Consider the following 120188-nt stretch of genomic DNA (forward strand, 5'->3'; position numbering starts at 1 on the left):
AAGCGATACACAAGCCCAGGCTCCCTGACACAGGTTACTCTCCAGGGAGAGACAGCAAACTCAGAGACCTCTCCCAGGACAAGAATTGCCTCCATTTGTGCGAATAACCGTGCGCTGCCACACGATCCAGACTGAGCGAGAGCTAAACAAGACTGAAACGCCGTCACCATGCACAGCCAGCGACGGCGCCAAACCTCGCCACGAACTAGGGCAGCTATTCGACCCCTTCGGGAAAAGCAATAAAACTGCAGAAAAATTGTATATTCTACAAAGCCGCGCACGGCAACAAGCCTCTCGCCCTCAGTCCCAGCTCTGCGATACCAGCGCCTGTAACAGATGGCCAGCCAATTGGAACTGGGCAGGAGACGAAGCAGGGCGGAAGTGGCGGGACTTCCGGCCCCTACTCGCGCCCCGGAAGAGCTAATTCCGGCGATCACGCGGTGACCAATCAATGCCCAGAACGCTTTCGTGACGCCATACCCCAAACTGGCAGCCCATCTCGCTTCCTACCCATCTCCCCCTTGGATGTAACCATGTAGAAACGGAGGGGTGGAATTGGAAACCAGACGAAGACAGTTGCAGCTTAATACCGGCATCCACTCGGACTCAAATGCAGCGGGAAGATGGAATGGAGCGAATGGGGATGGACCCAGTGGTGTCATGAGTGCCTCCGCTAGGAACTCTGGTCGATGCCTGATGCGGTGTAAATGTACTCTCTTTGTTGTCATACGCCCCCTCGAATGGTACCTTCCAGAGTGGGTGGTCTTACCGCTACCTCTCAGTGGTACATCCCAGGACAGACCTGTTTCACCTCGCGCGCCCCTTGGTGGTGAGACTGGGGAACAGCCGATGTAGATGCTGTTGTACAATTAGAGGATAATCCTTCAAGGGTGGAAAGGCAAAGTTAGGATGAAAACCCCACCGATTGCTGCAGTCTTGGACTCAGAAAAAATGTCTTCATAAAATGAAGATTACTTCTCTGTAGTGGCCACTATCGTAACGGGAACCATTGAAAACTTCTCTGTGCTGGGCATTGTGCTTTTTTTGTGCTTGCCTGTTTAATACAGAATATTAGGTGTCAATGGGGAAAGCCAGCCACAGTCCCCCAGCGGGCAGGGGCGAGAAAGCTTCGGACTGGGATCTGAAGGTCTGGAGTAGGGAAGGCCTCTATCGTTGATTGCAAGTAATATGGGAGAAAGACAACAGGACTTTCCATTCTGTTAGGAAAGGGGTCACCGCCGAGGGGATCCAAGGACACCGCGTAGGTGAGATAAAGACCATGGCTTTGTCCCCATCTTGCCATCCCTGAATATGTTCCCTAGCAGAGTCTTCAGCCTGTTTAGTTATGCCTCTCTCAACAAGTTTAAATCTGCTTATTCATCCCGACATTCATTCATCCTCTCCAAAGTTTCTGTCAAGCACACCTATGTGTGTTCAGTTCAGTTCAGTCTATCAGTTGTGTCCGATTCTTTGCGACCCCATGAACTGCACCAAGCCAGGCCTCCCTGTCCATCGCCAACTCCTGAAGTTCACCCAAACTCATGTCCATCGAGTTGGTGATGCCTTCCAGCCATCTCATCCTCTGTCGTCCCGTTCTCCTCCTGCCCCCAATCCCTCCCAGCATCAGAGTCTTTTCCAATGAGTCAACTCTTCCCATGAGGTGGCCAAAGTACTGGAGTTTCAGCTTTAGCATCATTCCTTCCAAAGAAATCCCAGGGCTGATCTCCTTCAGAATGGACTGGTTGGCTCTCCTTGCAGTCCAAGGGACTCTCAAGAGTCTTCTCCAACAACACAGTTCAAAAGCATCAATTCTTCGGCTCTCAGCCTTCTTCACAGTCCAACTTTCACATCCATACATGACTTCTGGAAAAACCATAGCCTTGACTAAACGGACCTTTGTTGGCAAAGAAATGTCTCTGCTTTTGAATATGCTATCTAGGTTGGTCATAACTTTCCTTCCAAGAAGTAAGCGTCTTTTAATTTCATGGCTGCATTCACCATCTGCAGTGATTTTGGAGCCCAAAAAAATAATGTCTGACACTATTTCCACTGTTTCCCCATCTATTTCCCATGAAGTGATGGGAACAGATGCTATGATCTTAGTTTTCTGAATGTTGAGCTTTAAGCCAACCTTTTCACTCTCCTCTTTCACTTTCATCAAGAGGCTTTTTAGTTCCTTTTCACTCTGCCATAAGGGTGGTGTCATCTGCATATCTGAGGTTATTGATATTTCTCCCAGCAATCTTGATTTCAGCTTGTGTTTCTTCCAGCCCAGCGTTTCTCATGATGTACTCTGCATAGAAGTTAAATAAGCAGGGTGACAATATACAGCCTTGACATACTCCTTTTCTTATTTGGAATCAGTCTGTTGTTCCATGTCCAGTTCTAACTGTTGCTTCTTGACCTGCATATAGGTTTCTCAAGAGGCAGGTCAGGTGATCTGGTATTCCCATCTCTTTCAGAATGTTCCACAGTTTATTGTGATCCACACAGTCAAAGGCTTTGGCATAGTCAATAAAGCAGAAATAGATGTTTTTCTGGAACTCTCTGGCTTTTTTGATGATCCTGCAGATGTTGGCAATTTGATCTCTGGTTCCTCTGCCTTTTCTAAAACCAGCTTGAACATTAGGAAGTTCACGGTTCATGTATTGCTGAAGCCTGGCTTGGAGAATTTGGACGATTACTTTACTAGCCTGTGAGATGAGTGTAATTGTGCGGTAGTTTGAGCATTCTTTGGCATTGCCTTTCTTTGGGATTAGAATGAAAGCTGGCCTTTTCCAGTCCTGTGGCCACTGCTGAGTTTTCCAAACTTGCTGGCATACTGAGTGCAGCACTTTCACAGCATCATCTTTCAGGATTTGAAATAGCTCCACTGGAATTCCAACACCTCCACTAGCTTTGTTCATAGTGATGCTTTCTAAGGCCCACCTGACTTCACATTCCAGGATATCTGGCTCTAGGTGAGTGATCACACCATCGTCATTATCCGGGTCATGAAGATCTTTTTTGTACAGTTCTTCTGTGTATTCTTGCCACCTCTTCTTAATATCTTCTGCTTCTGTTAGGTCCATACCATTTCTGTCCTTTATCAAGCCCATCTTTGCATGAAATGTTCCCTTGGTATCTCTAATTTTCTTGAAGAGATCTCTAGTCTTCCCCATTCTGTTCTTTTCCTCTATTTCTTTGCATTGATCGCTGAAGAAGGCTTTCTTATCTCTTCTTGCTATTCTTTGGAACTCTGCATTCAGATGCTTATATCTTTCCTTTTCTCCTTTGCTTTTCCCTTCTCTTCTTTTCACAGCTTTTTGTAAGGCCTCCCCAGACAGCCATTTGGCCTTGTTGCATTTCTTTTCCATGGGGATGGTCTTGATCCCTGTCTTCTGTGCAATGTCATGAACCTCATTCCACAGTTCATCAGGCACTCTATCAGATCTAGGCCCTTAAATCTATTTCTCACTTCCATTGTATAATCATAGGGGATTTGATTTAGGTCATACCTGAATGGTCTAGCGGTTTTCCCTACTTTCTTCAATTTGACTCTGAATTTGGTAATAAGGATATCATGATCTGAGCCACAGTCAGCTCCTGGTCTTGTTTTTGCTGACGGTATAGAGCTTCTACATCTTTGGCTGCAAAGAATATAATCAATCTGATTTCAGTGTTGACCATCTGGTGATGTCCATGTGTAGAGTCTTCTCTTGTGTTGTTGGAAGAGGGTGTTTGCTATGACCAGTGCATGTTCTTGGCAAAACTCTATTAGTCTTTGCCCTGCTTTATTCTGCATTCCAAGGCCAATTTTGCCTGTTACTCCAGGTGTTTCTTGACTTTCTACATTTGCATTCCCGTCCCCTATAATGAAAAAGACATCTTTTTTGGGTGTTAATTCTAAAAGGTTTTGTAGGTCTTCATAGAATCGTTCAGCTTCTCTAGCATTACTGTTGGGGCATCGACTTGGATTACTGTGATATTGAATGGTTTGCCTTGGAGACGAACAGAGATCATTCTGTCGTTTTTGAGACTGCATCCAAGTACTGCATTTCGGACTCTTTTGTTGACCATGATGGCTACTCCATTTCTTCTGAGGGATTCCTGCCCGCAGTAGTAGATATAATGGTCATCTGAGTTACATTCACCCATTCCAGTCCAGTTTAGTTTGCTGATTTCTAGAATGTCAACGTTCACTCTTGCCGTCTCTTGTTTGACCACTTCCAATTTGCCTTGATTCATGGACCTGACATTCCAGGTTCCTATGCAATATTGCTCTTTACAGCACTGGACTCTACTTCCATCACCTGTCACATCCACAACTGGGTGTTCTTTTTTCTTTGACGTCGTCTCTTCATTCTTTCTGGAGTTATTTCTCCACTGATCTCCAGTAGCATATTGGGCACCTACCCACCTGGGGAGTTCCTCTTTCAGCATCCTATCCTTTTGCCTTTTCATACTGTTCATGGGGTTCTCTAGGCAAGAATACTGAAGTGGTTTGCCATTCCCTTCTCCAGTGGATCACATTCTGTCAGATGTCTCCACCACGACCCGCCCTTCTTGGGTTGCCCCGTGGGCATGGCTTAGTTTCATTGAGTTAGACAAGGCTGTGGTCCTAGTGTGATTAGATTGACTAGTTTTCTGTGAGTATGGTTTCAGTGTGTCTGCCCTCTGATGCCCTCTTGCAACACCTACCATCTTACTTGGGTTTCTCTTACCTTGGTCATGGGGTATCTCTTCACGGCTGCTCCTTACCTTGGATGAGGGGTATCTCCTCACCACCACCCTTCTTGACCTTCAACGTGGGATGGCTCCTCTAGGCCCTCCTGCGCCCGCGTAGCCACCACTCCTTGGACATGGGTTGCTCCTCCCGCCGCCGCCCCTGGCCTCGGACGTGGGGTGGCTCCTCTTGGCCGCCATCCCTGGCCTTGGTTGAGGATGCGGGGTGGCTCCTCTCAGCCGCCGCCCTGGCCTCGGGCACGGGGTAGCTCCTCTCAGCTGTTCCTGCACCGTCACAGCCTGGCACTCTCGGCCACTGCCCCTGACCTCGGACGTGGGGTAACTCCTCTTGGCTGCCGCCCATTGGGCATGGGGTCCTCCCAGCTTCTGCCCCTGACCTCAGATGTGGGGTAGCTCCTCTCGGCTGCGCTTAGTGCGCCAGTCAAGGTTACCAATTCAATTCATCACAGTAATAGAAAAATGGAGGGAAAACAATTCTACGATCATCACATATGATGCAGTATAAGTGTTTGATGAAAGTTCATCTATATTCAAGACAGCAAATTAGGAATAGAATGGAACTTAACTCTGAAAAAATATATCTACAAAAAAGCAACGTAAACAGGTTGAAATGGAGATTTTTCATTTCCTATTGGGAAAAATTCCGATTATCACCTGCTTTAGTCAAGACTATTCTGGCCAGGTTTGTTCAATGCTGCAAAATGAGGAAAGGTTTAAGGTTTAAGCCAGTAGAAATTTTGATATTCAAATATAATACTATATCTTGAAAAGCAAAAATAATCTAGATCTAAATTTGTGGAATTAATATGCATATTTAGAGGAATTGTTGGACAGAAAATCTATATACCAACATTCTATCTCTACATACATCCTCAACTAGACAATAAAAGTCACAAACCATGAATTTTCAGTAACATTAAATACCTGGGGATAAATTTAACAAAACATGTGCCAGTAGAAGATGAAACTTTATTGACAGAACTTTCAGTCAAATACACAACAGAAGAACATCATAGATGGTTTCAGTTTATCTTCTTTCAAGCAAATGGTTGCCCTTCACCTATAATATGAATATTAAAAAAGTTACTTAGCAGAACTTTATTTTGATGACAGGAGAGGTAAACAAAGTTCACTGCAATTGTAGTTTTATAAAATGGAATAAACAAGAACACTAAGGGCAACCTTTTGGCTTACCTTCAGTTAATCCTCTCTAGAGATTTTATAGACTGTTCAAGCATATTACCAGTATTTTTAAAAACACACTACTCTTCCTAGTTATACAAGAAAATAAGGACACTGAGTTCAGAACAAATGAAATCAATGGAGCCTATCAGAAGGTAGTTTTCAGTAGAAGGCAAAACTGTGTACACATTCAGTAAAATATCTAACCAAAAAAAAAAAAAACACCCTAGGAAAAACAAAATACACAAAAACTGAAACAGAAAATCCCCCAAAAGTATCATTTAAATGCATTGATTTGAAATAATGTTCCAAATATAGGATAGCTAAACAGTTGTTATCTCTGTTACTGCTTAGGTGAATTAAAGAAAAAGGCCAGTATTACATTTGTTTCTTCTCTACTGTGGAAAAGTGGAGAAAATTTCATTTGTCTGATTTATCCCTGATATGGTTGTTTTAAGTCGGTTAAACATTTGTCCCCCTTTTTACTTGTGGCCCTCATGTAATTCTAAATGTTTCTTTTCACCCTGGAAAGCATTCCAGTTGGTATAATAAATTATATGGTGACACTAATTTTAAGTTATTACTATCACTGGCGACATGGAGACATCAAAATGTGAAGCAGAAATAGGACTGTTTCTCACAGCCACACCAAAAAAGAAAGAAAAAAAGGAGAGAAGAGAAGAAAAGGGAGAGAGAAAAGCAGGTAGGAAGAGAGAAAGAAAATCTGGAGAAGCAGATTTTTTTGTTTGTTTCTAAATGATACTGGCTATTGAGAGAAAACTCTGACCAATTTCAAAATTTCATCCATGGTATTTATGATGTTTAGTTATTTAGTTACTGTGGGGTATGTTAAATAATATTTGTTTTGCTACTCTACTAGCCATTTTTTCAATATTCTGAAAATATTTGAGTTCCAGATTATACTGTTTTAATTCTGTAATATACTCTTAGTGTCTTGTTCATATTTCTTATTATGTATACTTGGGCTTTGTCCATTTTCTTCACAATTATGTAAACTGAGAGGAATGGACTGGCAGTTTGGGGTTGGAAGATACAAACTATTACATTCAGAATGGGTAAACAAGGTCCTACTATATAGCACAGGGAACTAATGTCCAATTTCCTGTGATAAATCACAATGGAAAAGAATATTTAAAAATGTGTGTGTATATATATATTAAAAATTATGTAATCTAGCAAATTGTCTTTATTAGTTGAGTTTATTTTCCTCTTCCTAACAATTTATACTTGTCTTTTATTAAGTATCTTTTTCTTTTTCCCTTAGGTTTAATCTGTTGCTCTTTTTCTTACCTTTTACGTTGGATGTAGGATTTTATATTTATGTACCTTGTAATTTATGCATTTTTCTTTTTAAATACCACACATATTTAGGGCTAAGATTTTTCTATGAGAACATTTGAACCATGTTCTGTAGTTACTTGTAAGTAGTCTGAAAGTTGTATTTCGTCTAATTGTTCTAAACGAATGGAAAAAATATATAAAGTGAAAATATTTAGAAGGCTAATACAGTAAATTCTTCCCTAACTAGGAAGTTCTTCCTTTAAAATCAGAACCATGCAATTAATAGCAATTTGGAAAACACGTATGTGAAAGATACCAAGTTGATTATGCAGAAAGAACTAGAGTTACAATCTTTTGGCCTTCAAAACTTTTTAAACTCATGTATCAAAGAGGAAAAATAACACACTTGATATGGTTAGACATGATTATATCATGAGGCTCAGATTTTTATTAGTTCTTTAAGAGTGAGAGTGGGGTGTATGGCAAAACCATCATAGTATTATAAAGTAATGATCCTCCAATTAAAATAAACAAACTCTCCCCCTCAAAAAAGACCAAACATGGGGCCAGGTAGTGTGCTTAGCATATGTATGTTACTCACACTGGCCTGAATATCACTGACTAAGTGCACTCTCTCAACTAGATTAGCCACAGAAACAGGAAACTAGACTATCTTTTGCCGTTTTATTATTCAGTCATTTCATGGTTCACTGGGGAAAGGATTTAACATGCAACTACTTTTTTAAGAGCTAGAGAATTCAGAATTTGAGAGAATTTAACAAACATCAAGCAGAATGTTGGCTCATTGTCTTTTTTTAAAAAATTAATTAATTGATTTTAATTGGAGGCTAATTACGTTATTTTGGTGTTTTTTGCCATATATTGACATGAATCAGCCACAGGTGTACATGTGTCCCCCATCAGAAAATGAAATCTCAATTCCTCGTTATAATTTGACTCGATTATATTTTATGATAAATACATCATAAAAAACAAAGTATCTTTGTATGCATTCCATCAAAAAGAATCAGAGAATGCAAAAATTAGCATTGAAAAATCAGCATTTTAGTGTATCTGTTCTGAATTCACAACTTTTATGAGTAAAGTTGAGTTTAGAAGTTAAGGGATTTCACAGAATCACACACATTATGCTAAAGCTGGTACTAGAACCTACTTGGATGCCTAAGCATATCTCATATAAACTGATATTGATTACAAATGTATTCCATATTTGCTACAAGCAGAAATTATAAAAGAACATGATAATTATTAGCTGTTGCTTAAAGTATTTATACTGAAGAGAAGAAAACTGTTTCCTATTATCAATTCGATACGGCTTTGATCCTGTTTCTGTATTTGGAAGTCTGTAAGTCACCACTCAGGCATCTGGGGTCTGAACTATCTTTCAAAGATTATATGAACTCCATTATTAAAATAACAGTAATGTTCCCTCTATATTAGTAAAGATACACTATTCTGAAAAACAGAAACCACATAAATTACTTTCTGAATGGATGACATACCTGCTTCTGGCATTTCAACAGGCTCTATATTTGATGCAAACTCCTCCCTGACATCGGGACCATCTCCACCTTCACCCCCAGTCTTTGCCAAAGACAATTCCTGGAGATCAGCTTCCAGGCCAGAATCTTAAAAAAAAAATGCATCAATTCAGCTGGAAAGCATACAGTATAAACAAGGGAATGATGATATTCATTCTCTTGGTGTTATGAATTAAAAGCCTTAAGTTAGTATGCTAAAAATGTGATGAATAAGAACCTCAGGAGCATTATTCCAAGCATGTTTTGCTGGAGAAAAAGGAAAGCAGAATCTTCCAAATGTTATTACCATTTTCCTTTTCCAGGGCTGTTTTCAGACAACTTAGTTGCCCCCCTCTCTTTGTCGTGAAAACGGAAAATTTGAGCGACCACACTAACCTGTAAACTCTACTCTTCTCAGTTCTTTAGGAATTGTCTAAAGTCCATTTCTAATGTTTCCTTTCCTCCTTTTACTGGTTATGTCTTAAGGCATGATGCACAGATACACTTTACCTTCAGAGGCATCCTTCTCCTCCTCTTCATCACGATTCACTGGATCCTCTCCATGTACTTCCTCCTTTCTAGGTGTGATATCCTGAATCTCAGCTGGTGGTTCCTCTTGTTGAGGTTGCTCAACATTGGGGTGCTGGTCCTAGTAGAGTGTACATGCAAATAAAAATGTTTTGCTGTTAATACATCTAACAGTATACATACACATAATACATAGATATATCTGATCATAAGTAAACCTAACAATATTTTCACAACACAATTCTATGTACTTACTTTTAATAAAGTTACTCTTCCCACAGAGAAGAGTCAGTTCCCATAAGAGTTACCCGGAAAAACTTTGGAAGTTATTTCAATCTATGTTGGGATGGAAGTGTGCAGTCTGTTGTTAATAAGCAGGAGGAGGGAGTCACTGGGCACATTTCCAGGGAATTTAACAGTATACTCATCCAGGCAATGCCAGACTGTAATATATCTGGATCAATGTTCCTTCCTAAGACAAACTGTCACCCTTTATCAGCATGGAAGACCTTTATCACTGCATCTGTACTACTTAACATCATTTTCTCAAAAAGAAACTTGTGCTAACAGAAAACATCAAATGGTAAGGTACTCACAACCACAGGTTCATCCAGCTGGGAGGAATCTTGATCTGTAGGTCCCAATGTTGATGCCACTTGCCCACTCATATTTCTCCCTGAAAGTAGAATATTGTGATTTAGAAAATGTATTTAAGAGTACAGCTATATTTGATCACTTTTATGACCATATGTTGACCTTTTTTTTAATGTGAAAATACTTTCAAAAGAAAAGTCTGGTTAAGTATGAGTGTACATGCATTTCAATTACCCAAATACAGTCACTTGCAAAGCCATTTGTGTCTTTCCTACGCTGGCAGAGAAATCACCTTAAGGTACACAGGAAGGCTGAATTTTTGTGAGGAAGTTTGATTTCACCCCAGAATTCTCCATCATGAAGATGTTTAGTGAAATACTGCTAAGAATTTAAAAACTCAGGACTATTGCTCTTGTCACACTCCTATTCACCAGACCTATTTTCCCCAACACCCTTGGAATTCAGTTGGAACACGAAGAAAGCCTCAGTCTTTACAGCCTGACTATGGCCATTTTCTCAGTGTCTGTGGCCGAGGTGAGGCTGCATACAGAGCAACCGGTCCACTTCTCTCTTGGCACCTTACCACAAACCTCGCGATACAGTCACAACCCCACTGCGGTCCGGTTTCTAAGCCTTTCCTTAATCGCCCACCCCGCCTCCTGCCCAGGTCCCACTGCCGGCCCCAGATTCTGTGCTCTGTCGTCAGTTCCAGGGCCCCAATGAACCAGATATCTCAAATAGCACCCCCAAGTCTCCCCCTACCATCATCCTACCCCCTGCCCTCCTCTGCCCACTGCCCTACCTCTCCAGCCACCAGGGCAAGAACTATGGCGTCGCGACACTTGTGAGGAGAAAGATGAAGACCTTGAGGGCCTTCCTCCTCAAAGGCCCCAGATCGCACTGCCCGACTCGCCCAAAGCTCGCTGGCTCCTCCTCACACACACACGCACACTTAAACTCCAGACAGGACAGATCTGTGAACTTACCTGGTGAGTCTCAAGTAGTGAGAAAGAACCGGGACTGAATAAACAGACCCGTCTCAGGCCCAACGCTCCTCACAGAATGCTCAGGAACGTGTATGCGCAACAAGGGGCATGCGCAGCAAGGGGTGCGCGCGCACACGAACACACTGCGCATGCTCCCTGCGTTGGGCATGTGCAGTGCAGGTTGAGGTTTTCCCGCCACTGAGGTAGCGTCCTGGAACCGCATGGTTTCTGGAGGATGAGAAAAGGGCTTGAAGACTATGTTTTTTTCCTTCTAGTGCAGTCTTACTTATGCATCCACAAACTGTGGTGATAGGTAGTCCAAGGTTACCCCTAGTGGAGAATGTGTCTCAGAAAGACAGTCATGACAGAAATAGATATTAAGTTTTTAAAATACCTATTTCTATACATGCTTTGATGAACCATTTCCTTCTCTGCTCCTGGGTTTTCCATTATACTCCCAATGGCTTTACTCATTTCCATGGAATAAGTACATAAATAGATACCTCTGTTTCCACTTTTTGCTTGTTGCAATGCACATTTAAATCTCTGAACTGGTAACTAGTTTCTCTGAATATACCTCCGATTCCTATACAGTATTGTTCTTTAGCATCGGACTTTACTTTCACCACCAGACACCGCCACAGCTGGGTGTTGTTTCCACTTTGGCTTAGCCTTTTCATTCCTTCTGTAGCTATTTCTTCACTCTTCTCCAGTAGCACATTCTTATTCTATTATAGTGGGAATTTTCCTACTTACTAGGAGTTTTAATTTTCCCAATTTTACCCAAGAGAAAGAAAAACACCAGGACCTTTACTCAAATATTTTATTCATGTACTCCTAATAGCCAAAACTAGAAACAGCCCAACTATTCAAGAACTGGTATATAGATGGAAGAAAAACAGAAGAGTATACTCGTACAAAAGAACACTACACAGTCATTTCAAAAGGAACTACTAATGCATGTAACAGCAAGGATGCATCTCAGCTGTGCCAAGGAGAGATGTCAGACACAGAAAGCTATGTATGATATCATTTCATGTCAATGGATTTCTGGAAAAGCACAACTAGAGGCAGAGAACTATATCTGTGGTTGCCAGGGTATAGGAGTGCAGGAAGGAGTCTGAATGCAAATAGCCCAAGGGAGCATTTTCAAACCAATGGGACGATTTCTACGTTTTTCTTGTCGTAGTATTTACACAATGGTAGGCATATGTCAAAAATCGACAAACAGTAATGCTTTAAAGCATTGACTTCTACTGTATATAAATTATATCTCAATACTTTACTTTTTTAAAAAACGAAAAGGATTGCTTAAGTATCTAAATACTGGTTATTGTATCCATCTAGACCTTGAGCTCATAAACATAAAAATCTTATTTGGAATTCTTCCCAGACCTGGCCAACTTCCAGGATTCCCCATGACACCTTTGTACCCTTATGACAGGACACAGAAACCTGGTCTTAACCAGGATTACAATTCCCTCTCCTTCACCTCAAATCAATATTCTTGCTGAGTTCTGTCCATTTTACTTCAAAAATGTCTAATGCATCTACTTTTTCCAATGTCCACCACATCTGCTCTAGTCCAAAGCCCCCCTCCTTTTAATTGTCAACCCCCTTCTAATGGGTCTCTCACATCCACTCAGGGTGCCTGTCTCCCACTCACCGCCCTCTCCCTCCCTCTCTTACAGTTGCAGAACGGTTTATGACTTTCTAGGTAAAGGCTACTGTCCTACACAAGAACTTGAAGGTATGGTCTAGCCCTTGCCCAGCTTGCTAACAACATGGAAAGTAAAGAATCCTCTTCTTCTCTCTCTTATGGGGCTTCATTCATACCCTCCAATTCCTCAAGCTTAGATTGTCCCATATTTCTGAAGTCTCTGGTTAGTATACTCCTTCAAGCTAGGCTTCAACAGTATATGGAATGAGAACTTGTAGATATACAAGCTGGTTTTGAAGAGGCAGAGGAACAAGAGATCAAGTTGCAACCTTTGTTAGATCATGGAGCTGCTGCTGCTGCTGCTGCTAAGTTGCTTCAGTCGTGGCCGACTCTGTGCGACCCCATAGACGGCAGCCCACCAGGCTCCCCCATCCTTGGGATTCTCTAGGCAAGACTATTGGAGTGGTTTGCCATTTCCTTCTCCAATGCATGAAAGTGAAAAGTGAAAGTCAAGTCGCTCAGTCGTGTCCGACTCTTAGCGACCCCATGGACTGCAGCCTACTGCCGGGAGCCAGTGTGAGGAACTCCGCCCATGGCAAAGGTCATGAGGAATGAGGCTTAGCATACACAAAGGCGTGATTAAGCCTCAGGAAACCCCCTGTTCCCGAGCATCTAACCCCAAAACCAGAGTGTTTTATGCTCTTACCTACACCTCTGACTTTACGGGGGCCTCTCCCCCATAACCATTTCTCTCGGAGGAGTCAACATGCAGCTCCAAGGCAGTAAAAATTCTTGGGCGTGTCAAGAGTGTTTCAGCTTACGGACTCCTCTGAAGGTTATCTAGCCCACCTGTATAGGTTCATCCGGCCACATGTGATTGTTTACAGCCTCCAAATCTGAGAGGCACAAGATGTTTTAGACTTACTAAAGGCAAATTCTTTTGGGGAATTAGAAATTATTAGTATAGTGTGTTGGTTAGGAATTATATTGGTGAAGGGTTCTTCATTTGTTGTGTCAATAATTGCTGCTAATTCCCTACTCTGGGTGGGACAAGGATGTCTCAGGTCAAACCTCTCTGCTGATAGACTAGCTTGTGTGACAGGATTATCCATTCTGCTGCCACTAGGCACATGATTGTTTACTACCTCTCAACCATAAACAGCACAGAGAGTTTTGGAGTATTTCAAGAGTCTTAATTAGCATAGGACTTCTTCTTGTTGAGTCAATGATTGCCACCAGGCCTCCATATCCTTAGGCACCTGGGAATATATTAATCAATGTATTTGGAATGAAGAAAAGGAAATGCAGTAGTTTTTGATGTTAGCAATACTAGACTTTTTGAGTTAATGGATTTTCTCTTTTGTAATAGATCACTGTACTTTGTTATAAATCACTGTGTCCTTGCTATGTAAAAATGTAACTTTATCATATCTTAAGACTAAATAGATCTTAAGGGGAGCATTGGTGAAAGGATTTTCATTTGTTGGGCTGATGTTTGCTGCTAAATCTCCATGTTCCCTACCCTTATAATGAATATAACTAGCATATAGGAAGAAATAAGTATTAACCTTTAAGCATATAGGAGAAATAAGTATTAACCTTTAAGACTAATCATGTTAACCTTGGGTTCAATAAATGCCTTTCTTGATTGTAACTCACTACACCCTCACCCTATAGGAATGTAACTTTATTTGGAGGGTGGTGCCTGGTTTAAGAAAAAACACCCTTGGAAGAAATAAGTTTTTTGGTTATCAGAAAGAAAGGATCATAAAATGTCAGCAGGTCTCACTCATGGCCAGAAGATGATGTAATATTCCTAAGACCTTTTTTTATACATTTATGTGAAGCACCTGATTTTGATAAAGGTCAGGACTGCTGACTGCCTCGTGACTCTATATTCATCCCTATGTGTAACAGAAGGTATATAAGCAAACCCAAAAATAAAGAAGTCGGATCAGTTTCTGGAAAGACTGATTCCCCCATGTTGCTTCTTTCTTGCTCCCATTTTTCTGGCTGAATTCCCATCTGGAGCATGGATGCTATTCCACGTAATCCAAGTTATTCAGCCTCTTTTTCTCCACTAATCTTCCTAATACACTATCCATTTCTAATCTCTCTATATCTATGATTAAATATGTATTTTTCCAAAGACGCCGACTCCATCCCCACCTTCGAATCACCCTGGATCCACCGGGGCTGGACCCTGGCAGCCTACCAGGCTCCTCTATCCATGGGATTTTCTAGGCAAGAGTACTGGAGTGGGGTGCCATTGCCTTCTCCCAGATTATGGAGAAATCAAAGGGATTCCAGAAACACATCTACTTCTGCTTCATTGACTAGACTACCTCAGGGCCTCTGACTGTGTGGATTACAACAAACAATGGAAAATTCTTAGAGATGGGAGTACCAGACTAGCTGACCTGTCTCCTGAGAAACCGGTATGAGGGATAAGAAGCAACAGTTAGAATAAAACATGGAATAACGGACTGCTTCAAAATTGGGAAAGAAGTAACACAAGGTTGTATAGTGTCACTCTGCTTACTCTACTTACAGGCAGAGCACATCATGGGAAATGCTGGGCTGGATGACTCACAAGCTGGAATCAAGGTTGCTGGCAGAAATATCAACAAGCTCAGATGTGCAGATCATACCACTTTAATGGCAGGAACTGAAGACGAATAAAGAACCTCTTGATGAGGGTGAAAGAGGAGAGTGAAAAGTCTGGCTTAAAACTCAACATTCAAAAATATAAGATTATGGCATCCAGTTCTATCATTTCACGGAAAACAGAAGGGGGGAAGTGGATGCATGGACAGATTTAATTTTGGAGGCTCCAAAATCACCATGGATGGTGATTGCTGCCATGAAATTAAGACACTTGATCCTTGGAAGAACAGCTATGACAAAGCTAGTATGCATGTTTGCTCATTGCTTCAGTTGTGTCTGACTCTTGACGACCCCATGGACTGTAACCTGCCAGGTGCCTCTGTCCATGGGATTCTCCGGGCAAGAATACTTTAGTGGATTGCCATGCCCTCCTCCCATGGGGCATGGCAAGACATCTTTCCAACCCAGGGATGAAACCCATGACTCCTGATTCCCATGCATTGCAGGGAGATTCTTGTTGTTGTTTTTTTTTTTTTTTTACCACTTTATTTATTTTTTAATTGAAGGATAATTGCTTTACAGAATTTCGTTGTTTTCTGTCAAACATCAACAAGAATCAGCCAAAGGTACACCCATGCAGGCGAGTTCCTTGCCACTGAGCCACCAAGGAAGCCCATGTCAAACCTAGACAGCGTAGTATAAAGCAGAGACACCACTTTGCTGACAAAGGTCCATATAGTCAAAACTATGGCTTTTTCAGTAGTCATGTACAGATGCGTGAGTTCGATCATTAAGAAGGCTGAGTGACAAAGAATTGGCGCTTTCAGTTTGTGGTGCTGGAGAAGACACTTGACAGTCCCTCGGACAGCAAGGATATCAAAACCTCCAATCCTAAAGGAAACCAACTGAATATTCACTGGCAGGACCGATACTGAAGCTGAAGCTCCAATACTTTGGCCTCCTGATGGGAAGAGCTGACTCACAGGAAAAGACCCTGATGCTGGTGATCAGGAAGGGAAGCCTAAAGCAGGTTCTGCCCTGGTGACTGCTGAACAGGTTTTACAAGCAAAATCTCTCCCCCAGGGAACCAGTGCTCAGTTAGCAGAACTTGTGGCTCTGACCTGAGCTCTAGAGTTAAGCAAAGGGCAGCGAGTAAATATCTACACTGATTCTAAGTATGCTTATTTGACTTTACACGCTCATGCTGCAATATGGAAAGAAAGAGAGTTTAAAAGGGCAACAGGAGAACCTATTAAGCATTTTAGAGAGATCCAGAGATTTTTAATGAATATATATTGTCCTAAAGAACTAGCTGTTATGCATTGCAAAGGGCACAGCAGGGATGGGAGTAAAGTAGCTGGGTGACTGTCAAGCCAAAAAAGCTGCACTTTAGGAAACTCCTTCACTGCAGATACCTTTGATCTGGACAGGTCCTGTGGAACAGGAAAACCCACAACATACTGAGGAATAATTTAAAAGATATGAGAAAAGAAGAGCAAAGTTTACTGATAAAGGATGGTTACAGTCCAAGGATGGAGATTAATAATTCCTGAAAATACTCAATGGAAAATTCATAAGGGTTTATACCAGAGTTTTCGTTGAGGTGTAGAGAGTACTTCAGGTCACTTCAGTTCAGTTCAGGCATGCAGTCATGTCTGACTCTTTTTTGCATTTCTTTTCCATGGGGATGGTCTTGATCCCTGTCTCTTGTACAATGTCACGAACCTCATTCTATCTATCAGATCTAGGCCCTTAAATCTATTTCTCACTTCCACGGTATAATCATAGGGGATTTGATTTAGGTCATACCTGAATGGTCTAGCGGTTTTCCCTACTTTCTTCAATTTGACTCTGAATTTGGTAATAAGGATATCATGATCTGAGCCACAGTCAGCTCCTGGTCTTGGTTTTGCTGACTGTATAGAGCTTCTCCATCTTTGGCTGCAAAGAATATAATCAATCTGATTTCAGTGTTGACCATCTGGTGATGCCCATGTGTAGAGCCTTCTCTTGTGTTGTTGGAAGAGGGTGTTTGCTATGACCAGTGCATTTTCTTGGCAAATCTCTATTAGGCTTTGCCTTGCTTCATTTCACATTCCAAGGCCAAATTTGCCTGTTACTCCAGGTGTTTCTTGACTTCCTACTTTTGCATTCCAGTCCCCTATAATGAAAAGGACATCTCTTTTGTGTGTTAGTTCTAAAAGGTCTTGTAGGTCTTCACAAAACCATTCAACTTCAGCTTCTTCAGCATTACTGGTTGGGGCATAGACTTGGATTACTGTGATACTGAATGGTTTGCCTTGGAAACGAACAGAGATCATTGTGTCATTTTTGAGATTATGACAGAGGATGAGATGGCTGGATGGCATCACTGACTCGATGGATGTGAATCTGAGTGAACTCCAGGAGTTGGTGATGGACAGGGTGGTCTGGCGTGCTGCAATTGATGGGGTCGCAAAGAGTTGGACACGACTGAGTGACTGAACTGAACCGAACTGCATTTTGGACTCTTGTTGACCATGATGGCTACTCCATTTCTTCTGACGGATTTCTGCCCGCAGTAGTAGATATAACGGTCATCTGAGTTACATTCACCCATTCCAGTCCAGTTTAGTTTGCTGATTTCTAGAATTTCGACGTTCACCCTTGCCATCTCTTGTTTGACCACTTCCAATTTGCCTTGATTCATGGACCTGACATTCCAAGTTCCTATGTAATATTGCTGTTTATAGCATCAGACTTTGCTTCTATCACCAGTCACATCCACAGCTGGGTATTGTTTTTGCTTTGATTCCATCCCTTCATGCTTTCTGGGGTTATTTCTCCACTGATCTCCAGTAGCATATTGGGCACCTACTGACCTGGGGAGTTCCTCTTTCAGTATCCTATCATTTTGCCTTTTCATACTGTTCATGGGGTTCTCTAGGCAAGAATACTGAAGTGGCTTTCCATTCCCTTCTCCAGTGAACAACATTCTGTCAGACCTCTCCACCATGACCCACCCATCTTGGGTTGCCCCACGGTCATGGCTTAGTTTCACTGAGTTAGACAAGGCTGTGGTCCTAGTGTGATTAGATTGACTAGTTTTCTGTGAGTATGGTTTCAGTGTGTCTGCCCTCTGATGCCCTCCTGCAACACCTACCATCTTACTTGGGTTTCTCTTACCTTGGGCGTGGGGTATCTCTTCATGGCTGCTCCAGCAAAGCACAGCCGCTGCTCCTTACCTTGGACGAGGGGTATCTCCTCACCACCGTGCTGGGGTCCAGCCCCGGTGGATCCAGGGTAATTCAAAGGGGAGATGGAATCGGCATCCTAGGGATAAGCTATTTAATTAGAAGTATAAAGAGAGGTTAGAAAAGAACAGTGTAGTAGGAAAATTAGTGGAGCAAAAGAGGCTGAATAACTTGGGTTATGTGGGATACCAATAAAGCTTCGAGACAAGAAGCTTGCACCACCTACGTAGGCCACAGGCATCTTTCCGTTCTCCCGAAGGAGAGGAGGCACTGAGGCCTCCCTGATCCGATTTTAGAAGCCCAGGCAAAATTAGCAGGCTTGGTGAGTACCCACGCTCCAGATGGGAATTCAGCCAGAAAAACGGAGAACAAGAAAGAAACGACATGGGGGAATCATTCTTTCCAGAAACTGATCTGTTTTCTTTATTTTCAGGTTTGCTTATATACTTTTTGTTATACATAGGGATGAATACAGAGTCACGTGTGGTCAGCAGACCTGACCCTTGTCACAATCAGGTGCTTCATATAAAATTATACAAAGGTCTTAGGGGTTTTACATCATCTTCTGGCCATAAGGCCTGCTTACATTTTATGGCCCTTTCTGATAATGGTCAGTCAACCAGAAAACTTATTTTTTCCAGGGGTGATTTTTTCTTAAACCAGGCGCCACCCTCCAAATAAAGTTGCATTCCTATAGGGTGAGGGTGTAGTGGGTTACAATCAAGAAAAGGAATTTACTTAGCCTAAGGTTTAGCATGATTAATCTTAAAGGTTAATACTTATTTTTCCTAAATGCTAGTTGTATTCAGTATAAGGGCAGGGAATATGGAGATTTAGAAGCAAATATTGGCTCAACAAATGAAAAACCCTTCACCAATATAATTTCTAATCAACCGACTATACTATAGTAATAATTTTCTAACTTCTCAAAAGAGTCTGTATTTAGAGAGTTTTAAAGCATCTCGTGCCTCTCACAGTTGGGAGGCTGTAAACAATCACATGTGGCCGGACGAACCTGCTCAGGCAGGCTAGAGAAAGTTCAGAGGAGTTTGTAAGTTGAAACACTCTTGTCACGCCCAGGAATTTTTATTAACTGGAGCTGCAAGTTAACTCCTTCTCCAAGAGAGGTGGTGGGGGAACAGCCCCCTGTAAAGTCAGAGGTATAGGTGAAAGCATAAAACAGTAAAGTAGGCACTCTGGTTTTGGGGGTAGATGCTCGGGAACAGGGGGTTTCCTGAGGCTCGATCTCGTCTTTGCATAATGCCAAGCCTCCTTCCTCATGACCTTTGCCAAGGGCTGATTTCCTCACGCTGGCTCCCGGCACTGCCGCCCTTCCTGACCTTCAACGTGGGATAGCTCCTCTAGGCCCTCTTGCACCCGTGCAGCCACCGCTTCTTGGTGTGGGGTGGCTCCTCCCGGCCGTTCTTGCGACATCGCAGCCTGGCACTCTCAGCCACTGCCCCTGACCTCGGAAGTGGGGTAGCTCCTCTTGGCCACGCTTAGTGCGCCAGTCACAATTGAGTCTTCATATTAAATCAAAGTTGCATTCCTGGGATAAATCCTACTTCCTCATGCTATATAATTTGGTTTGCTAGTATTTTACTAAGAACCTTTGTGTCTATATTCATAAAAATATTGGTCTGTGGTTTTCTTTTCTTGTGTTGTCTTTGTTTGGTTTGGTTTGGTATTAGGGTAACAATGGCCTCATAAAATGAAGCAGAAGAATTAACTTCCTTGGGGCTTCCCAGGTTGCACTAGTGGTAAAGAACCTGCCTGCCAATGCAAGAGAGGTAAGAGACGTGGGCTCAATTCCTGGGACAGGTAGATCCCCTGAAGGAGGGCCTGGCAACCCACTCCACTATTCTTGCCTGAAGAATCCCATGGACAGAGGAGCCTGGCGGCCTATAGTCCATAGAACCGAAAAGAGTCAGACATGATGGAAGTGACTTAGCATGCGTGCACATTAACTTCCTTAATAAAGTTATTCATCCTTTTTTCTTTTTGAGTGACTTTGGTTAGTCAGTATTTTTCAGGAAATGTTCTCATTTTATCTAAGTATCAATTTTTTGGATAACATTTTCCTGCTCTCCTTTCTTAAATAGTTTATTGAAGCATAATTGATACACAACAAATCGTATATATTGACTGTGTATAATTTGATGAGTATGGGCATATGCACACAATGATAATATCATCACCAGAATCAAGATAATAGACATATCCAACACATCCTAAAATTTCTTTGTGTTCCTTTTTTTGTTTGTTTGTTTTTTTTTTGTTAAAGCGTGTGTGTGTGTGTGTGTGTGTGTGTGTGTGTAGCGAGAACACAATTTTAGATTTACATTCAACAGATTTTGGGTCTTCCCAGATGGCTCAGTGGTAAAGAACCACCTGCCAATTCAAGAGACATAAGAGACGCAGGATCGCCCTGGATCAGGAGATCCCCTGGAAGAGGAAATGGCAACCCATTTCAGTATTTTTGCCTGGAAAATCCCATGGAGAGAGGAGCCTGGTGGGCTATAGTCCACAGGGTCACAAAGAGTCCAATACGACCAACAATGCAAAAAATTTTGAATAACATTTTTAAAATCTTCCTTCATTGTGTATTTAATATCTGAGAGCTCTGTATTGATGTCCCCTATGGTATTACTGAAATTGGTAATTAGTGTCACTCTTCCTTTTTTCTCTCTCTCTTTTTTAATCAATCAGGCTATAGGTTTATTATTGTATTAATCTCTTCACAGTATCAGCCACTGGTTTCAACTGAATTTTTTGGTACGACTGATTTTCTGGTTTCTATTTAATTGATTTCTGCCAAGATGCTCGTTTTTGTTTTTGTTTTTTGTTTTTTGCTGGATTTGGGTTAAATTTTGTTGTATTCTGGTTTCTTAAAGAAGATTATTGATCTTCGAATGATAATTGGCCTTTTCCCTTTTTTAATGCAAGCATTTAATGCTATCAATATCCCTCTGTGAAGCTTTGGCATCACCTCATAATTTTGATATATTGTATTTTCCAGTTCTCCTTTGATCCTTGCATTAATTTGAAATTTTGTTCAATTTACAAGCAGTTTGTGATTTTCCAGCTAACTTTCCATAGTTAATCTTTATTTTAATTATTTTTTGGTCAGGAAATATATTTTGTGTGATTTCAGTCTTTTTGAACTTATTAAGATTTTTAACTGGCATATTTTGTTGAACTTCCATATTCACTTCAGAAGAATATGTATTTAGTTGCTGTTGCTCAATAAATGGGCTTCCCAAGTGGTGCAGTGGTAAAGAATCTGTCTGCCAATGCAAGAGAGGCAAGAGACGCGGGTTCAATCTCTGGTTCTGGGAACTCCCCTGGAGTAAGAAATGGCAACCCGCTCCAGTATTCTTCCCTGAAAAATTCCACGGACACTACGGTCCATGGGGTCTCAAACAGTTGGACACAATTGGGACTGGGCACATTCTATAAATATTAATTAGGTCAAGTCGGTTTTTCATTGTGTTGCTCACTTACTGTATTAATGGCTGAGCGTGAAAACTGCAAGTCTTCAACTACAACTGTGGATTGTCTGTTTCTCCTTTCCATTCTATCAGATTTTGCTTCCTGCATTCTGAAATTGCATACACATTCCTGATTATTATGTCTTCTCAGTGAATCGAATTCTCTATCATTATGTACTGCCCTTCATCTTCAGTAAAAATCTTCATTCTGAAGTATACTTTTACGTTACTTACGTTAATTCAGCCTCTCCAGCTTTCGTTTGATTTGGGATTTGCAGGTATAAGTATTTCCACACATTTAAGTTTAAATTATTAGCTTATTTAAGGTAAGATTATTTTTTTTACCATACATAATGTGATCTGACAAAGGTCTTTATTTATCTGGCTTCATGGGTCCTTGCTGCTGCACTCAGGCTTCTCTCTAGTTGCAGTGTGTGGGCTTCTCTTGTTGCGGCACAAGGGCTTAGTTGCCTCATGACATATGGGAATCTTAGCTCCCAGACCAAGGATCAGATCTCTGTCCCCTGCATTGGAAAGCAGATCCTTAACCACGGGAAAACCAGGGGAGTCCCCCAAAGTAGGTCTTTTAATTGACGTGTGTAGGCAACTTACACTTAGTGGGTAAACAGTTCAGTTTTAAATCTACTATCTGGATATGCTTTTCTTTATAACACATATAGTTTTTAGTGACCAGTTTCCCATTTCTTCTCTTCATTTAGACTGGTTATTTCCTTATTAGTTCATTTTGTTGCCACTATTGGCTTTCTAGATATACATCTTATTAAAAATCTTTCTAGGGAATTCCCTAGTGGTCCAATGATTAGGATGCAGTGCTTTCATTGCCATGGCCCCAGGTCCAGTCCCTAGCTAGGGAACTAAGATCCCATGAGCTGCATGCATAGCCAAAAAATTCTTTCTAGGGTGGCTCTAGAGTTTACAATATGCATTTTATACTTCTTACAATATGCCTTCAATTAATATTATACCCATTTCTTACATAAGAACCTTCAGTTCAGTTCAGTTCAGTCACTCAGTTGTGTCCGACTCTTTGCGACCCCATGAATGGCAGCACACCAGGCCTCCCTGTCCATCACCAACTCCCGGAGTTCACCCAAACTCATGTGCATTGAGCTGGTGATGCCATCCAGCCATCTCATCCTCTGTCGTCTCCTTCTCCTCATGCCCCCAATCCCTCCCAGCATCAGGGTCTTTTCCAATGAGTCAACTCTTAGCATGAGGTGGCCAAAATATTGGAGTTTCAGCCTCAGCATCAGTCCTTCCAATGAACACCCAAGACTGGTCTCCTTTAGGATGGACTGGTTGGATCTCCTTGCAGTCCCAGGGACTCTCAAGAGTCTTCTCCAACACCACAGTTGAAAAGCATCAATTCTTCGGAACTCAGCTTTCTTCACAGTCCAACTCTCCCATCCACACATGACCACTGGAAAAACGATAGCCTTGACTAGATGGACCTTTGTTGGCAAAGTAATATCTCTGCTTTTTAATATGCTATCTAGGTTGGTCATAACTTTCCTTCCAAGGAGTAAGCATCTTTTAATTTCATGGCTGCAATCACCATCTGCAGTGATTTTGGAGCCTCCTAAAAATAAAGTCTGACACTGTTTCCACTGTTTCCCCATCTGTTTGCCATGAAGTGATGGGATCAGATGCCATGACCTTAGTTTTCTGAATGTTGAGCTTTAAGCCAACTTTTTCACTCCCCTCTTTCACTTTCATCAAGAGGCTTTTTAGTTCCTCTTCACTTTCTGCCATAAGGGTGGTGTCATCTGCATATCTGGGGTTATTGATATTTCTCCTGGCAATCTTGATTCCAGCTTGTGCTTCTTCCAGCCCAGCATTTCTCATGATGTACTCTGCATATAAGTTAAATAAGCAGGGTGACAATATGTAGCCTTGACGTACTCCTTTTCCTATTTGGTACCAGTCTGTTGTTCCGTGTCCAGTTCTAACTGTTGCTTCCTGACCTGCATACAGGTTTCTCAAGAGGCAGGTCAGGTGGTTTGGTACAATGGTGTATTTCCCTTTCCTTCTTGCTATCCTTTGTGCTATTGTTTTATTACATTTTATTTTTACATGTGTAACAAACACCACATTGTGTTATTAATATTTTGCTTTAGACGATTATCATTTCAAGAGATTAAATATTTTTAAAATGTGTATTTATAAAAAGGTTTTCATCATTTCCAGTATCATTCACTTCTTTGTATAGATACAAAGTTGCTTCTGATATCATCCTCCTTTTCCCTTAAGAACTTTATTAACAAACTTTATAGGACAGATCTGTTAGCAATGAATATTCTCAGATGTTTAGTTTGATAATCCATTGGTTTAAATATTTCCACTTCATCTTCATTTTCAAAAAAGTATTTCCACTAGTTATACAATTCTGGATGGCATAAATTCTGATGAGAATTTTTCTGCCTTTCTTAATTTTGTTCCTGTGTATGAAACGTGGCTTTTTGTTTCTCTTTCTGTCACTGCTGATGTCACTTCAGAATCACTGCTGATGTTTGAGTCAATCTTCTCAGTTGTTGAGCTGACCTTCAGTTATTTTCTGGCTATAGCTATTTTCAATCCAATCCAATTGCTTACTATATGCTAGACATGGAGAATTTTACCTTGTTGGGCTCTGGATTTTAGGATAAGAGTAATAGTAATAATGATAATTCCTTTCAGTGATGTTGATATTGGTCCTGTGATGGATTTCAGATGCTTAGAAGGAGATTTATCCTTTTCAGGCTTGCTTTTAATCATTGTTGGACTGGACAAGAGCAGTCACTCCTCTAGGGCTAATTAGCCCCACTACTGAGGTAATAAGTTGCTGAGTAATGTACAAGACACCTGCATATTCTGAGTGTTTTCTTCCCTCTGGCAGATAAGAAGAACAGTTTCCATCCCTCTGTGAGCTCTGGGATTCCTCCACCCAATCCTTTTCCGTGGTTCTTTTCTTGGCCTTAGGTGCATCCCACACACAAGCTGATCAGAATGTGTGGGGGACTTCCAGAGAACCCTGTGCAAATATCTGTAGTGCTCAATCCTGTGCTGTCTCTCTCTTTCTCTTTCTCTCTCTGCAGTCCTCCCTACCTCCACGCAACCTCACATTCTGTTAACCTGTGTTCCAGGAATTCTAGAATAGACTCAGTTGCTCAGTTGTGTCCAACTCTTTGCGACCCCATGGACTGCAGCACGCCAGGTCTCTGTGTCCCTCACCATCTCCCAACGTTTGCCCAAGTTCATGTGCATTGCATCGGTGATGCCATCCAGCCATCTCATCCTCTGATGCCCTCTTCTCCTTCTGTCCTCAATCCTTCCCAGCATCAGAGAGTTTTCCAGTGAGTCAGCTGTTCACATAAAATGACCAAAATACTGGAGTTTCAGCTTCAGCATCAGTCCTTCCAACGAGCATTCAGGGTTGATTTCCCTTAAGATTGATTGGTTTGATCTCCTTGCTGTACAAGGGACTCTGAGGAGTCTTCTCCAGAACCAAAGTTTGAAGGCATCAATTCTTCAGCACTCTGCCTTCTTTATGGTCTAGCTGTCACAACCATACATGACTACTGGAATGACCATAGCCTTGACTATACGGACCTTTGTCGGCAGAGTAATGTCTTTGCTTTTAACACGCTAAGTTTCTCAGAGCTTTCCTGCCAGGAAGCAAATGCCTTCTGATTTCATGGCTGCAGTCACCTTCTGCAGTGATTTTAGAGCCCAAGATGGGGACATCTGTCACAACTTCCACCTTTCTCCCTCTATTTTCCATGAAGTCATGGGCCAGGTGCCATGATCTTAGTTTTTTTAATATTTAGTTTTAAGCCAGCTCTTTCACTCTCCTCCTTCACCCTCATCAAGAGGCTCCTTAGTTCCTCTTTGTTTTCTGCCATTAGTGTTGTATCATCTGCATATCTGAGGTTGTTGATGTTTCTCCTGCCTATCGTGATTCCAGCTTATAACTCATCCAGCCCGGCATTTCTCATGATGTACTCAGTGTACAGATTAAACAAACAGGGTGACAGCAGACAGCCTTGTCGTGGTCCCTCCAGTTACTCAAATATTACATGAGTACGGGGCTGGAGAAAGATTTCATTAGGGTATCAGTACATGGACTACACAGGTCGTCACACTCCACATTCTCTGCTTCCAGGGCCTACCACTGGGGTTAGTTATTGGTGCCTCCCTGTTCCTTTCAAACACGTTTCTCTGTATTTAAACCGCACACACACACACTCGCACAGAAGAGTCCCCACTTTGGGCTTCAAAATGCTTTTGCTTTCCCTCCCTCAAATATTAACAACACAACCTGAACAAGTTCCCTCTGAGACAAGACAAGGATTTTGTAGGGATTTTTCACCCTGATAGATGCTGCCACAATGCTGTCCATCAGTGGTGCAGGAGTAGTAAAGCTTGTTTATTCCCTCCTCACATCATTCTTGGAGCAGACACTCTGCTGCAGTTAACAAGATGCTTAGACCTTTGCTCATCATGGAGTTCACCAGTTGTATAGGAGGGAGATTGAGCAGGGTTAGAAATGCAAATAGTTAGGTCCCAGCAAGGACCAACAAGACTGAGTGAAAAATGGCTCCCCATGGTGTCTCACCTCCTGGGGGTGCTGGAAGATGAGGTGTGAGACTGGAACACTCCATTGTGCCTGCAGAGATGGGAAGCACCACCACAGGAGGTGGAAGGTACTAGAGGGGGGAGAGTTCCATTTGGCAACAATGCAAGTCCTGTGTATGGAAGGACAAAACGTCCACCACTGCCCACGGTGACCAACCTCAGCCTTTGACACAGATAAGGAGGATGCTATCTTGGTGACCCAGGCCTCAAATATGGACCGATGGAATCCCCTTTCTCACTGACACATCCCCGGTCAGTGGCTGCTTTAGTGAGGTCACTCTAGGAGTCAGCTGGCATTCATGGGCACGTCTCTGAGTTTTAGGTAATCGTTCTTCTGAGTTGCAGTGTCCTAAGCACTTCTAATCAAATTGATCACATGGACCACAGCCTTGTCTAACTCGGTGAAATTATGAAGCATGCTGTGTAGGGCCACCCAAGATGGACAGGTCATGGTGGAGAGTTCTGACAAAACGTGGTCCACTGGAGAAGGTACCGGTACACCACCTCAGTTTTCTTGCCTTGAGAATCCCATAAACAGTATGAAAAGGCAAAAAGATATGACACTGAAAGATGAACTCCCCAGGTCGGTTGGTGCCCAATATGCTACTAGAGAAGAGTAGAGAAATAACACCAGAAAGAATGAAGAGATGGAGGCAAAGCAAACACAACACCCACTTCTGGGTGTGACTGCTGATGGAAGTAAAGTCCGATGCTGTAAAGAACAATATTGCATAGGAACCTAGAATGTTAGGTCCAAGAATCAAGACAAATTGAAAGTGGTCAAACAGGAGATGGCAAGAGTGAACATTGACATTTTAGGAATCTGAACTAAAATGGACTGGAATGGGCTAATTTAATTCAGATGACCATTGTATATTATACTGTGGGCATGAATCCCTTTAAAGAAATGGAGTAGCCCTCATAGTAAAAAAAAACAGTCTGAAATGCAGTACTTGGGTGCAATCTCAAAAACGACAGAATGATCTCCGTTTGTTTCCAAGGCAAACCATTCAATATCACAGTAACCCAAGTCTATGCCCTAACCAGGGATGCTGAAGTTGAACGGTTCTATGAAGACCTACGAGACCTTCTAGAACTAACACCTCAAAAAGATGACTTTTTTTTTTTACCACAGAGGACTGGAATGCAAAAGTAGGAAGTCAAGAGATACCTGGAATAGCAGGCAACTTTGGCCTTGGGGCACACAATGAAGCAGGGCAAAGGCTAACAGAGTTTTGCCAAGAGAACACACTGGTCATAGCAAGCACCCTCTTTCAACAACACAAGAGAAAGTCTACACATGGACATCACAAGATGGTCAATAATGAAATCAGATTGATTACATTCTTTCCAGCCAAAGATGGAGAAGCTCTAAACAGTCAGCAAAAGCAAGACCAGGAGCTGACTGTGGCTCAGATCATGAGCACCGTATTGCAAAATTCAGACTTAAATTGAAGACAGTAGGGAAAACCATTAGAACATTCAGGTATGATCTAAATCAAATCCCTTACGAATATACAGAGGAAGTGACAAATAGATTCAAGGGGCTAGATCTGATAGACAGAGTGCCTGAAGAACTATGGACAAAGGTATGTGACATTGTATGGGAGGCAGTGATCAAGACCATCACCAAGAAAAAGAAATGCAAAAAGGCAAAATGGTTGTCTGAGGAGGCCTTACAAATAGCTGAGAAAAGAAGAGAAGCTAAAGGCAATGGAGAAAAGGAAAGATATAACCATTTCAATGCAGACTTCCAAAGAATAGCAAGAAGAGATAAGAAAGCCTTCCTCAGTGACCAGTGCAAAGAAATAGAGGAAAACAATAGAATGGGAAAAACTAGATGTCTCTTCAAGAAAATTAGTGATACCAAGGGAACATTTCATATATATATGGGGCACACAATGAAGCAGGGCAAAGGCTAACAGAGTTTTGCCAAGAGAACGCACTGGTCATCGCAAGCACCCTCGACCGAGCTAGAAATAAAACCCCTTCATGCTTTTGCATTGCTGTGGACGTCTTATTCTCTCAGTTTTGGGGACTCGGACTCTGGGCATAACATTTGGGGGCTCGTCCGGGATCCCTTTAACTGGGAAGAATAACACTCTCCAGGTAGAAGGGGTTTCCTCACTAGGAGGAAAGATATTTGAACACCGGTGTTAAGTCTGGTTAAGTCCAGCATAAGGCCGAGGCCCAGCACACGCACTGGAAGGCAGCTGGCTCTTGTTAGGCCTAATCAGAGGTGTGTTAGTCGTCCTAGCCAGTGTAAGACCGAGGCCCAGTGAGCGCGCTGGAAGGCAACTGGCAGCCAGCATTAGACGGGGGCCCAGCATTCACGCTGGAAGGCAGCTGGTTCTGTGAGGGATTGGGAAGGAACATCTCTCCCGACTCCGAATCTGGTGGGCAGTGGACGCTCTTCATTGAGATAACATTGGGAAGCAAGACAACAGTAACCCGGGATAGACCTAGTTCTGTGTTTTCGGCCGATATTTGTTTGTCTTCTATCTGTCGCCTTTCTTTGTGTGCCAGTGCCATTTTTGTTTTTGTGTGTGTGTGTTCATTGCGAGCTCCGTCATTATGGGTCAAAGCTCTTCCACCCCTTTGTCTGTAATGACTGACCATGAAGATCGGGAGAGTCAGAAGAAGAAGCCAATACTCCAGGAATCCTCTTTATATCCTAGCCTGATTGACTTAGACACTGAAATCTCACCTCCCCCATATATGCAGCCACCCTTGCCCGCGCAGGTGCCGCAGGTGTCGTCCGTAGAACAAAGGAGGGACCCAGAACCCTTGGCTCCGCCATGGGAAGGGGGGCCGGCCCAAGGAACTCATGGGACTCGAAGGGGCGGAGACTTGTCTGAGGACGGAAGCCAGGAGGCTCCTTCATCCACTGTTTAGGCATTCCCTGTCCGGGTGGGGGCCAGCAAATCCCGATGGGGAGTGAACATACTAGTACTGGCCGTTTTCTACGAGTGATTTATATAACTGGAAAACTCAAACCCCTTCTTTTTCCAAAAAACCCCAAGGTCTTATTGATCTCTTAGATTCTATCTTGTTTACTCACAGTCCTACTTGGGATGATTGTCAGCAGCTGTTGCAGGTGCTCTTCACCACGGAGGAACGGGAGCGAATTCTATCGGAAGCACGAAAACATGTTCCAGGAGTGGATGGAAGACCCACCACACAGCCCCACCTAATCGAGGAGGGGTTTCCTTTGATGCGACCAAACTGGGATTTTGAACACGCTGAAGGTAGGGAGCGTCTCCGAGTGTACCACCAGACTCTGATGGCTGGCCTCTGGGCAGCCTCCAGGAAACCAATGAATTTGTCTAAGGTAAACTTGATAAGGCAGGAGCCAAATGAGAGCCTGGCAGCCTTTTTAGAGAGGTTAATGGAGGCTTTCAGGCAGTATACGCCCATGGACCCTCAGGCTGATGAGTCACGTGCAGCAATCTTAGCTAGCCTTTGTTAATCAGGCAGCTCTGGATATCAGGAGGAAGTTACAGAGGATAGAGAGGCTGGGAGAAAAGTCAATACAGGATCTGGTGAGGGCAGCTGAGAAAGTGTTTAATAACAGAGAGACCCCTGAGGAGAGGGAGGAACGAATTAGACGGGAGGAAAGGGAATTTAGAGCTAAGGAAAACCAAAGAAATCAGAAAGAGCTGGCTCAAATTTTCTTTGCGGGGACGAGACTGGAACCTGATTCCCGGAAGACCCGAGACACCCAGCCGAAAGGAGGGGAGAAACCAGCCAGACCGACCCTAAAGAGAGACCAATGCGCCTATTGCAAAGAGCTAGGGCACTGGAAAAATGAGTGCCCCAAGAGAAACCTGAAAAAAAAAAGGACTGTAAGAAAAGAAGAGTCTCCCTCGGGTACCCACATTTTATATGCAGGAGAAGATAGTGATTAGGGGGGTCAGGGCCAGGCACCCCTCCCTGAGTCCTGGGTAACTATTAATGTGGAGGGGAAACTGGTCAGCTTCATGGTGGATACGGGAGCCCAATACTCGGTCCTCAATCAAAAATTTGGGCCGATGTCCAAGAAGACTAGCTTGGTCCAGGGAGCCACCAGGACAAAAAGATATTACTGGACTACTAAACGAAAAGTGGACTTGGGAGCCCAACGGGTGTCCCACTCATTTCTGGTGATCCTGGAATGTCTGGCCCCTTTATTAGGAAGAGACCTATTGTCCAAAGTCAGTGTGTAAATTCACTTTGACTCTGGAGGAATATCAGTCACAGACGGGCTTGGACAACCAATTCATGTTTTACCCCTGGCACTGAGAGATGAATACAGACTATATTCACCAAAACCCCCTGCAGCTGTGGACCCGGCTATGCTACAATAGATCCAAAAATACCCTCTGGCCTGGGCCGAGATGGCAGGAGTAGGACTTGCAAAACAAAGACCTCCCATCATTGTTGAATTAAAAGCAAATGCTACCCCTGTGAAGATAAAGCAGTACCCCATGAGTCAGGAGGCCCGGCAAGGAATCACGCCACACATACAGTACCTCCTGAAGGTAGGGATTCTTAAAAAGTGCTGGTGCCCATGGAATACTCCCCTGCTGCCTGTGAAAAAGCCCCGGGGAACGGACTTTAGACCCGTCCAAGATCTTCGTGAAGTCAACAAACAGGTGAGTGACATTCATCCCACTGTCCCTAACCCATACACCCTCCTGAGCGGCTTGCCACCAGACTACATCTGGTATACAATCTTGGACTTAAAAGATGCCTTTTTTCAGTTTGCCTCTGGCCCCTCAGAGCCAAGAGATCTTCGCATTCGAATGGACTGACGAAGACAGTCAAACTGTAGGACAGCTGACCTGGACTCGCCTTCCACAGGGATTTAAAAACTCGCCGACATTGTTCAACGAGGCTCTAGACGAGGACCTCTGTGAGTACCGGACTAGCCACCCCCACGTTGTCCTATTGCAATATGTGGATGACCTCATGCTGGCTGCTACTACCAAGGAGGTATGCCTAGAGGCCACAGGTGACCTCTTTCAGACTTTGGGGACATTGGGGTACTGGGCGAGTGCAAAGAAGGCCCAAATTGCTAAACAGGAAGTTGTTTACTTGGGGTACAAAATAAAACAGGGGCAAAGATGGTTGACTCAGGCTATGAAAGAGACTATTTTACAGATCCCCGAGCCAACGACTCCTCGGCAAGTGAGGGAGTTCTTAGGGACTGTTGGGTATTGCAAGCTATGGATCCTGGGGTTTGCTGAAAAGGCCCGGCCTCTATATGAAGGAAGTAGAGAAAATAAGAACTGAACTTGGACTGAGCCAATGAGGCGGGCGTTTCAGGAACTCCAGCGGGCATTGCTAGAAGCCCTGGCCCTAGCTCTCCCTGACCCCGCTAAGCCATTTCAACTGTTTGTGGATGAAAAGCAGGGAGTGGGAAAGGGAGTCCTGACACAGCAATGGGGACCTTGGAGGCGGCCTGTGGCATACCTCTCTAAACGGCTGGACCCGGTAGCTGCTGGATGGCCGCCCTGTCTCCGTATCATTGCGGCCGCTGCTCTCCTTGTCCATGATGCCGACAAGTTAACGTGTGGACAACAGCTCCTGGTCTACACTTCCCATGCCATTGAAGGGATTCTCAAGCAGCCCTCAGAGACTGTAAAACCCCCATATTGACTGTGGGATTGCCACTCCCGGGAATGGGAACCCTGCCCCCGACCCCCAAGTATTCCTCTTCCGATCTAAGCTAGATTCAAGAGAATGCCAACTGTCCGGAGGGCAAAAACGGATGGTATCAAGACCAAAATGACAACTTGTTGCTTCCGGCTAACTTGGGTCGACACCTTTGCATGCATCTACATCTGACCACCCATCTGGGAGAGAAAAAGACTCTAGCACTCTTACAGACAGCGCATCTGCGGTTTCCCCGACAAAAGGCAACTATACAAGACATAGTCCGTGCCTGTAAGGCATGCCAGATGATGAGACCAGGAAAAAGACAGCACACAGGTATAAGGTACCAAGGGGAAAGGCCGGGACAGCATTGGGAGATAGATTTTACAGAGGTAAGGCCAGGCAAGTATGGCTATCGTTACCTGTTAGTTTTGGTTGATACATTTTCTGGGTGGGTAGAAGCTTACCCCACTAAAAAGGAGATAGCAATAATAGTGGCTAAGAAGCTCCTAGAAGAGATAATACCTAGGTTTGGGCTGCCGGCATCTATTAGCTCTGATAATGGACCTGCATTTGTGAGCAAAATTGTTAAAGGACTGGTCTCAGCCCTGGGGACCAAATGGAAGCTACATTGCGAGTACAGTCCCCAGAGCTCAGGACAGGTAGAAAGAATGAATCGGACCCTAAAAGAAACTTTAACAAAGCTGGCAATAGAGACTGGCGGGGACTGGGTAACCCTCCTTCCCTTTGCGCTTTTTTGGGCATGCAATACCCCCTATAAACTAGGTTTGACTCCCTTTGAAATTGTATATGGAAGTCCACCCCCCCATTTGTTCAGTGTTTGAGGGAAAGACTAAACCATCTCTCTCACTATGCACGTTCCAACAAGAGATGCTGGCTTTAAGTAAAGTGCAAAAACATATCTGGTCACTGATACGAGAAGTTCATGAGGGCCAGAGTAAAGGAACAATCCCGTCCCATGATATGGCCCCAGGAGATTGGGTCTGGGTTAAGAGACACCAGTCAAAAACCTTAGAGCCAAGATGGAAGGGCCCCTATGTTGTTCTCCTTACCACCCCCACTGCCCTAAAGGTGGACAGAATTGGACCCTGGGTACACTGAAACCTCGTGCGTTGTGCCACCCCAGAGGAACAAGAAAAGGCCCCCAAAGAATGGAAGGTGACGCCGCATCCCACCAACCCCTTAAAAATGAAGCTCGTCCACCAGCTGGCCCCAGATAAATCCCCCTGACTCTCCTGTTGGTGGCCCTCCTTCTCCACTATGGAACTGCTGGTGCTAACCCACATCAACCTCCTAAGATCACCTGGACACTTCGTAATGGACTAACCCATGAGGTACTCAATTCGACTACTGGAATCCCCCCAATACTTGGTGGCCAGATTTATTCTTAGACCTTGGACCTTGGTAAAAAGAACATATCAGTACAGTTCAAGTGATGATGCTGAGACAACAATATCAGGCAATGTCTCAGAATGAAGAGGAGGATTCCTCTCCATGACCAAAGGACAGGGGGGAATGTTGGGACCTAAAAAACGCCATGATAGGCTTCAGGGACTAAGGTAGGACTCACGGGAAAGGCTGAGTCATTGCCCAGTGTGGTCATCCCTGCGGATGCCAGGACTTGTCTAATCAGCATACTCCCCGTAACCTGGTTTGAGTTTATCAGGATGTAAAAGACATCCCCCTGCAGCCAATAGCCAATTAGTAAATACCAGGAAACCCCTGCAGCCAATAAAGATTAGCCAATTAGTAAATACTAGGAAACTCCTGCAGCCAATCAGCCCTTGCCAACTCTCTGTTCTAAAACTTATAAATACTGCTGTAAATCTGGGCTCGGGGCTCCTTGCTCCACTCCACTGCGTTGGATGTGGCAGGAGCCCTAGCTTGAGCTAGAAATAAAACCCCTTCATGCTTTTGCGTTGCTGTGGACGTCTAATTCTCTCAGTTTTGGGGACTCAGACTCTGGGCATAACAATATTAAGAAGAGGTGGCTAGAATACACAGAAGAACTATACAAAAATGATCTTCATGACCCAGATAACCACGACAGTGTGGTCACTCACCTAGAGCCAGCTATTCTGGAATGCAGAGTCAAGTGGGCCTTAGGAAGCATCACTACAAGGAAAGCTAGTGGAGATGATGAAATTCCAGCTGAACTATTTCTAACACTAAAAGATGATGCTGTTAAAGTGCTGCACTCAATATGCCAGCAAATTTGGAAAACTCAGCAGTGGCCGCTCAAACTACTGCACAATTGCACTCATCTCACACGATAGTAAAATAATGCTCAAAATTCTCCAAGTGAGTCTTCAACACTATGTGAACTGTAAACTCCCAGGTGTTCAAGCTGGATTTAGAAAAGGCAGAGGAACCAGAGATCAAATTGCCAACATCTGCTGGATCACTGAAAAGGCAAGAGAATTCCAGAAGAAATATCTACTTCTGCTTTATTGACTACACCAAATCCTTTGACTCTGTGGATCACAACAAACTGTGGAAAATTCTTAAATAGATGGGACTACCAGACCACCTTACCTGCCTCCTGAGAAATCTGTATGCAGGTCAAGAAGTAACAGAACTGGATGGGGAACAGTAGACTGGTTCCAAAGAGGGAAATGAGTCCGTCAAGGTTCTTTATCGTCACCCTGCTAATTTAACTTATACGGAGAGTATCATGCGAAATGCTGGGCTGGATGAAGCACAGGCTGGAATCAAGACTACCAGGAGAAATATCAATAACCTCAGATCAAGCAGATGATGCCACCTTTATGGCAGAAAGCAAAGAAGAACTGAAGAGCCTCTTGATGAACGTGAAAGAGGAAAGTGAAAAAGTTGGCTTAAAACTCAACATTCAGAAAACTAGCATCATGACATCTAGTCCCGTCACTTCATGGCAATTTGATGGAGAAACGATGGAAACAATGAGAGACTTTATCCTCTTGGGTTCCAAAATCACTGCAGATGGTGACTACAGCCATGAAATTACAAGAGGCTAGTTTCTTGAAGAAAAGCTATGACCAAACTAGACAGCATATGAAAAAGCAGAGATATTACTTTGCCAACAAAGGTCCATCTAGTCAAAGCTATGATCTCTCCAGTAGTCATGTATGGATGTGAGACTTGGACTATAAAGAAAGCTGAGTACTGAAGAATTGATGCTTCTGAACTGTGCTGTTGGAGAAGACTCTTGAGAGTCCCTTGGACTGCAAGGAGATCAAACCAGTCAATCCTAAAGGAAATCAGTCCTGAATATTCATTGGAAGGACTGATGCTGAAGCTGAAGCAGCAATACTTTGGCTACCTGATGCGAAGTGTTGACTCAGTTGAAAAGTCCCTGACGCTGGGGAAGATTGAGGGCAGGAGGAGAAGGGGGTGACAGAAGATGAAGTGGTTGGATGGAATCACTGCCTCAATGGACATGGGTTTGAGCAAACTCTGGGATGTAGTGAAGGATGGGGAAGCCTGGCATGGTGCAGTCCATGAGGTTGGACATGACTGAGCTACTGAACAACAACATCGTGAAATGTTTCAATCCCTGATAGCTCAGCTGGTAAAGAATCTGCCTGCAATGCAGGACACCCTGGCTCAATGCTGGGTCGAGAAGATCTGCTGGAGAAGGGATAGACTACCCACTCCAGTATTCTTGGGCTTCCATTATGGCTCACGTGGTAAAGAATCTGCCTGCAATGCAGAGACTGGGGTTTGATCCCTGGGTTGGGAAGATGCACTGGAGAAGGGAAAGGCTACCCACTCCAGTATTCTGGCCTGGAGAATTCCATGTACTGTATAGACCATGGGGTCGCAAAGAGTCAGACATGACTGAGCGACTTTCACTTTCAGCAGGTGTAGTAGTTGTTTTTCCCCCTTTCTTATTCTCACTTGTCAAGTTTTCTATTTCAAAAAACAAAAGGAAGTTTTCCACACACTCCCTGCCTGCCCCCAGCCCCCAAAGCACTTCCCAGGTGGCACAGTGCCTGCCAATGTAGGAGACAAAAGGACATGGGTTAGACCCCTGGATTGAGAAGATTCTCAGGGAGAGGAAATGGGAACCCACTCCTGTATTCTTGCCTGGAAAATCCCATGGACAGAAGAGCCCAGCAGGCTGAAGACCACGATGTCACAGAGAGTCACACAGGACTGATCACCCATGCACCCACCCCCAACATTCAGGTGACTTGCTCCCAGTGTGTTCAATGCACTCCTGCCTGACACACAACTGCAGGAAGATTTCAATTACTTTTGCAAAGGAGAGGCTAACAGGCATTCATTTACATTTTGGAATAACAGGAAATGCTGGGAAAAGATAGAATGGCCTTGTCGTTTTCCCCTTGGGGTGTGACCTCCAGTTCCCCTGCCCTTCTCAGGTTGGAAGTCTTCCCCAGACTTCAGGGTACAAGACAGCTGAGCCAAGGGCCCTCACCAGAGAGCAGGGCTCAGAAGCAGAGGCAGGTTTGGGGAAAGCAGACATGTCCATGACAAGGAAGGTTTCCCAGGGCTGGGTGTACAGAGGTGTTCCTAGCTGACAGCTTTGCTGTGGAGGTGATGATGTTCTGCAGGTTTGGGAATAAGTTAAGATGGAGCGAGGGGCAGCTTTATGTCACATAGAGGATATATTAGGAAATAGCAGGATGTCCCTGCTGCATTTTGTCAGAGTCACAGAAAAAACTCGTCCTCCGCAATGGCATTTCCACCACAGTGACTGAGGGAGATCTTCAAAAGAGTAGCAAGAAACTGGCCCCCACGGAGGGCCTCAAGGAAGGCAACCCCATACCTCAACGGTCTAGACAAGGAAGCCTGGTTGATGGAAGCAGCAGTGGACGAGTTCACAGTCAATTCAGATCAATCAACCTCTCACTTTCTTTCTAGACAGCTGTCAGATGGAGACATCAGGAGGTCACAAACGCCTCATGTCTGAAGCCTGGCAAGTGACAAAGTATCTCATTTGAGACATAAATGCCCAAGTGGCTCAGGGTTTCAATCCCTGCAGCACAGAACCAAAGACAGAGCAACCTCCCTCTGGGACCCTGGTCTCCCGCCAGCTGTGCAGCATCAGAGCCTGGATCCAGACTCACAAATACCCCCAGGGACCTCACACTATGGGTCACAAAACCCAAATTTCAATGATACTCTCAGCCAGATACGGACCAAGGAAACGGCAGCTAGCAGACCTCACTGCGCTGGACACCCAACATCAAACAATCCACCAAACTGAAATTCCTGGAGACTCGATAAGTGAGGTAAGACACACGAAATGAGCTGAGATGAAATTTTAATACAGGCCAACATGCATTTTAGCAACTTCATAAGCTGCCAAGGGGAAACCCTGACAGCTCAGAGACCTCACACCCTGGACACAGAAGTTGCAATCACACAGCTCACACCACAGGACACCATCACACCAACTGCACAGAGCACTGGTATGGTGAATGCATACAGCTCTTTCACAATGTTCCATGCAGCCACCACAAAGAGACCTCAGACCATGGTACCCCACATCCTACAAACCCCAAAGTTCACAGCCCAAGACATAGGAAACCCCTCAAGGTTTCAGCACCCTCAATCCCTGGCTCACAGACTTATCTCCAGGTCAGCGATGGCACACTCAGGGTGCAGAGCCACCAAAGGGTCAGATACCTCCCATGCTTTGTCAAATACACTTTGTGATGTCACAACCTAGGCATATGGACACCTAGGGTATTCAAGTCCCCTGAAATCCCTATGTGGATCATTCCTAGTTGTGGACTTGAAGCTCTTCTAGGGAACTGGACATAAGGAGTCCAGCCTCTTGCCTAGACTTCCCACCCTACAAATGGTGCCAAGATGCCAGTAAAAGCACATTCACTCCCTTGCTCCACTGAGGCCAGTGTAAACTGGTAAAACACCTTTGCAGGGGTCTGTGGAAGCACCCATTAGAATTTGCATTCCATCCTGCCCTCACCCTCAGCAGCATTTGCCTTCACGAAAGAGGGACAAGTGTCAGTCCTATTCTGTGATGCCTCCTTGGGGTTTAGAACAGCGTTAGGCACATGCACATAGTAGGCACTCTATAGAGATGTCTGTTTAGCCAAGGAAGTCTTTGACCCAGCAGTCTCACTGCTGTGAATGTGCCTTAGGGAATATTCCCACATGCTCAGAGATGTGTGTACAATGACACCAATTCTCTAGGGTAAATTCTAGCGCCCACTGATAGTCAGCAACCATTTGTTTCAATTTTCATTAATTTCTTTCAACTGTGTTTTGTCATTTTCAGTGTACAAATCTTACACCTCCTTGGTTAAATTAACTCCTAAGTATATTGTTATTTTTATTCCATTATAACTGGAATTTTCTTACTTATTAGGAATATTCACCACTAGTATAGAAATACAGTTGAATTTTGTATATTGAAGCTGGTGTTGATTTCACAGGTGTGTACACAGCTGTTTACATGTCAAACATACCACAATAAAGTGGTTCAAAAAAACAGAAATGAAAACAAAATAAAGGCATTCCCAAATTACAAAAACAAAACAAAACAAAACACCTCAGGGAATGTGTTGGTAGAACTGGCTTACAAGAAAAAAACTAAAGGAAGTTCTTCAGGCTGCAATAAGTGAATTCAGATGTTAATTAGAATCCATGTGAAAAAACAAAGAGCACAGGTAAAGGTAATTATGTAAACAAAAATACTTTATGAGTTCATTTTCACGCCTTTCTTCCCTCATTTAAAAAGATTTAGGAGAATGGCATTGAAACACGTATAATATCATATAAGAAATGAATTGCCGGTCTAGGTTCAGTGCAGGATACAGGATGCTTGGGGCTGGTGCACTGGGATGACCCAGAGAGATGGTATGGGGAAGGAGGTGGGAGGGGGGTTCACGAATGGGAACACGTGTACACCCGTGGTGGATTCATGTTGATGTATGGCAAAACCAATACAGTATTGTAAAGTAAAATAAAAATAAATAAATAAGAAAAAAAGCAACTGTCTAAAACAATATCACATAAATTATTGTGAATGTGGTGGTTGCTCAGTCGTGTCTGACTTGTGGCAACCACGTTACTGTAGCCCGCCTCTGTAGGCTCCTCTGTCCATGGGATTCTGGGATTCTCCAGGTAAGAATACCGGAGTGGTTAGCCACTCCCTTCTCCAGGGGATCTTCCTAACTGAGGGATTGAACCCGAGTCTCCTGCATTGCAGGCAGATTCTTTACTGTTTAAGCCACCAGAAAAGCCCAATTATTGTTGGGTCAATAACATATGCAATGTAATATATTTGCAGTAACAGCACAAAGGAGGTGGTTGGGAACAAAGTTGTATTAGGTAAGGAAACAAGCCAGGATGGTGTCAAATCCACACGAACATATACAAAGTATCAGAAATCATGACAAAGAAGGTTAATAGAATAGACGTTGTAAATATATCCCTGATATTCTGCCTTGTATCAGCTTTTCATAGACATAACATTATAGTAATATAATAATGATGAGTGTATTAATGGGATGTACTCTTTACAGATCTACTATTTGTGACAACGCGAGGAAAAGATAAAAATTGGAATAGAGCAATATAGGGGTAAGGTTTCTATATCTCATTGAGTTCAGTTCACTCACTCAGTCGTGTCTGACTCTTTGCGACCCCATAAATTGCAGCACGCCAGGCCTCCCTGTCCATCACCATCTCCCGGAGTTCACTCAGACTCACATCCATCGAGTTGGTGATGCCATCCAGACATCTCATCCTCAGTCGTCCCCTTCTCCTCCTGCCCCCAATCCCTCCCAGCATCAGTCTTTTCCAATGAGTCAACTCTTCACATGAGGTGGCCAAAGTACTGGAGCTTCAGCTTTAGCATCATTCCTTCCAAAGAAATCCCAGGGCTGATCTCCTTCAGAATGGACTGGTTGGATCTCCTTGCAGTCCAAGGGACTCTCAAGAGTCTTCTCCAACACCACAGTTCAAAAGCATCAATTCTTGGGCGCTCAGCCTTCTTCACAGTCCAACTCTCACATCCATACATAACCACAGGGAAAACCATAGCCTTGACTAGACAGACCTTAGTTGGCAATGTCATGTCTCTGCTTTTGAATATACTATCTAAGTTGGTCATAACTTTTCTTCCAAGGAGTAAGCATCTTTTAATTTCATGGCTGCAGTCACCATCTGCAGTGATTTTGGAGCCCACCCGCCCCCCTCCCCCAAATAAAGTCTGACACTGTTTCCACTGTTTCCCCATCTATTTCCCATGAAGGGATGGGACCGGATGCCATGATTTTCGTTTTCTGAATGTTGAGCTTTAAGCCAACTTTTTCGCTCTCCTCTTTCACTTTCATCAAGAGGCTTTTTAGCTCCTCTTCACTTTGTGCCACAAGGGTGGTGTCATCTGCATATCTGAGGTGATTGATATTTCTCCCGGCAATCTGGATTCCAGCTTGTGTTTCTTCCAGTCCAGCGTTTCTCATGATGTGCTCTGCATATAAGTTAAATAAGCAGGGTGACAATATACAGCCTTTTCCTATTTGGAACCAGTCTGTTGTTCCATGTCCAGTTCTAACTGTTGCTTCCTGACCTGCATACTGATTTCTCAAGAGGCAGGTCAGGTGGTCTGGTATTCGCATCTCTCTCAGAATTTTCCACAGTTTATGGTGATCCACACAGTCAAAGGCTTTGGCATAGTCAATAAAGCAGAAATAGATGTTTTTCTGGAACTCTATTGCTTTTTCCATGATCCAGCAGATGTTTGCAATTTGATCTCTGGTTCCTCTGCCTTTTCTAAAACCAGCTTGAACATCAGGGAGTTCACGGTTCATGTATTTCTGAAGCCTGGCTTGGAGAATTTTGAGCATTACTTTACTAACGTGTGAGATGAGTGCAATTGTGTGGTACTTTGAGCATTCTTTGGCATTGCCTTTCTTTGGGATTGGAATGAAAACTGACCTTTTCCAGTCCTGTGGCCACTACTGAGTTTTCGAAATTTGCTGATATATTATTGAGTGCAGCACTTTCACAGCATCATCTTTCAGGATTTGAAATAGCTCCACTGGAGTTCCATCACCTCCACTAGCTTTGCTCATAATGATGCTTTCTAAGGCCCACTTGACTTCACTTTCCAAGATGTCTGGCTCTAAATTAGTGATCACATCATCATGATTATCTGGGTCGTGAAGATCTTTTTTGTACAGTTCTGTGTATTCTTGCCACCTCTTCTTAATATCTTCTGCTTCTGTTAGGTCCATACCATTTCTATCCTTTACCAAGCCCATCTTTGCATGAAATGTTCCCTTGGTATCTCTAATTTTCTTGAAGAGATCTCCAGTCTTTCCCATTCTGTTCTTTTCCTCTATTTCTTTGCATTGATCACTGAAGAAGGCTTTCTTATCTCTTCTTGCTATTCTTTGGAACTCTGCATTCAGATGCTTATATCTTTCCTTTTCTCCCTTGCTTTTCGCTTCTCTTCTTTTCACAGCTATTTGTAAGGCCTCCCCAGACAGCCATTTTGCTTTTTTGCATTTCTTTTCCATGGGGATGGTCTTGATCCCTGTCTTCGCTTTACATTTCTGCCCTGGGCCTCAGTTTTCCCATCCTAGAAGACACAGAAGAACTATACAAAAAGAAGATTTTAATGACCCAGATAACCATGATCACTCACCTGGAGTCAGACATCCTGGAGTGTGAAGTCAAGTGGGCCTTAGGAAGCATCACTACAAACAAAGTCAGTGGGGTAGCTTCTTCACCGACTTGATGGACATGAGTTTGAGCAACCTCTGGGAGTTGGTGATGGACAGGGAGCCCTGCTGTGCTGCATGCCACGGAGTCACAAAGAGTCAGACACGACTTAGTGACTGAACTGGACTGAAGTTGTTTATGGTAGCCTATAGCTAAGGAAATAACTTAAACATAGTGGAAAAATCAGTAGAGAATTTAAGATGCTACACTAGAAAATACCCATTTAATGCAAAAGAAAGCAGTAACATGAGGACCATAGAACAAAATGACATGGGACAGAAAAATATATTGGTAGATGTAAGTCTGTATCAACATTAAATGTGAATAGATAAAACAATATGACCACAAGGCAGACATTGAGAGACCAGTTTAAAAATAAAAACAAGATCAGTAAAATAAAATATATATATATATAAATAAAATTAAATATTAAAAAAACACATAAAAAGAAGATCCAACTGTATGTTGTCTACAGAGGACACAGTTTAGAGTCTAAGATATGTAAATTACTATGTACGTGTGTGTGTGTGTGTGTGTGTGTGTGTTCAGTTGCTCAGTTGTATTCAACTCTTTGGGGCCCCATGGACTGTACCTGCCAGGACCCCTGTCCATGGAATTTTCCAGATAAGAATACTGGAGCGGGTTGCCATTTCCTACTCCAGGGGATTTTTCAGACCCAGAGATCCTACCTGAGTCTCCTGCATTGGCAGGTGGGTTCTTTACCACTAGCGCCACCTGGGAAGCCTTATATGACCCAGCAATTCTACTCCTAGACAATTTTACCCAAGAGAAATGAAAACATGCTCACACAATGCCCTGTACTCAAATATTCCTAATAACCACATGCAGAAACAACCCAACTATTCAATAACTGGTATACAGATGAAAGAAAAGCAAAAGAGTAAGAAAAAAAAGAGTATACCTGTACAAAGGAATACTGCACTGTAATAATAATAATAATAATAAAAGAGCTACTAATGCATACAACAGCAAGGATGTGTCTCAACTGTGCATAAACTGTGAGAAATGAGACACAGAAGGCTACATATTATATGATTTCATGTCAATGGATTTCTGGAAAAGGCACAACTATTCACATAGAAATGTATCTGTGGTTGCCAGTGTATAGGAGTGGAGGAAGGAGTCTGATGGCAAATACCCCAAGGGAGCATTTTCGAATGATGGGCCATTTTTTACATTTTTATTGTGGTAGCATTTACACCACTGTATACATTTGTCAAAACTCTAGAAACTGTAATGCTTTAAAGTGTTGGCTTTTATTGTACACAAATTATACCTCAATACTTTTTTTGAAAGGAAAAGGAACATTTAAGTATTTAAATATTGGTTATTGTATCCATCTAGACCATGAGCTCAAAAACATAAAAATCATATTTTGGAATTCTTCCCAGACCTGGCCAACTTCTAGGATTCCCCATGACAGTTTTGTACTCTTATGACAGAACACACAAACTTGGTCTTAACCATGTGTACGATTCCGTCTCCCTCACCTCAAGTCCAAATTCTTGCTGAGTTCTGTCCATCTTCATAAATGTCTAATGTGTCTACTTTTACCCATGTCCATCACATCTGCTCTGGTCCAAAGCCTCCCTCCATTTAATTCTCAACACCCCTCCTTACTGGTCTCTTACCTCCACTCAAGGTGTCTGTCTCCCTCTTCCTGCCCTCTCCCTCCTTCTCTTACAGTTTCAGAAATTTCTGTGTCTTTCTAGATAATGCTACTCTCCTACACAAGGACTTCAAGGCATGGTTTATCCCCTGTCCACCTTGCTAGCAACAACAAAAGTATAGCTTCCTTTTCTTGTCTCTCTTATCAGGCTTCCTTCACACCATCCAATTTCCTAAGCGTCTCCACTTAAATTGTCCCCAATTTCTGAAGCCTCGTGGTTAGAAAACTCCTTCAAGCTAGGCTTCAACAGTACGTGAACCAAGAACTTCCAGATACAGAGCTTAGGTTTCGAGGAGGCAGAGGAACCAAAGGTCAAATTGCCAACATTCATTAGATCGTGGAGAAAGCAAGGGGAATTCGAGAAAAACATCTAATTCTGCGTCATTGACTACGCTAAGACTGACTGCGTGGATCACAACAAACTGTAGAAAATTCTTAAACAGAGCGGAGTACCAGACTCCTCGACCTGTCTCCTGAGAAACCTGTATGCAGGTCAAGAAGCAAGTTAGAACCAAAGATGGAAGAGGGGACTGCTTTACAATTGGGGAAATGTATGACAAGGCTGTATGTTATCTGGTAACAGTGGCCTCATAATATGAGACAAAGGAATTAACTTCCTTGGGACTTCCCAGGTGGTGCTAGAGGTGAAGAACCTGCCTGCCAATGCATGAGAGAGTCAGGTCCAATCCCTGGGTCAGAAAGATCCCCTGGAGGAGGCCCTGGCAACCCACTCCAGTATTCTTACCTGGAGAATCCCAGGGACAGAAGAGCCTTGCGGACTATGGTCCATAGGATCCTAAAGAGTCAGACATGATGGAAGTGACTTAGCATGCACATGCATGAACTTACTTAATAGATATAAAGGTATTCATCTTCATTACTTTTTGAGTGAACTTTGCTCGCCAGTATTTTTCAAGAAATGTTCTCATTTTATGTAAGTAAAATTTTGGGGAGAACATTTTTCTGCTCTCTCTTTTTACACATCTTTATTGCAATAGAACTGATATACAGCAAATGGTATATATTTAATGTGTGCAATTTGAAGAGTTTGGACATATGCAAACAGTGATACTATTATCACCACAATCAAAGTAATAGACATATCCAACACCTCCTAAGCTTTCCTTGTGTCCCTTTAGTTTTGTTTTATGTTAGACTGTGTGTGTGTGTAGTGAGAACACAATATTAGATTGACTCTCAACAAATGTTGGGGCTACCCAGGTGGCTCAGTGGGAAAGTATTCGCCTGACAGTGTAGGTGATGCAGGAAATGGGGGTTTGATCCCTGGATCAGCAAGATCCCCTAGAGGAGGAAATGGCAATCCATTCCAGTATTCTTGCCTGGAGAATGCCATGAACAGAGGAGCCTGGAAGTCATGACTCAAGAGAATTGGCACACACTTGGCCTGTATGCATAAGCACTTATAAGGTGCCATTTCACTTCATCCTCACTAGGACCCTTGAGGAAAACCCTTTCACCCCTGCAGGACTCTGAGACCAGATGCTCCTCTCGGAGACCCTCTCCTTCTCCTTCCAGCCCCACAGGAACTGCCCTGGACTGCTGGTCTGGGTCTGAATTTTATCTGGATTCTGAACAGATTTTTCAGTTCGGCCCTCACAGGGACTTTATGACAGACCTGTGTGTGGGCAGGAGACAGGTGTCCTGCAGAATGCAGGGAGCAGGCAGGGTCTTGAGGGCATCTTCTGAGGTAGCGTGGGTGCTGGGTGAGAGGACACAAATGGGGTGAGGCCCTGTGAGTAGGGCTGGGGGAGGGGCTAAAGAGGCCCCGAGGTGGGAGGGAAGGCCTGGGGAAGGGGAGGGGAGAGGTGGGAATTTGGGGAGAGAGAGGAATTGAGGCAGCTGTCCCCAGGAGACAGACTCTGGAAAATGACAGAGGTGATTAGAGGGATGTAAGGGAGTTGTCATAGGCACAGTGAAGGGAAACCCTCTCCTCTCTCCAGAATTCAGTAGTTCAGAGTGGGTGCTGCGATAGAGAGGACCAGGTCCCTGGAGCTTCTTCTGTGGATCTGGCATTCACTTTGAACCTCCCATGGGGCAGGATACAAAGTTACCATGACCAGAGTTGACCAGGGTGGGGTTAGGGCCATTCTCAAGACCCAGACATGGGAAATCAGTTTCAGAACCCCTCAGCTCTAAGGCACACCACGCCCCTGGAATGAACCTGCCTTCCTCAGGATGACATGCTGGTGACTAAGGGCTGCAGGAATTGCAAGACTGGAGGCCTTTCTCCCTTGATGTTGACGAGACTCACTGCAAATGCCCACTCAGTAGCCCAGAGGCAAAGATGTGGGGCCTCTGTGTCCCAGGTTGCAGACTGTAGGCTCTGGGGGAGGGGTGTGAAGCCTCTGAGGTAAATGGGAGCTGTTAGCCAGAGTAGCGGCCACTTAAAGAAAACCATACAACAGAAGAGTTGTGAGTTTAAGTTGGATTTGGGGCCTCCTGGGGACTATAGCCCGGGACACAGCTCCTCCATTAGCTCTGAGACCACTGCTCTGAGGAGGTAGCAGTGAAGACAATATGATTTTCCTAGGAAATACATGAAGTCTAGCATGAATGCTGGCAAATGATTACTGTGAAACACAGAGATCAGATATCACAAGTTAATAATTTTCATGATTTGCCTGTGGGGCAAGAATCCGGGGTCACTGAACCTTTTCCTGAGGTAGCTGTGTGACTAAATAAGGGCCAGTTTGTCCAAAGCACAGTGTGCCTCTTCCTGTTTTTTCTCCCAGAATTCCTTCAGAATGCAGTGTCATGCAGGAACCACAGAGGTTACAAGTTAACCCTGTAGAACTGGCTGTGAGCAAGGCTGTTTCTCTTAGGGATCCTAATTCATCCGAGGCCACAGTTGGCATTTCTGAGCTGAAGTGAATCTGTGTCTTCAGGTGTGACCTATTAGAGCTGTTTGGGGTTGGTGTCCAGGATGAGCAGTCTGAACTGTTTGCACATCTCTGTCCCAGGGCATGAAATCTCAGAACTATTTGGGGGGCCTTTGTCCAGAGGGTTCGGCCTCTCAGCTGTTCATGTATCTGCACATGAGAATAGTCTTATGAGGAAGCCTGGATGGTCCCCACTGTCATGGGTCTTAGAAGTAGGCCTGTGATGTCACATTTGCTAAGATTTCTACCATGCCTCTGTACAGAGATAAAAGCTTGGGGCCCCAGCCTCAGAGAGGGTAATAATGCGCAGGTCACAGAAGCCCAGGTAACAAGCCTGTTAAGAACAATACTTGCTGATATGACTACCACCCTTGATAGGCGCCCTGTGACAGAAACTGTGTACACACACTCCCTCGGTCCATCCGCCCAACCCACAACAAGGAGGGCACCGTCAGCAGATGGGAGCCCAAGGCCCTGTGCAGATGGAAGGTCTCAGGTCATGAGGAGGGGAGGAACTGGATGTAAGCTTGGGCTCCTAGGAGGAGGCAGGGAAGAATCAGCACAACCCTGACCAGGTAGTGGGGGAGGGGGGCGTTTGCACAGGGCCGCAAGGACCCTATGAATGACTCACTGTCAGGATATGTCTCTGTGTCTCCCCATCACACACCTAGCTTCTTACCAGGTGTATGGAATGTAATCTTCACATTCCCTGGGGACGTGGTGGGGGAAGGTACAGAGGTGAGCCTCCAAGCAGCTGGGGAGAAATCTCCCATTCACCAGTTTGCATGAGGTTCCACCACAAATGCAGAGATCCCTGCCTCTCTTTCCCCCATTAACGGAGTCATTGGCAGTGAGATTAGCAGGAGGGCAGTCTGGGCAGGATAGGTTGTGAGGGACCCTTTGTACAGTATGAGCCTCCCCAGGAATGGAGTTGTCCTTCTCTTGATGGGCAGAGGCCCCTGATGTGGATGAAGGGGGCATGATTAAGGCCCAGGCCGTGGGCAACTGAGTCATTCCCTAGAGGGAAGGGCTTCTTTCCTCCCATAGAGAAAATGTACTGTACATCATCAAGGTGCAGGGCTTGGGCTAACTAAGTGAGGACAGTTTGGTGCCAGAAGTAGTCTCTCCATCCCTGTCTAATGCTCTGTCTTTGTCTTTCTCCCTGCCATCTCTGTGCCTGTTTTATCATCCCTCTTTGCGTTTGCAAGACTCATTGTGATCTCACTCACAGCAAGAGGGTCCTTGCCCTGTCTCTCCTGAGGGTATCATCGGTTGACATGAATGTTCACGGGGAGCAGTAGGAGGCATTCCCCTTGAGTGTAGGGGATTCCAGGAAAGGCATGCTCAGCTGCAGAAGGGGTGGGGAAGGGTTATTCTTCAAATAAACCAAGAGCTCCTCAACAATCATGTGCGATCTGGGCCTCGGAAAGTAGCCTGGGGACTTCTCTGACAAGAGGCCTCCTGTGGTTCAAGTCAAAATCCTCTCATTGGCCAGAAGGTCCAAGGGACCTGGCCCTCATCACTTCTGTCACCCAATCTCCTCGCTCTCCCTCCGTCATGCTGTGCCTGTCACATTGCCCTCCTCACTGTTTTCATACGCTCTACACAGGGTTCTACTCCCCAGTTTTTCCACTGGCCTTACCTCTGTCTAGGATACTTTTCTCCCGGATAGGCATAACTCCTCTAGGCTTTTGCTCAAATATGAGAATCTTAGAATTTCCTTGACCACTCTTTCTAGATATCATCCTCTCACTATTTCACTATCCCGATTTAAGTTTAATCATGGCAGTTACAAACACCTGATAAATTACTTGTATTTGGGGACCACATGATCCCAACAGAATGCAAGCATAAGGAAAAGCTTCACTTTCTCTTTCCTAACACACACCGTTGTGCTTGGCACATACTTTGGAGAGAATGAATGAATGATGGAATGAACAAACAAATTTAAATTTGTTGAGAGAGGCATAGCTGGACAGGCTGAGGATCCTGCTAGGGAACATATTCAGGGATAACAAGATGGTGACGAAGCCATGGTCTTTATCTCACCTACGTGATGGTGTCCTTGGGTCCCCTTGGAGATGACCCCTTTCCTAACAGAATGGAAGGTCCTGCTGTCTCTTCCACATATTACGGGCAGTCAACGACAGAGGGCTTTTCCACGCCGGGCATTCAGATCCCAGTAGGAAGCTTTACTTATCTTGCCCCTTGGGGGGCTGCGGCTGGTTTTCTCCCACGAGACCTATTCTGTATTGAACAGGAAAGCACAAACAAGCTCAATGCCCAGCATAGATAAAATGCTTTCAATGTTCTCTGTTACGACAGTGATCCCCATAGAGATGTAACCTTCAGCTTATGAAGACTTTTTTCTGAGTCCAAAATTGCCGCCATCTGTGGGGGTTTTCACCCTAACCTTGCCCTTCTGCCCTTTGTGGATCCTCCTGGAATGGTCCACAGGCATCTACATCTGCTGTTCCCCAATGCCACCAGCAAGGGGCGCACGAGATGAAACAGTTCTGTCCTGGGATGTACCACTAAGGGGTAGCGGTAAGACCACCCACTCTGAAAGGTACCATTGGGAGAGGGCATGTGACAACAGAGAGAGGGTCCCCTTACACTGCGTCGGGCATGGACCACAGTTCCCTGAGGGAGCACTTATGGCGCCACTGGGTCCATCCCCATTCGCTCCTCTTCGTCTTCCCACTGCTTTCGAATCCCAGTGGACACAGGTATTAAGCGGAAACTTTCTTCCTCTGTTTTTCAACCTCATCCCTTCGTTGGTGGGACGACTAAGGAGGGAGAGGTTGGCTGTCGGTTTGGGTATGGCGGCAGGGAAGCCTTCTGGGCAGTGATTGGCCACCGCGTGATTGCCTGCACTGTGGTCTCAGAACTGGAACTGAGGGCGAGAGGCGCCTGTATACGCATGCGCCTGCGTTGGCGTGCGCGACTTTTCAGAGCATACAATTTTCCTCCGAGTTTTATTGCTTTTCCAGAAGGAGTCTAATAGCTGCCCTGGTTAGTGGCGAGGTTTGGCGCAGTCGCTGCCTGTGCATGGTGACGGCGTTTCAGTCTTGTTCAGCTCTCGCTCAGTGTGGATCGTTGTGTAGTGCAAGGTCATTCACACAAATGCATGCAATTCATGTCCAGGGAGACGTCCCTGAGTTTGGTGTCTCTCCCTTGAGAATAACCTGTATCTGGCAGCTTGGGATTGTGTATTGCTACGTGTGATAACACAGGTGCTGTTTGGGTACATTTGATTTCCATGAGTCTTTGGGCGGGGTTGTGAGTGATGGTATATTTGATCTGAGTGGATTTTGTGAGCCATAGTACAAAGCCTCTAGGATGTGTGCCTGTATACCGGGATGTGCATCTTTGGAGCTTGCTGGCTTTTCAGTCCCTGGGTGTGAGATCTCTGTGTGGGCGTCTGCACCCCAGAATGTGAGATCACTGAGCTTTTGATTCTGGGTCCGAAGTTGTGATGCCTCTGTGCTGCTTTAAGGATGGGTCAGTCTAACGGTGTAAACTATCAGCTGCTTGGGGATCTAGGCACAGGTTGCAAGTTTTTTATTTGTCTAGAAACTTTATCTTAAGATTATATGATGTTCTTGAGTTATTAAAACTTCTGTCTTTCTGTTTAGGGGGTTTTTGTATTAGGTAGGTAAGTGTCCCAGTGGTTTGGGAGTCAGTCTCCATGATGTGAAGTATCTGTGCAGCTCTCATTTGTTTCTGTCTGGAAGACTTTGGTCTGTTTGAAGGGTCTTTGTCACAGTGTGTATGGTTATGGTCCCTGTTGTGTTTGAGGGTTTGAGACCCGAGTTGTGTGCTCTCTGTGCAGAGATTCAGTGAGCTCTTTTTGGGATCTCTGGGTATCTATGAGCTGTTTGGAGTCTTTGTGTTAGATATAAAACCTCTTATGTTCTTGGCTGTGAGGTCTCTGTCCGGGAACTGAAGATTTGGAAACTGGCAGATATGATTCCCAAGCCTGGAACCTGACATGTTGACTGTGTGATCTCAGTTTGTATCATAAATAATACAATGGGGGCCAGTGCCCATCTTGGAGGGTACCTGTGCATGTTAGCAATGTGTGCAAAGGGCCTGGCTCCAGACTGTCCTTCAGCAAATGTTTTCTGAGCACCTGCCATAGACCTGAACACTATTGGAGGACTTTGGGACAGGACAAAACCAACCAAGTCTCTCATTTCATAGACTTGGTGGTCAGTAAATACTTAAGGATGGCAGACACTATGAAGAAAGATATTGCCTGATCAGGGGAAAAGATGTATGTAGGTATGATGTTATTATTTTATTCAAGATAATCAGGGAAAGACTCCGTGAAAGATGGCAAGTAAGCAGAGATCTGGAGGAAGTAAGGGAGCTGCCTATGGGTTTACCTAAGGGAAGAGCATTTCAGGCAGAAGGAACAATAAATGCAAGAGTCCTGGCATGGAAATCTACTTGGCGTGCTCCTGAAGGTCAAGGAATCCTGTGATGCGCTGGGTTTGGCACGTAGCTCTCATTGAAAGGGGCCTGGTGCTGCTATTTCTGTTTCTCCCACAGCTTGTGGTCTTCTGCATTTCTTAGATGAAGGACTCAAGGCTCCAACATGTACCCTGCACCTTCTCTCCTACCTATACATGAAAGTAGAGTGAAACCTTCTGTCCATCATGAGAGACAGAGAGCTTCAGTGTACCAGCTAGAGGGATGATAGCATCCATGCTGCATGTCAGCCAAGCAGCAGACATCAGTTATAATCATGGGATTATGAGGCATGGGAATCATGCCTCGTAACATTGCTCCTCTTGCTGGAGGGCAGGACTTAAGAAGGAGAAAGGAACTGGGGCAAAGGAGAGAGGCAGGAAGGGGAAGCTGGAGGACAATGAGAAAGAAAACGAGTGGTTTCATCACATTGCTTGGATTTGGCCCAATTCACCTTGATGAAATGATTGGATTAGGAAATGTGGAATCTGTAACCTATTTCTTTCCTGATATTGGGAAGTTTTGTCTTTAGTTATCTTTTTCTTTTATTCTTGTGGGTGGAAACTTATGAATTCATATTGACTTTTTGAAAGAGCCAGCCTTGGGTTTTGTTGATTATCCATATATTTTTTCTAATATCTGTTCTGATCTCTATTTTCCTTATTTTGCTGACAGGCTCACTACCAAAGGGGTTTAATAAAGTCCCTCAGAGTTTCCCAAGTATAGTGAAATCTCACAGATTCTAGGGCACTGTTGTGGCCACACTGAGTGAGATTCACTGAGTGTAGATCATGGAATCTGCACTTTTTAAAAGAATTCCTCAGTTCTGATTGACATGGACAACTTGTCTAGGCACTACTGGAGCAGAGGCATGGTCTTATTTCGCCTACTGCCAGGCTCTGTCTCCATTGGGAGTGTGTGACAGGGGTTTCCTGCCTTCTCTGATGCACAAACCCAAGACCTCCAGTCTAGGAGACTCACTGACATGCTGTCTGCTGTTCTGAGGAGGCTCTTGTTTGTAGACCATCATTTCTACAAAACATCCTGATGCCAGTCTTGTCAAGCCTCCATTTGAAAGATTTCTGAAGAAATCAGATTTCTATTTAGTGTGCATTTCTATGATGTAGGAGCAACTTGTGTCATGTGGTAGCTGTTATTCTACATATTTTGCTGGAGCCGTTGGATCTTGCCCTTGACTGAATAAATACAGAACACCCAGAGTTTTCCACAGCGCATCCAGACCTGTGGCTCCCTTACTGCTGGGCGACACTGAACAAGTTACGTAGCGCCTCTGTGCCTCATTCCTCTTTTAACCACATGGAAACACTAGCTTCGAGTAAATTTAACTACTTCATGGGGCCGTGTAGACCACTGACCATGTTAAGTCATGGGAAATTGTCAGGACAGTACGTGCCATATGGTATGTTCCAAGTCAATTCTAGCTGTTGTTATTACTGTTGGTAATATTATTGCTGTTCCACATTTCCCTGGAGATTGTTCTAGAGACACAGGGTCAAGACCACCTTTGACACACCGCATGGACCTTGCACTATCATTTCAGGCCTTTCGGGGCCTCAAGAATGGAGTGTATGAGGTATGAGGGAGGGTTTTTGTTGTTGTTTTTTAGCACAATGGGGATCCCCCTCTTTTTATGGGGATATTGTGAAGCTTAAAGGAAATATTTGGGTTTCATCATGTGCTCGTATGAAAAACTTCAGTGAATATTCTGTGTGAAGTTAGACGTCTAATGCCCTCTTCATAGGATTTGCATCATGACGGGAAAGCTAGTGGCCACTGGAGAGTTATACAACATGAGTATATACATCTTTAAAAGCATTGCCCAGGGAAATTAAAAGGCCAAGAAACGTCATCACATGGCCTTTCTTCCCATTATTCTTATCAAGAATAATTTTCAATCAAATTGTGAAGATCTGAAACTGATGAAGATATGAAAACATGAATAGTCAGACGATCATCAGGAATGCTTCATTTCTTGTGTAGTTTTCACATTTCCAGTTTTTTGTGTTTCTTATTTCTTCCACTAATACTCATGATTGTTTAATCCAAGGGTGATGATATGGATATTTTCCGAGGTAAATCCTGAGGAGATGTTCAGCTGTGTTTTGGGATGGAGAGTCTGAAGACAAGGGCACAGATCAGAGATGACACAGATCAGTTGGGATTGGGGAGGTAAAAGCATGGGGTCAGGGACAGGGGGATATGAGTACAAGCAGAAACGGAAGTGAAGAGAGACAAGAAGAAAAGCTCACCCTTCTGGATCGTGCTCAGCTCTCCATAAGTGCACAACGTACATATATGCTCCATGTGTACTCAGAAGTCTTTGAGCACTCACAGCAACACTGTACGGTGAGCAGCTTTAATGCTATCATCCCTTTCTGCAGTTGAGGAGCAGAGACACAGACGTTAATGGGTGAATGAATTTGCACAAAGTCACCTAGCTGGCAAGAGCTGAGTCAGATTGGTGCCCAGGCCAGAGAGAAACAGCCAGGTGTGGTCTCTGACTCCCAGTCTGGATACAGTGCAGTGTCTCATCTACTGTGGGTCAGAAGGCAGATCAACATGTCCATCCGCATGAAACCCTACAATGGATCTGCCTATGGACTGAACACAGTCTCTCCTAAGTGCATGAAAGACCGTGGGGAGTCATGTCAACATGCACACATCACAGAGAACAGTTCCTAGTGCATGTGAAGCTGTAAACATGTATTTGCCGTGACAGACATTAGTGGAACACCCTCATCATTCTGGAAAGTAGCATAACCATAGAAATAATATAATGATTAACAGAACAACAAATACAATATCATGAAGACATTACCTCACCCATCTCCTAATTTTCTTCAATGGAGATTTAACCTGAAAGGCAATAGACCACATACTAAATTTTTTTTCACTTAAGTGTGACATTCTAGATAATTTCCAAATAACATTTTATTAGTATTTTAATTTGTTGTATCTTCATTGTTACATGGGCAGTTTTTCTATTATAATTGAAAGATGGGCTTTCTTAAAACTCATTCTCTTCAGGTATCTTGAGGTTTCAGCATAAAAAGTTGTGTTGGTATCCCTGCCAGGTGAAAACCCAATCAGCACACTGAAGTCAGAAGTATGATTTTTGGTACAGTAGGTAGGGAGCTGTAGGGGAGGAGAGAGGTCCTGATAGAAGGTTAGCTAAGCCTGCAAGTGTTGTGAAAAAGGTCACTGACTCTATAGGCGCAAGCCAAACAACAACTCACAGGTCCCTAGGAAGACACTGGTGTTCCTTCCACAGAAGTGTCTGTGTTAAGACTTTCAGACCATTGCTCTTTTGGCTCCCATGATGCAGTGGGGCAGCCTGTGACACTTATAACACAGTCCTGCTTTGACTCAGGCTGTGGATGAGAGTCACAGCCTGCCCTGCAGCACCGCCCCTTTTGTGGGTGATCTGGAGCCCGTTTGTGATTTCTGGGAGTTGACAGATTCTGTCTGGAAAGGAGGAAGAAAATACATAGCTCGGGGGTGCATGCACCGTCCTTGATAGAGATGCTGGTTACCGTTACTGTTACAGTAACCAGCTGGGGATGCGAAGAGTTTGATTTGGTGACTCAACGAAGAAATGTGGAAGTGAATTCACTGCAAATGGAGAAAACATATTCAGTTCAGTTCAGTTCAGTCACTCAGTCGTGTCTGACTCTGTGCAACCCCATGAATCGCAGCACGCCAGGCCTCCCTGTCCATTACCATCTCCCTGAGTTCACTCAGACTCACGTCCATCGAGTCAGTGATGCCATCCAGCCTTCTCATCCTCTGTCGTCCCCTTCTCCTCCTGCCCCAATCCCTCCCAGCATCAGAGTCTTTTCCAATGAGTCAACTCTTCGCATGAGGTGGCCAAAGTACTGGACTTTCAGCTTTAGCATCATTCCTTCCAAAGAACACCCAGGGCTGATCTCCTTCAGAATGGACTGGTTGGATCTCCTTGCACTCCACGGGACTCTCAAGAGTCTTCTCCACCACCACAGTTCAAAAGCATCAGATTAAGAGGGGGTAAACAGGTACAACTCCCATTTCTGTAGCAGGGCAGGGTGCTCCATTACTGTTGGGAGAAGGCTCTGTGCTCTGAGCTCTGGGAGGGAGTGATGAGTGTTCTATGGACCCGCCATCACCCTTAAGCAGGGGGCGCTGAGAGTGTGAAGAGATAAGTCTCAGCCTTTCTGACAGACACAGAAAGCTTCTTAGCCCCATTGAGAGTGGGGCTGTGGCATATTAGGGAAACTCAAAGGTAAGGTGGTGGTGGTGGTTCGTTTTCAATCGCTCAGTTGTGTCTGACACTTTTCATGAGACCCCAATGGACTGTAGCACCCCAGGCTCCTCTGTCCTCCACTATCTGCCATAGTTTGTTCAAATTCATGTCCATTGAGTCAGTGATGCTATCTAATCATCTCATCCTCTACTTCCCCCTTCTCCATTTGCCTTCAATCCTTCCCAGTGAAAGGTTGTTGCTGAACCATGAAAGACCCCAGGATTCTTGGCCTCTGGAGGAGAAGACTTAAGTCTGGGACCAGAGACAACGCTTGATGACTCAGAGCTTTTGTGTAATAAAGTTTCATTAAAGTATAGAAGAGATAGAGAAAGCTTCTGACATAGACATCAGAAAGGGGGGGCAAAAAGAGTGCCCTCCTGCTAGTCTTTAGCTGGATGTTATATAGCTGCTAGCAGTCTGCTAATTAAAGAAAGGAAATGTCTCAAAACTCAGAGAATGTCACCAGGCCCCTCACCCACAACATGCATTTTGAGATAAACATTGGCACCAGGTGACTCCTCCCAGGCCATAAAACGATTGACTTGAATCTTGAAGAAAGGTATATTTCCATATTTCTGAGCCTTTAGGCAGAACCGCCTTGAAAACAGAGTCTAGGGTAAATGCACAGAACATTAACATAGCTTAAGACAATTATTTCCATAAGAAAAATGCACTGGTTAGCCCAAGGTTTGAGAAAAGTTAAGTTCAAGTCAAACCAGGTGTCATTATGGCAACACAAAATTTTAAGAGAATTCTCTCTTTATATTTGTATAGAGAAGGGGAAAAAATAGAACACTAATTTGTTTCCTCCTGCCGCTTAAGAGAGAGATATAAAAATGTCCGACACTTGCAGCCTGTTTCCTTTGTTTGGAGACCCCTGGCCTTCCTTCCTGTTATCCTCTGATTCCCCTCTTTTCTTTTAGGAGAATTATGTTTCCTAGGGAAAAGGGCGTCGTTCTCATTCCATAACTGCTTCCGAGCTGAGAAGGGGCGTTGTCCCTAACTTGGTGAGGCAACAGATTCTCCTAACCCTCATATTGAGGGTCTCTGATCCAGGGGTCCCAAGTAGTAGCTGGAGGAAGCTGCAGCAGTCACAGGAGTTGGAGCAACCATTTGTAACTTAAAAGCCTTCATGCGACTAGAAACAAATCTAGCTACACAGTTACAGGTGCAGGGAGCAAACAGCAAAAACAGAACAATCAGAATTATTGTAAGTAAGATAGTTTTCCACCATGGGGAACTAGTTAACGTCTCCTAAAGTGAGGCAATTGAGGCTTCAGGAGCATCCATAGCCTGAATCATCATCTTCGTGTGTTTAGCAAAATGAGTCACACTAGTGCTCATATCAGGTATAGATGTACAGCACTGGGTATGAATAATGGCACAAGTTCCTCCTCGTGCAGCTGTCGGAATATCGAAGTCCAATCTGTTTGGTAAAACCACCTTTCTAATTTGTATTTGTTCAGCATTAAGAGCTGAAATAGCTTTTTGAGAATCTTGTAATGCCTGTTGAGTAAAATTAGTCCAAGCATCCACTCGTAGCATAACATCTGTAGTTCCCAGTGAGGGAACAAACACTGCAGCCAAATAATCACACCAGCGAAATACAGACGTTGCCCACGGAGTTTAAGGTGTGGTACATTAGCAGGCTTTTCTGGAAGCTCAGAAAAGATGAAGCCGTGAGTAAAAGCTAGACCTAGGGTACATCTCCCTATGCAGCCAGGGAGAAGCCATGCCCATAGGTAAGAGCCACATATCCAATAGGTCCCGTTTGGAGCAAGCCAGCAGGACTGAGATATCCAGTCCCAATCAGTGCCTGGCCAGGCAAAGGGAGGACCTGAACTGGGGTTGGAAAATATGGGAATGATTACCTTGCATATTTCCTGAGGCAGGAGTCCCAATTGTTTCCAATCATTATAATTAAGTTGTTGGCTAATTCTGGGGATGGCTCTATTTGTTCCCAGCATATAGGGGCAGTAGACATTAGACGTCCTTTTTCGGGAGTTAGCCATATAACCTCATATCATCCCATATTTTATAAACGTCAGGTAAAAAGCAACTAAATCTAGGCCCATTTACTTTATGTGCAGCAAAATAGTCATTAAACCGAGACAATGTATAATCAAAATTAAAAGCCATGTTATGTCCATAGCTAAAGTACAAAGTGTTGTACCGGTCCCTCTTAGGGTTGTTAGATGTCATCAGATTAAGAAGAGGCATCACATATGACTGTTGTGGAAGGTATTCGCAGACTTGGAGAAAGTCTTTTCCTTGAAGTGGAGACGTCCACCATGGGAAGCTGCCGGGAGCCAGCGTGAGGAACTCCGCCCGTGGCAAAGGTCATGAGGAAGGAGGCCTCGGCATACGCAAAGGCAGGATCGAGCCTCAGGAAATCCGCTGTTCCCGAGCATCTACCCCCAAAACCAGAGTCTGTCTACTTTACTGCTTTATGCTCTCACCTACACCTCTGACTTTACGGGGGGCTGTCCCCCACCTCTCTCGGAGAAGGAGTTAACCTACAGCTCCAGTTAATAAAAATTCCTGGGCATGACAAGGGTGTCTCAGGTCAAACCTCTCTGCTGGCAGACCAGCTTGTGTGACAGGATTATCCCCACTCTTGCTACTAGGTACATGATTGTTTACAACCTCTCAACCATAAGCAGCACAGAGAGTTTGGAGTATTTTGAAAGTCTTAGTTACCATCGGGTTTTTCTAAAGATAAAAATCATGTTGGTGAAGGGTTTTTCATTTATTGGGCCAAAGTTTGCTGCTAAATCCCCTGCCCGTATACATGTTAATGAATATATAACTAGCATATAGGAGAAATAAGTATTAACCTTTAAGATTAGCCATGTTAACCTTAGGCTAAGTAAATTCCTTTCTTAATTGTAACCCACTACACCCTCACCCTATAGGAAATGCAACTTTATCTGGTACCTTCAGAGGGTGGTGTCTGGTTTAAGAAAAATCACCCCTGGAAAATAAGTTTCTGGTTGACTGACCGTTATCAGGAAAGAAAGGATCATAAAATGTCAGCAGGCCTCATAGCCAGAAGATGATGTAAAACCCCTAAAGACCTTTTTGTATACGTTTATACAAAGCACCTGATTTTGATAAAGGTCAGGACTGCTGACTCCCGCGTGACTAAAATTTCCATTTGTCTCTATGTGTAACAAAAGGTATATAAGCAAACCTGAAAATAAAGAAACCAGATCAGTTTCTGGAAAGACTGATTCCCCCCTGTCATTCTTTCTTTCTCCTTCTGGCTCATCTGGAGCGAAGATACTTGCCAAGCCTGCTAATTTTGCCTGGGCTTCTAAAGTCTGACGGGGGAGGCCTCAGTGTGTCCTCTCCTTAGGGAGAATGGAAAGACGCCTGTGTAGGTGGTGCAAACTCCTTGTCTTGGAGTTTTACTGGTATTCCACGTAAACCAAGTTATTCAGCCTCTTTTTCTCCACTAGTATTTTCCTACTACACTATTTCTTTCTAATCTCCCTTCTTATCTTTAATTAAACAATTAATTCCTAGGACGCTGACTCCATCCCCGCTTCGAATTACCCTGGATCCCTCGGGGCGGGTCCCCGGCAGGAAGCTTTCCACTGATGAAGAAGGGAGCACTCTGCAGACCCAGCAGTTAGACCGATTGTGGAATGCAGCATAGGAGTGAGCCCAGGACAGGAAGGCATTGTCTTGAGGATCAAACGGCAGACTCAGGATTTTTGGAGTCAGCAGAAGGAGGCTCACACAGATTACCAGCCCCATCTGAAAAGTACAAAGTGAGAGCATAGAAAGTAAAGACACAAAATGACGTCACATAGTTCTGGTCAGGGTGCCACCTCTTAAACTCGAGTGTGATGCACCAACGAATCAATTCCTGGCACTTTGACAGCTGTGGGAGAAGAAAGAATAGCTGGTAAGGGCCTTCCCAGAGGGGTTCGAGGGATTGGCCCCCAGATCCCAATGTTTTTTTCAGGACCTCAGTTCCTGGCTGAAATAGAGGATTGCTTGACTCAGAGGCTGGGTCAGGAGTCACCTGCCGGAGTTCCATTAATGCCTGTTGAAAAGCTGAGAGCTGAGTTACATGATTAGTTAATTCTAAGGCTTCAGGGTGTATAAAAATCTCTGTGCATAAGAAAGGCCTTCCATAAATACATTCAAAGGGGGACAGCCCCTGCTTTGGGGGAGCAGTCCCCGCCCTCATTAAAGCTATGGGTAGAACTTTAATCCAATTGTCCTGTGTCTCTTGAGTTAATTTGCACAGATGTCTTTTGATAATGTCGCTAGCTGTTTCAAACTTTCCAGAGGCTTGGGGTCTCCAGGAACAGTGTAAGTGATATTCTATTCCTAGAGCTTTAGACATCCCCTGAGTTAGAGCCGCTTTAAAGGCAGAGCCATTGTCACTCTGAAGCCTCCATGGCAGCCCAAACCTGGGGATAATTCATAGATTAAAATTCTTATAACCTCCTTAGCCAGTTCACTGCGACAGGGAAAAGCCTCAATCCATCCAGGAAAAGTATCCACCCAAACGTGTGAGCAAGAATATCCATTAGCTTTTGGCATATGAGTAAAATCAATTTCCAGTCTTCTCTGGGATATTTTCAACTTCATTGTAATCCAGATTTTACTAGCTTTTCAGTCTTTGGGTTATTTTTCTGACAAACCTAAGATCTTTTGATAATGTCCTTTAAATTTTCATTACATTTTTCCCTTCAAACAAATGAGAAGCCATCAGGTAAGTACTCTCTTGAGAAACCTATATGCAGGTCAAGAAGCAACAGTTAGAACTGGACATGGAACAACAGACTGGTTGCAAATAGGAAAAGGAGTACGTCAAGGCTGCATATTGTCACCCTGCTTATTTAACTCATATGCAGAGTACATCATGGGTAACGCTGGGCTGAAGGAAGCAAAAGGTGGAATCAAGATTGCCGGGAGAAATATCAAAAACCTCAGATATGCAGATGACACCACCCTTATGGCAGTAAGTGAAGAACTAAAAAGCCTCTTGATGAAAGTGAAAGAGGAGAGTGAAAACGTTGGCTTAAAGCTCAGCATTGAAAAAACGAAGATTATGGCATCTGGTCCCATCACTTCATGACAAGTAGATGGGGAAATAGTTGAAACCGTGTCAGACTTTATTTTTTTGGGCTCCAAAATCACTGCAGATGGTAACTGCAGCCATGAAATAGAGAGGGTAACAGGCAGGAAAGCCAGGGGTCTCCAAACGGAAGAAATAGGCTGCAAGCGTCAGGCATTTTTTATCTCTCTTAAGCGGCAGAAGGAAACAAACTACCAATATTTTTTCCTTCTCTATGCAAGTTGTCATGTGTGGATGTGAGAGTTGGACTGTAAAGAAGGCTGAGCACCGAAGAATTGGTGCTTTTGAACTGTGGTGTTGGACAAGACTCTTGAGAGTCCCGGGAATGAAGGAGATCCAACCAATCCATTCTGAAGGAGATCAGCCCTGGGATTTCTTTGGAAGAAATGATGCTAAAGCTGAAACTCCAATACTTTGGCCACCTCATGCAAGAGTTGACCCATTGGAAAAGACTCTGATGCTGGGAGGGCCTGGGGGCAGGAGGAGAAGGGGACGACAGAGGATGAGACGGCTGGATGGCATCACTGACTCGATGGACGTGAGTCTGAATGAACTCCAGGAGTTGGTGATGGACAGGGAGGCCTGGCGTGCTACAATTCATGGCGTTGCAAAGAGTCGGACACGACTGAGTGACTGAAATGAGCTGAACGGATACAAATTTCAGTGTAGAAGGCAATGGCAACCCACTCCAGTACTCTTGCCTGGAATATCCCATGGGCGGAGGAGCCTGGTAGGCTGCAGTCCATGGGGTCGCTAAGAGTCGGACACCACTGAACGACTTTGCTTGCACTTTTCCCTTTCATGCATTGGAGAAGGACATGGCAACCCACTCCAGTGTTCTTGCCTGGAGAATCCTAGGGACAGAGGAACCTGGTGGGCTGCCGTCTCTGGGGTCAGACAGAATTGGACACGACTGAAGCGACTTAGCAGCAGCAGCAGCACATTACAAATTTTAAAGGAGGTTTCTCTTAAAATACTCTGTTGCCATAATGACACCTGGTTTCACCTGAAGTTAACTATTTTCAAACCTTGAGTTAACCAATGCATTTTTCTTGTGGAAATGTTTGTCTTAAGCTATGTTAGTGTACTATGCAATTACCCCAAACTCTGTCTTCAAGTCCCTTCAGCCTAATGGCTCAGAACCTACTTCACAAACCAGTATGTTATACTCAGACATTGTTCCCCTAATCTATGTAAATGAAACTATTTGTATGGTAATCTGCCCTTATATAAGATTCAAGTCAATGGTTTCTGTGGCCAGGGATGAATCCTCTGGTGCCAAGATTATCCCAAAATACATCTTATGGATGACGGGCCTGTTGCCATTCTGAGTTTTAAGACTTTCCTTTCTTTCATTAACAGACTGCTCAGTTCAGTTCAGTTCAGTTCAGTTCAGTCGCTCAGTCGTGTCTGACTCTTTGCAACCCCATGAATCGCAGCACACCAGGCCTCCCTGCCCATCACCAACTCCTGGAGTTCACTCAGACTCACGTCCATCAACTCTTTGCATGAGGTGGCCAAAGGACTGGAGTTTCAGCTTTAGCATCATTCCTTCTAAAGAAATCCCAGGGCTGATCTCCTTCAGAATGGATTGGTTGGATCTCCTTGCACTCCAAGGGATTCTCAAGAGTCTTCTCCAACACCACAGTTCAAAAGCACCAATTCTTCGGCGCTCAGCATTCTTCACAGTCCAACTCTCACATCCATACATGACCACAGGAAAAACCATAGCCTTAACTAGATGGACCTCAGTCGGCAAAGTAATGGCTCTGCTTTTGAATATGCTGTCTAAGTTGGTCATAACTTTCCTTCCAAGGAGTAAGCGTCTTTTAATTTCATGGCTGCAATCACCATCTGCAGTGATTTTGGAGCCCCCAAAAATAAAGTCTGACACTGTTTCCACTGTTTCCCCATCTATTTCCCATGAAGTGATGGGACCGGATGCCATGATCTTCGTTTTCTGAATGTTGAGCTTTAAGCCAACTTTTTCACTCTCCTCTTTCACTTTCATCAAGAGGCTTCTTAGATCCTCTCCACTTTCTGCCATAAGGGTGCTGTCATCTGCATATCTGAGGTTATTGGTATCTCTCCCAGCAATCTTGATTCCAGCTTGTGTTTCTTCCAGTCCAGCATTTCTCAGGATGTACTCTGCATATAAGTTAAATAAGCAGGGTGACAATATACAGCCTTTTCCTATTTGGAACCAGTCTGTTGTTCCATGTCCAGTTCTAACTGTTGCTTCCTGACCTGCATACAGATTTCTCAGAGGCAGGTCAGGTGGTCTGGTATTCCCATCTCTCTCAGAATTTTCCACAGTTTATGGTGATCCACACAGTCAAAGGCTTTGGCATAGTCAATAAAGCAGAAATAGATGTTTTTCTGGAACTCTCTTGCTTTTTCCATGATCCAGCAGATGTTGGCAATTTGATCTCTGGTTCCTCTGCCTTTTCTAAAACCAGCTTGATCGTCAGGAAGTTCACGGTTCCCGTATTGCTGAAGCCTGGCTTGGAGAATTTTGAGCATTACTTTACTAGTGTGTGAGATGAGTGCAATTGTACGGTACTTTGAGCATTCTTTGGCATTGCCTTTCTTTGGGGTTGGAATGAAAACTGACCTTCTCCAGTCCTGTGGCCACTGCTGAGTTTTCCGAATTTGCTGGCATATTGAGTGCAGCACTTTCACAGCATCATCTTTCAGGATTTGAAACAGCTCACCTAGAATTCCATCACCTCCACTGGCTTTGTTCCTAGTGATGCTTTCTAAGGCCCACTTGACTTCACATTCCAGGATATCTGGCTCTAGGTGAGTGATCACACCATCGTGATTATCTGGGTCATGAAGATCTTTTTTGGACAGTTCTTCTGTGTATTCTTGCCACCTCTTCTTAATATCTTCTGCTTCTGTTAGGTCCATACCATTTCTGTCCTTTATTGAGCCCATCTTTGCAGGAAATGTTCCCTTGGTATCTCTAATTTTCTTGAAGAGGTCTCTAGTCTTTCCCATTCTGTTCCTTTCCTCTAGCAGGGGGGTACTCTTTATGCCCCCTTCAGATGCCTATGTCAGAAGCTTTCTCTATCTCCTTTATAGTTTAATAAAACTTTATTACATAAAAGCTCTGAGTGATCAAGCCTTGTCTCTGGCCACGGATTGAATTCTTCTCCTCTGGAGGCCAAGAATCCCAGCATCTTTTCCTTCAGCAACAATCTTTCAAAAGTAAAAGACGCTTAATCCTTGGAAGCACAGTTATGACCAACTTAGATAGCATATTCAAAAGCATAGACATTGCTTTGCCGACAAAGGTCTGTCTAGTCAAGGCTATGGTTTTTCCAGTGGTCATGTTTGGATGTGAGAGTTGGACTGTGAAGAAAGCTGAGCGCTGAAGAATTGATGCTTTTGAACTGTGTTGTTGGAGAAGACTCTTGAGAGTCCCTTGAACTGCAAGAAGATCCCACCAATCCATCTAAAGGAGATCAGTCCTGGGTGTTCATTGGAAGAACTGATGCTAAAGCAAAACTACAATTCTTTGGCCACCTCATGTGAAGAGTTGACTCATTGGAAAAGACCCTGATGCTGGGAGGGATTGGGGGCAGGAGGAGAAGGGGACGACAGAGGATGAGATGGCTGGATGGCATCAGCGACTCGATGGACATGAGTTTGGGTAAACTCTGGTAGTTGGTGCTGGACAGCAAGGCCTGGCATGCTGCAATGCATGGGGTGGCAAAGAGTCAGACACGACTGAGTGTCTGAACTGAACTGAACTGACCTGAAGTACTCTCTACACCTCAACGAAAACTCTGATATAAACCCTTAAGAAATTTCCATAGAGTATTTTCAGGAATTATTAATCTCCATCCTTGGACCGTAGCCATCCTTTATCAGTACTCTTTGCTCCTCTTTTCTCATATCTTTTAAATTCTTCCTGAGTATATTGTGGGTTTTCCTGTTCCACAGGACCTGTCCAGATCAAAGGTATCTGCAGTGAAGGGGTTTCCTAAAGTGCAGCTTTTTTGGCTTGACAGTCACCCAGCTGATTACCTTCAGCTACTTTACTCCCATCCCTGCTGTGCCCTTTGCAATGCATAACAGCTAGTTCTTTAGGACAATATATATTCGTTAAAAGTCTCTGGATCTCTCTAAAATGCTTAATACGTTCTCTTGTTGCCCTTTTAAACTCTCTTTCTTTCCATATTGCAGCATGAGTGTGTAAAGTCAAATAAGCATACTTAGAATCAGTGTAGACATTTGCTCGCTGCCCTTTGCTTAACTCTAGAGCTCAGTTCAGAGCCAAAAGTTCCGCTAACTGAGCCCTGGTTCCCTGGGGGAGAGATTTTGCTTGTAAAACCTGTTCAGCAGTCACCAGGGCATAACCTGCTTTACGCTTCCCATCCTGATCACCAACATCAGGGTCTTTTCCTGTGAGTCAGCTCTTCCCATCAGGAGGCCAAAGTATTAGAGATTCAGCTTCAGCATCGGTCCTGCCAGTGAATATTCAGTTGGTTTCCTTTAGGATTGGCTGTTTTGATATCCTTGCTGTCCGAGGGATTGTGAAGTGTCTTCTCCAGCACCACAAACCAAAAGCGTCAATTCTTTGTCACTCAGCCTTCTTAATGATCGAACTCACACATCTGTACATGACTACTGAAAAAGCCACAGTTTTGACTCTACAGACCTTTGTCGGCAAAGTGGTGTCTCTGCTTTATACTACGCTGTCTAGGTTTGACATGGGCTTCCTTGGTGGCTCAGTGGTAAGGAACTCGCCTGCATGGGTGTACCTATGGCTGATTCTTGTTTATGCTTGACAGAAAACAACAAAATTCTGTAAAGCAATTATCCCTCAAGTAAAAAATAAATAAAGTGTTAAAAAAAAAATCTCCCTGCAATGCACGGGATGCAGGAGACATGGGTTTCACTCCTGGGTTGGGAGATGCCCTGCCATGCCCCATGGGAGGAGGGCATGGCAATCCACTAAAGTATTCTTGCCTGGAGAATGCCATGGACAGAGGCACCTGGCAGGCTACAGTCCATGGGGTCGTAAAGAGTCAGACACGACTGAAGCAATGAGCATGCATGTCTACTAGCTTTCTCATAGCTGTTCTTCCAAGGATCAAGTGTCTTAATTTCATGGCAGCGATCACCATCCACGGTGATTTTGGAGCCTCCACAATTAAATCTGTCCATGCATCCAAGTCCCCCCTTCTGTTTTCCATGAAATGATAGAACTGGATACCATAATCTTATATTTTTGAATGTTGAGTTTTAAGCCAGCCTTTTCACTCTCCTCTTTCACCCTCATCAAGAGGTTCTTTAGTTCGTCTTCAGTTTCTGCCATTGAAGTGGTATGATCTGCACATCTGAGCTTGTTGATATTTCTGCCAGCAACCTTGATTCCAGCTTGTGAGTCATCCAGCCCAGCATTTCCCATGATGTGTTCTGCATGTAAGTTGAGTAAGCAGAGTGACATTATACAACCTTGTCTTACTCCTTTCCCAACTTTGAAGCAGTCCGTTGTTCCATGTTTTATTCTAACTGTTGCTTCTTAACCCTCATACCGGTTTCTCAGGAGACAGGTCAGCTAGTCTGGTACTCCCATCTCTGAGAATTTTCCAGTTTGTTGTGATCCACACAGTCAGAGGCCTTGAGGTAGTCTAGTCAATGAAGCAGAAGTAGATGTGTTTCTGGAATTCCCTTGCTTTCCCCATGATCTAACGAAGGTTGCAATTTTATCTCTTGTCCCTCTGCCTCTTCAAAACCAGCTTGTATGTCTGCAAGTTCTCGTTCCATATACTGTTGAAGCCTAGCTTGAAGGCGTTTACTAACCAGAGGCTTCAGAAATATGGGACAATCTAAGCTTGAGGAATTGGAGGGTATGAATGAAGCCCCATAAGAGAGAGAAGAAGAGGATTCTTTACTTTCCATGTTGTTAGCAAGCTGGGCAAGGGCTAGACCATACCTTCAAGTTCTTGTGTAGGACAGTAGCCTTTACCTAGCAAGTCATAAACCGTTCTGCAACTGTAAGAGAGGGAGGGAGAGGGCGGTGAGTGGGAGACAGGCACCCTGAGTGGATGTGAGAGACCCATTAGAAGGGGGTTGACAATTAAAAGGAGGGGGGCTTTGGACTAGAGCAGATGTGGTGGACATTGGAAAAAGTAGATGCATTAGACATTTTCAAAGTAAAACGGACAGAACTCAGCAAGGATATTGATTTGAGGTGAAGGAGAGGGAATTGTAATCCTGGTTAAGACCAGGTTTCTGTGTCCTGTCATAAGGGTACAAAGGTGTCATGGGGAATCCTGGAAGTTGGCCAGGTCTGGGAAGAATTCCAAATAAGATTTTTATGTCTATGAGCTCAAGGTCTAGATGGATACAATAACCAGTATTTAGATACTTAAGCGACCCTTTTCCTTTTTAAAAAAGTGAAGTATTGAGATATAATTTATATACAGTAGAAGTCAATGCTTTAAAGCATTACCGTTTGTTGACTTTTGACATATGCATACCATTGTGTAAATACTACGACAAGAAAAACGTAGAAATCGTCCCATTGGTTTGAAAATGCTCCCTTGGGGTATTTGAATTCATACTCCTTCCTGCACTCCTATACCCTGGCAACCAGAGATATAGTTCTCTGCCTCTATTTGTGCTTTTCCAGAAATCCATTGACATGAAATGATATCATACATAGCTTTCTGTGTCTGACATCTCTCCTTGGCACAGCTGAGATGCATCCTTGCTGTTACATGCATCAGTAGTTCCTTTTGAAATGACTGTGTAGTGTTCTTTTGTACGAGTATACTCTTCTGTTTTTCTTCCATCTATATACCAGTTGTTGAATAGTTGGGCTGTTTCTAGTTTTGGCTATCTGGAGTACATGAATAGAATATTTGAGTAAAGATCCTAGTGTGAACATGCTTTCCTTTCTCTTGGGTAAAATTGGGAAAATTAAAACTCCTAGTAAGTAGGAAAATTCCCGCTATATAGAATAAGAAGAATGTGCTACTGGAGAAGAGTGAAGAAATAGCTACAGAAGGAATGAAAAGGCTAAGCCAAAGTGGAAACAACACCCAGCTGTGGGTGTGCCTGGTGGTGAAAGTAAAGTCCGATGCTAAAAAGACAATACTGTATAGGAACCAGAGGTATATTCAGAGACACTAGTTACCAGTTCAGAGATTTAAATGTGCAGTGCCCCAAGAAAAAAGTGGAAACAGAGGTATCTATCTATGTACTTATTCCATGGAAGTGAGTAAAGCCATTGGGAGTATGATGGAAAACCCAAAAGCAGAGAAGGAATTGGTTTATCAAAGCATGTATAAAAATAGATATTAAAAAACATAATATCTATGTCTCTCATGATTGTCTTTCAGAGACACATTCTCCACTAAGGGTAACCTGGGACTACCTATCACCACAGTGTGTGGATGCATAAGAAAGAGTGCACTGGAAAGAAAAAAATATTGTTCTCAAGCCCCTTTCTCATCCTCCAAAGACCCTGCGGTTCCAGGACTCTGCCTCAATGGCGGGAAAACCTCAACCCGCACTGCAGACGCCCAACGCAGGGAGCATGCGCAGTGTGTTCGTGTGCGCGCGCACCCCTTGCTGCGCATGCCCCTTGTTGCGCATACGCGTTCCTGAGCATTCTGTGAGGAGCGTTGGGCCTGAACCGGGTCTGTTTATTCAGTGCTGGTTCTTTCTCACTACTTGAGACTCACCAGGTAGGTTCACAAATGTGTCCTGTCTGGAGTTTAAGTGTGCGTGTGTGTGAGGGGGAGCCAGCGAGTTTTGGGCGGGTCAGGCAGTGCGATCTGGGGCCTTTGAGGCAGAAGGCCTTCAATGTAGCCATCTTTCTCCTCACAAGTGTCGCGACGCCATAGTTCTTGCCCTGGTGGCTGGAGAGGAAGGGCAGTGGGCAGAGGAGGGCAGGGGGTAGGATGATGGTAGGGGGAGACTTGGGGGTGCTATTTGAGATATCTGGTTCGTTGGGGCCCTGGAACTGACGACAGAGCACAGAATCTGGGGCCGGCAGTGGGACGTGGGCAGGGGGCGGGGTGGGCGATTAAGGAAAGGCCTAGAAACCGGACCGTAGAGAGGTTGTGACTGTATCGCGAGGTTTGTGGTAAGGTGCCAAGAGAGAAGTGGACCGGTTGCTCTGTATGCAGCCTCACCTCGGCCACAGACACTGAGAAAATCGCCATAGGCTGGAAAGACTGAGGCTTTCTTCGTGTTCCAACTGAATTCCAAGCAGTTGGGGAAAATAGGTCTGGTGAATAGGAGTGTGACAAGAGCAATAGTCCTGAGTGTTTAAATTCCTAGCAGTATGTCACTAAACATCTTCATGATGGAGAATTCTGGTGTGAAATCAAACTTCCTCACAAAAATTCAGCCTTCCTGTGTATCTGAAGGTGATTTCTCTGCCAGCGTAGGAAAGACACAAATGGCTTTGCAAGTGACTGTAGTTGGTGTAATTGAATGCATGTACACTCATACATAACCAGAGTTTTCTTTTGAATGTATTTTCACATTAAAAAAAAAGTCACCATATGGTCATAAAAGTGATCAAATATAGCTGTACTCTTAAATACATTTTCTAAATCACAATATTCTACTTTCAGGGAGAAATATGAGTGGGCAGGTGGCATCAACATTGGGACCTACAGATCAAGATTCCTCCCAGCTGGATGAACCTGTGGTCGTGAGTACCTTACCATTTGATGTTTTCTATTAGCACAAGTTTCTTTTTGAGAAAATGATGTTAAGTAGTACAGATGCAGTGATAAAGGTCTTCCATGCTGATAAAGGGTGACAGTTTGTCTTAGGAAGGAACATTGATCCAGGTGTATTACAGTCTGGTGTTGCCTGGAGGAGTATCCTGTTAAACTCCCTGGAAATGTGCCCAGTGACTCCCTCCTCCTTCTTATTAACAACAGACTGCATACTTCCATCCCAACATAGATTGAAATAACTTCCAAAGTCTTTCTGGGTAACTCTTATGGGAGCTCACTCTTCTCTGTGGGAAGAGTAACTTTATTCAAAGTAAGTGCATAGAATTGTGTTGGGAAAAATGTTGTTAGGTTTACTTAGGATCAGATATATTTATGCTGTTAGATGTATTAACAACAAAAGGTTTTTATTTGCATGCACACTCTACTGGGACCAGCAGCCCAGTGTTGAGCAACCTGAACAAGAGGAACCACCAGCTGAGATTCAGGATATCACACCTAGAAAGGAGGAGGTCCATGGAGAGGATCCAGTGAATCGTGATGAAGAGGAGGAGAAGGATGCCTCTGAAGGTAAAGTGTATCTGTGCATCATGCCTTAAGACATAACCAATAAGAGGAGGAAAGGAAACATTAGAAAAAGACTTCAGATAATTCCTGAAAATCTGAGGAGAGTATAGGTTGTAGGTTAGTGTGGTTGCTCAAATTTTCCCTTGTTTTCAAGACAAAGAGAGGGGGGCAACTAAGTTGTCTGAGGACAACCCTGGAAAAGGAAAATGGTAATAACATTCGGAAAATTCTGCTTTCCTTTTTCTCCAGCAAAACATTCCCGGAGTAATGCTCCTGAGGTTCTTATTCATCACATTTTTAGCATAACAACCTAAGGCTTTGAATTCATAACACCGAGGGAATGAATATCATCATTCCCTTGTTTATACTGTATGCTTTACAGCTGAATTGATGCATTTTTTTAAAAAAAGATTCTGGCCTGGAAGCTGATCTCCAGGAATTGTCTTTGGCAAAGACTGGGGGTGAAGGTGGAGATGGTCCTGATGTCAGGGAGGAGTTTGCATCAAATATAGAGCCTGTTGAAATGCCAGAAGCAGGTATGTCATCCATTCAGAAAGTAATTTATGTGGTTTCTGTTTTCAGAATAGTATATCTTTACTAATATAGAGGGAACATTACTGTTATTTTAACAATAGAGTTCACATCTTCGTTGAAAGATTGTTCAGACCCCAGATGCCTGAGTGCCTGACTTACAGACTTTCAAATAAAGAAACAGACAGGATCAAAGCCATATCGAATTGAAAATAGGAAACCGTTTTCTTCTCTTGAATATAAGTACTTTAAGCAACAGCTAAAAATTTTCAGATTCTTTTATAATTTCTGCTTGTAGCAAATATGGGATGCATTTGTAATCAATATCAGTTTATATGAGATATGCTTAGGCATCCAAGTAGGTTCCAGTACCAGCTTTAGCATAATGTGTGTGATTCTGTGAAATCCCTTAACTTTTAAACTCACCTTTACTCATATAAATTGTGAATTCAGAACAGATACACTAAAATGCTGATTTTTCGATGCTAATTTTTGCATTCTCTGATTCTCTTCGACGGAATGCATACAAGAATACTCTGTTTTTTTATGATGTATTTATCATAAAATATAATCATGAATCAAATTATAACAGGGGAATTGAGATTTCATATTCTGATGGGGGACACATGTACACCTGTGGCTGATTCATGTCAATGTATGTCAGAAACCACCACTATATTGTAATTAGCCTCCAATTAAAATCAATTAATTTTTTTAAAAAAGAAAATGAGCCAACATTCTGCTTGATGTTTGCTAAATTCTCTCAAATTTTGAATTCTCTAGCTCTTAAAAAACTAGTTGCATTTTAAATCCTTTGCCCAGTGAACCTTGAAATGACTGAATCATAACATGGCAAAAGATAGTCTAGTTTCCTGTTTCTGTGGCTAATCTAGTTGAGAGAGTGCATTTAGTCAGTGATATTCAAGACAGGTGTGAGTAAGATACCTATGCTAAGCACACTAAATGTCCCCACGTCTGGTCTTTTTTTTGGGCGGGGGAGGTTGCTTATTTTAATTGGAGGATCATTACTTTAAATACTAGGATGACTTTGCCATACACCCCAGTCTCACTCTTAAGGAACTAATAAAAATCTGAGCCTCATGATATAATCGTCTCTAACCATATCAAGTATGTTATTTTGCCTCTTTGATACATGAGTTTAAACACTTTTGAAGGCCAAAGATTGTAACTCTAGTTCTTCCCTCGTAATCTACTTAGTATCTTTCACATACGTGTTTTCCAAATTGCTGAGAGTGAATTGCACAGTTCTGATTTTAAAGAAAGAACTTCCTAGTTAGGGAAGAATTTACTGTGTATTGGCCTTCTAAATATTTTCACTTTACATTTTTTTCCCCCCATTCCATTACAACAATTAGATGAAAATACAACTTTCAGACTACTTTCAAGTAACTACAGGACATGATTAAAATGTTCTCATAGAAAAATCTCAGCCCTCGATATGTGTGGTATTTAAAAAGAAAATACATAAATTACAAGGTACATAAATATAAAATCCTACATCCAACATAAAAGGTAAATAAAAGAGCAACAGAATAAACCTAAGGGATAAAGAAAAAGATACTTAATAAAAGACAGGTATAAATTGTTAGGAAGAGGAAAATAAACTCAACCAATAAATAAAGACAATGTGCTAGTTTACATAATTTGTTAATATATATATATTTATATACACACATATTAAAATATTCTTTTCTTTTGTGATTTATCACAGGAGATTGGACATTAGTTCCCTGTGCTATATAGTAGGACCTTGTTGTTGATTCATTCTGAATATAATAGTTTGTACCTGCCAACCCCAAACTGCCAGTCCATTCCTCTCAGTTTACATAATTGTGAAGAAAATGGACAAAGCCCAAGTATATGTAATTGGAAATAAGAACAAGACATTAACATTATATTATAGAATTAAAACTGAGTATAATCTGGAACTCAAATATTTTCAGCATATTGAGGAAATGGCTAGTAGGGTGGAAAAACAAATACTATTTAACAGACCCCACAGTAACTAAATAACTAAACATCACACATACCGTGGATGAACTTTTGAAATTGGTCAGAGTTTTCTCTCAAAAGCCAGTATCATTTAGAAACAAACAAAGAAATCTGCTTCTCCAGATTTTCCTTCTCTCTTCCTGCCTGCTTTTCTCTCTCACTCATACTCCCTCTTGCTCTCCTTTTTCTTTTTTTCTCTCTTTTTTTTCTTTCATTTTTGGTGTGGCTGTGAGAAACAGTCCTATTTCTGCTTCACATTTTGATGTCCCCATGTCTCCAGTGATAGTAATGACTTAAAATTAGTGTCACTATATAGTTTATTATACCCACTGGAATGCTTTCCAGGGTGAAGAGAAACATTTAGAATTACATGAGGGCCACAAGAAAAAAGGGGGACAAATGTTTAACCGACTTAAAACAACCATATCAGGCATAAATTAGAACAAATGCAAATTTCTCCACTTTTCCACAGTAGAGAAGAAACAAATGCAATACTGGCCTTTTTCTTTACTTCACTTAAGCAGTAACAGAGATAACAACTGTTTAGCTATCCTATATTCGGAATATTATTTCAAACCAATGCATTTAAATGATACTTTTGGGCGATTTTTTGTTTCAGTTTTTGTGTATTTTGTTTTCCTTAGGGCGTTTTTTGTTATTAGATATTTTACTGAATGTGTACACAGTTTTGCCTTCTACTGAAAACTACCTTCTGATAGGCTCCATTGATTTCATTTGTTCTGAACTCAGTGTCCTTATTTTCTTGTATAACTAGGAAGAGTAGTGTGTTTTTAAAAATACTGGTAATGTGCTTGAAAAGTCTATAAAATCCCTAGAGAGGATTAACTGAAGGTAAGCCAAAGGGTCACCCTTAGTGTTCTTGTTTTAGTCCATTTTATAAAACTACAACTGCAGTGAACTTTGTATACCTCTCCTGTCATCGAAATAAAGTTCTGCTAAGTAACTTTTTTAATATTCATATTATAGGTGAAGGGCAACCATTTGCTTGAAAGAAGATAAACTGAAACCATCTATGCTGTTCTTATGTTGTGTATTTGACTGCTAAATTCTGTCAATAAAGTTTCGTCTTCTACTGGCACGTTTTGTTAAATTTATCCCCGGGTATTTAATGTTATTGAAAATTCATGGTTTGCGATTTTTATTGTCTACCTGAGGATGTATGTAGAGATAGAATGTCGGTATATTGATTTTCTGTCCAACAATGCCTCTAAATACGCATATTAATTCCACAAATTTAGATCCAGATTGTTTTTGCTTTTCAAAGTATACTATTAGATTTGAATATCAACAATTTCTACTGGCTTAAACCTTAAACCTTTCCTCACTTTGCAGCATTGAACAAACCTGGCCAGAATAGTCTTGACTAAAGCAAGTGATAATCGGCATTTTCCCCAATAGGAAATGAAAAATCTTCTCCATTACAACCTGTTTACGTTGCTTTTTTGTAGATATACTTTGTCAGAGTAAGTTCCATTCTATTCCTAGTTTACTGTCTTGAATATAGATTAATTTTCATCAAACCCTTATACTGCATCAGTTGTGATCATAGAATTGTTTTCCCTCCATTTTTCTATTAATGTGGTGAATTGCATTGGTAACCTTGTACGTTTAAACCACCCTTGCACTTCTAGGGTTAAAAAAATTTGGTCATAACATATGCTTTAGGTGTAATCTACATGTTAATGCATATACATACATATATATACCCACACGTAAAAAATTCATAAAAGCTTCTCTTGAAGTCTTCTCTTGAATAAATGGGTTTACAAAACGTGCCACCCAAATCTCATATGGTGTCCCTGATGAAATCATTGACAGAGAAACATTTTTAAAAACTTAATATATTTGTATTGTCCTGTAGAGAAATGGAATGCCAAAGCCATTGTTAAAGGTTGTAGGGAGACAGGACAAAAACTGCTGTCAATGTCCATGGCAAATGGCACAGCGTATCTTTCACACATTTCTGAGTTGCCTTCCAGGTTTTTTGGCTGCAGGGAGAGAGCAGCCACAAACATCTTTTTTTCTCCATGGTGTCGTCCATTGGCTTGATAGTCACCAGATCTCAGAAGCCCTCCAGAGTGAATCACTCAGTCATGTCCGACCGTTTGCAGCCCCATGAACTGTAGCGGGCCAGGCTTCTCTGTCCATGGAATTCTCTAGGCAAGAATACTGGAGTGGATTGCCATTCCCTTCTCCAGAGGATCTTCCCAGCCCAGGGATCGAACCCTGGTCTCCTGCAGATTCTTTACCGTTTGAGCTACAGGGAAGTCCTCCAGCTATCTGATTCCTCCCTTATATCCTTATTATTAACATAATAACGTTTACATCTCTGAGCCCCCGTCTGCATCCTCACACACCAAAAAATACATATTTGTGCAACAAAGGACTTATTCAGAATTCACTCTGCTTGGCGAATAACAGGATTATAAATAGCAGCTGTTGTGCCCTTACAGAGGTATGAAAATCCAGGTCCAAAAGGACTGAAAATGGGAGGTTCAAATCTACCATGAGACTTAGCTTAGAGTATCCCATCTTACCAAAAAGTATGTAAAAAAGCCCCTAGGTCATGGAGCTGCCTGACAAGATTAGATCCTAGCTAGAAGAAAAGGGAAAGGAATGAGGGGAACTTTGTGAGCCAAAATGACTTGAGTCTTATCTGCTCTGTCTCCTTAATTGGCTATGACATGACCTAACTGGGCTCCCCTAGTGGCTCAGATGGTAAAGGATCCGCCTGCAGTCTGGAGACCTGGGTTTGACCCCTGTGTTGGGAAGATCCCCTGGAGGAGGCCACGGCAACCCACTCCAGTATTCTTGCCTGAAGAATCCCCATGGAAAGAGGTGCCTGACGGTCTGCAGTCCATGGGGTGGCAAAGACTAGGACACGACTGAGCGACTAAGCACAGCATGTGGCATAACTAAGAGTATCAGTACTGGCTCTGACACATACTGTGTGAAGGTGAGAAAGGTATTTACATCCTTTGGATCTGTTTCCCCATTTCTAAAATGGAAATTACAAGTTTACACTAAATATTTGTTATGAAGAATAAACAAGATAACATGAAGTAGGCATTACATTGCAAATGGATATGGCTTACTTTACTCCATTTTTTCATTTAAACATTTACCTTTACAGTTATAATTCTCTCACAAGTGATACAGATTTTGAATTTCAGGTAGACTATAAGGTTCACTTTTAAAATGAATTGGACTTCAGAAACACATTTTGCCTAAATAAATATATTGATTCAGTAGCTGGCATCAGACAGGGCATCCATTCTATGGTGGGTTTGTTAATGAGGACTGACAAGGCTACCCTAAGTCATAGTATGTGGTGGAAACTGTGCTCCTTGCTATGTGTGATGACAAAATAAGCCAATATTCCGGTCACGCAACATCACACAACTCAACGCCAGACTCTGTCATGTAGTCAGGCAGCCAGTCCCTAAGTAACACAGCAGGAGCTACAGGGCCACAGTGAACCACTGCAGCTGTTAGTTTGGCTTGTCACCTTCTACGGGCTTGGCCAGTAAGGAGGCAATGACCCAAAATGGATTCAGATTCTAACTTAGAGACAGTGCAGAAGCAATATGACCCTGGTGTCAGTTGCCTTGTCCCTAGTCCCATGGTTTGACACTGAATTGGAAGGCCTCAGTAACAGGCACAACAGGTTGTGGGTCTCTGCCAGGAAGGAGCCCACAGTTGTGCCCTATGGCACTGAGCAGCTCTCTAGTCCACAGCTGTACTCTGAGCTGGGGCTACGGAGACCATCCTATGTTCAACTGAAACCAGGGGTGGATGAGTAACATCTTTGTGTCACCTCCAGCTGGATAAGGAGGCAGGTGAGAAATGGCCTCATAGCAGCTCTTCATCAGGCTGCTTATCTCCCCTTGCTGCAAGAGCAATAGTAGGTTCTCTGCCAAGATTCAAGTCAGCCTGCAACTTAGCCTTGCCTACGTATCCTAAGGGGACATGCAAGGTCACCAGGACATGACGACAGAGCCACACCCCTACAGTGTCTGGAACAAGACACAAGGCTTTATGTACGGTGCTACAAATACGACACCTATATACTGACTCCTACATGGAGGAGATGCTTTTCCTGTCAATCATTAAAAATATTCCTTCATTTAGTACACACACATTGCTTACTAGCATATTTCAGGATGTATCTGCAATGCTTGAAATAACAAGACCAGTGATGTAAGGTTGATGATGGGAATATCACACTGGTGGACCAGACAGACACAGAAAACGGCAAAGGAGAAACACAGGGAATGGACCTAAGGAGGGGAAAAAACAGTGAGTGGGCTGGCCAAGAACCAGGAGGAAAGCTAAAAGATAACGTTCATTCTAAGAGTGAAAGAGGTTATATATAACACAGTTGTGCTTTGACCCAGGCTGTGGATGAGAGTCACAACCTCTCCTGCATCACTGCCCCTTTTGCGGGTGGTGTCTGGGAGTCTAGAGATTCTGAAGGGAAAGGAGAAAGAAAATACATAGTGCAGGGGTACATGCACCCGCCCTGATAGAGATGCAGGTGCAGCTTGTTACAGTAACCAGGTGGGGATGAGCAGAGTTGGATTCGGTGACTCAAGAAGAAATGTGCAAATGAATGTAAAGGGAGAAAACACATTGAGAGGGAGTAAACAGCTCCAACTCCCTTTTCTGTACCAGGGTAGGGTGCTGCATTACTGTCGTGAGAAGGCTCCCTGGTCTGAGCTCTGGGAGGGAGTGATGAGCATTGTAAGGACCCACCATCAGCCCTAAGCAGGGGGCACTGAGTGTGTGAAGACATAAGTCTCAGCCTTTACCACTGACAGACACAGAAAGCTTCTTAGCCCTGTGGAGAGTGGGGCGGTGGCACCTTAGGGAAGCTGAAAGTTCAGGTGGAGGAGGTGGTGGTTGTTCAGTCGCTCAGTCATGTCCGACTATTTACAACTCCATGGCCTGCAGCACGCCAGGCTCCTCTGTCCTTACACGATCTCCCTGAGTTTGATCAAGTTAATGTCCATTGCGTTGGTGATGCTATCTAATCATCTCACCCTCTGTGGCCCCCTTCTCCTCCTGCCTTCGATCTTTTTGCATCAGGATCTTTTCCAATGAGTCAGCTATTCGCATCAGGTGGGCAAAATATTGCAGCTTCAGCATCAGTTCTGCCAGTGAATATTCAGAGTTCATTTCCTTTAGGATTGGCAGGTTTGTTCTCCTTGCTGTCCAAGGGATTCTCAAGGCTCATCTCTAGCACCACAATTCGAAAGCATCAATTCTTTGGCACTCAGCCTTCTTAATGATCTAACTCACACATCTGTACATCACTACTGGAAAAACATAGTTTTGACTCTACAGACCTTTGTCAGCAAAGTGATGTCTCTGCTTTTTAATATGTTGTCTAGGTTTGTCATGGGCTTCCCAGGGGGCTCAGTGGTAAAGAATCTGTCTGTAAGGCAGCACACTTAGGAGATATGGGTTCAATCCCTGGGTCAGGAAGATCCCCTGGAGGAGTATGGCAACCCACTGCAGTATTCTCGTCTGGACAATCCCATGGACAGAGGAGCCTGGTGGGCCTCGGTCCATGGGGTCGTAAAGAGCTGGACACTACTGAAGTGCCTGAGAATGCATGCAAGCTAGGTTTGTCATAGCTTTCCTTCCAAGGAGCAAGTGTCTTTGAATTTCATGGCTGCAATCACCATCTGCAATGATTTTGGAGCCCAGGAAAATGAAATCTGTCACTGCTTCCTCTTCAGTGCAGTTCAGTCACTCAGTCATGTCCGACTCCTTGTGACACGATGAACCACAGCACGCCAGGCCTCCCTGTCCATCACCAACTCCTGGAGTTCACCCAAACTCATGTCCATTGAGTTGGTGATGCCATCCAACCATCTGATCCTCTGTTGTCCCCCTCTCCTCCTGCCCTCAATCTTTCCCAACATCAGGGTCTTTTCAAATGAGTCAGTTCTTCGCATCCGGTGGCCAAAGTATTGGAGTTTCAGCCTCAGCATCAGTCCTTCCAATGAACACCCAGGACTGATCTCCTTTAGGATGGACTGCTTCCACTTAACCCCCTTCTATTTGCCATGAAGGGAGAGGACCAGATGCCATGATCTTAGTGTTTCAATAGTTGAGCTTTAAGCCAGTTTTTTCACTCTCCTCTTTTGAACCTTATTAAAAGGTTCTTTAGTTGCTCTTCACTTTCTGCCATCAGAGTGGTATCATCTGTGTATCTGAGCTGTGTGGTATCATCTGTGTATCTGAAAAATATCAATCTTGATTCCAGCTTGGGAGTCGTCCAGTCCTGCTTTTCACGGGCTGTACTCCGCATATAAGTTAAATAAGCAGCATGACAATATACAGCCTTGTCGTTCTCCTTCCCCAATTATGAAAGTCATTTGTTCCAACTCTGGTTCTAATGGTTGCTTCTTGACCCGCATACTGGTTTCTCAGGTGACAGGTCGAGTCGTCTGGTACTGCCCTCTGTTTAAGAATTTTCTGTAGTTTGTTGTGAGCCATGCAGTCAGAGGTCTTAGCATAGTCAATGACACAGAATTAGATGTTATTCTGGAATTCCCTTGCTTTCCCCATGATCTAACGGATGTTGGCAATTTGATCTTTGGTTGTTTTGTCTTCTCAAAACCTACGTTGTATATCTGGAAGTGAAGCCTAACTTGAAGGAGTTTACTCACCAGGAGGCTTCAGAAATCGGGGACAATCTAAGTGGAGAAGCTTAGGAAATTGGAGGGTGTGAAGGAAGCCTGATAAGAGAGACAAGAAAAGGAAGCTCTCCTTTCGATGCTGGTAGCAAAGTGGGCAAAGGCTAGACCATGCCTTCAAGACCTTGTATAGGAGAGTAGCCTTTATCTACAAAGTCATAGACAGTTTTGCAACTGTAAGAGAGGGAGGGAGAGGGCGGGAAGAGGGAAACAGACACCCTGAGTGGATGTGAGAGACCCGTTAGAAGGGGGTTGACAAGTAAATGGAGGGAAGCTTTGGACTAGAGCAGATGTGGTGGACATGGGAAAATGTAGACACATGAGACATTTACGAAGTAAAATGGACAGAACTGAGCAAGCATCTGGACTTGAGGTGAGGGAGAGGGAATTGTAAACATGGTTTAGACCAAGTTTCTCTGTCCTGTCATAAGAGTACAAAGGTGTCATGGGGAATCCTGGAGTTGGCCGGGTCTGGGAAGAATTCCAAAATATGATTTTTATGTTTTGGAGCTCATGGTCTACATGGATACAATAACCAATACTTAAATACTTAAAATTTCCTTTTCCTTTAAGAAAAGTATTGAGGTATAATTTATATATGATAAAAGCCAACACTTTAACGTATTACTGTTTGTAGATTTTTGACAAAAATATACCGTGGTGTAAATGGTACCACAATAAAAATGTAGAAAATGTCTCATCGTTCAAAAATGCTCCCTTGAGCTATTTGCCGTCAGACTCCTTCCTTCACTCCTAAACCCTGGCAAACGCAGATACATTTCTGTGCCAACAGTTGTGCTGTGTGCAAAAATCCATTGACATGAAATCACATAATATGTAGCCTTCTGTGTCTGGTTTCTCTCATTTGCACAGGTGAGACCCATCCTTGCTGTTACATGCATTAGTATTCCACCCCTTTTTTCATTACCGTGTAGTATTCCTTTATATCGGTATCCTCTTTTGTTTTTCTTTCATCTGTATACCAGTTGTCGATTAGTTTGGTTGTTTCTAGGTTTGGCTATTAGGAGTACACGTGTGGAATATTTGAGTACAGGTGTTTGTGTGAGCATGTTTTCATTTCTCTTGGGTAAAATTGTCTAGGAGTAGAATTGCTGAGTCATATAAGGCTTCCCAGGTGGCGCTAGTGGTAAAGAACCCACCTGCCAATGCAGGAGACTCAGGTTCCAGATCTCAGTCTGCAAGGTCCTCTGGAGTAGGAACTAGCAACCTGCTCCAGTATTCTTGCCTGGAAAACTCCATGAAGAGGGGTCATGGCGAGTTACAGTCCATGGGGCCCCAAAGAGTTGAATACGACTGAGCGACTGAACACACACACACACATACATGGTAATTTGTGTATCTTAGAATCTAAACTGTGTCCTCTTTAGACAACATACAGTTGGATTTTTTTTTAACTGGTCTCTCAACGTCTGCCTTCTGGTTGGATTGTTTTATCTATTCACATTTAATGTTGATACAGACTTACATCTGCCAATATATATTTCTGTCTCATGTCGTTTTGGTCTATGGACCTCATTTTACTGCTTTCTTTTGCATTCAATGGATATTTTCTAATGCAGCATTTTAAACTCTTTACTGATTTTCCACTACTTTCAAGGTATTTCCTTAGCTGTATGCCACCGTAGACATCTTACTTTATCACAGTCAACTTGAAATTTACACAAATTGTTTGAGATACAGAAACATTACTCCTGTATCGCTCTATTCTGGTTTCCCTCTTTGCCTCATATTGTCACATATATAGTAAGTCTATAAAGGCTAATCCCATTAATATACTCTTATCATTATTATATAAAATGTGATGAAAAGCTGATATAAGGCAGGATATCAGGTATCTATTTATAGGTTCTGTTATATTCACTTTCTTTGTCATGATTTCTGATTCTTTGCATATGTTTGTATGGATTTGACACCATCCAGACTTGCTTCCTTACCTAATACAGCTTTGCTCCCAACCACCTCCTTTGTGCTGTTACAGAAATATATTACATTCCGTGCGCTATTGGCCCAACAATAACTGGGCTTCTCTGGTGGCTCAGACAGTAAAGAATCTGCCTGCAATGCAGGAGATGCAGGTTCAATCCCTCGAAGAGCCCCTGGAGAAGGGAATGGCTTACCACTCCAGTATTCTTGTGTGAAGAATCCAATGGACAGAGGAGCCTGGTGGGCGACAGTAAAGGGGTCACCAAGAGTTAGAGACAACTGAGCAAATACCCCTTTCACAACAATTTATGTGATACTGTTTTAGACAGTTGCTTTGTAAATACAGGAGGAAAGGAGTGAAATGTATATTAATAAAGTATTTTTGTTCATATAATTACCATTACCTGTGCTCTTTGCTTTTTCACATGGATTCTGCTTAACATCTAAATTCACTTATTGCAGCCTGAAGAAATTCCTTTAGATTTTCTTGTAAGCCAGTTCTACCAACAAATTCCCTGAGGGTTTTTCTTTTTTTTAATTTGGGCATGCCTTTATTTTACTTTCATCTCTAGTTTCTTAAATCACTTTATTGTGGTAGGTTTGACATGTAAAAGCTGTGTACACACTCATGAAATCATCACCAGCTTCAATAAAACTCAACTGTATTTCATTTTCTTTCACTTTACTTATTTTTTGAGGCTAATTACTATAAAATATTGTATTAGCTTTGTCATACATTGATATGAATCCTCCACGGTGTACATGTGTTCCCAATCCTGATCCCCCCTCCCACCTCCCTCCCCATTCCATCCCTCTGGGTCATCCCAGTGCACCAGCCCCGAGCACCCTGCATCATGCATTGAACCTGGACTGGTGATCCGTTTCACATATGATAATACACATGTTTCAATGCCATTCTACCAAAGCATCCCACCCTCGCCCTCTCCCACAGAGTTCAAAAGACTGTTCTACATATCTGTGTCTCTTTTGCTGTCTCGCATACTGGGTTATCATTACCATCATGCTAAATTCCATATATATGTGTTATGAGTATATTTGCTGTGGGTTTGTCATATATAGCTTTTATTATGTTGAGGTATGTTCATTCTATTAGTGATTTCTGGAGGGTATTTATCATAAATGGATGTTGAATTTTGTCAAAGGCTTTCTCTGCATCTATTGAGATAATCATATGGTCTTCATTTTTCAATTTCTTAATGTGGTGTATTATGTTGATTGATTTGTGGATATTGAAGAATCCTTGCATCCCTGGGGTAAAGCCCACTTGGTCATAATGTATGATCTTTTTAATTTGTTGTTGGATTCTGTTTGCCAGAGTTTTGTTAAGGATTTTTGCATCTATGTTTATTGGTGATATTGGCCTGTAGTTTTTGTGTGTGTGTGTGTGTGGCATCTTTGTCAGGTTTTAGTATTAGCATGATAGTGGCCTCATAGAATGAGTTTGGAAGTTTACCTTCCTCTGCAATTTTCTGGAAGAGTTTGAGTAGTTTAGGTGTTAGCTCTTCTCTAAATTTTTGGTAGAATTCAGCTGTGAAGCCGTGTGGTCCTGGGCTTTTGTTTGTTGGGAGATTTCTGATTACAGTTTCAATTTCCATGCTTGTGATGGGCCTGTTAAGATTTTCCATTTCTTCCTGGTTCAGTTTTGGAAAGTTGTACTTTTCTAAGAATTTGTCCATTTCTTCCACGTTGTCCATTTTATTGGCATATAGTTGCTAATAGTAGTCTCTTATGATCCTTTGTATTTCTGTGTTGTCTGTTGTGATCTCTCCATATTCATTTCTAATTCTGTTGATTTGATTTTTCTCCCTTTGTTTCTTGATGAGTCTGGCTAATGATTTGTCAATTGTGTTTATCTTCTCAAAGAACCAGCTTTTGGCTTTGTTGATTTTTGCTATGGTCTCTTTTGTTTCTTTTGCATTTATTTCTGCCCTAGTTTTTAAGATTTCTTTCCTTCTACTAACCCTGGGGTTCTTCATTTCTTCCTTTTCTAGTTGCTTTAGGTGTAGAGTTTGGTTGTCTAGTTGACTTTTTTCTTGTTTCTTGAGGTAAGCCTGTGTTGCTATGAACCTTTCCCTTAGCACTGCTTTTACAGTGTCTCATAGGTTTTGGATTGTTGTGTTTTCATGTTCATTTGTTTCTATGCATATTTTGATTTCTTTTTTGATTTCTTCTGTGATTTGTTAATTATTCAGCAGTGTGTTGTTCAGCCTCCATATGTTGGGAGTTTTAATAGGTTTTCTCCTGTCATTGACATCTAATCTTACTGCATTGTGGTCAGAAAAGATGCTTGGAATGATTTCAATTGTTTTGAATTTACCAAGGCTAGATTTATGGCCCAGGATATGATCTATCCTGGAGAATGTTCCATGTGCACTTGAGAGAAAGGTGAAATTCATTGTTTTGGGGTGAAATGTCCTATAGATGTCAGTTAGGTCTAACTGGTCTATTGTATCATTTAAAGTTTGTGTTTCCTTGTTACTTTTCTGTTTAGTTCATCTATCCATAGGTGTGAGTGGGGTATTAAAGTCTCCCACTATTATTGCGTTATTGTTAATTTCCCCTTTCATACTTGTTAGCATTTGTCTTACATATTGCAGTGCTCCTATGTTGGGTGCATATATCTTTATAATTGTTATATCTTCTTCTTGGATTGATCCTTTGATCATTATCTAGTGTCCTTTGTCTCTTATCATGGCCTTTGTTTTAAAGTCTATTTTATCTGATATGAGTAGTGCTACTCCTGCTTTCTTTTGGTCTCTATTCACATGGGATATCTTTTTCCAGCCCTTCACTTTCAGCCTGTATGTGTCCCTTGTTTCGAGGTGGGTCTCTTGTAGACAACATATATAGGGGTTTTGTTTTTGTATCCATTCAGCCAGTCTTTGTCTTTTGGTTGGGGCATTCAACACATTTACATTTAAGGTAATTATTGATAAGGATGATCCCATTGCCATTTCCTTTATTATTTGGGGTTCGAGTTTATACACCCTTTCTGTGTTTCCTGTCTAGAGAAGATCCTTTAGCATTTGTTGGAGAGCTGGATTAGTGGTGCTGAATTCTCTCAGCTTTTGCTTGTCTGTAAAGCTTTTGATTTCTCCTTCATATTTGAATGAGATCTTTGCTGGGTACAGTCATCTGGGCTGTAGGGTTTTTTCTTTCATCACTTTCAGTATGCCTTGCCATTCCCTTCTTGCCTGAAGATTTGCTATTGAAAGATGAGCTGCTTTCCTTATGGCAATCCCCTTGCATGTTATTTGTTGTTTTTCCCTTGCTGCTATTAATACTTGTTCTTTGTGTTTGATCTTTGTTAATTTGATTGATATGTATCTTGGGGTATTTCTCCTTGGGTTTATCCTGTTTGGGACTCTCTGGGTTTCTTGGACTTGGGTGATTATTTCCTTTCCCGTTTTAGGGAAGTTTTCAACTATTATTTCCTGAAATATTTTCTCATGGTTTTTCTTTTAGTCTTCTTCTTCTGGGGCTCCTATGATTCGAATGTTGGGGCGTTTGACATTGTCCTTGAGGTCTCTAAGGTTGTCCTCATTTCTTTTAATTCTTTTTTTCATTTATTCCTCTCTGTTTCATTTATTTCTACCATTCTATCTTCTACCTCACTTATCCTATATTCTGCCTCTGTTATTCTCCTGTTGCTTCCCTCCAGAGTGTTTTTGATCTCATTTATTGCATTCTTGATTATATATTGACGCTTTTTTATTTCTTCTAGGTCCTTGTTAAAGATTTCTTGCATCTTCTTGATCCTTGTCTCCAGGCTATTTATCTGTAACTCCATTTTGTTTTCAAGATTTGGGATCATTTTCACTATCATTATTCAGAATTCTTTTATAAGGTGGATTCCCTATCTCTTCCTCTTTTGTTTGGTCTGGTGGGCATTTATCCTGTTCCTTTACCTGCTGGGTATTTCTCTGCCTTTTCATCTTGTTTAGATTTCTGTGTTTGGAGTGGCCTTTCTGTATTCTGGCAGTTTGTGTTTCCTCTTTATTGTGGAGGTTCCTCGCTGTGGGTGGGGTTGGATGGATGGCTTGTCAAGGTTTCCTGGTTAGGGAAGCTTGTGTCAGTGTTCTGGTGGGTGGAGCTGGATTTCTTCTCTCTGGAGTGCACTGAAGTGTCCAGTAATGAGTTTTGAGATGTCAGGGGTTTGGTGTGACTTTGGGCAGCCTGTATATTGAAGCTCAGGGCTATGTTCCTTTGTTGCTGGAGAATTTGCCTGGTATGTCCTGCTCTGGAACTTGTTGGCCCTTGTGTGGTGCTTGGTTTCAGTGTAGGTATGGAGGCGTTTGAGGAGCTCCTATCAATGAATGTTCCCTGGAGTCAGGAGTTCTCTGATGTTCTCAGGATTTGGACTTAAGCCTCCTGCCTCTGGTTTCCAGTCTTATTCTTACAGTAGCCTCAAGACTTCTCCATCTATACAGCACCGATGGTAAAACATCTAGGTTAATGATGAAAAGTGTCTCCATAGTGAGGGACACCCGTAGAGGTTCACAGAGTTACATGGAGAAGAGAAGAGGGGGGAGGGAGATAGTGGTCACCAGGAGGATAAGAGGAGAAATCAAAAGGAGCGAGAGCAAGCTAGCCAGGAATCATTTGCCTATGTGCTCTCCACTGTCTGGATCCCTCAGAGATGTTCACGGAGTTACACAGAGAAGAGAAGAGTGAGGGAGGACACAGAGGTTGCCAGGAGGATAAAAGGGGGAATAAACAGGAGACAGATCTAGCCAATAATCAGTCCCCTAAGTGTTCTCCACAGCCCAGAACACACAAAGAGATTCACAGAGTTGGGTAGAGAAGAGCAGGGGGAGGGAGGAGATAGAGCCGACCTGGTGGAGAAAAAGGAGAGTCCAACGGGGGAGAGAGCAATCCAGCCAGTAATCTAAATCCCAAGTAAAAACGGGTACTGAAGATTGGGTTCTTAAAGGTACAAAATTGATAAGAAATACCCAAGTCAAAGATTAAAAATCTAGAGTAGAGGTTAGAGTCTCAAAAATACAATATTGAAGAAAAAAAACAAAGTCACAAAAATTATAATATATATATATATATATATGAAAGAAAGAAAGTGAAAGTGAAGTCGCTCAGTCGTGTCCGACTCTTTGTGACCTCATGGACTGTAGCCTACCAGGCTCCTCCCTCCATGGGATTCTCCAGGCAAGAGTACTGGAGTGGGTTGCCATTTCCTTCTCCAGGGGATCTTCCCAACCCAGGGATAGAACCCGGGTCTCCCACATTCCAGGCAGACGCTTTAACATCTGAGCCACCAGGGAAGCCCATATATATATGAAGTTTGCTTTAAAAATAGGATCTTTTTTTTTTCAAAGTAATAGTAGGTTGTAAAAATGAAAATTAAAGAATAATAGAAGACTTAAAATTTTTTAAAAAATTAAAAATGATAATGGTAAAAATATATTTAGGTCATTCTCTGGTGTTGTTGTGGACAGTGTGGGGTCAGTTCATTTTCAGATAGTTCCTTGATCTGGCTTATACTTCTCAAGATCTATAAAAACCTACAGGGTTTTAATCTATTTCACCTGTCACTTCCAAAGTGGTTCCCTCTGTTTATTTCAGCTTCTTCTGTGTATTGGCCTCTGCAGTGTCTAATTTCCGCCCTGACACAAGGTGGTGATCCCTTTTCTAGGCTTACTTGTTCAGTCGTGCTGTGGGGAGGGAAGAACACTGCAAACAAATACCACTGGCCTGTGTGGGGAGTGTGCGCAGTGTCTAGGCCACACTGGGTTTGCCCCTGCTCATGGCGTGTGTGCTTTCCCAGTCTACACTGTTCAGGCTCTAGGCTGCTCTGCCAGGAACTGTCTGAGGTGGGCCCTGGGTTGCATGCACGTCCCAGGTCTAAGCCGCTCAGGTTCCAGTTCTCAGGTACTTCACAAAGGCGTACTATGTTTTGTACCCTTCCCTGGTCCGAGCAACTCAGGTGACCAGGTGCCTGGCGAGCACAGTCGCCCCCAGTTGAGGGCTGCATCTTATCGCCTCCCCCTTCCCACCTGCTCAGTTTTCTGGGTGTACAACCAGCGTGCCTTCTCAGATATGCCCTGTGTCTCTTCTGGGGAGCTGATATCTGGCTGCGACCCTCCCGGTGGATGTCCACCATCCAAAATCCCAAGAAGTCTTGGTTAGCAAGAAAGCCTGCTTACAGTTTGGTAGATGATGTCTCTCTAGGGCAGCGATTGCCCCCTTCCGGGTCTGGTTGCCCTCGCCTGCCTGTCTCCGGCAGGGCATGTGCCGGTCCGCAGCCAGCTAGCTCTGCTCAGTCCTTTGTTCCGTGAGCGGGCCTGGCCGTGTCTTAGGTTAGGGCTCGCACGGGATAGCTAGCCCACACTTTGGGTTGCTATCTCAAGTTAGTTCCCTCAGATTGCCCTCAGGGCATTCAGGCCTGCTCCTTACCCTAAGCAATGCAGCCCGTGCTTCCCTGAACAGTTCCCCCTTGCTAGTGGCGGATGTGAGCGTCTGCGCTGCTTCTCCGCTGGGAGTTGCCATTAGGCATGTAATCTGTGGGGTTTAATTATTTATTTATTTTTCCTCCCGGTTACGTTGCCCTCTGTGGTTCCAAGGCTTGCCACAGACTCCTCGATGGGAGTGTTTCCTGGTGTTCGGAAAATTCATTTTTAAGACTTCCTTCCTGGGATGGATCTCTGTCCCTACCTCATTTGTCTCTCGTTTTATCTTTTATATTTTGTCTTACCTTCTTTCTAAGACAATGGGCTGCCTTTCTGGGTGCCTGATGTCCCCTGCCAGCATTCAGAAGTTGTTCTGTGGAATTTGCTCAGCATTCAAATGTTCTTTCCATGAATTTGTGGGGGAGAAAGTGGTCTCCCCGTCCTATTCCTTCACCATCTGAGGACCGCCCTCCCCAATTCCTTACACTTGATGAATAGAGTGAGACTGGTGGAGACATAACTGGGGCTGGGGTTGGTTGCAAAGCCTCTCTGATGTGGCAGAGTGCCTCCCCGCAGGGGAAGTTAAAGTCCTGCTTGGTGTTGCCTCTGGAGCAACCCTTCCCTACCAGGGGACTCCAGTTTCTTGGCTGCAAGGCAGCTCCTCCTAAGGCGCACACACAAAGGGGCTTAGGACCTTTCAGGGTGGCTTTGCCCTGCTGGGTACCTGTGTTTCACAAGTGCACAGGAGACAGGGACAATGGTGGCTCTCCTCTCATGGAACAAGATCTGCATCTCAGTAACTGAAACACTAGCCACACTTGTGGTTTGTTGTTGTGAGTGCAGAGAAGACTGGCTTTGCACTCAAGAGAAACTAGGGCATGACACCCAGATCCAGCTTTACTGCATCAGCCACCTAAGCTCTCTCAGCTTGTTTCCTTGTCTGTGAGAAGGCTGGGGTTCATCTTTACCCCCTGGGTCTGTGGGGAATAAAACCCCACATGCCTGGCTCCCACAAGCTCCATAAGTAGGCTCCAGGTGAGTCATTTACACTGCACCCTGTATTACGGACACGTCAGTGGGGAGGGAGGCATGCCAGAGCCCCTGGGAGTCTACTCCATCCTCTGGCTGGGGTGGGGGTTGCGGTGGGGGTGGTGGAACTGGTGTCCTGTCCAACTATTTAATTGGCTTTACATAGCACAGGCACACACTTCATTTCATATTTAGGGGTGTTCTGCTCAGAGGGGTTGTAGTGAAGGAAGTCAGTCATCACAGTTGAATCTGTAGCAGGTAGAGGCAGCAGTGGGGTTGCTCCCTCCACTGGCCATCACAGGAACTGGCAGTTCCCTCCATGGGTTGATGGCACCAGGTGGAGACACCTGAGGAGTTGCAAGAAGGTGTGGTGACATTCCCTAGGAGGGTCCCCATAGAGCTGGCAGCTCCTCCTTGCCTCCCTGATGACCACAGGAACTAGTAAATCAAACCCCTGCATAGGGAGGACGTGTTAATGTACTTCATCTTGTCCTAACAGGAACTCAACATTATAGAGTGAGAGAGAGTGAAAATCTCAGCAAAACATAGTGTATGGGTAGGGCGGTTCAAGTCCTGTTCCATGTACTGGGTCACAGACAGCGTAAAGTGACATTTTGAAATTTCCATGCTTCGGCTTATCCCTCCTCACTGTGAAGCAGGTGGTCACCCTGGATCCCTTTATGCTTCCAACACTGTGACCAAATTCAAAAGGCCATATTCAAACACAACAATGGGCCCATATAAAGCAAGAGGAGAGCTTTTCTGTCTGTATCCTATTCTTAGCAAGGAAGCCTTTCCCAGACAAACTCTGCCATCAGATTGCATTTCTCATCAGCTCATCGTGCAGCAGGGATTCATAGTGAAATCTCCACCACCTTCCATTTAGTAAAAATATCAGATCTCAGGTACTCCCCAGGAAAAATGGAAATTGCTCTACCGAGCCTGACAGCTGAACCTAAGAAGGAATCAGGCAGACGAGGAGGGAGGAAGGGCATGTTATGATGGAGGCAGAGGCAGGAGTGAGATTGTAAAGTCGGTGGGTGGGGAGGGGGTGATAGGGGGCGGGAGGCAGCTAGGGAGTATGAGTGTGAGGACACCAGCCATGTGATGAACAGAGAGCGGTCTGGGTGGCTGGAAGATCAAGTGGGGCATGGAGCACAAGGAGGGTGTCTGGTGAAGATCGGGCATTTGGGAGCAGACAAGTCCTGCTGCACCTCGTCTAGGAGGCTGGACAGTATCCTAAGAGCAGCAGGCAGCCCATACAGAATTTTGAGTAGGGGTTTCATGCCCAGATTGCACTGAAGAAAGCTTCCCTTCCTCAGGCAGCAGGACAGACCATGTGTTGGAAAGCATTAGGATTGCTGGTACTTGTCAAGGAGAGAGACGAGGGTGACCTGGCCTAGGGAACTCACTGTGCTGATGGAGAAAAGGAACAGAATCTTACTTAGACTTAGGAGGCAGAGAGGTGAGGCTTGATGATTGAGAGTGTGGTGAGAGAGAGGCAGCAGGCAAGGATGGCTTTAAGCATCTCTGGCCTAAGCAGCTGGGGAGAAGGCTGCCTTGCACTGAGTCAGGGAACAAAAGGAGGTGCGGCTGTGCGGGGAGCAGGGGGATGGGTGCAGTTTGGACATGTGGAATATTCCTTGCCTGGGGGACTCAAACACGGACTATCAGAGCGACTTGGGGGAGCTGACCTAACTTCTCTGTGCCCATGATGCCTCATCTGTGATAGGAGGAATGAGACTAATAATAAAGAAAAAGACGAATTTCCTGTTTCATTGCTTTAGTCTAGGAGAATATTCTTTTACAAAGAAGGGCTGTCTTACTGTCAGGTATTCCATGAGTAAAATGGGAATGTATCTGCTTATCCATATATCCACTTGCTTTTAGATATCTGCTTTGTGTATTTTCACCATGTGGTCTGTATTGTCAAGTGTAAATAAAAATAAACTCAAAGGAACAAGGGTTTGTTGTCACATGCATGCAGAACGGCAGTCCATCAGCCTGTCTCTCAGAGAAACAGCCCCCTTTGGAACCTCCTGTAGCTCCTCACTCCCTCCAGGGGGTGGGTAGAGGCCTGTGGGACCCAGTGTGTCTTACACTTCTCTTCCCAGTGAAAGCATCTCCGGTGTCCCGGAAGTTGCCTAGACCTTGTCGAGTGCAGTTTCCCTGCAGCCCTGTCAGTGACTAGGGGAGTCTGTAGTCAGGAAGAGAGTGCTGAGCCTGATGTGTGGATCTGGAAACCATCACTGTGTGGTGCTGAGCTGGGAGGTGATGAAGCCACAGATACCTAGATTTGAATCAAGGTCCCACCACTTACTTCTTCTGTGACCTTGGGCAAGTTACTTACACCCTCCGTGACTCAGTTTCCTCATTGAAGAGGATGATGATCCTATTCTGTGATAATGACTCGTTTTTGCTGCTTTCATTTAGATTAGCAAAAAACCAAACCTTTTGAAAATTATACAGTGATGTTCAATTGTTGATTACTTCCAGAGTAAAAACAGAACCTGTCAACAAAAACATGAAAAGATGCTCAACCTCATTCATTGTGAGAGAAATCCAAATCAGAACCACAATTAGGTATCTTGTCACAGCGGTCAGAACGGTCATCATCAGAAAGTGACACACAATAAATGTTGGAGTGGATGTGGAGAAAAGGGAATCCTCCTATACTCTTTGTGACAATGAAAGTTGATACAGCCACTGTGGAGAACACTATGGAGATTTCTTTTAAAACTGGGAATAAAACTACCATGTGCTGTGCTGTGCTTAGCTGCTCAGCTGTGTCCGACTCTTTGCAACCCCATGGACTGTAGCCCACCAGGCTACTCTGCCCATGGGGATTCCCCAGGCAAGAATACCGAGGTGGGTTGTCATGCCCTCCTCCAGGGATCTTCCCAACCCAGGGACTGAAGTCAGTCTCCCGCAGTGCAGGCAGATCCGTCATTGTCTGAGCCACCAGGGAAGCCCATAAATACTGGAGTGACTGGCCTATCCCTTCTCCAGGGGGTCTTCCCGACCCAGGATTTGAACTGGGTTCTCCCACACTGCACATGGATTCTTTACCAGCTGAGCTGCCAGGGAAGCCCATAAAACTACCATATGACTCAGAAATCACACTATTGGGCATATGCCCTGAGAAAACTATAATTCAGAAAGACACATGCACCCAGCTGTTCCTTGCACCAGTATCTACAATATCCACGACATGGAAGAAATGTAGATGTCTGTCAATGAATGGATAAAGATGTTGTAGTACATGTATACAACGGAATACTAATCAGTTATAAGAGGAAACAAATTTGAGTCATTTCTAGTGAATTGGATGAAGCTAGAGCCTGGTATACAGAGTGAAATAAATCAGAAAGAGAAAAACAAATACACATATATGTGAAATTTAGAAAAACAGTACTGATGAACCTATTAGCAGGGCAAGATTAGAGTCTCAGACATGGACAAGAAAATTATGGACACAGCAGGCAAGGAGAGGACGGATTGAATTGAGAGAGTGGCACTGAAATATACAGATTACCATGTGTAAAACAGATAGCTAGCGGCAAGCTTCTGTATAGCACAGGAAGCTCAGTTTGGTGCTCTGTAATGAGCTAGAGCAGACAAAGCAATGGCATCCCACTCCAGTACTATTGCCTGGAGAATCCCATGGACAGGGGAGCCTGATAGGCTGCAGTCCATGGGGTCGCTAAGAGTCGGGCACGAGTGAGGGACTTGGCTTTCACTTTTCACTTTCATGCATTGGAGAAGGAAATGGCAACCCACTCCAGTGTTCTTGCCTGGAGAATCCCAGGGACGGGGGAGCCTGGTGGGCTGCCATCTATGGGGTCGCACAGAGTCGGCCACGACTGAAGTGGCTTAGCAGCAGCAGCAGCAATAACCTAGAGGGCTGGGGTTGGGGGGTGGAAGAGAAGTTCAAGAGGGAGGGGATATATGTATATATTTATAGGTGATTCACCCTTGTCCTACAGCAAAAGTTAGCACAACATTTAAAGCAATTATAATCCAATTTTAAAAGGTGAGGGGTGTTCGAACCTCTCTGCATTTATACTTGTCTACTGGGACCGGCATGAAAGATGCTCATATTTACCGTGCTGACAAAGTTCAACTTCACCTGAGCTGTTAAGAAAAGCCACAGTAAAGAAGTCTCTGCAGACTTTCATGTCCCCAAAATGATTTAATGCAAAGTACCACCCTTCCCTGTCTGACTTCGGTAAGACTCATCCAAAGTATCCAGTGACTCCTGAGTTTACGGACTACAAGGTCAAGTACAGACCTTCCTCCTTGTCAGTAAAGGGCAGACACAGACCATCCAACTCCTTGTTTTCTGTCTCATGATGGAATGGAGATTAAAAGTCAGTTCTCCTGAAACTAGCTAGTCACAAAGATAATCATTTCCTCTTCTGTCGACGAGATTTCCCCCTAAATGTTTTCCCACCTGCAAAGGTCCACACTCTCACTTCTCTACTACTCTCTGTGGAATGAAGTACAGTGCAAAACCACCTTGCTGGCAGTCTGATCTTCAGGTCTGTGGTGCTCTCCCAATTGCAATCGGTAGAAATACAGCCAGTGTTTCTAATAGTTTGCTTTTACTCTTTCCTAGTGTGTTACTAGTAACAATTGGTAGAAAAACATGCAAGTGACAGGAGCTGCTCCTCACGTTGACAGGCGACAACACAAACTACCAGGCATCAGGGAGAGGCCCCCGCCTTCCGATCCCAAGAGGCGACCATCACCAGCTGTCATCTGTGTGGAAGGAAACGTCCTGCGACTCTGGCAAGGATGGTCCCTCCGAGCCTCCAAGCTGCTGAGAGAGGACCTCCGGGCACGCAGTCGAGAGGACCCGGCACTAACTCCTCTTCTCCGAATCCCCTGGCCCTACTGCCATCGTCCCCGTGGAGGAACCTACTTGTCTTCAGGCCATTCCAGGCTCCCTCTCAATCCACTACAACCCAGGGAATACACAGGAAGGTCCTTCTACAAGGAAGGAAGGGGTAAATGTCCCATCTTTGTGACGTCAACACCAGGCCCGCCAACTCCTCACCCCTGAAGGGCGGCTAGGCTCTAGGACGCTGGAGGACTCCTCTCTGTGGTCTTTAACCCTTCTAGTCCACACACACTGAGGATGGGAGGCCGACCGCCTCCCACTCCCGTTATGCCGGGTAATATAATTCCCTTAAAGTCTCCTTGGAGAAAAGTTATGACCAACGTAGACCGCATTTGAAAAGCAGAGACATTACTTTGCCAACAAAGGTCTGTCTAGTCAAGGCTATGGTTTTTCCAGTGGTCATGTATGGATGTGAGAGTTGGACTATAAAGAAAGCCGAGTGCCAAAGAATTGATGCTTTTGAACTGTGGTGTTGGAGAAGACTCTTGAGAGTCCCTTGGTCTGCAAGGATATACAACCAGTCCATCCTAAAGAAAATCAGTCCTGAATATTCATTAGAAGGACTGATACTGAAGCTGAAATCCCAATACTTTGAACACCTGATGTGAAGAACTGACTCACTGGAAAAGACCCTGATGCTGGGAAAGATTGAAGGTAGGAGGAGAAGGGGCCAACAGAGGATGAGATGGTTGGATGGTATCACTGACTCAGTGGACATGAGTTTGAGTAAGCTCTGGGAGGTGGTGATGGACAGGGAGGCCTGGCATGCTGCAGTCCATGGGGTCACAAAGAGTTGGACAGCACTGAGCAACTGAACTGAACTGAACTGAACTGAAAGGCTATTGGTCAAGTATCCAAGTACCTTACTAGCCCGCCATCTCGTGGCTAACATCTGAAAAATGGGGCACCAGATCCAAGCTAAGATGACTTTTACTTTATTCACCACAGTGGGGAAGCAGTACCCTGAGAGACATCACCTCCCAAACAGAATCTCTGGCCAATGGGCTGTCTCTCTAGCTTTACTCATCTCAAGCAAAATCTGTTCCCTGGCCTCAGAAGCCATGTAAGATAATGAAGGACACTTGAGGAAGTGGTGATTTAAAGAGAGATTTGGCTGATATATATATATTTTTTCATTTGGGCCCAGTGACTGCAGGGAATGAAATGGGGTGGGGTGGTGAAGGAAATGAGATGAGGAATTTATTGCCCCAGCCACCTCCCTGCCCCCAGGTAGCCGACTTCTATAGATCTAACTGGTATTAATGCCTTTGTGTATAGGCTCACTATTAACAGCACGTGTGTAGTATGAGAAACTTGGTGGGCAGAGCAGATAGCATGGCCAAATATTCATTTCTCAGGGTGGATGGAGGGAGAAGAGAGGAAAGAATGTTGATCCATGGTTTACTTGTGAGTCAGTTTCTAAAATCTCAGTATTTCTTCACAAGGTGTGTGTGAATTCTTTTCTTTATCTGAAAATTGGCTTTCTAGGTGATGAAATATCATTGTGAGAGACTCCTTGTGACATGTGAAAAGTGGTTGGGAATGTATTGGGTTAAGGTCATTTTCCAAATGTTTCACACTAAGTGTTTGTTTAAGGGGACAGCAGTGGCCCTAAAGAACTGAACTAAGTGGTTGAAATACAGGATCAGTTACTGAAATGTGAAGAGACTCTTTCTGGAATGTGTGTTCATCCTAGCCTGTGGTCACAGGCCACTCATAGGATTTGAACCGTGTCTTCCTAATGTGTTTCGTTTCCTGCCCTTGAATGTGCCGGAGGCTGCAGTTCCAGCTACTAAAGTTCCGAAGTAAGTTCTCTGAGAAAAGTAGTTTCTAGAAATGAGCAGTGCCTGGGAAGCTGCTCTAAAGTTTTAATATAGCCTGTGATGTAATTTTTGTTAGCTTCACCCAAGATATGATTATTCAAAGAATATAGAGATGCACCTACTTCAGTATCTACCATTGGAGTTTTCAAATGAACACACAGTAAGATCGGCCTGGTTTTCTTTCTTGTTTCTTTCTTTATTGTTGGCTGCACTGAGTCTTCGTTGCTGCGCGAGGGCTTTCTCTAGCTGTGGAGAAGCAGCACTACTCTAGCGGTGGTGCACGGGCTTCTCATTGCGGAGACTTTCTCGTCGCGGAGCATGAGCTCTAGGCTCGTGGCTCCAGTGGTTGGAGAAGGCAGGTTCAGGAGCTGTGACACACAGTCTTAGTTGCTCTGTGGCGCGTGGAAACTGCCTGGACCAGGGACTGAACGCTGGCTTATTTCATTGCCAGGTGGATTCTTTTTTAAAAATTATTAATTTATTTTAATTGGAGAATAATTCTTTACAATTTTTCATGGTTTTTGCCATATATCAACATGAATCGGCCACAGTTATGTATGTGTCCCCTCCATTTCCAAACTGGGGGTCCCACCTCCCTCCCCACCCTATCCCTCTGGGTTGTCCCAGAGCACCGGCTTTGGGTGCCCTGCTTCATGCCTTGGACTTGTTCTGGTCATCTATTTTACAGGTGGTAATGTATCTGTTTCAATGCTATTCACTCGAATCATCCCACCCTCCCCTTTCCCCACTGAGTTGAAAAGTCTGTTGTATAGGTCTCTGTCTTCTTTGCTACCCTGCATGTAGAATCGTTGCTACCGCCTTTCTAAATTCCATATATATGCATTAATATAAGTATTTGTCTTTCTCTTTCTTCCTTACTTCTCTCTGTATAACAGGCTCCAGGTTCATCCACCTCATTAGAACTGATTCAGGTGTGTTCCTTTTTAATAGCAGGGTAATATTCCGTTGTGTATATTTACCACAACTTCCTTATCCATTCATCTGCTGATAGACAGCTAGGGTGCTTCAATGTCCTAACTACTGTAAATAGCGCTGCAGTAAACATTGGGGTACATATGTCTCTTTCAAATCTGGTTTCCTTGGGGTGTATGCCCAGCAGTGGGTCGTATGGCAGTTCTATTCCCAGTTTTTTAAGGAATCTGCACACTGTTCTCCATAGTGGCTATACCAGTTTGCATTCCCATCAACCGTGAAATAATGTTCCCTTTTCTCCCCACCCTCTCCAGCATTTATTGTTTGTAGACATTTTGATGATGGCCATTCTGACCTGTGTGAGATGATACCTCATTGTGGTTTTGATTTGCATTTTTCTAATAATCTGTGATACTGAACATCTTTTCATGTGTTAATTAGCCATCTGTATGTCTTTGGAGCAATGTCTGTTTCGGTCACTTGCCCACTTTTTATTGGGTTGATCATTTTTTCATATCGAGCTGCATGAGCTGCTTGTATATTTTGGAGATTCATTTGTTGTCAGTTGTTTCATTTGCGATTATTTTCTCCTGTTCTGAGGGATGTCTTTTCACCTTGCTTATAGTATCCTTCACTGTTCAAAAGCTTTTAAGTTTAATTAGGTCCCATTTGTTTATTTTTGTTTTTATTTCCATTACTCTTCGAGGTGGATCCTAGAGGATTTTGCTGTGATTTATGTCACAGAGTGTTCTGCCTATGTTTCCCTCTTAAGAGTTTTATAGCTTCTGGTCTTGCATTTAGGTCTTTAATCCATTTTGAGTTTATTTTTGTGTATGGTGTTGGAAAGTCTTCCAGTTTCATTCTTTTACACATAGTTGACCAATTTTTCCAGGACCACAAGTTGTACAGACTGTGTTTTAGCTATTGGATATTTGTGCATCCTTCGTCAAAGATAAGGTGTTCATGGGTGCAGGGATTTATCACTGAACTTTCTGTTTTGTTCCATTGATCTAGATTTCTGTCTCTGTGCCAGTACCATACCATCTTGATGACTGTGGATTTGTAATATAGTCTGAGTCAGGAATGTTGGTTCCTGAAGTTACACACTTCTCTCTCAAGATTGCTTTGGGAATTCGGGGTCTTTGATGTTTCCATACAAACTGAAATTATTTCTTCTAGTTCTGTGAAAAATACCACTGGTAGTTCAGGATACTGATGAATCAATAGATTGCTTTGGGTAGTAGAATCATTTCAATATATTAATTCTTTAATCCAAGAACATGGTATATTTCTCCATCTATTTGTGTTATCTTTGATTTCTTTCACCAGTTTTTTTTTATTTTTTTCTGTATACAGTTCTTTTGTTTCTTTAGGTAAATTTAGTCCTAAGTATTTTATTATTTTTGTTGCAATAGTGAATGGGATTGTTTCCTTAATTTTGCTTTGATTTTTCATTGTTAGTGTATAGGAATGCAAGGGATTTCTGTGCATTAATTTTATATGGCAGGTGGATTCTTAACCACTGGACCACCAGGAAAGTCCTGGCCTGCTTGTCTCTGGGTATGAAGCTTTCTGCGCTCTGACACGTGGCAAATTCCAGTGATCACCACCATGACCAGGAAGAGGCCACGTCCATCACCTTGAAAATACCCAGGTGCTGCCACTTTCTGGTTTCTCCTTCCACACTTGAATTCCTGACAAAACGATCTGTCTGCCTTCACTACATTTTGTCCTTTGCAATTTTAAAAGTCCTTATGTATTCTGAATATAAGACTTTTTTCACACCTGTGATTCACAAACATCTTTCCCCTAATAACTAATAGCTTCCCTTTTCATTACAGGAGACATGAGTGATGAAATCTACTTTTCCTCCCCACCCGCAGAGCTCAATATTGTGTACCCAGCAAGCGCCCATGAGATTCTTCAGAAGTGAAAATAAATTCTGCTGTCTGTCCAGCTGTCTCTCAGGTAGTCCCCAGAGCTATATTTCCCATCTCTGATTCCCTACCTGAATGGGAAAGAAAATAGAACTGTCTAAGGACAGGTGCTGTATCTTTTGCTGAGTTTTTCCTTACACTAGTATTTCCATTATCAACCAAGAAATGACCAGCAGTCTGTTCTCAATATAAATCTGGTCAAATATAGACCAAATGAAAAGTACCTGATTTGTTCCAGGTGCTTTACTTTATAATTGTGTTGTGTCATGATACTGATACAGTATATGAATTGTTTTCTATGTGGCACCCTCCCTTTTCATTTAGCATCTTATTGTAATCACTATGTTATTATACATTTTAAAAAGTTTTGCAGGCTGTTTTACATTCATTTGGGCTTCCCTGGAGGCTCAAATGGTAAAGGATCTGCCAGCAATGTGGGAGACCTCGGTGCAATCCCTGTGAGACCCAGGGTCAATCCCTGGATCAGGAATATGCCCTGGAGAAGGGAATGGCAACCAATTCCAATATTCTTGCTTGGAGGATCCCCATGGACAGAGGAGCCTGGTGGGCTACAGTCCAGGGGGTCTCAAAGAGTCAGACAGGGCTGAGCGACTAACACTTTCACTTTACCCTCATTCCCATTATTTCATTTCATTCTTCTATTGGGGATAGGAAAGCTTCCTGCAAACCAGTGTGCAAACTACAATCTGACAGACTTGAGACCTGGACAGAGGGACACTCCTGGAGGAACCCGGAGAACCTTGACAGCTGATTCTTCCTCTGTGTGCCACAGTTCTCAAAGGCAAAAAATGAGGGCAGTAATACCACCTGCTTCTTGGATGGTGTCCAGCATCAATTACCCAGCAGGATCTTAGCTTAGCACTTGTCCCTGTCATGTTGTTATTGTAGGTGGCTTGGATGGTAAGAGCCTGCAATGCAGGAGGCCCAGGTTCAGTCCCTGGGTTGGGAAGAACCGCTGCAGAAGGAATGGCAACCCACGCCAATATTCTTGAAAGGAGAATCCCATGGGCAGAGGAGCCTGGCAGCCTACACAGTCCAAAGGGTCTTAAGGAATCTGACAGGACAGAACAACTTTCATTTCCACTTAACATGAATATTTTCAAGTCAAAACTCACTGTTATAATAAAGTTCTTTTTAAATAAAGCATTTCCTCTAGGATCAGAAGCAAGACAAGGGAGCTCACTCCCTCCCCTATTATTCAATAGAGCAGCTAGTATTATTTTATTGTAATTTTAAGTGCCAATGGGTTTGTTCAAAGTTTCCACAAAGGGCTGTCTGAAGGGCTCAGATGCAGTTTGAAGCAGCCAAGGAGCGCAGGCAAAGAAAAATATACACTACTTCTTGAGGCAAAAGGCCTCGTCACGTTTTTTCAACGGCGAAGGGCGGGGGAGAAGCGGGATGGCGCTACTTGGCGCAACACTGCCACCTGCAGACCACAGAAACCAAACCGCCAGCAGCCCGGAAGAAAATCCATCGTTTTTGTTCGGTTTTCGCGCAGAGAACTGCACACCGTGGATGCGGAAGTTAAGGAGGATGCCCATGAGGACCAAAGAAAGGAAGGGACCCTCGCGAAGGGGCCCGGCCAAATCACCCGTGGACCGCGGGCTCCTCTCCAGCGGCCCGCGGAACCAAGGCAACACGGGCCGGAAGTCAGGGAACCCGGGAAACCCGGAGCTTGGTGGGCGGGGCTGCGCTCCGATTGGCTGGTTCTGGGCCTGCGCGCAGGAACCCAGTGAGCCCCGCGCCAGTCTCCTGGCCCGGGTCGGTTGCGAGTTTTCTCCTGGGCCCTGTTTCAAAGTCTTCATTCACTGAGGAACCTGACCGGGTATGTCCGGGTCCTGTCGCCCTCTGCCGAAGCCCCCAAAGTGCGGGACCCGTACAAGTCCCCTGTATTTCTCCTCCCGCCCTCCCCAGGCCAGTGAACGCGTTCCTCCCGTGGTACACTCACTGTTCTCGCAGGCCTCACTCCTCTGATGCGTCCTCAGTGCCCACGAGGCTCACCCGGTCATCCCGGAGACTCTGCGTCCTCTTCGATGTTCCCCGCCTCCCCACTCGAGCATCCCCCTGCCCACGGTCCCGCCCCGGGCATCAGGAAAGACCGCGCCCCTCATGGGGCCCTTTTTCTAGCCTTCCTCCCTCTCATCACCCTCAACATGATGTCCTGTCCTCAGGCTCCCTCGCTCTAGCGCCAGTGCACTGATGCCAGAACCTCCTGGAAACCCCCACCTCACCTACCACACGTCCTTCGATGCTACCTGCCAGGCCCCTCCTGGGTCGGCTGAGCCAGGGCTGGAAGCTGTCCCCCCCAAACACGCCTCTTGTGCTCCTTGCACCCTCCTGCCTACCGCCCTGCCTGTGTCTGAGCACCAGTGCGTTGAGGAGCAAACTTTACAGAAGTGTTTTATCTTAAATCCGTGGCCAGAGTAGAACTGCTGTTCATTTTCACTCTCACCTACCTACACTACACACTAGCAAGAGAAAGAGAGGGGAGCAGAGTGACAGAGCGCCTATGGACTTGCCCAAGGACACTGATCAGCAGGTTCAAACCGTCCAACCTGCTGATGGCAGCCTGTGTGGAAGCTACACTTCCCACCCGTGAAATAAAGTAGCCTGGCTCTCTGAGCTGTATTCAACCAACAACTATCCCCAGTGCCCACCTAGTCATCGATGCCCTCAGCACAGTGCTCAGCACAGTGCTCAGAAATCACACAGTGCTCAGCACAGCCATAGCCTAGGACAGACCTCAGTCTCAGGAGGTAAAGGAGTGTCCAAGATACAGAATAAAGGGGAAGCCAAGGGGGAAGAGACGGACACTAGACACTCGTGCCAGAGAGGGGAGAGACGACAGGATTCCCCTCACCCGCTCGACGAACCAAAATTTGAGCTGAGGATTTTCAGGGTTCACTCACTGACAATTCACTTGAGAAACGGCTGCTATAATGATTGTGCACTCGGAAGGGGAAAGGAGGGCGTTTCTCTCGTACAATAAGCTTCTGGACGATGTGGGGATAAAAAACACAAACGGCCCTGGAGCAACAGAAAACTGAGTGGAGAGGTTTGCTCCAGCCACTCGTTTCCTACATGTGGTTTGCAACGAATTGACAGCGTAACAGCAGCTGCACTGCTCTGTGTACCTCACTTTATCATCACTCATAAGATGGTAAACGTGTTCTGAGCCCCTGTGGTAAAAAGGTCCTCAAGGGGCTCATGGTGGGGTGGGCAGGAAGCCAGTCTGAAGACCATGGTGAAACAAGTGTGACGAGAACCTTGGCCTCAGGAGCCAGCGGAGGCTGGGATCAGGCTGTGAGGAATGGCTTTGCCTGGGGTGGGATAACCTATAATATTATTTTCCCCATTTGCAGGCAAGGGAACCGAGGATCAGAGATGGTGAGCATCTTAGTCAAGGTCACACTGCTTGGTAGTGGTCCTAACCATCTCTCATGTACATCTGTTAAAATGTGAAGGTCTCTGCACTATTCGTTACACCACTCTCTGTCTCTCTCAGTGTTGTCACCTGTTTTCACTCACAATCACCACCTTATACATTCCCTTGGCTCTAAGTCCTTTTTTATTAGATAAATAATCTGCTGAACAAAGTATAGATTTCCTGTTAGCACATCCAGTCTGTTTACTTTATAAAAAATATTTCCTTGCAGGGCACATTGTACTCACCCAAACTGATGGTTTACACTGAGCTTGTACTGCACCCATATGCTGGGTAAAGAAAATGGATCACTGGGATCTGTAGCTTTACTTACCTATTTCACACAATCTCAAGCATAATTTTAAATGTAGCCAATATTCAAGTAAAAACAGTAGAACCATTGCTTTCCTCTAATGAGCAGTCACGAAAGATTTCATTGAATATTAATAGGTTCTAGGCAGGAGACTAAACCCCTTTCATAGGGAGTTGTGGAAATTCTTTTCCTTAAGTTAAGGAAACCCTTTCTCTTTATACATTTTCTCTGTTTCTGGTACCCTGAGAGACTTAAGCAAGCCAAGCCACTTCACTGTACTGTTGTGGACAAAAGAAACATGTGCAGCAAGCCTAACACACAGGCACAGACATATGTGATCCACCCAACAGAGGTATGTCAAATATAAGGCAATGGTATCAGAAAAACAAGGGCTTCCCTGGTGGCTCAGTGGTAAGAGAATCCACCTGCTAATGCAGGAGACCGGGGTTTGATCCCTGAGTCATGAAGATGCCCTGAAAAAGCAAATGGCAACCCACTGCAGTATTCTGGCCTGGGAAATGCTTTATCAGTACCATTTTTCTAAATTTCACATATATGTGTTGATGTATGATATTTTTTTACTCTTTCTGATTTATTTTACTCTGTATAACAGGCTCTAGCTTCATCCAATTCACTAGAAATGACTCAAATTTGTTCCCTTTTATAACTGATTAATATTCCATTGTATACATGTACCACAGCATCTTTATCCATTCATTGACAGACATCTACATTTCTTCCATGCCGTGGATATTGTAGATAGTGGTGCAAGGAACAGTTGGGTGCATGTGTCTTTCTGAATTATAGTTTTCTCAGGGCATATGCCCAGTAGTGTGATTTCTGGGTCATATGGTAGTTTTATGGGCTTCCCTGGCAGCTCAGCTGGTAAAGAATCCATGTGCAGTGTGGGAGAACCCAGTTCAAATCCTGGGTCGGGAAGACCCCCTGGAGAAGGGATAGGCCAGTCACTCCAGTATTTATGGGCTTCCCTGGTGGCTCAGACAATGACGGATCTGCCTGCACTGCCGGAGACCGGCTTCAGTCCCTGGGTTGGGAAGATCCCTGGAGGAGGGCATGACAACCCACCTCGGTATTCTTGCCTGGGGAATCCCCATGGGCAGAGGCTACTCTGGGGTTGCAAAGAGTCGGACACAACTGCGCAACTAAGCACAGCAGAGCACATGGTAGTTTTATTCCCAGTTTTTCAAGAAATCTCCATATTGTTCTCCATAGTGGCTGTATTAATTTTCATTCTCACAAATAGTATAAGAGGGTTCCATTTTCTCCACGTCCACTCAAACATTTATTGTGTATAGATTTCTGATGCTGACCATTCTGACTGCTGTGACAAGATACCTAATTGTGGTTCTGATTTGCATTTCACTCATGATGAGCGAGATTGAGCATCTCATGTTTTTGTTGACAGGTTCTGTTTTTACTCTGGAAGTAACCAACACTAGAACATCACTGCATAGTTCTTAAAAAGTTTGTTTTATTTTCTGGTAATCTAAATGAAGGCAGCAAAAAGGAGTCATTATCACAGAATAGAATCATCATCCTCTTCAATGAGGAAACTGAGTCCCAGAGAGTGTAAGTAACTTGCCCAAGGTCACAGAAGAAATAAGTGGTGGGACCTTGATTCAAATCTAGGTATCTGTGGCTTCATCACCTCGCAGCTCAGCACCACACAGTGATGGTTTCCAGATCCACACATCAGGCTCAGCACTCTCTTCCTGACTACAGACTCCCCTAGTCACTGACAGGGCTGCAGGGAGACTGCACTCGACAAGTTCTAGGCAACTTCCGGGACACCGGAGATGCTTTCACTGGGAAGAGAAGTGTAAGACACACTGGGTCCCACAGGCCTCTACCCACCCCCTGGAGGGAGTGAGGAGCTACAGGAGGTTCCAAAGGGGGCTGTTTCTCTGAGAGACAGGCTGATGGACTGCCGTTCTGCATGCATGTGACAAGAAACCCTTGTTCCTTTGAGTTTATTTTTCTTTACTGTTGAGAATACAGACCACATGGTGAAAATACACAAAGCAAATATGTAAAACCAAGTGGATATATGGGTAAGCAGATACATTCCCAAAATTTTACCGACGGAATACCTGATAGTAAGACAGCCCTTCTTTGAAACAGGAAATTCGTCTTTTTCTTAATTATTAGTCTCATTCCTCCCATCACAGATGAGGCATCATGGGCACAGAGAAGTTAGGTCAGCTCCCCCAAGTCGCTCTGATAGTCCGTGTTTGAGTCCCCCAGGCAAGGAATATTCCACATGTCCAATCTGCACCCATCCCCCCAGCTCCCCGCACAGCCGCACCTCCTTTACTGTTCCCTGACTCAGTGCAAGGCAGCCTTCTCCCCAGCTGCTTAGGCCAGAGATGCTTAAAGCCATCCTTGCCTGCTGCCTCTCTCTCACCACACTCTCAATCATCAAGCCTCACCTCTCTGCCTCCTAAGTCTAAGATTCTTTTCCTTCTCTCCATCAGCACAGTGAGTTCCCTAGGCCAGGTCACCCTCATCTCTCCCCTTAACAAGCACCAGCAATCCTGATGCTTTCCAACACATGGTCTGTCCTGCTGCCTGAGGAAGGGAAGCTTGCTTCAGTGCAATCTCGGCATGACGCCCCTGCTCAAAACTCTGCACGGGCTGCCTGCTGCTCTTAGGATACTGTCCAGCCTCCTGGACGAGGCGCAGCAGGACTTGTCTGCCCCCAAATGCCCGATTTTCACCAGACACCCTCTTTCTGCTCCATGCCCCACTTGATATTCCAGCCACCCAGACCTCTCTCTGTTCATCAGATGGCCGGTGTGCTCACACTTCTACTCCCTAGCCGCGCCCTCCGCCCCATCTCGCCCCCTCCACTCCCACCAATTTCACAATCTCACTCCTGCCTCTGCCTCCATCATAACATGCCCTTCCTCCCTCCTCGTCTGCCTGATTCCTTCTTAGGTTCAGCTGTCAGGCTCGGTAGAGCAATTTCCATTTTTCCTGGGGAGTACCTGAGATCTGATATTTTTACCAAATGGAAGGTGGTGGAGATTTCACTATGAATCCCTGCTGCACGATGAGCTGATGAGAAATGCAATCTGATGGCAGAGTTTGTCTGGGAAAGGCTTCCCTGCTAAGAATAGGATACAGACAGAAAAGCTCTCCTCTTGCTTTATATGGGCCCGTTGTTGTGTTTGAATATGGCCTTTTGAATTTGGTCACAGTGTTGGAAGCATAAAGGGATCCAGGGTGACCACCTGCTTCACAATGAGGAGGGATAAGCTGAAGCATGGAAATTTCAAAATGTCACTTTATGCTGTCTGTGACCCAGTACATGGAACAGGACTTGAACCGCCCTACCCATACACTATGTTTTGCTGAGATTTTCACTCTCTCTCACTCTATAGTGTTGAATTCCTGTTAGGACAAGATGAAGTACATTAACACGTCCTCCCTATGCAGGGGTTTGATTTACTAGTCCCTGTGGCCATCAGGCAGGCAAGGATGAGCTGCCAGCTCTATGGGGACCCTCCTAGGGAATGTCACCACACCTTCTTGCAACTCCTCAGGTGTCTCCACCTGGTGCCATCAACCCATGGAGGGAACTGCCAGTTCCTGTGATGGCCAGTGGAGGGAGCGACCCCACTGCTGCCTCTTCCTGCTACAGATTCAACTGTGATGACTGACTTCCTTCACTACAACTCCTCTGAGCAGAGCACCCCTAAATATGAAATGAAGTGTGTGCCTGTGCTATGTAAAGCCAATTAAATAGTTGGACAGGACACCAGTTCTACCACCCCCACCGCAACCCCCACCCCAGCCAGAGGATGGAGTAGATTCCCAGGGGCTCTGGCATGCCTCCCTCCCCACTGACGTGTCCGTAACAGGGGGAGGTGGTATAAATGACTCACCTGGAGCCTACTTATGGAACTTGTGGGGGCCAGGTATATGGGGTTTTATTCCCTGCAGACCCAGAGGGGTAAGGATGAACCCCAGCCTTCTCACAGACAAGGAAGCAAGCTGAGAGAGCTTAGGTGGCTGGTGCAGTAAAACCTGGATCTGGGAGTCATGCCCTAGTTTCTACTGAGTGCAAAGCCAGTCTTCTCTGCAGTCAGAACAACACACGTGGCTTGTGTTTCAGTTACCGAGATGCAGATCTTCTTCCATGAGAGGAGAGCCACCATTGTCCCTGTCTCCTGTCCACTTGTGAAACGCAGGTACCCAGTAGGGCACAGCCACCCTGAAAGGTTCTAAGCCCTTTTTTGTGTGTGCCTTAGGAGGAGCTGCCTTGCAGCCAAGAAAATGGAGTCCCCTGGTAGGAAAGGGTTGCTCCAGAGGCAACACCAAGCAGGACTTTAACTTCCCTGGCGGGGAGGCACTCTGCCGTATCAGAGAGGTTTGCAACCAGCCCCCACCCCAGTTATGTCTCCACCAGTCTCACTCTGTTCATCAGATATAAGGAATTGGGAGGCACGCCAAAGCACAGGAAGTGTTTTTAGTAACTGTAAGACAGCGCTGGAGATGACCCAGCTGCCATGGTGTTCTGGAAACAACTGGGAATGAAAGTCTGTCTGTCTCCACCTGTGTCCAGGTCTGTGCTCTTCTGCTCATGTGTGTGTAAACTGTGGATGGTCAAAGCGCCACCTCAAGAAACCCTCCCGCCCCCCCGGAGAATGTGTCCTGGCCAGGGACCCATACCACATCCCACCCCTGGACATATGGCAGGGGTCAGATGCTCTCTTCTGTGTTCCCAGAGTTCTACAGTTTAAATCCTGCCATCGTTTTTCTCATACAGCACGTGGCAGTCATCTGCCTGCAGGTGACTGTCCCCCATCATCCCAAATCAATCCGGCCACAGTAGGAGGAAACAGTGTCTGGTCCCTGCTTAGAACTACTTCCTCAGTGAATGAACGACCGGGACTCAAGGTAAATACTCAGTCAATTAAGCGTAGCTCTTCGTGGACCAGTTACTTTTGTGTTAATGATGACACAGGAGAATGGAGTAAGCAGGACATCTGGGAAATCAGATTCTTTTCCCTTCAGGGGCGGAGAAGGCAATGGCACCCCACTCCAGTACTCTTGCCTGGAAAATCCCATGGATGGAGGAGCCTGGAAGGCTGCAGTCCATGGGGTCGCTGAGGGTCAGACATGACTGAGCGCCTTCACTTTCACTTTTCACTTTGATGCATCGGAGAATGAAATGGCAACCCACTCCAGTGTTGTCGCCTGGAGAATCCCAGGGACGGGGGAGCCTGGTGGGCTGCCGTCTATGGGGTCGCACAGAGTCGGACACAACTGAAGTGACTTAGCCCTAGCCTCCCTTTGGGGGCGGGAATTGGACTGCATGCTTCATATGACCCCTAATTCTGGAAACCCCTGATCAAAGCGGCTGCAAGGTTCATTACGCACACGTGGGTCACTCTGTTGCCCCATTAGCCACAGTTGTAGCCTCACAGTGGAACTGGGGTCAAGATCCTGAGAGCACCAGTCAGGTCACTGAACGTTTCCCGAGGACCAAGTGGCAATGTAGGCCCTGCACCTATGTGTCCAGACGATGGACTGTTGAATGAACTGAGGCTGCTAGTGGACTCTGTGACACTGTGCCCGGAGCACAGGCGTCTATGGGGTCGGGGTCACCAGCACAGGTAGGAAGGGCATGTCGAGTCCGGGGGAGGCCGTCAGCCTCACTCGGAGCTGCCCCTCGTGCATCCTCCTCGCTCCTTGTTTGCCCCACCTCGGCTGTCTCTGCTCTTTCCCCCCGTCCTGCCTCTGCCTCCCTCACAGGCCTGGCGCAGGCATGTCCATCAGCACCTATGACCCCTGCTTGTCCCTGTTGGTTCGCTGACAGAGCGGACGCTTACCCAGGGCCGCGGTATCTAGTCCCCGCTTTCTCTTCAACTCTCACTCCCTGCTCCCAGCTTCCCTGGTCTCCTGGCAGTATCTGCCCCCAGCATGTATCCCCACGGTTCCCTCTTCTGCAATATCCTGACCCCAGATGTCTTCTGTGCGGACTCCTTTCCCCACTTCAAGTCTCTGTTAAAATATCAGCTCCTCAACGAAGCCCACCCTGGTTGCTGTGTTCAATACTGTGACTTGCAGCTTTCCGCCTTGCTGCCCAAAGTACCAGTCCCTTACAGGACTTACAGTTATCTGATCACAGCACCACCACCTTCTAACACACTGTAGAATATCCTGGGTTGTTATGAGGAGGGTATACTGGGTGCCTCGTACCCCTGCCCCTTCCCCACTGGGGAGAGGAAGTCCAGCACAGGGATTTCTGTGGGCTGGCCACTTGTATCCAGCACAGAGAGCCAAGAAAAGCCTGGATGAATATTTGCTGCCTGAACCAATGTGCCTGGCTCCCTGCTAGATTGTGAGACCGCTGAGGGTCCTGTTCTTCTTGTCCTTGGGGCAGGCCCTCCCTCCACGCAGGGAGAGGGCCTCAAGTTGTGGCTGCCTCAGTTTCAGCCACACCTCCAGCCCAGCAGCTCCGTGACCTGGGACTCAGGAGTCACCTGGCTTCACTTCAAACTGTAAACACCTGTCTTTAAACAAATGTAGGTATTTTCAATGTTTAGACTTGACTTTGGGCCTCAAGTTTTTTGGCACCCACATTGACTACGAATTGTTGCAGCTTGTGAAACACAAGTTCACAATTTTCGATGAATTTGGTTGTGCTAATGTGAAACCACATGAAACATACTGGAGTGTGAAGTCAAGTGGGCCTTAGGAAGCATTACTACAAACAAAGTTGGTGGAGTTGATGGAATCCTGACTATTTCAAATGCTAAAAGATGATGCTGTTAAAGTGCTGTACTCAATATGCCAGCAAATTTGGAAAACTCCACAGTGGCCACAGGACTGGAAGCGTCAGTTTTCATTCCAATCCCAAAGAAGGGTGATGCCAAGCAATGTTCAAACTACCGCACAACTGCACCCATTTCAGATGCTAGCCAGGTCATTCTCAAAATCCATCAAGCTAGGATTCAACCGTATGTGAATGGACAAGTACCAGATGTACAACGTGGATTTAGAAAAGGCAGAGGAACCAGATATCCAGCTGCCAACATCTGTCGGATCATAGACAAAGCAAGGGAATTCTGGGAAAACATCTGCTTCTGCTTCATTGACTATGCTTCATGACCCAGATAATCATGATGGTCTGATCACTCACCTAGAGCCAGACATCCTGGAACGTAAAGTCAAGTGGGCCTTAGGGAAGCATCACTACAAACAAAGCTAGTGGAGGTGATGCAATTCCAGTCGAGCTATTTCAAATCCTGAACGATGATGCTGTGAAAGTGCTGCACTCAAGATGCCAGCAAATTTGGAAAACTCAGCAGTGGCCACAGGACTGGAAAAGGTTAGTTTCATTCCAATCCCAAGGAAAGGTAATGCCAAAGAATGCTCAAAGTACCACACAATTGCACTCATCTCACACGCTAGTAAAGTAATGCTCAAAATTCTCCAAGCCAGGTTTCAGCAATATGTGAACCGCAAACTTCCAGATGTCCAAGCTGGTTTTATAAAGGGCAGAGGAACCAGAGATCAAATTGCCAACATCTGCTGGGTCATGGAAAAAGCAAGAGAGTTCCAGAAAAACATCTATTTCTGCTTTATTGACTATGCCAAAGCCTTTGACTGTGTGGATCACAATAAACTGTGGAAAATTCTGAAAGAGATGGGAATACCAGACCACCTGACCTGCCTCTTGAGAAACGTGCATACAGGTCAGCAAGCAACAGTTAGAACTGGACATGGAACAACTCACTGGTTCCTAATAGGAAAAAGAATATGTCAAGGCTTTCTTTGTCACCCTGCTTATTTAACTTATATGCAGAGTATATCATGAGAAACACTGGGCTGGAGGAAGCACAAGCTGGAATCAAGATTGCTGAGAGAAAGGTCAATAACCTCAGATATGCAGATGACACCACCCTTATGGCAGAAAGTGAAGAAGAACTAAAGAGCCTCTCGATGAAAGTGAAAGAGGAGAGTGAAAAATTTGGCTCAAAGCTCAACATTCAGAAAACTAAGATCATGGCATCTGGTCCCATCACTTCATGGCAAATAGATGGGGAAATAGTGGAAACAGTTTCAGACTTTATTTTCTGGGCTCAAAATCACTGCAGATGGTTATTGCAGCCATGAAAGTAAAAGATGCTTAGTTCTTGGAAAGAAAGTTTTGACCAACCTAGACAGCATATTAAAAAGCAGAGACATTACTTTGTCAAAAAAGGTCCGTCTAATCAAGGTTATGGTTTTTCCATCAGTCATGTTTGGATATGAGAGTTGGACTACAAAGAAAGGTGAATGCCAAAGAATTGATGCTTTTGAGCCGTGGTGTTGGAGAAGACTCTTGAGAGTCCCTGGGATTGCAGGGAGATCCAACCAGTCCATCCTAAAGGAAATCATTCCTGGATGTTCACTGGAAGGACTGATGTTGAAGCTGAAAACTCCAATATTTTGGCCACCTGATGTGAAGAGTTGACTTATTTGAAAAGACCCTGCTGTTGGGAAAGATTGAGGGCAGGAGGAGAAGGGGACGACAGAGGATGAGATGGTTGGATGACATCACCGACTCAATGGACATGAGTTTGAATAAACTCCGGGAGTTGGTGATGGACAGGGAGGCCTGGCGTGCTGAGGCTCATTGGGTCACAAAGAGTCAGACACGACTGAGTGAACTGAATGGAAGTGAAAGCCTTTCACTGTGTGGATCACAACAAACTGTGGAAAATTCTTCAAGAGATGAGACTAGCAGACCACCTTACCTGCTTCCTGAGAAATCTGTAGGGAGGTCAAGAAGCATCAGCTAGAACTGGACATGGAACAACAGGCTGATTCAGGCTTCAGAAAAGAGCACTTCACCACTCTATATTGTGACCTTGCTTATTTAACTTACATGCAGAGTACATCATGTGAAATGCTGGGCTGGATGAAACTCAATCTGGAATCAAGATTGCTTTTAGAAATATCAATAACCTCAGATACACAGATGACACCACCTTTATGGCGGAAATTGAAGAGGATCTAAAGAGCTTCGCAATGGAGATGAAAGAGGAGAGTAAAAAAGCTGTCTTAAAACTTAGCATTCAAAACGTAAGATCATGGTATCTGGTTCTGTCACTTCATGGCAAATAGATGGAGAAAAAAACGGAAACACTGAGAAACTTTATTTTCTCGGGCTCCAAAACCTCTGCAGACCATGACTGCAGCCATGAAATTGATAGACACTTGTTCCTTGAAAGAAAAGCTATGACAAACCTAGACAGCACGTTAAAAAGCAGAGACATTACATTGCTGACAGAGGTCCCTAGCGTCAAAGCCACGGTTTTTCCAGTAGTCCTTTATGGATGGAAGAGTTGGACCTAAAGAAGGCTGAGCGTTAAAGAACTGAACCTTTGAAACTGTGATGCTGGAGAAGACTCTTGAGAGTCCCTTGGACAGCAAGGAGATCAAATAAGTCAATCCTAATGAAAATCAACCCTCAATATTCATTGGAAGGACTGATGGTGAAGCTGAAGCTCCAATATTTGGCTGCTGCTGCTGCTAGGTCGCTTCAGTCGTGTCCGACTCTTAGCGACCCCATGGACTGCGGCCCACCAGGCTCCTCCGTCCATGGGATTTTCCAGGCAAGAGTGCTGGAGTGGGGTGCCATTGCCTTCTCCAGTATTTTGGCTACCTGATGTGAATAGCCGACTCATTGGAAAAGACCCTGATGCTGGGTAAGATTGAGGGCAGGAGGAAAAAGGACCAACAGAGGATGAGATGGTTGGATGGCATCATTGCCTCAATGGACATGGGCTTGAGCAAACTCCAGGATACAGTGAAGGACAGGGAAGCCTGGCATGCTGTAGTCCACAAGGTTGTAAACAGACACGATTGAGCTACTGAACAACAACGTGAAATGTTTCAGTCCCTGATAGCTCAGCTGTTAAAGAATCTGCCTGCAATGCAGGAGACCCTGGTTTGATTCCTGGGTCAGGAAGATCCGCTGGAGAAGGGATAGCCTACCCACTCCAGTATTCTTGGGCTTCCCTTGTGGCTCACCTGGTAAAGAATCCACCTGCAATGTGGGAGACATGGGTCTGATCCCTGGGTTGGGAAGATTCCCCTGGAGAAGGGAAAGGCTAGAGAAGGGAAAAGAAGGGACCTCACACTATGGGTCACAAAACCCAAATATCAATGATACACTCAACCAGATATGGACCAAGGAAATAGCAGCTGGCTGACCTCACTGCACTGGACACCCAACAGCAAACAATCCACCAAACTGAAACTCTAGAGACTCAATAAATGAGGCAAGACACATGAAATCAGCTGAGATGAAATTCGAATACAGGCCAACATGCATTTTAGCAACTTCATAAGCTGCCATGGAGAAACCCAACTGCACAGAGCACTGGTATGGTGAATGCACACAGCTCTTTCACAATGTTCCATGCATCCACCACACAAAGACCTCAGACCATGGTACCCCACATCCTACAAACCCCAAAGTTCATAGCCCAAGACATAGAAAACCCCTCAAGGTTTCAGCACCCTCAATCCCTGGCTCACAGACTTATCTCCAGATCAGAGATGGCACACTCAGGGTGCAGAGCCACCAATGGGTCAGATACCTCCGAGACTTTGACAGATACAATCTGTGATGTCACAAGTAAGGTTATGGACACCTAGGGTATTCACAGCCCCTGAAATCCCTACATGGATCAGTCCTAGTTGTGGACTTGAAGCTCTTCTAAGGAACTGGACAGAAGGAGTCCAGCCTCCTGCCAAGACCTCCCACTCTACAAATGGTACCCAGATGCCAGTAAAGGCACATTCCCTCCCCTGCCCCACTGAGGCCAGTGTGAACTGGTAAAACACCTTTGCAGGGGTCTGTGGCGGCACCCATCAGAATTTACATCCCATCGTGCCCTCACCCTCAGCAGCATTTGCCTTCATGTGTCAGTCCTATTCTGTGATGCCTCCTTGGGGTTTAGAACAGGGTCAGGCACATGCACATAGTAGGTACTCCATAGATGTGCGTTTAGCCAAGGAAGTCTTTGACCCAGCAGTCTCACTGCTATGAATGTGCCTTAAGGAAATATTCCCACATGCTCAGAGACGTGTGTACAGTGACAGCAAATTTCTAGGGACACTCCAGTGCCCGTTGATAGTGACCATTTACTTAAATTTTCATTAATTTCTTTCAACTGGTTTTGTAATTTTCAATGTACAAATCTTACACCTCCTTGGTTAAACTAGTTCCTAAGTTCTTTTTATATTGTAACTGGAACTTTCTTACTTATTAGGAGTATTCACCACTAGTATGGAAATACAGTTGAGTTTTGTATATTGAAGCTGGTGATGATTTCACGGGTGCATACACAGCATTTTACATGTCACACATACCACAATAAAGTGGTTTAAGAAAATAGAAATGAAAGCAAAGTACAGGTATGCCCAAATTAAAAAAAAAAAAAAACTCAGGGAATGTGTTGGTAGAACTGGCTTACAAGGAAAACTAAAGGAAGTTCTTCATGCTGCAATAAGTGAATTAAGATGTTAATCTGAATCCATGTGAAAAAGCAAAGAGCACAGGTAAAGGTAATTATATGAACGAAAATTCTTTATGGATACATATTTCAGTCCTTTCTTCCTGTAGTTAAAAAGCAACTGTCTAAACAATATCACATAATTTATTGTTGTGAAAGCAGTAGTTGCTCAGTCATGTCTGACTCTTGGCAACCCCATCACTGTAGCCTACCAGGCTCCTCTATCCATGGGATTCTCCAGGCAAGAATACCGGAGTGGTTAGCCATTCCCTTCTCCAGGGGATCTTCCTGACCAAGGGACTGAACCCGGGTCTCCTGCACTGCAGGCAGATTCTTTACTGTCTGAGCCACTAGAGGAGCCCTATATTTGTTGGGCCAACAACATATGGAATGTAATATATTTGCAGTAGCAGCACAAAGGAGGTGGTTGGGAGCAAAGCTGTATTAGGTAAGGAAACAACTCTGGATGGTGTCAAATCCATACAAACATATGCAAAGAATCAGAAATCATGACAAAGAAGGTGAATATAACAGAAGCTATAAATAGATACCTGATATCCTGCCATATATCAGCTTTTCATCACATAACGTTATATATAATAAGAGTGTATTAATGGGCTTTAGCCTTTATAGATTTATTATATATGTGACAATATGGGGCAAAGAGGGAAACCAGAATAGAGCGATATAGGAGTAATGTTTCTGTATCTCACTAGAATTTGTGTAAATTTGTGAAGCTGATTGTGATAAAGTGAGATGTTTTCGGTGACATACAGCTCAGGAAATAACTTAAAAGCAGTGGAAAATCAGTAAAGAGTTTAAAACGCTACATTAGAAAGCATCCATTGAATGGAAAAGAAAGCAGTAAAATGAGCACCATAGAACAAAATGGCATGAGACAGAAATGTACATTGGCAGATGTAAGTCTGTATCAACATTAAATGTAAATAGATAAAACTAGCCAACAAGAAGGCAGACATTGAGAGAACAGTTTAAAAAAAATCCAGGTGTATGTTGTCTACAAAGGACACAGTTTAGATTCTAAGACACACGAATTACCATGTATGTGTGTGTGTGTGTTCAGTCACTCAGTCGTGTTTAACTCTCTGGGGCCCCATGGACTGTACCTGCCAGGAACACTCTTCATGGAATTTTCCAGGCAAGAATACTGGAGCGGGTTGCTATTTCCTACTCCAGGGGATCTTCCAGAACAAGGGGTTGAACCTGAGCCCCCTGCATTGGCAGATGGATTCTTTACCACTAGCGCCACCTGGGAAGCCTTATATGACCCAGCAATTCTACTCCTAGGCAGTTTTCCCAAGAGAAATGAAAACATGCTCACACAGTGGCCTGCACTCAAATATTCCGCACATGTATTCCTAATAGCCACACGCAGAAACAACCCAGTTATTCAACAACTGGTATACAGATGAAAGAAAAACAAAAGTGTATACCTGTACACAGGAAAACTACACGATAATAAAAAAAGAAAAGTAACTACAAATGCATGTAAGAGCAAGGATGCATCTGACCTGTGCAAATGAGAGAAACCAGACACAGAAGGCTACATATTATATGATTTCATGTCAATGGATTTCTGGAAATGGCACAACTCTTTGCACAGAAATGTATCTGTGGTTGCCAGGGTATAGGAGTGGAGGAAGGAGTCTGATGGCAAATACCCCAAGGGAGCATTGTTGAAAATTGAGACGTTTTCTACCTTTTTATTGTGGTAGCATTTACACCACGGTATAGATTTGTCAAAAATCTACAAATGGTAATACATTAAAGTGTTGGCTTTTATTGTATATAAATTATACCACAATACTTTTTTAAAGGAAAAGGAAATTTTAAGTATTTAAATACTGGTTATTGTATCCATGTAGACCATGAGCTCAAAAACATAAAAATCTTATTTGGAAATCTTTCCAGACCTGGCCAACTTCCAGAATTGACATGACAGTTTTGTACTTTTATGACAGGACACACAAATTTGGTCTTAACCATGTTTACGATTCCCTCTCCCTCACCTGAAGTCCAAATTCTTGCTGAGTTCTGTCCATTTTACTTCGTAAATGTCTAATGCATCTACTTTTTCTAAAACATCTACTTCTGTGTCATTGACCACGCTAACACCTCTGACTGCGTGGATCACAACAAATAGAGAAAATTCTTAAACAGAGGGCAGTACCAGACTACTCGACCTGTCTCCTCAGAAACCTGTATGTGGGCCAAGAAGCAACCGTTAGAACCAGAGTTGGAACATATGACTGCTTCATAATTGGGGAAGGAGTACGACAAGGCTGTATATTGTCATGCTGCTTAATTAACTTATACGTACAGTACATCATGCAAAATGCTGGACTGGATGACTCAAAAGCTGGAATGAAGATTGCTGGGAGAAATCTCGACAAGCTCAGATACACAGATGATACCACAGAGCTCAGGTACACAGATGATACCACTGTAATGGCAGAAAGTGAAGAGCAACTAAAGAACTTTTTGATAAGGTTCAAAAAAGGAGAGTGAAAAAACTGGCTAAAAACTCCACTATTGAAACACTAAGATCATGGCATCTGGTCCTCTCCCTTCATGGCAAATAGAAGGGGGTTAAGTGGAAGCAGTCCATCCTAAGGGAGATCAGTCCTGGGTGTTCATTGGAAGGGCTGATGCTGAGGCTGAAACTCCAATACTTTGGCCACCTGATGGGAAAAGCTGACTCATCTGAAAAGACCCTGATGCCGGGAAAGATTGAGGGCAGGAGGAGAAGGGGACCACAGAGGATGAGACGGTTGGATGGCATCACTGACTCAATGGACATGAGTTTGGGTGAACTCTGGGATTTGGTGATGGACAGGGAGGCCTGGCGTGCTGCAGTTCATGGGGTCACAAAGAGTCGGACATGGCTGAGCGACTGAACTGAACTGAAGTTGAAGCAGTGACAGATTTCATTTACTTGGGCTCCAAAATCACTGCAAATGGTGACTGCAGCCATGAAATTAAAAGACACTTGCTCCTTGGAAGGAAAGCTATGACAGACCTAGCTTGCATGTGTTGCCATGCCCTCTTCCAGGGAATCTTCCTGAACCAGGGATTGAACCCATATCTCCTAAGTGTGCTTCCTTACAGACAGATTCTTTACCACTGAGCCCCCAGTGAAGCCCATGACAAACCTAGACAACATATTAAAAAGCAGAGACATCACTTTGCTGACAAAGGTCTGTAGAGTCAAAACTATGTTTTTCCAGTAGTGATGTACAAATGTGTGAGTTAGATCATTAAGAAGGCTGAGTGCCAAAGAATTGATGCTTTCGAATTGTGGTGCTAGAGATGAGCCTTGAGAATCCCTTGGACAGCAAGGAGAACAAACCCGCCAATCCTAAAGGAAATGAACTCTGAATATTCACTGGAAGGGCTGATGCTGAAGTTGCAATACTTTGGCCACCTGATGCGAATAGCTGACTCACTGGAAAGGACCCTGATGCAAAAACATTGAAGGCAGGAGCAGATGGGGGCGACAGAGGGCGAGATGACTAGATAGCATCACCAACACAACGGACATTAATTTGATCAAACTCAGGGAGATAGTGTAGGACAGAGGAGCCTGTCTTGCTGCAGGCCATGGGGTGTAAACAGTCGGACACGACTCAGTGACTGAACAACAACCAACACCTCCACCTTACTTTTGAGCTTCCCTAAGCTGCCAGAGCCCCACTCTCCGCAGGGCTAAGAAGCTTTCTGTGTCTGTCAGTGGTAAAGGCTGAGACTTATGTCTTCACACACTCAGTGCCCCCTGCTTAGGGCTGATGATGGGTCCTTAGAATGCTCATCACCCCCTCCCAGAGCTCAGACCAGGGAGCCTTCTCACGACAGTAATGCAGCACCCTACCCTGGTACAGAAAAGGGAGTTGGCGCTGTTTACCCCTCTCAGTGTGTTTTCTCCCTTTACATTCATTTGCACATTTCTTCTTGAGTCACCGAATCCAACTCTGCTCATCCCCACCTGGTTACTGTAACAAGCTGCACCTGCGTCTCTATCAGGGCGGGTGCATGTACCCCTGCACTATGTATTTTCTTTCTCCTTTCCCTTCAGAATCTCTAGACTCCCAGACACAACCCTCAAAAGGGGCAGTGATGAAGGGGAGGTTGTGACTCTCTTCCACAGCCTGGGTCAAAGCACGACTGTGTTATATATAACCGCTTTCACTCTTAGAATGAACGTTATCTTCTAGCTTTCCTCCTGCTTCTTGGCCACCCCACTCACCATTTTGTTTTGCTTTCCCCTTAGGTCCATTCCCTGTGTTTCTCCTTTGCACTTCTTTTCTGTTATGTGTCTGTCTGGTCCACCAGTGTGATATTCCCATCATCCACCTCACATCACTGGTCTTGTTATTTCAAGCATTGCACATACATCCTGAAACATGCTAGTAAGCAATGTGTGTGTACTAAATGAAGGAATATTTTTAATGACTGACAGGAAAAGCATCTCCTCCATGTAGGAGTCAGTATATAGGTGGTATATTTGTAGCAACATACATAAAGCCTTGTGTCTTGTTCCAAAAAACACTGTAGGGGTGTGGCTCTGTCATCATGCCCTGGTGACCTTGCATGTCCCCACTTAGGCTACGTAGGCAAGGCTAAGTTGCAGGCTGACTTGAATCTTGGTAGAGAACCTACTACTGCTCTTGCAGCAAGCGGAGATAAGCAGCCTGATGAAGAGCTGCTATGAGGCCATTTCTCACCTGCCTCCTTATCCAGCTGGAGGTGACACAAAGTAGCTACTCATCCACCCCTGGTTTCAGTTGAACATAGGATGGTCTCCCTAGCCCCAGCTGAGAGTACAGCTGTGGACTACAGAACTTCTCATTGCCATAGGGCACAACTGCAGGCTCCTTCCTGGCAGAGACCCACAACCTGTAGTGCCTGTTACTGAGGCCTTCCAATTCAGTGTCAGACCATGGGACTAGGGACAAGGCAACTGACACCAGGGTCATATTGCTTCTGCACTGTCTCTAAGTTAGAATCTGAATCCATTCGGGGTCATTGCCTCCTTACTGCCCAAGCCCGGAGAAGGTGAGAAGCCAAACTAACAGCTGCAGTGGTTCACTGTGGCCCTGTAGCTCCTGCAGTGTTACTTAGGGACTGGCTGCCTGACTACGTGACGGAGTCTGGCGTTGAGTTGTGTGATGTTGCGTGACTGGAATATTGGCTTATTTTGTCATCACACATAGCAAGGAGCACAGTTTCCACCACATACTATGACTTAGGGTAGCCTTGTCAGTCCTCATTAACAAACCAACCTTAGAATGGATGCCCTATCTGATACCAGCTATTGAATCTGCTATTGAATCAATATATTTATTTAGTCAAAATATGTTTCTGAAGTCCAATCTATTTCAAAGGTACCCTTTTGGTCTACTTGAAATTCAAAATCTGTATCACTTACGAGAGAATTGTAATCGTAAAGGTAAGTGAAATTAAACATTTTGAAAGTTTAAATGAAAAAATGGAATAGAATGAGCCAAACCTATCTACAATGTAATGCCTACTTCACGTTATCTTGTTTATTCTTCATAACAAATATTTAGTGTAAACTTGTAATTTCCATTTTTGAAATGGGGAAACAGATCCAAAGGATGTAAATACCTTTCTCACCTTCACACAGTATGTGTCAGAGCCAGTACTGATACTCTTAGTTACGCCACGTGCTGTGCTTAGTCGCTCAGTCATGTCCGACTCTTTGCCACCCCATGGACTGTAGCCCGTCAGGCACCTCTATCCATGGGGATTCTTCAGGCAAGAATACTGGAGTGGGGTGCTATGCCCTCCTCCAGGGGATCTTCCCAACGCAGGAATCGAACCCAGGTCCCCAGCACTGCAGGTGGATTCTTTACCGTCTGAGCCACTAGGGAAGCCCAGTTATGTCATGTCATAGCCAATAAGGAGACAGAGCAGATAAGACTCAAGTCATTTTGGCTCACAAAGTTCCCCTCATTCCTTTCCCTTTTCCTTCTAGCTAGGATCTAATCTTGTCAGGCAGCTCCATGACCTAGGGGCTTTTCCACATACTTTTTGGTAAGATGGGACACTCTAATTTAAGTCTCATGGTAGATTTGAACCTCCCATTTTCAGTCCTTTTGGACCTGGATTTTCATAGTCTGTGAGGGCACAACAGCTGCTATTTATAATCCTGTTATTCGCCAAGCAGAGTGAATTCTGAATAAGTCCTTTGTTGCACAAATATGTATTTTCTGGTGTGTGAGGATGCAGATGGGGGCTCAGAGATGTAAGCATTATCATGTTAATAATAAGGATATAAGGGAGGAATCAGATAGCTGGAGGACTTCCCTGTAGCTCAAACAGTAAAGAATCTGCGGGAGACCAGGGTTTGATCCCTGGGCTGGGAAGATCCTCTGGAGAAGGGAAGGGCAATCCACTCCAGTATTCTTGCCTAGAGAATTCCATGGACAGAGAAGCCTGGCCCGCTACAGTTCATGGGGCTGCAAACAGTCGGACATGACCAGGTGATTCACACACACACATGCACACAGACAACTGGAGGGCTTCTGAGATCTGGTGACTATCAAGGCAATGGACGACGCCATGGAGGAAAAAAGATGTTTGTGGCTGTTCTCTCCCTGCACCCAAAAAACTTGGAAGGCAAGTCAGAAACGTGTGAAAGATACGCTGTGCCATTTGCCATGGACACTGACAGCAGTTTTTGTCCTGTCTCCCTACAACCTTTAACAATGGCTTTGGCATTCCATTTCTCTACAGGACAATACAAATATATTAAGTTTTTAAAAATGTTTCTCTGTCAATGATTTCATCAGGGACACCATATGAGATTTGGGTGGCACGTTTTGTAAATCCATTTATTCAAGAGAAGACTTCAAGAGAAGCTTTTATGAATTTTTTACGTGTGGGTATATATATGTATGTATATGCATTAACATGTAGATTACACCTAAAGCATATGTTATGACCAAATTTTTTTAACCCTAGAAGTGCAAGGGTGGTTTAAACGTACAA

At 44.2% G+C, this 120188-nt stretch overlaps 2 long non-coding RNA genes across 6 annotated transcripts; both read left to right on the forward strand.

Moving 5' to 3' along the window:
- The first annotated feature begins 1237 nt into the window (after positions 1-1237).
- On the forward strand, positions 1238-73229 carry LOC138930235 (uncharacterized). 4 transcript variants are annotated; one of them, XR_011446136.1, is made up of 6 exons: positions 49057-49166; positions 67673-68020; positions 68918-68997; positions 69466-69595; positions 70003-70128; positions 73124-73229. It is a non-coding gene; the product is annotated as an uncharacterized lncRNA (long non-coding RNA). The 4 variants fall into 4 exon arrangements; XR_011446134.1 differs by lacking the exons at positions 49057-49166; positions 67673-68020; positions 70003-70128 and adding an exon at positions 1238-1265 and having other exon boundaries at positions 69463-69595; XR_011446133.1 differs by lacking the exons at positions 49057-49166; positions 70003-70128 and having other exon boundaries at positions 67909-68020; positions 69463-69595.
- A 20160-nt stretch (positions 73230-93389) lies between these two features.
- On the forward strand, positions 93390-99047 carry LOC138930236 (uncharacterized). Of its 2 annotated transcripts, none has more exons than XR_011446138.1 (4): positions 93390-93819; positions 97429-97575; positions 97763-97889; positions 98531-99047. It is a non-coding gene; the product is annotated as an uncharacterized lncRNA (long non-coding RNA). The 2 variants fall into 2 exon arrangements; XR_011446137.1 differs by having other exon boundaries at positions 97805-97889.
- Positions 99048-120188: the final 21141 nt, after the last annotated feature.

Source organism: Ovis canadensis, chromosome X (genome assembly GCF_042477335.2).
Source record: "Ovis canadensis isolate MfBH-ARS-UI-01 breed Bighorn chromosome X, ARS-UI_OviCan_v2, whole genome shotgun sequence".
Classification (NCBI taxonomy): domain Eukaryota; kingdom Metazoa; phylum Chordata; class Mammalia; order Artiodactyla; family Bovidae; genus Ovis; species Ovis canadensis.